The sequence below is a fragment of the Larimichthys crocea genome, chromosome I (genome assembly GCF_000972845.2).
Source record: "Larimichthys crocea isolate SSNF chromosome I, L_crocea_2.0, whole genome shotgun sequence".
Classification (NCBI taxonomy): Eukaryota; Metazoa; Chordata; class Actinopteri; family Sciaenidae; genus Larimichthys; species Larimichthys crocea.
Window position 1 is genome coordinate 15069320 of NC_040011.1, and position 139079 is coordinate 15208398.

Sequence of the window (139079 nt, forward strand, 5' to 3'; positions counted from 1 at the left end):
ACACATACCCTACCAGCTGTATCCAGAGGCTACTTTGAGCAATTTTAATTAAGCAAAAGTACCTGTAAAACTGAGTAAGGATATTGTTAGAATAGTGTATTTAAAGCAGCTATAACCAATATTTCATAATAACAATGGATGAAGTTTCAGCAGTACTGTGTGTGTAATGGAGAAGGGTGGCACATAATGATGAGCCCCCAACTCTGCAGTTCCCTGCAGCTCTGCAGAAATTCATACTACATTTGAACTCATTGTCTTGGTTTTCTGGACGACAACTCTGCTGTCTCTGGATGAATGGCAGACAAGACTCAAACACAATTAATGTAATGTAATAAGTTCAGCTTTACTCAGTAAACTGTCAAAACCGGAAGATCAAACAACGGGGGCAGACAGGGAAAGTCCAGGGGTCCTTTTCATTATGCCACCATGGCACCTCGCTTGCTACACTTGCTTCCTTTCCTCACGTCTTAGCTCTTCCAAGTGAGGATGTGAGGGAGAGATGTTAGGACGGAGGAGCCAAAACTACCACATGAGAGACCCTGAGCTCCATAACGTGGGTCATATGTCATATGCAGTCTGTAAAAGTGGATGGTTATTCCAAACATGTTATTCGCAATTAGCACCTTATTGTTGTAGCAGTCCACATTTACATGCACTGGCAGTGTGCTTGCTGTTGTCCGACTGTAATACAGAGACTGTGTGAACATAGCTAACATAGCTAACTGACTGACAAGACTGCAGCTCACCCAACAGTGTTATCTTCAACCTGGCTAAAACGTATTTCTGTTATTAAATCAGAAAACAACAAAAAAGTTCTTACATGTCTTATAGAGCCACATTTCTGGGGTACTTCAGGCACAACTGACCCCAGCTGTGCATAGGTGAAAATAAAGCTAAAGGTTTTGTGTAAGTTTCTTTCCTGATGCATATATTTTACTTTTATTTTTTTTTTACATAATAATTACTTATGATGCAGCATAAATTATTTTACATGTATTCAAATGCATTGCACTTCACTTAGCATGCATAATTATAGAGTCACTTCACTTAGCACATGCCAGTAACTTCTGTGAATTAAGTGAGTTCAATCAATCAATCAATCAAACTTTACTTGTATAGCACTTTTCATGCAACACATGTAACACAAAGCACTTTACATATTAAAACTGGTTTAATTCACTTGTTTTTTGAAGTGCAGAGTGGACAGAGGTCTTTAATTAATTAACACTTGGATCCCTCACATGCAGATAAAATCAATAACACATTCCTCCATTTATAATTCAGAGACAAAAGTGGGAGAAAATGTTGCTTGTCTATTCAGACAAGACACAGTGTCCTTGACTGCAGCACGGGGCTGACAAGTGAGATTATTGGATATTAGTCATATTACGAACCAGTGTACATGTGGTTAATTAAGGTTAGACAGATCTGCATGGAAACTTATTGTATGACCCTATTTATATCTGTAATAAAATGATATCTCTATATCTCTATTATGATATCTCAAATGTTTTGAGAAATGTGTTTCACTTTAGAATTTTTTTATATATTTACTCATGGAGTTTGTTCCCTTACACAGAGTCCACCATTTTGCGACGCCATGTTTGCACAGAACAGACTACAGACTGCATTTGGCCACTGTGTTGCTGACATAGCAGAAAAGGTGATAGAAGCCAGGGAGCATTTTCTATAACATCTGTAGTGTGTTATGGGGGCATCCATTGTTCATAAACACACATAATGCTTTCTGAAAGTCAAGAAACATTATAGATGTGACATGTATTATTCATAATGAGATCCTGTGTTGCACAGCTGTATCACCTGTCAAACTGACTGGTACGAATGTCCACAGACCCACTTATAAAGAACAATTACATGCAAATTGTTAACCATAGGAGATTATTATTTACTAGTATTATTACTTACTATTGGTATTATTCATTTTAAATCTTCTAATTTACATAGCCTACAGATCAGTGTTATTCGTTATGATTACTTGTGCTATTTATGCACTTGCATTATTGTTATCTGCACAATAATTCACCACATAGGTGTGTAAGAATGTGTGTATGTCACTTGTATTGTAAAATAAATAAATTCATGCCTTTAATATCATTTGAACAGGTGAGTTGTATATAAATTCACCCTCAGTACAGTTGTCATAAATAGGTAAATTAGCTATAGAGACCAAAACTGTTTTTTGTACCAGGCTGTAAACATGTTTATTTCTGTTGTGAAGTTGGACATTTTAACCTGGGGACATATGGAGACTGACTCATCCTGTAGCCAGCCTCAAGTGGACGTTTGTGGAAATTTCATTTTCGGAGGTTGCTGCTTGGTACATTCATGAGGTGGACACAAAATGACTCCATTAAATGCAAATGTTGCTACATAGGCAACAGTTTGTGAACAACTTTGCAATTTCAGCTTAAAAGGTGTTCACGACTCTTTACTTTGGAACCCTCTTTCTTTGGACTTTTAATCTGTAGACTCTCTGGACTCCTTTAAAAGCTGCTCCAGACCCACCTGTATACACTTCTGTTTGCTTACATTTTATGCATTGTTTATTCTTGTGTTGTGTTGTGTATGTAACTTTTTTAGTTATTTTTGTGAAGTACTTTTTGACATTATGCTCTAAATAAATGAAGTTATCAATGTATTTAATTCATAGCTGGTTGAGGGGCAGGTGTGGTGTGTGTTTGCCCCCACTCTGCAGTCTACTTATGCCACATGCAAGAAACACTGCTGGTTCTCGTTGTTTTGTGTTTCATGTGCATGCATGCTATTCATGTAAGATCCAAGTGAATATCTGAATATTGACAGGATCCCATTCTTTTGTGTTCCTCTGTGTGCAGGCCAGAATCAGTTCCAGGCGCTGTGGTCCTAAGGCAGAGTTGGGCTTCCTGAAGGCTGAAGCAGTTGCCAGACTTGTTCATGGTGATAGCTCAGAGAGAACTGTCATCAAGTGGCATTAAGAAGACTATTGTGACTGTCCCCCCTCCTTTCTTGATGAGGTATTATCACACGTATCATCACAAGTCCAGATGTCTTCCCTTTGACCTTCTATTTGTATCAAATAATAAATTAAGCTTTTGAACTAAACTGAGAAAATATAGTGTTAATCTTGTAGTGATTTGGTTTGGGAACCGGTGGATTGCCCCTTCAAGTCCAGCAATAAGGACCAGTTGTTAGAGAATGTGGACTGACGTTTGGAAAGGTGCCAGTTTACCTTAGCGAAGCACCAAACCTATTTATCTACTAAATGCATAATGTTCACCAGCTAGTCTATAACTGTTTGCTGTTTGGTGCTGAGCAGGTAGTGCACTGTGGATTTTGAGAGCTTTTTCTCAGAATACAGCTGTCTGCTGGCTCTGAAAACAGCACAGCGAGAGCAGCGAGAGAGGCAGACAGCCAAACAATGAGACAATACTCATTATAAAGCTCTGCAAAGCTGAGGGGAGCTGCAAATTTTCTGTAGGTTCACCATGAGCACCTTTTACATTGTCATTTTCATACATTCATTCATCACATACTGTAACGTGAGTACATATTTTATATAAATATATGTGCTTCTCACTTTTGAAGATATCCCATGCAATCCATTCCACTGGTTACATTTTGACATACTGTACTGTACTATTTTTAACATAACTTTATTCAGGGTATTTTGAGCACAGGTGGTACTACCATGCACCATCTGCACCGTCACCTCGCAGGAAGAAGGTTCCTTGTTCAAACCCCCTTCAGATGAGGCCTTTCTGTGTGGGCTTTGCATCTTATCCACAATTCTACATGGGTTCTATCCTGGTACTCTGGATTTCTCCAACGGTCCAAAGATTCTAAATTGCTCGTTGATATGAATGGTTGTTTAGTTCATGTGTTAGCCCTGTGATGAACTGGCAGTGTACCCTGCCCAATGTCAGCTGGAATAAGCTCCGTCCCACCCATGACCCTGATAAGGATAAGTGTACATGGAAAATGGATTTTGAGCTCATTTATGATCAGCAAAAACATATCCCAACTTCTGAGCTCTATCACATCCGTTTAAATAAGCCATTACCAAGAGGCTGAATCCTATCCAATAAACCTAAACCAGCCTAATGGCTTCACACATGCACCCTGCTGCCACTGATTAACTGCCACGATAATGTGATTACTGGAGAAAATTGGGCCCTCTATCACATCATCTGTTTCCTATAAGATAAAGGATGCAGGAGATAAAGGAGTGAAAAGAAAATTCCATCAAAGTAACTAAACAGGCACAATAGCTGAGAACTTCCATTACCAAGAGTGACAAATACAGATGAGCCAAATATGTGCTCTCTTGCTTCCCATTGTGTTCCAGTGTTATCGTCCTGTACACCCCTAAGCACAAATTAGTGACACGGATGTCCAGAAAGATCTGCTTATCATTCATTTAGCTATGAACTGAAGAGATACAATGCGAGACTCAAGGAATAGGACTCACACAAAGCCTGCCATAATTGAGCTCTGCCTTCAGCTGCTTGTACCAGACTATTGTCCCACTGGAGGCTATTCTCTGTGACTCATTCCTATATTGATGGCCAAACAAAGCCTCTCCTAGCTGTTTAAGTTAGCAAAAAACTGGTGAGATGGTGAATTGCTAAATGTTTAACACAAGGGATATTTGTTTTCAGCATGATTATACTTTGGTATAGCTGCTACCAGCTTAGTTTCTTAAGAGAAATAAGGAAGCAGAGATTTCATGAGAGGAATATTGACAGCATTTTGAAGAAGGCATTGTAGCAGATTGTATGTGCCGTTTGAACCGAAGGGCATAACAATTGAAGGCCTAACTGCTAATGAAAAGAATATGTTTTAGCATGTGTGGGGAGGTTGAACTTTCCTTGACCCTGGACATGGAGGTAAACACTGGCAGTAAGAGATGGGGATCAATTGGACATTTACATTTTTCATGTTTTATGTAAGAAGTCAGCACTATGTGGACTTCTTTTGAGGTGTTTTTACAGAGCACTTGAATGATAGGTTGTCTATCACTGATAACCTGAGCTAAATAATGATATTAAGCAAGATCCCTCATTTTACCGTGCTGCCTCCAGGATAAGTCAACCAAATGAGATGAAAAGACGAGCATGCCTTAAAGTCGTGGAGGTCCAAGTATTGTTGATATCAGAACTCTCTAAACGTCCTCTGCTTTGGGCAAGGTATCATTAATTCAATATGTTGTGAAGGCTGTGATGTATTATGCGAAAACTTTTCTAAATATTTATTTGCTCAGGGAAGATTTCCTGTAGATGTTTTTTCGGCATTCCCTCGTGTTCCACTCCTTCGGCCTTCACATACGTATATACAGGAACTGCTCAGAGCAGCCTTGGATTATCCATTGAGCTCCTGAAAGGCTACTTATTCCAACACAGGACAAAGACATATGTTAATACTTAACCAGCAAGAAATTCACCTTTGACCATAGTTCAGTGCAGTCAATTCCACTTTGTTAGCTTCACCTTGGTTGTACTAGAAGATGCTTTTGTCTTAACAAGAGCATGAATTATTTAAAACATGGATTAAGGATGGTGCTAGAAACCTACCACAGAAATTTTCAGCCCATTCAAACGTGAGGGTCGAGATCCAAGGACAATGAGTTCTTGTATCTGTGTAGACGTACAAATCAAACCTCAACCCTTTTCCATATTCATTGAGGTAATTTCTTCTTTGAAGGACAGCTGTAATGTATTTTTGAATATTACATGAAGCCATGAATGATGAGGACAAGATTCTAATCGTAATCACATTCAATAAATGTTTTAGGCAATGAATTATTCAAATACGCAAGTTCACTAAACCTCATGTGGACTTTGTCATGCTTTGCTTTTCTACATTTCTGTAGACGTAATATTTGGGGTGGTGACTAGACATCAGTTTCATCTTTTTTATATCTTCTTGTAGTAGAAACCATTTTTAGATATCACAGCTTGGTTTGGAACTCTAGTCTACATAAAATCCAGACTTGGGTTCAGACAGCTTGGCAGGTTGTGTGAGTCAGGCTGTACCCACCATCATGTCATTTCTGAGAACTTGTTGATCGGCTGGCTCAGAAAAATCACCTTAAAGGCCTATGTGTAAGATTTAGCAGGTTTTATTTACAGAAGATGGAAGAAAGTGAATATATATGTTTTCATTAGTGTATAATCGCCTGAAAATATAAATCATGTTACCTTAGAATTAGCCTTTTATATCTACATACTACTACTACTACTACTTTCATAAAGTATACAGTGCCCAGAAGAGACAAATTAAATACTGGCTGTAGACATGGTTTTTCACGTTTTTCACAGATTTCATGGCCGCCATAGTTCCTCCTTTATGCCATACAGCAGAGAGCAAGGCGACTGGGTTGCAATCAGCATCTAGATGACACTAAAAGGTGTGCAGGAAAGATTGTGAATGACCCTTGCCAACCCCAGACACAAACCTTTAAGAGAACTGTCACCACTTCAGCCCCTTGTTTTGTGGGTCCAAGGGGGGAGGTTATCGTAAGTCCCCTGAGGGGAATTGTGATTTGTAATTTTGAGCTATATAAATTAAATTTGACTTGAGTTTCATTTTAAATTATTGTTTCTCTCTCTGGCAAGTACAATGTTGCCATACTGCTTTGCATGATGTACACACTATATGAGTAAAAGGAATTATTTTCCATTGTTGGTGCCACTAAAATGGTCAAAGTCATCTAGCCAGTATGCATTTGTCAGTCTGTATTCCAGGAGGATCCCTGGACACTTAAACACACAGTTCACACTTCAGTGATTTAATACACTCTGCACCCTAGCACAGAGGTGTGAATGGACCTGAAGGACTCTCTTCTTTGCCTTTTTGTTTACAATTTACTACTATCTAGGGACAACTGAGAAGCCTGCCAGAACTTGATAAAGATTAATGGGGGCAGGAAATCATTAATTCCCTGCTCCATTTTCGATCAGGACATGGCTGTAAGTCCCACACAAAGTGCCCAACGGGTGAGAAGGAGGGAGCAATTTAATCTTGTTTTAATTATTTTTGATTTGTATTGAAAAAAAAGAAGAGATGAGTTGAAAACTGCTGAAGGAGCTTGGCACATATTTCCCAAAGTATGATGAACACTTGTAAAATAAATTGATAACCACAAGGACAAGCTGATTTTATGTTACAGTGTACTGAATTTGCTGTTGTTTACATTTTACAATGCCACTTTTTGGCAGAGGTGGACAAAGTTTGTTTGGAATTCTTTGGCGGTAAACAAGGCCATTCACACTTTTCACACTAGTTTCTCCCTTCACCTTCTTTACATCTATGAAAAGTCCCTCCAGATAAAAAAAACAACAAAAAAACAACATCAGCAGCATGCCTTGACCTCATACTCTACCTCCTGGGTAAAATAAGTCAGGCATGATGCTGTAAAATCAATAGCTTTTAACATCACTATATTTCAAGCTTAGGTACTGGACCAATACCAGCTTGACAGAGCGCATCTCCTTTCTGCTGTCAACATAGGCTGGGGAGAAAAAAAGTTTGATTTTTTCTTCTCTCTGTAAAAAAAGAAAAGAGGTGTAAAATATTAATGACTTGTATTACAGATGCAGGCCAGAACTCTCAAGGGAGTGAATTTTTTTTCTCCCAATACAGAACTGACACTGGCCAAGCAACAGTTTGCATTTGTTTCATCTGCTGCAGCTTCCAGGGCTCCATTCAGCAGAGCTGGACATGACTGCTCAGAGGCCCAGGCTGCCGATGGACGGCTCATATCTACACTGTCAGGTTATATGCAACATAACTCACAGAAGTCACCTGCACAGTGCTGTTAATGCACAGATTCATAATAAACAGGTCAACATAGGGGCAGCATTTAGCTCAGTTGGTAGAGTAGCCGCCCCATGTGCAGAGGCTCAGTCCTTGCCGTGGAAGCCCAGGGTTTGAATCCGACCTGTGGCTCTACTCGCATGTCATTCCCTGTCTCTCTCTCCCCGCATTCCTGTCACTCCTCAGCTGTCTCTATCAAATAAAGGTCAAGAGGGTTCAAGTACAGACGAAAGAGAGTAAGGTGTCACTTATGACTTCCGGTCAGGATTTACATGCAAATCACGAGTTCTCTTAACCACTTCTGTCTTTCCAAACCATGTCTTAAAGGTAGAGCTATTTTAAAAGGGGGTTTTGTGGTGAGCATTTTTCAAATAGCCACTACATTTCATATGGTTTTCCACAGGGTTACTCACTTGCCAATACAATGTATTCACAGCTACGCAGATAACACTCAACTGTACATATAGGTAGCTCCTGATGAACTCGCAGTTTAAATTGTTCAACAGACTGCCTTAAAAAGTTTGTATTGTTTGTGCAACAACTATGGCAAAACTGAAAGTATTGTGAAAGAAGTTCAAAGTTCTAAGAAAACAAAACCAGAGGCAAAACCTTTGGTGTCATCAAAATTATTTAAACCCATATCGACCGCCATGTTAGAGCTGAACTATTCCCTCTGCTTTAGGTCAACAAACACCACAGCATCAAATGAACCACCAGATAAGAAAACTTTTCATTTGTTTTTTCACATAATTGGATATGAAACTTGCATTGTACTGAAAGGTGCTAAAAACGAAGTGGCAATGATAACAGGAAAAATGCAAGAATTAAATGTAAAAATTGTTCTCTAATTCAAAGTGCTGCAGGGGCAGAGAACAGCCGTGTCCACATACTAAGACATGCATTCTCCTTATCCTCATTCAGTGTCATTTATGGTGGGTAGTGTGCAGGAAATATTCTCTGCACTCAGTGAGAAATAAATTGAAATATAGCAATGAGTGCTCAGAGCAGGGAGAGCTGGATGCAAAAATATTTTCCTCTTCATGTCTGCTTCTAACAGCCACTACAAAAACATTAAGGTCCAACGACTATGCAGTTTAATAATGTTGACTGATTTCTCTGCTGCTCTCATAAATTCAATTATTGGCCATGGTTGTTTGGGGCTGAAAATGCAAGGTTGCAAAATCAAACGTTTTCAGTTCGGTTTTCTACTATGTTTACCAACCAGTATATAGGATCTTCAACTGAAATATTATTCAGTATCCTAAAATAGCTTTATCTCATCAACTTAGATGTAATCTTAGTGGCACTTTTCTGCAGAGGCTGATGGGTTCAGGATTGTTAAAGATAAAAAATGAGTGACAGCGATACTAGCAGAAAATAAGCCTATTTAAATGCAAATGTGTCCATAAGACTTGTATTTCTTGTCATTTTAATTGTTTCCCGCTGCACTGTTTAACATATGATAAGAGTCTTTCGTCACTGGTTCCACAGGGTTTTTTTTCACAAGATTTCTTTTATACTAGACCCTACTGGAACAGAATCCAAGAGCTCACAGCTCCAGCACTTATTTGTGAGGGTCTGCCATCATCACATAGCAACGGAAATAATTAGCCTACTGCTTACAGAAAGTTTTGTTCAGTTGGCCAATCTCACAGATTGCTTTCCCTCTCTCCAAACTTGACACAGCACTCAAGCACTGGTTATTCATGTTCCCTGTGATGAGGCTGCCATATAACGCCTATACAGACATAAGTCACACACACTCTCTGCATCGTGATCAACTAGCACCAATGTCTTTGGTCTGAAGTTCTAATAAACGATAACAACAGAAGAATGGAAGGGTAAATGAATGTTTGAGATACACATTAAAAGGCGACAATATGGGACCTGATTCTAAGGAGGAAAGCTACAAAGCTTGAGATGGTCACACAGCTGACAGCAGCACTCTTCACAGGTTCTGCACTTTTTATAGCCCGTATAATACAACAGGGAACAAGAGACACAGAGAGAAAAGGAGAGAGAGAGAAGGGGGGGGGGGGGGGGGGGGGGTCATGTCTGTCTTGAATCTTCTCTACTGTGGATCCTGTGGGCTTCACAACGTAAGCTGGGTTCACTCTCTCTGTCTATATCAAAGGCCCCACCACGCAGGGATTGACTTTTGTTCTTGGCAGCATGAAAAAAGAGAAAACTTTATGATGTTTATTTCCCTCTGGTTTTATTTGACTCTTGTTCTGTTGTGAGGGAAGTGTGCTCATTCTGTGTGACGTCTGTTTACAGCATGGGGATTTGCTACCGTATGTTGGTGAGATGTTTGTTTGCTTTCTTTGAGAGATTGACAGATTGTGTTAGGTGTTTCTTTGACTCGTTTAATTGTAAATGCAGTAATTTGCTTCTGCCAAATGTCTGAAGGCAGTACAAATGAAAGGGTATGAAAAGAGGAAGACTTGCCTGCTTGGTTGCTTGTGCTTGTTCTGGTGTGCTTTTAATCCTTTGTGGTATCTTGAGGGCTTATTGGTCAGTTTTGGTCAGAGATAGGGGAAAGGACCTGGGTCATTGATGTTGCTATGCTACTGCAAAAATGATGCACATGAAAGAAATGCTGCATCGATGTTGCTGGGAACAGCTTCAGGAGCAGCTCAGTGGCAATGAAGAGAATTTCTAACAGAAGGCTGACCTCTAGTGGAGAACTGCAGCAAAAGACTGACTTTGGTTACTTTACATAGCAGCTATATAGGAACATATATGGTTATAAATCAACATTTTCATATTTACTTGAAGTCAACAGCATGAGAACAAATCTATAAACAAATAAATATTTTAATTTATTACACTATCTCAAAGACATTGTGTCAGAAATACAAGCAACAGAGTGACCTCAGATTGCTTTAAGAACATTGTGCCTTACAGAAGTATGATCCAAAATACACACAACAATCACTACACTGCAAAAGAATTAAAAAGCAAATGTGGGAATGTCATACCTAAACGTATTTACACACACTGACTCTGCTGCTGTAACAATACACTGTAGGTAGTAAAAGAAGGCTAATAGCTCTGTCTTTTGTGACTCCTTTCCTCAGTAGCCAACACTACACATGGAAGAACAGACTTTGTTTTTAGTTTTTAGAATGTGTGTTTTTTTTTACAGATATGTGAAAAAGATATCTGAGAAAAGATATAGTGTGGGAACAGTCTAGTAATGAGTAAGATTCGGTTAGCTATTTAGCCCTAGCCTATATTGCACAATAGTTTAGTGTTTGAAACCCCTTTCTTAGCCAAGAAGTAAAATTCTAATTCATCATAACATCTATTTAGAACAAAACTTGAAATATAGAAACTTTTGTTTCGCTAGCTAACTATAAAACAAATAAGATGAAATGAAAAGTGACACCGAAACTAAATGTCTATTCAGTAATTAAAATAACCAAGTTTCCAAGTTCACACTATTTTATTGTTGCAAAAAGGATGGACTTTAAATATGGCTGCCCAACGGTGTGCTATATCAGCTGATAGCATCTTACTACCACATTCATTGTGCACAAAGTGTATGCAATGTTTCAGATGCTTTGTGGTGACCTGGCCACGGGTTCTTTAGTGCTGTTCTCACTGTTAGCACCGATACAAGTTGAAAAAGTTGAGGGAGTAAGAAGAGTGGATCAGGACGAAGAGACTGAGTCTGAGTCTTCAACATCTGTCGAGTCATATTCATCAGCAGACTCCGTGAGGGCCGGGTAGGGCCGCGGCTGGTCCAGGTTGACGTAGGTGACATTCAGACTGATGTAGTGTTCTCCCTCCAGGCTGGAGAGGATGGTGGAGACAGCCAATACCAATGTAGCAAAGCTGGGCCTCAACTCTGGATCAGGGTCCCAACACTGAAGCATAATGCTATACCTGGATAAAAAACATGGACAGTCTGTTTTCTTTCAGCATAGATGCCAAGAGTATACAGAGTTAATCCATCTTAAGGCTACTGGACCTTAAATACCCTAAACACCCACAGCCCACCCACACAAGTGTTTTTACTTATTGTGCCTGATTCAAGCTCGTCTGAAGACTGTGTGGGCATGTGCAGACTGTGCTTGACTGACATCTGTCTGCACTAAAATGGGTAAAAACAACAGTAACAAACAAAGAACAACAGATCTGTTTATTGACTGGAGTGTGATCTGCCAGAATGAAGTCGTCATCATCCAGTTACAGGAATAGTTTGACGATCTGGGAAATGAGCTTATTTGCTTTCTTGCTGAGAGTTAGATGATTACATTTCACTTTTGTCAAGACAGCAAAGAGGTATTTCACTTTAATGTCCAATTCTGGTGGTCTACATGGGTCTTTCTGTGTCATTTTTCCATGAGCTCTTAACCCACAGGGGATCTATGACAAGGCCTCAGTTGACAGGGGATGTGAATGGTTGATTTATTCTCCATCAATCTGTAAGTTGGTGGGAAAAAGCTTACAGTCCAAAGGATTTATCATTAAAACAGCAATAACATGTTGGCTTATTTCTTGTAAAGTCCAGTGTGTGTGTGTGTGTGTGTGTGTGTGTGTGTGTGTGTGTTTGTAAGAAGCTGTGTTCTTCAAGGTGTTGACATACACATTAACTTCCAAACTGCATTGCTTAACCTTGTTGAAATACCAAGTAGTGGACAATTTACGGGTTTAACACTACTGAGTGACCATTCAAACATCTTGTTATTATTACTTGGACTTTGTCTCAGGACCTTTCCTCTTAAGCCTTAGCTGTAAATACGTGTTAATATTTTTTTATTTAGCATTCACGCAAAAGCAGCTCTTACTTCTGTGAAGTTCTACAATAGAAGTATGAAACAAACTGAACATGCTCTATTCCAACTACTTACAAAGGATCCGGACAGTACTGAGGCTGGGGGAGCCTCCTGCCCTTCAGTAAGTAATGTGTTATGTCATAAGGGTCCACCTCTGGGTAGGGGCTTGCTCCTCTGGTCAGCATCTCCCACATCAGCACACCAAACGACCACTGCATCAGGAGAGGCAAATGTCACAACCACAAGTACCACTACACTGAACCTGAACTCCCAAACAGTATTGTGCTTTGCACATATGTTAAGAACTTAACTTAACTTATTATCACTCTAGTAGCAATCCAGAAGTGTTCATTCTAGCCAAGTGGCAATCAATGTATAAAAAAGCATATATTTTTTTTAATAGGGGATGCAAGGTACACAATTTGAGGGGGTCACTCACTAAGGACGATGATGATTTAGTGACTACTGCCATATATGGTAAGAATTTGCATTAAAAGGCAGCATGCACTGAAACAACTCAAACAATGTTCAGTGCATGTCAAAACATACATTATGCATTAAACATTGATTTCCGACCTTCCAACATTGACAAGTATCCCTCAGTACCAAAACAACTGCTGCAGAGACCTTGATGATAAAAGTAGATCGTTGTTTGCTCACCACATCTGACTTTGACGTGAATTTCTGTGTCTGCAGACTCTCGATGGCCATCCACTTGACAGGCAGCTTAGCCTTCCTGTGATCCTGGACACTGTAATACTCTTTATCAAAAACATCTCTGGCCATGCCAAAGTCTGCCACCTTGACTGTGTATGACTCGTCCAGCCTGAAAACAGACACCAGAAAGAGTAGTAACATAAAGTACCCCCTAAATCAAAAAGAAATTCAGGCTTAATGGCAGTGAATAAATTGCAGATTTCTCTGCACGTTGTTGACTCACATGCAGTTGCGTGCAGCAAGATCTCTGTGCACAAACTTCTTCTGGGCCAAATACTCCATCCCCTTGGCAACCTGCAGCCCGAAGCCAATCAAATCCTTCACTGTGGGGTTCTAAACAAATGACACATGACAGAAACACAGACTCACACACATTGGAATCGTTACATAGTTTGCTGGGTAGCAAACAGATGGTTGCACATAAATCAGATGGTTCATTTCCACTGTTTTAATTTAGATGTCACACCCTCTTCTCGCAGCGTATGAAGTGCCGCAGGTCCCCATGTTTCATGTACGGTAACACCACTAGAGGGAGCCCTTCCTGCGGCAGGAGGATACCCAGCAGGGACAGCACATTGCAGTGGTGGAAACCTTTCATTATTATGCCCTCCTTCAGAAACTGTTCCACCTCCTCAACGTCTGTTATTCCTGTTGACACACACATGTACATAAATGTTATGAACTTTGGGAGAAAGGCGCTGAAATCACATTTTTAAATGGTAGACTTTCTGGTGTATATCAGCAGAGAAACAGATATCACTCACTATTCAAAGACTTGACAGCACAGTGGATTTCTCTTTTGTTGTGGTCTGTGAAGTAGCCATGATAGACAGTGCCAAAATGACCTGCAGGAAAAACAAAAAGACTGACTGATGACTACTGCTGTTCCTTCAAATAGAATTCCTGATAGTTATCTGTTTCAGATAGTTGCAGCAGGGTTGCTTACCCTTTCCTATGATGCGGTGGTGCTGCACAAGAAGCATCTCAGCAGGGATAAGAACATCCTTCACCTCCTCCAGCAGCTCTGGCCTAAAACTGGAGATGGAGATCTTCTCTGGAGGCATGAGGGGAGTGAGGGTAGGATCTATGCTGCATGCAGCAAAGGAGAGGTTGGGGAACACCACCGTCCCCACCAGTGGAGTGGGAGGATTCAGTGATACCACTGATAAAAGTCCAGAAAGGGGGTTTCAAAAATATGTATGTCAGAAGCTATGCAGTTTTACAGTGTAGTAATGATAAGTGCTTAGCTAGACAGTCACCTCTCCTGTAGTCTCCAGCAGGCGACAGCTCCACATTATTTGTACCAGAGCGATTAGCACTGTGGGCCAAACGGGTCTCTACCATAGAGGCTGAAAAACATTTCACAACACTTTTTAATCATCAACCCAAGGAGAGGAACACCGGTACATCCCACGCAACACTAGGGATGTTCTAGTTGAAAGATTGTTTTGTAATTCATGTCAAATTTGCACCCACAACCCGTAAAAGTTGTATAAACCGGTCTGACTAAAGTCCACGTAACATAGAGGAGCCCACCTTTTTTCTTCTTCCTTAAGTGTTTCATGACAACAAAGGCCAGCACCGCTCCTGCCACCAGTGCCGCCAGAATCCCCAGAACAATGCCCACCATGTAGTGATTGCTGACCCTCACCACCGTGCCAACATTGTGGACTTGCCCGTTGATGGAGATCTGAAGAATCACCAAAGAGTCCATCACACACAGTGATTGCCAGGAGTACATTATTATCTATTTTTTTCTTGCACCAATGGGAAAACATACATTTCACAAGTGTCAGTCTTTTTAAACTAAGACGGATGTGTGTTCTGTCAGCCAACTACAGAAAAAAGTTCAAATATACCTCTGCATTGACTCAACTGTTCTGTTCAAATTTGGGGAGTAGATTATTCAAACATTCTTCAAACACGTAGCACACATCAAATAACCACCAAGGTGAAAGATTTTTATAGCTGCCTTCCAGACATGGTTGTTTTTCTCACTCCAGCATGGTCCAGCTAGTTAACTGAATTGAGTATTTAAAGAAATTGTTGTTGATACATGTCTATTTGCTTTTTCCCCCCCCAAGAGTTAAATGAGAAAGTCAAATCCACTCTAAGCTGATCTACATTCCAATCCTCACCTGTGGTCATAAGCTTTAAATAGTGAGCAAAAGAATTAGATTGCTAATTCAAGCAGCCGAAATTCTTCTAATGGGTGGCTGGACTTACCCTTAAGAATACAGTAAGAAGCTCAGACATCCAGAGGGACCTGGATGAGCTGCTGCTCATTTGTGTCAAAAGGTCAGGTGAGTTGGTTTAGGCATGTGATCAGAATGCTTCCTGGTTTTTGACATCTCCAACTAGTAGGATACACTGTGGTAGTCTGTTAAATATGAAGTTAAATGGAGCACCTTGGTAGTCGATTCGATTCCAAGTTCTGGTTGGTTGTGTTACCTTTCCCCCAGTTTCCAGTTTTTGCATTAAACTAAGCTAACTGGCTTCTGGCAATAGTCTCTAAATTATCATACAGACATGAGCTCAGTATCAACCTTATCAAGCTCTCTGCAGGGAAGTGAAGCATCAGAGGGGGTCGGGGGAGTGTATTATCTCATCCCATTTCATGGCTGCATCACAGTGCACTTGCACAATGCACAAGAATGGGCACTTGTGTGACCTCACTAACCTTCACTGGCAGTCCCTCACTGGGGATGGTCATGTTTTTGGGGATTCTGCAGGTGATCTCATTATCCAGGACTTTAGCATCACAGTTAACACCTGCCACCGTCATAATGATGGTCATACAGGAGCTCACCAGATTCAGCTTTTGATGCTGTGTGCAGAGAGGTCAAATCGAAATATGAGACAAAATTAGTCCATAATAAAATTTACCAAAAAAAAACAAAAAACTAATTTGTTTGCTCATTAATCCAAAAGCAAATATCCTATCTCTTACATGTAATGACACTTCGTCAAACCCAGGGTACAAACTCAGCACGTGTTCCTCTGTTTCAAAAGGTATGGGCTCGCCGTAGGGGTGGTACGAGAACTCTTTGTCCCAAAGTCCCAACGCTCCGTCCATGTCAAAGGAAAGCTCTCCTTCCTCGGTCTCATCCCTAGGGAACACAGGAGACATACACTCCATCCTTGTGGGTAAGGATTTGCCTATGCATTCCTGAAAACAAAACAGTGCAATCATATTTTTATGATAAGCCATAGTAACATGCAGAGACATGTAAGTATATGATCTTAGAAAAAAAGCAAGTCCTTTTAAAACTGAATACTGATAAAAAGAATAGTTCTTTTGAATGTGTCTTCTCTATAATATGATGATGTACCCTTGTCACAGGTTTCAAGTGGCTCTCATTGGGTTTAAAGCGGATGATGGTGCGGTAAACAGAATCCAGGTTCTCTCCCTCAATCACAATCTTTGACCCCCTGCAATTGAGACATATGAAAGATTTTCTTGTCGGGGAAAATAATAAACCCATTTCCTGTGGAAATGTATTGTAATTCCAACATTTTCTACTTGTGTTCCCTGATTTCCAGATCCAAATACATCATGTAGAGCAGTTGTTTGTGCTGGAGGTCTCACCAGCTTACCTGTCAAAGCTACAGCCTGGCAGAACAGCTGTAATCTTTGGGTTTTCTTTGTAGTAAAACACCTTTGTGGTGAGCACAGGAGACTTGTCGATGAAAACACTCAGAGGGACGTCCCTCACCTCTGAGATGCGCTGAGACAGACAGATGATGGAGGATACATTGCCTTTAGGCTTTGTGACTCTGTAGAGACACAGAGGTATGTGATTTAGATGCCATAAGAGATAAATTGTAGTAAATCAAAAGGCTACATGCTGTATCATGCATATTCAATGAGATAACATATCCAGTAGAAATAGTACTGGTCTGAGTCAGACCTTTCTAGAAGTGAGCTTGATGTTTCCAAAACCGTTATTGTTGAAGCATGTTTGTTGAATACGTCATCGCAATAAAAATGCGAGCAACCCTCTTAACCTCTAGAAAGCATGGCAACTACACAAAGCTTTGAGGTTTATTATCAACAGTTTATTTTCAAAAATGAGGTAAGAGACAGATAATGGGTAATGTTTTTCCAGACCTTTTTATAGGACAGGGCACGTCATTGAGAGTGACTTTCCTGGTCTTCCCAGCATCCAAATGAGGTCCAGTCACTGTGATGAGTGTGCCCCCAACACGAGGCCCATAGTTGGGCTGTATTTCTGTGATGTTTGGAATCTGGAGGGACAGTTTATTATATAACGTTGGACAGGTATTTTCCATAGCTTATCAAAATATTAATGGTTTGTACATTGGAATTAGTATATTAGCAAAAATTACCACAAATGTGAATCCTGGCATTTCTGCCTTCCCATCAATAGAGTAGCGTCCTTCCACTTTGCCCTCATGCACCTCCACTGTAATGTTGACTGGTTTGGACAGCTCTGTAGCCCCAGAGCGAATCTTACACACCAGGCTTAAGAGCAGCACAACAAACTTTAAATACAGTTACTGCAACACATCTGTGACAATTGAATCTCAAGGTGAATTAAAACTGTTGGACTCAGTTTTAGGAGATTTTAAAAATTTAAGATTGTCTTCATAGAATTAGTTTGTTGTAGTTGTAGTTTGTTGCAATGTACAAGTGTAAGTTGTGCATGTTTTTTATTTGTATTTGGGCACTCAAATGCTGGCGCTAATGCTCTGTCTGGTTGCAGTTCGGTGAAGAAGAAAAAGACGTAAAATGTTGTGATTGGCATTTCACGTAAGTGCGCAGAGGGTGTATGAGAATTGAGACAACATTACTCAGCCGAAATTAGCACACTCTGCCGGGAAGTGTTAAGGTATCTGAACTAATACTAAGCATTCTTGTTTACCTGCACATATAGGCTCTGTAGCCTGTAGTTTGTCACACTTATCATCAGTAACCAAAGCACACATGTTAAGTTTTGGCATTAGTCTATTAAGTCTATTAGTCTATTAGTTTATTAAGTTCCACTTTGGGTTTTCTTTGAAATAAAAAACAAAATAACCGTAGTATGAACCTATTGTACTTGGAATGAGATCTGCACGGTCACTCACTGTGTGTTGTTGCTTTTGGCCGGAAGCACAGTGCAGGCAGTCTGTCCCAGTCGGACCTGATGAGTTCTGGAAGTGATGGCAGGTCTTACAGGGGACTGGAACTCCCATCCACACACCGTTAGCTCTGTTTGACCATCAGGTGGGGCAGTCCGTGGAAAGAACTGTGTCAATAAAGCAGAATATATAGTACCAAATGTAATTAAATACCTTTTTGTTAATTACACACAGATATGTTACAGCTCACAGACCAAACCTCACCCCAGTGATTCCTGGTGGGCATGACTCGTTCCTCCAGCGACTGTGACACTCACTCTCCCAGGAGCACACTCCGGAGCACCAGCCACAGCCCATGAACTTAGGTGCTGTTAGACACATGGCACAGGTCAGAAAGTGTTGACAGCCCGGCCCTCTCTGTGGAACCTGGATCATCTGAAATAGAGAGATTTTTAAGGTCACATATTCAATCTTAGGACAAAGATGTCTAGCGCTATTTCATTTTTAATGTGGCTCTCAACACATTCACTGAATGAAATGACCTTAACATACTCTTTAATAATGTATTCCTTCCATGCAAAGACAGACATGTAAACTGATCCTGGGCTTCATTCAGCACTATGCTGTTTAACAGGTCGCATGCACAGCTACTGGTGTTGAACTAAAGTCTAATAAATTTATCAGAGTAATAACAGATTCATTTCAAATGGTTTCATTTTAATGGCACCAGGTCGTATCTCTTTAATTCACACTCCACAGTGAGGCATCTTACAACCTTGGTTTTCAAGAAAAGATTTGTCATTTTCTTAGAGGTCACATTTTAACCAGCGACCTGAAAAGGTGATACATTTTTAGAGGGGCTTCGATTTTAGGCCATGTCAGCACAAGGTAATAGTCCTAACATCTTACGCACCACAAGACCAATGTGATTACTGATCCAGGTTCAGCCTCTAATATACACTCTCAAGTTTATTGATTTTCTTTAGCAACTTATTCATTTTATAGGTCACAGGGATCACACCATTATCCCGGCATGCACCGGGCAGGAAAACACTCCAGGCAGGTCTCCAGAGCATCATAGGGTCATGGACAGACAATCAGTCACACTCCCAACTCATTTACAATTCTAATGTAATCTGACCTGCATGCCTTTGAACTGTGGGAAAGAAGCAACCGCAAGAGCCTCTTGACATCAGATGGTTTTACTTTAATTTAAAGACACGGAACTGTTACTGTACCTTGTCTCCAACCACAAAGAGAAGATACTCTGATGAATAAACAGCAGCAATGGATGACACCCTCTGATTCTCTACCAAAGAGTAATTGGCAAAGATAATAGGGCTGGACCTTGTCAGCACAAGCTGCCAACACAGACACAACAAAATAGATTATTAGCAATGGAACACATGCAACAGTCAAACAAAGACAAATAGTAAAAATGACTGATAAAACAATCTGAAATTTTTATAAATCATGCTGTGTACCTGCAGCAGGCGTCCAGTAGAAGTGCCAATATGGGCTACAGTCTTGTTCTCTATGGTTGTGACCAGCAAAGATGTGAGGAGGACATTAGTCATCTGCCTGTTGAAGAGGTCCACTCTGTAGTAGGGTTTTGACACCATGGTAGGGTGGTCTCTGCATGTGGCATTGTTTTCCATGCTCTAGTACCAAGGCCAAAGCAGCAGACGGTATGAAAATGAGACATTGAGGAAGAAAGTGAGGCAATAAACACACTTCACATCTGTGAACTAGGTTGACTGTAGGGTCTTAACACAGATACATTACCACATATGCTTTAAAACAAAGAGGTCATTTATATTGTGTGTATGTGCTTGGAACAGTTATACTCTGTTCAGAAAAAAAAAAATTGGTTAATGGTCAAAGTGCCCGGCACACCAGAAGCACACATTGAATCTGTCGCAATAATATAATAATTTCATAATTGATAAACGATTATGTGTTGCAATACTGACAGGAGGACTGCCTTGTAGCTGTAGACATGGAGCAGGGATCCCTGTTTGATTAAAGGGAGTCGTCATGTAAACACTGACTGATATCTGAGGCCAAGATATAAAAGCAAAGAAATCATACTTTCCAATTGTTTTCTTGGCATATTAAAGTAATAACAGGAAACTGGGAATCAAATCAAGTAGATGCAAAAAAAATATTGGAAGACATGCATCCTCCACCGCCCCTGTGTCATGTGTGAGTGCAGAGCTTGAGGAATATACAGCATCATTATTGACTGAAGCCATTCACCACCAATCTCTAGACAAGCATAAAACCTTGGTTATAATTCAGTTTCTAGACATCACTTCATTAATTGAGCCAAAGAAATTAACATAGGTTAAAAGGACCAGTACCAACTATGAAAGGTTGATTCTATCCTATCCTAACAGAATCAACAGAATTGCATCATATTAGAAAAAGATGACTCTACTTTATTTAATTAGATGATCCTCAAATGTCTCAATAATTCTGTGATGTACTGAAAAGCAGAAAAGCATAATATTTATGAGGTGCAGATGACTTTTCTGGCAAAAAAATGTGTTTTGATCTTCTGAGAGGTGGAAGAGTCAGGTTTTCAGTTTATTGGACTGCTGGCCAGTTACTTAGCATTCACACAAGCAGCCAAAAGCAACAAAACAGAAGGAGCCTGAGGAAAAAGGTTCACTAGTCCAAGTATAAAGTGTTCCTCTGAAGACAAATACAACAACAAAAAAACATCCTAAGGAGAACATTCAAATTACATAACAACTGTTCAACCCCTTTCATATTTTCATCAGCTGTGAATTCTTTTAGTTCATTTTTCAGCTTTTCTCACCCATGAACGACTGTCATCACCTCAACCACTTTGTTTATGAGTCACAACATCTGTTTTGTTACCACAAGTCCAGAGACTCAACAAGCTATGAAAATCATAGCTGCAAATGCAATAATAGCAACTCAGTTCTGGGAATTGTACTTAATTCTCAAACTGGCTGGAATTTATTGTTACTCAACAGGGGATAGCAAGGTCTTACCACAGCCGCATACACCTCAGAAGCCAACACTGAACTTGATTTAACATAAGAAAATATATTATGGGAAATATGCATGGGACCTGGAAATAAATAGCAGTTTCCCAAAGAGAGATAAGAAACCAATGCTATCATAATCTAAGCGGTTTAAATATATATCAAAATGCATACAATGCCTTTAAAGGGATACTATAAACACACACAATGCCAAAGATGCAGAGATGCAGGGTCTGATATAACAGGAAGGAAATGGACAAACTATTTTTGACTGATATGGGATACATTTTTCTTCCTGTCTGACCTGAAATTCACTCAGCTGTTGCAGAAAACAAGTCGTATAGCCAACTACCCAAACGTCCAACTGGGACCCATCTAAAAGTCAGCCAGCTCTGATGCAAATTACCTTAATGGGACTTCACTGAAATCCCCAAAAGTTTCCTTTCATGGGCATGTCATCTAGAAAATCTAATATGATGAAGAGGATGTCCTTAAAAAATTATCCTTTCAGGGCAAAAAGGGAATAAAAAATGATCAATATGGATAGACTAACATAGCACTTAATTTGAATGGCTGTATGTTTCATTACAGCTCTGTCTGTCACTACGCTCCATTGCACAAATAAAAGAAAACGTAAATAATAAAGTAATAATTTGACTTTTGGGCAATACACTTATTTGCTTTCTTGCCAAAAGACAGAAAAGAGGAGTCTTCGCTCTCATGTCTGCATAGAGTCAACAGACAGCAGGCTTAGCTTAGTATAGACAATGTAAGTAAGGGTTTGGCTCTAGCCTGGCTCTGACCAAAGGTAAAAAAAAAAAAAAAATCAAGACATATCAGCACCATTAAGGTTCAATTATTAACATGCTGTAGTGGGATTTTTTTAATCTGTCTCCGCAGGCTGTGTTGAAACCCTGGAAAAGATTCTTATCCTTTCTCAGCAAAACAAACATATTCCCCAAAGGTCAAACTGTTCCTTTTAGAGGAATCATTCAGGAAGTGCACAGTTGTAAGTATGAATAATGAATGAATACACTCTCAAGGGTGAGTGTAATTCACATTTCTGCTTTCACTTTCACATTTAATCTTCCTTAAAAATTAGGCAGACAAATTAATTCTGGAAAACAGTGAGTTGCTCAATAACCACATGTAGCCAGAGTACTAGAATAACAGCTCACAGTTCATGAAATGAAAGACAGACACATAATTTCATCATTAGTCATCTTTGGCTCTGTCTACGTCTGCGTAGTAATGCGGCTGCTGCCAGCACTGTGAGTAAAATATTGCTCTATTTAAGAGTTCACATGATTGCATAAACTGATAAATCTCCAAAATAATCATAGGAAAACCCTTGACTAAGGTATAGTATTTGACATTAGCACTTATTTATTTTAGTTTGGATATTACCGTCCCCTGTTCATGAACAAACAAGTAAAATATGTTTTCAAATGATTTCATTGTTCTTCACCGGTCTGCCTTTTTCAGTGTCAGTATCTTGAAGAAAATCAAACAGGGACTCTTCCCGGTAACAAAAGAGATCATACTATTCACCTGCAATTGGTGTGTGTGTGTTAGTGGACTTATGGGCTCACCTCATGTGGACAGCTCTCACAGGGCTGGAAATGGCAGAGCCCTCTGGAGAGCTGCTCTGGTCCAGACTCGCAGCAGTCATCCACCCCATCTACGATTGCTTTGTTCACGTTGTCCATGGGGAAGGCGCACAGAGCCGAGTCGTGCTCTGTGACCCCATTGTCATCAGTGACTGCAAAAACCCCATAGAGAATGTCATCCTCCTCCTCCGCCCCTAACTCCTCTGCCAGCTCCCTTCCAGCTTTTCCAAAATGGGCTGCCTGGACCACATTGTACACCACATCCTTATAGGGTTCACTGGCTACGTTCCTCCTCCGGCGTTTTGGTTCAAACCGACACTCCAAGATCACCTCACGGTACCTTTTCATCTCCCATTCATTCCGCGGGAGACGGCCCAAGCGAGTCTGAAACGGAGATGAGTCCTGATCGGGGCTCTCTCTCTGAACTGAGAGGAAGTAGACAAACTCCTGACTGAAAAAGCTGTACACATATTCAATATGGTATGTCCTCCGCAAGCCCGGTAGGACAGTCAGGCCACGTACATCATTATAGAAACCATCTTCTGTGGCGAGTGGTCGACGCACTGATATAGACTTCCTCCCATAACGCTGGGTCACACTGTCATTGACAGTGGTGGCAACAAAGAAGTAGACTGTCTGACCCTCTTCAACCATGGTGACCTTGGTCCCAAGAGGGCTAGCCACACAGTCAGGACAGTAGGCAGCAGAGTTTGAATCCTTTCTGAACAAACACTTAGAAAGAGAAGGCGGCTCTCCATTTGAGTTGAGTTGGTGAAAATAGCATACACCATACTGAGAACTTCCACAAGAGTATAAATACATAAAGAGAGTATCCAGCAGCAAGATCTGATTGTTTGTGTCCTCCAAGAAGTTGGGATCCTTGTCAACCTTGCACAAATCACATATCTCACACTCTGGGCTTCCTACGGGCCCGGTGCGGAGCTCCCACACCTTCTCCAAGCTTCTGTTGACAGCTTCGATCACATTCTGAGAGGCAACATACACCTCCTGGTAAAGCGAGTTGTTGACTATGTTCTGGATGGGGCCTTGGGCCTGGAAGAAGGGCATGGTGTAAACCACAGAGAAGTTGACAGGGCTTGGGGTAAGTGAGGAGCAGTTGGCCAAGGCAAAGGCCAGCAGAGTCTGGAACCAGACACATGTCCCCAACTGTGTGGTCCAGTGGACCATCTCCACTCCTGGGTGCACACGGGGAAACTGCACAGACAACGTGGGGTTACCTCCAGGTCCGTTGTGGGGATAAAAGCATCTTTAAAACCAGCCACTGATACCTGAATGAAGATAAATGACAGAATATGACACAAGAGTTAGATGAAAGGATTGATACCACTTTCCTATCTGTCCATTCATCATGTACATATAGCTGGGTTAGCTTAGCATAGCTTAGCTTAAATACTGGAAACAGGAAGCAGCTCTGAAGCTATTAAAAGCAGACTTTCTTAAGTTGGTTGACAGTGGAGACTCTTGAAAGTCAGTGCTCCCAACAAAAAAAAAGTGCAGTTAATAAAACAACAAAGAGATATAACATTGGTAATTACTACATTAATGTATTATAGATTCTATATTAGTTGATTTGTGAGCTTTAGATGTGCTGGTAAGCAGATTTTATTATGGTTATATAGAGCCAGGCTAAATGTTTCCAGTCTAAATGCTAAGATAGCATCTCCTGGTTTCGGCTTCATATTGAACAGACAAGTATTAATCTTCTCTGCAAGAAAGCAAATAAGCATATTTCCTCCATTCGTTTCCTTTAACCACTTGTCCTTATCAGGGTCGTGGGGGCTGGAGTGGGGTATGCCCTGTACAAGTTGCTAGTTTATCACAGGCTTGTCACCCAAAGATTTTTTAAAGAGATTTTGGCAAATCACTGAAAACTTAATTCATAATTGATCTACTATATCTGTTTTATTCATTAACACTGAACACACACACACGATAGAAAAAGTATTGTTTTATGGGTATGGTGCTACCTGGGAGTGTGTATTATTGTTCTTCTTCTTCTAAATCCTAATAGATCTGAGGTGACAAATATCATTATTTTGTTGAGGTTGACCCAGATGATGATAAAAGTACATTGTGGTTATAAAGATAAAAGCTTCCTCTGACTCACCACAAACACTGAGATGAAATGTTGACATAATCCAACAGAGCTGAGAGCTGTGCTGGTGCTGCTCATAGTAGATTGCAGATAAAACTATTTTTATTGTGACTTCCTGCACAAATCATTCTTATCTGCCTGGTCTTGTTGACCCTGGCTAATAAGACATCCAATTTTTTTTTTACTCCTGTTATGAGTCGTGGTTCTTTAAGCAAGATCGGTGGTAGTAAGGCCTCAGTTTGACTTTAAAGCACCAAATGTATCAAATAAAAACTGAGCATTTGCCTATGGCTCATCCTCATCATTCTCTTAAAAACAAACCAACCAAATGGAACCATTTTTTAAAAGAGCCTTGTCCTCATCCTGAACAGACATTGTTGGGTGGATCATTAACTAGACACATCACAGTAAGGCTGTACTCAAGAACCCTGGCCTCTCTACTTTACATTCCTGTCACAACCACTACGTGCCTTTCAGGGGGAAAGATGTGCACGGACTGATGGTCAGAAGACGACATGTGCCTTTTTAAGTCCCAGGTGAAGAAGAAAAGGCTTGTCCGCTCGTGCCAAAGAATTTCATCAACTCTGATTATTTTAATTAGCAGCGGAGAAACTTCACTATGATCCAAATGATTTCATGAAAACAGCATTTATTCTCGATATAAGCAGTCATATGGGAAAGTTTGAAGTCAAGACTGGTGTCTTTGCATTAATAATTCATAGAACCCAACTAACGTCACGTTACATTTTAACATTTGTAGCTCCCTGTGAAACTGAGGTTAAGGTTAGAGGACATGGGTATACATAGTAATGGCACTGATTGACTTTCTTCATGTTCATGGTTAATAAAGCAAACGGTTGAAATTGAGTTTCCATTCATTGGACTATAGTGCTATTTACAGGTGGGTCATCGTGTAGGTTTTTGCTGAAGGCAGGCATCAGTGTATTCCCCCACAGGTGAATTAAAGCCACAGTCATACTAGTAAGAACACAAGGTTCTGTTATAACATCATATACAGTAATAAACCAGATTTGGATATAGTCTGTTAAATTTTAATTTGAGCTAAATGTCTCATTACATACAGTGAAAATGTTCTTTACTATCATTTACTGACAACAATAAATGAAAACCCACAATGAGAGGAAGGCAAAGGCTGCAGCAGCTTTACTGGATCAGTGCCTTGCACAAAGGCACTTTGGTGGTAGGTAATTAGAGGAGAGACCACCTCTCTTTCATTAATGACTGCACAGATATCCATGGGGACTTGAAGAAGCAATCTTCTGTGCGAAACAATCAATGTTTAAAACATATTGTACCCTAAGGACGCTGCATGTATTGACTCACCAGTGTGGAGAGACAACAGCATTTACTTCATTTATTTTACAAAGGATTTGAGTTTATTCATCAATAATCAGCAATCAATTATAAAACTGTGCAGAGCAGCAGAATTGTTTCTGTTTTTGTCCAATCAGTTTGTCTGTAACTCTTGGCAGTGAGTTCTGGCTCCAGTTCACATGTTTACATAGACCAGGTAACACCTTCAACACTTTGCTCTGGGAGCTGGAATGGTTAGTCTGTGGATAGATCCTCAGTGCAGGATGTGTCTCTCTAATATTATTATGATTATTCAGCACACCTTTTCCACTGATCATCACAGACACAACATGCCACACATAAAGTCTCAACACCGACAACTGAAACTCTCATTGAACATTGAGATTGCTAAATGATAATTCAGTTTTGTCATCACTGTATGATGTGTTCCTGGGGGATAGTTGCATGCCATGTTTGCCAAGATATCTGAACGAGCGACAAGTGAAAGACACCGCAGTCTTCAGCACACGCTGCTGTAAAATATGATGGTGATCTTACCTGTAACAGGTTAGTTAACGTCCTCTTCAGGTAAACAGCCACTGCCAGGTTTGGTCCTTGTCTGACCTGAGATGACTATCTGTCCTCAGATTAACAAACGATTAGATTCATTCAAGTTAAAGCCCGTGCGTCCCCACGAAGAGCTGGAAACATGTAAACTGTGTTGGTTTCGGATTTAACCTCTACTCCTGGTGTGGAGCGTTCTCCTTTGGCTCAGTAGCGCTCCAGCTTGCTCCTCCCCTCTCGGCTCCACACTGACAGATCACACACACACACGCACGCACACAAATACACACCGGACGTTTCACGACGCACACATGATGCCATAAATTGATGCAGGCTGAATGTTCTTGTTATTATTATGTTTTTTTCTTTCTTTCTGGTAACTAATTCTATTAGACCTGATGTGTGTGCCCCCTCTTGTTCCACTCCATCCCTCACTCAAACACAGTACCTGTACTTTAACTGCTTTAATCTCGCTCCAAGTGTTCATCACTGTTGTTTGGGCAACAGAACAGCATGTCTATCTTGTGTTTGTACCCTGAAACATGATGGTAGAAAAAAAGATTCCTAGAATAGATTTTACAATATATATGAGCATACAGTAAATGAACAACAGTAAACACTGGATAATAATTAATTATTATTATTATTAAGAATTAGGGATGTTAAAAGTACTACTATTATGCTGATGAATAAAAGTAAGCAAACACCACAGTCAATCGAGACACACAATCTGATCAGGAGTCTGTTGTCTTTCTAGTCATTGATTTATTTTTTTCTAGAACAATAGTGAAATTGGCAGCGGCCATAAATCGGCACTGTTGCAACCTTACATTGGCTTTGCACATAATGACTGTTAGTTGAGGCATGATTAGCGGCGGAGGCAAATGTGGCAACTTTGGATTCCTTAAGCAAAGCAAAGGATCCCCTGAAGTGCAGTTATCGTGATTAGACACAAGCAGATAAAATGTCACACAGTGCTTTTCTTAATTAATATGAGCATTATGAGGAATGCAAACACAAATGTCATCATGTAAGAGGGAAATTCTTGTGGACCCTGGAAGATGTACACACGTTAACACAATCAAATGACAGCAGCAACAACAACTCTCTTGGAGTGCCTTTTGCTTAAAGAAAGTGCATAGAGGTCAAATGATGATGGTTCTTACAGTTCGTCGTGTAAATAGAAAACACAATAGGAATGTGGTTAAGCTCATGTTTTAACAGTGTGTCTTGTAACAAGTGAACACATTCTGCTGCAGGTCTTCAGAAGATTCCTTTTTTTTTATTCTAACTGAGCTGATAGCACTTAAAAAAACAAAAAAACAAAGACAGCATTTATCAGACACTGAGAGGCAAAATAGGTCTGTTACAGTAAAACACTTTATGGAACAACTTCAACAGCATACAAACACTTATGTTACTGTGTCACAGATGATGCTGATGCTGCCTCAGTCTGTTTATCCAAATTTAAAGTTATAAAAGTCTTGCCAGATAAAATACAGCTTTAAATTACCCTCATTGTGCAACTTTCATCATCACAAACCTGTTTATTAGATCAGAGGAATGCCAGAGGCAAAAAACAAACAAAACATTGCTTTGGGGATCATTCAACACTGAACTGACTGCTGCATCATCCACCGCTGCTGTTAGCACAAGGCCGTCTGCGTTCAGGGTGATGCCTTTTTGTTTCAGGAGGTCAGCCGGCAGCGACGAGGGGCTCAGTATGTGAGAGGACTCAGGATGAAGAGGCGGTCCTCCTCCTTCCTGATCCACTTCAGCAGTTTGTTGACAGCAGAGACGGCCAAGGCTTTGGTCCCTAGCGGACTGAAGCAGAGGTAGAGCTCGAAGCCGCTTGTCACCTGCAGGACAGGAGGTAAAACAACACAGAGTGGGACAAGGTTGTTTAAATTAGCACAGCAGTGTTTTACGGCCGCTTTGATTTGTGCAACTTTTCATGCAAAGAGCCAAAAAAGTTTTCACTATTTGATAATATTTAGTGCCTAATGTATTTCATGATTTCATGTCATGTGAAACTGACACTCTGTGGTGAAAACTGAGTCGCAGCACTTTTGAAACACTGTAAAAGACTGATGTGACTGTCAGACTCACCCATGCCAACAGGTTTTCAGTTTCACTGCAGCGGTAAAAGGAACGGAGAGGTCTGGTTGGATGATGCAAGTGGCTGTGGAGGTCCTGGTACAATCCCATCAGCCTTTCCTGCTCTTCATCAGACTGGTACACTGCAGGAAACTCTGGACTAAAAGAGAGAAATGAAACCTGATGGTAAGTAACAGTAAAGAACATGATGTGTGAAGCTTCTGGCATGTCTCTTTTCTTTCTTTCTGCCTACCTGGTATACAGCCCTGAGCTTTTTGATTTGTACAGGAAGTGCCTGAGCTCCGGGATGCAAACCTGCTCTACAGAATAGCTGGGACATTTAACTGCCTCCTTCAGGGCCTGGTAGGCACTGCGCTTGTTCAGCCTCTCCAGGAACCGTTGCTTGCAGTCGGACATGTTAAAAAAGTCCTCTCGGTCAGTGGAGACCAGGATGAGGCAGAGCTTGGATGCGGGCTCCAGGTAAGAAATGTGAGCGTGGAAAAATCCTGCAGTGTTGAACTTTGGCAGGCAGATTGGCGTCCAGCCTTCACCCTCTCGAAATGATGAGGAGGAGCCGACAAGGTTGAAGACCAGGTGCAAGTCTATGTGGTGCAGGAACTGGTCCTTTTTCCGCACCAGAGTAACCAGGCAGTCGCCCGCCAGCAAGATGGAGAACACCAGGTTTTTGGATTTGGCGGTCTGCAGGCTCGATGACACCACGTCCCTGGAGGAACTGGCCAGAGGCAGGCAGGTGACGGCGCTGAGAAGAAGGCCGGGGTCTCGGTCCAAACGATGTAGCAGGTTGTCGGTGAGATACTCGGAGCCGGCCAGCAGGCGCCGCAGGTCGTAGTTCTGCTTGTGCTTGAAGATGTGGTTGAGCTGGGTGAGGGTAAGCAGGCTGACGATCTGGTAGTAGATATACTGCAGCTCCCGCAGCAGCTCCTTGTCTGACTGGCAAGTTCGATATACGCCCACTAGGACCAGAGGGCTCTTGGCGAGAAACACCACTTTACAGCCATCTGACACAGAAAATGTTTAGAGTTGACATGGAACCAACATATTTCATAGAGAGCACTGTTGACCCACTTATTTTTAATCATGAACCACATCTTAAAGTATATTCTGACCTGCATGGATGGAGCGGATGATGTTCTTCTCGGCCTCAACAAAGGACACAAGTGCCATCATCACTCCCATGGTGCTGGACAGAGCCTCCTCTGTGCCGTAGCGGCTGTAGATGGGCTTTCCGGCCTCGCTCAGCACAAACACGTGTTTCCTGTGGCTCCTCCATGCCTCACTGGACACATCTTCCTCCTTAGGCCGACTCTCCGATGCAATGTCACTGTTGTGCTGCTCCTCTATGGTTTGCTCTCCCACCAGCACCTTGAGATCTTCTCCACACTCTCCAGGTTGGTCCAGTTCAGCCTCCCTCCCGACCTCTTGCTCAGCCTCAGCAGTCAGATCCTCGAAAGACTGAGCATGGATGAACATAGCGCTCTTCTGACCGGCACCTGAAATGAATGATAGGGATAAATGTTTGTCAGTGTAATGTGAAGGTGTGTCAGCAATAAATAAGTAAGCCTATAAAAACTATAACGCCCTGCTTGGGGATGTTTTTTTGTTATGCATCTGATGGCTTAACCCCTGTTCGTGACTTTCTCATCCACTGGGTGGGAGTCAGCAATTGTTCCCATAGAGAAGCAGCTGTGTACTGCTCTTTCATGGAGGTTAGGCCAGTTAACCAGATATACACTTTTCAAGCCAACCAATTAGTCATCATCCTGAAAGTATTTTTGTCTGGTAAAATTAAAAAGAAAACTTTGAAAACACTTCCAGGAAGGCAGGAATCTCATCATTTTGTGTGGCTTGTCCAAGTGTGTTTCATTGTTCAAGTATGTGTCATTGTTAAAAAACAAACTTTATGCTTTATGAAGAGAGTTTTCAAACAATATATTTTTTTGGTTTTAAAAGATAAAAGACTTCAACAAAGTCTAACTGGTTGGTTTAGCCACTGTACCATACGTCAGGGTAACTTCCCCACCTCTGCAGAGCAGCACACAGCCACATCCCTGAGCTTTTCTGTGGGAACCGTCCAGTACTGCCTTGTGGAATGGGCCTGATGTTGGCAAAAAAAAACTGTGACTGTCTGGCCAGAATAAGCCACAGTGAGATATGAACTCTCTGACCACTGCCTTATTTAGTTTAGAGAAAGTATGAGAATAATAGAAGTCTGATAACAAGTCAGCTGGACAACGCAAAACAAAAATGTTGTGTTTGTCTTGAGACTTAGTCGAGCAAATCCAGGAAAAGTTCAATCATTTCTCATGTCAGAGTTGGATTAGTTCAAGCTGGACATGACAAAGCTGTACTGCTGCTGACACACTTCCACCAAGACAAAAATCATACAATTTCAGTCAGGAGACGTCTCTATTATTACAACCCCAATTATTATGTTTTTGGTATGAAAAGGTCAGAGAGCTTACTATTACTACTGTTCTCTGTTCTCACAGAGCCACCGACTGATGATGCATTCAGGCGCTCCTTGTCATCAGTTACATCAGTTTATCATCAAAACATTCCCCTCAAACAGGCAACAAAGTGACATGCAGATTACAAAAGTCACATTATTGTAAACATAGGTTTAACTTTTCTTTGCACAGACAGGATGTGCACACTCATGTCTCACACACACACACACACACACACACACACACACACACACACTTCTCCTTCTATTGCATAGTTAAAACGACATGAAATAGAAAACTGCCTAACTTGAAAACGGTTTATTGACAAGATCCAAACAAGTCAGTCTGGTTTTTGTGTTGCCCTAGCAACAGCTTTTTCGCTAGGAGGTCTTCTCTCAAGTCTCAAGTCACTTTTCACGCACGAGGAAAGTTACAGACCAGTATTATCCTCGTTCAGGGGACAGAGCATGTAGGGTAATGGTACAATTATGTGCCACTAAAAATCAACATAATCACAGGTTTAGCTTACTGTACTAACCAAATTAAGCGTTGATTATAGAACCTCATTTTTGACTGGATGCTAAAAGAGGAAATAACAAAAGGCTGAATTATGCTTCAGAGTTGTTATTTAGGATCCAGGACAGTTGATCTCTATATATCCCTGGACTGAAGCACGACCAGCCCAACTGGAAGCAGTTTCTTTGGGACACCAGTGTACTGTAAACATACCCGTGTACTGTAAACGTGTTTTTGTAATATAATTCCCATAGGGGATGGGCCTTGAGAGGACATTACATTTAAATAAAGTTATATTTACTCATTCATCCATGCATCCAGGCCTGAAGATGTCCAGACAGACCTACAACCTGGTGGAATGGCGCTAAAAAGAATCCACTGATAGTGTGGTTATTACTGTGATTTACTCACAAAGGTTCAGAGTGTAAGATGAGATGGCTCAGATGATCGAGATCTATATGAACGTAAACCAGCCTCACCTGGTTCAGTTCCCTCCACTAGACCTGGCGTGGGGCTGTCCGCCCTCTCGGTGCGAAGGCGGTCCACAGGAGCCAGAGTACCATTCTCCCATGATGCAGCCCCCCTTTGAGCTACTCCATCCATCACTGCTACTTATGGCGGGGACACACACCTGGCAGGACAGACACACACACACACACACATGAAGGGAGGGAGGGGGGGGGAGAGAGAGAGAGAGAGAGAGAGAGAGCAAAGGTCAACAGCTTGGCTCAGACTATGACTGAAGTACAAGCCGGATATGATGCACTTTTATTGTAACATGGACAGCAGTGTGTGAGTCATTAAATGTTATGGCCCTGACCTTTTTATCTTCTGAGAAACTTCAGTCTCACTCTTGTTGCTAGAAGCAACGGCTGGTGTCATACTGAAGGGGAAATAATAATAATAATAATAATAATAATAATAATAATAATAATAATAAAAATAACATGTATCCTCTGTGTTTACATCTTATTCCTTGCAGAAGTCGTGTCTCTTCTCTCAGACGTCTGATAAGCTGTTGGAGAACTTCAAAGGCTACTTCGGTGGCTAACTTTAGCACATAATCAGCACCTAGCTGGCTCTGCCTTTATTTTGACAAAGTCTCGTGACATTTTTTTAATTAATTACAGATAATTACCTTTCATTTCCGGTGCTGTCTACATTCGATCCGCTGTGCTCCACAACTCGTTTGTCACATTTATTGCAAGAAGATACTGAAAGTGAAGTACTTCTGCTTGCTAGTCGTCAACATGCCCTGCTAGATTGCGGAAGTAGGAATTGTGGGATTTGAAGTTCTCTTCCACGGGACGTCTCTGGAGAAGTAGTAAACAGGCTGATTTTGAATTGAATGAAATTAAAATAAATAAAAGGTAATAAAGAGTTGATTTTGAAATATTTACGAATCACTCTTTTGCTCCGTGTTGCAAAATGAATTATGTAATTATCGTCATTTATCTCAGTTCATTATTTGATCTTAACGGTGCATCCACTGTACTCCGGACATCACACAACTATACTCGGTAATTAACATACTGGAATAAAGAATACGTTTGTTTTCAGTCACACGACTGTTTGTCTAAAAAAAAGAGCACAACAAGAACACATTGTGTTTTGCATAAGTTTACAACGCTGTGAAAGATGAGTGGAGTAGTTTGAGAATAGTATAGTAGTAACTGATTGTATATAATCAGGATAAATGTGTTAACACACGCACCTTAGCTTCTCTCATAAAGATATGAAAAGTTTTATATAAAAGCTCTCACGTCTACGAGCAGCGCCTGAACGCAACGTAAGGGGCGGGACTTGCGTTTGAACGTACAGCGGGGAAACAGCCGCTATGGGGCAGCCATTGTGTGTCTGTTAATGACGGCTTCAGTCTGGTGCAGTTTGACTCGCTGGTCAAAATGTCAACATATTCTACACGAGATTAGTAATGTGTCACTTCTTCACGGCGGACTGCGCGGTAACTTCGTTTTTGCTTCGTAAGTACGCGACTGTTGTTGAGGTTAACCAAAGCTGACTAGTGTTAGCGTAGCCACATGCTAGCGTTACGAGAGCAGGGCTATGGCAAGTGTTTGCAGCTCACACATACGAACACGGCCATCAGGGAGAGAAGTCCACTGTGTACGTCAACTAACACGGCTGCTGCTATTCACAACAGGGCGACCCTTCTGACAGCAAGATGCCTATCCGAGCATACTGCACGATTTGCTCCGATTTCTTCGATCACTCCAGAGATGTTTCTGCCATCCACTGCGGACACACTTTCCACTATGAATGGTAACCTGACGCAAGAAGGCCAAATCTTCAACAACAACGCACATTGCTGATGTTTTAAGCTGCTGATCGTTCCCTGTCTTCTTCTCTCCTCCAGTCTCCTCAAGTGGTTTCAGACAGCCCCGACAAAAACCTGCCCACAGTGTAGGAAACAGGTACAGTGACACTTCCAAGCTGCTACCAGACTAAAACTAACGTGCCAAAAACCAAAGAAGAAAGAAAACATCCACTGAATATTGCTGTGCTCTCTGTGTAGGTCAGCACCAGACACATTATCAACAAGCTGTTCTTTGACATCGGTGGAGAGGAGGAGGCAACAGCGGACCCAGAAAGCTTGCAGGTACCAAACTTTGAGCATCTAAACAATACAAGTGTTGGTTTTTAACAGAGAAATTGTTTGTGTAACTCATACAGATCTGTGTCATTACGCCATCTGGGTTTGATTAAGAGCGTCATGCTGTGTGTTTCTCCCTTCTTTTAGAATGAGCTCGATCGAATGAAGGTGCTTTTAAGCTCCAAAGGTAAGAACGATGTCCCGATGCAGTGATGTTTGATTGTTAAAAGTGGGCAGCGCTAGTTCATCACGTGTCTGATCAACTTATAGAGCGAGACTGGCGGGACAAACAGAAGGCAACGGACAACTTGAAGGAGATCGTGGAAAAGCAGAGGAGAGACCTGGACAGTGTGCGGAAAGAGATTATGGAAAAGGAGATGCTGTGTTCTGCCCTCAGAGTAAGCTGTCTCTTCTCTATTGTTTAGAATGTGTTATTGTTTCTATACTGAATCACATTTTTTTCTTTATCTTCTCACAGAAACAGATGACATACCTGGAGACGCAACACAATGAAGTTCAGGCTGCCAAGGACGAGGCCTGGAGACTGAGGACCAAAATGAAAACGTTTGAAAGGTATCTGCAGTTGTACAAGTGTTACAATATTGCATAAGACTGTGTGTCTTCTTTCATTGTAAAAAAAAAAAAAAAAAAAAAAAAAGTCATACTCCGTCTGTGCACTAATACTGCTGGTTTGGTCCCAGCCTGGACGTGTTGTTGCAGGGCCAGAGAGCAGAGGTGGAGTCCATGATCACAGATATGGGTGTCAGCCAATCAGCAGTGGAGCAGCTATCCATCTACTGCATCTCGCTCAAAAAGTAAGGAGCCCTTAGAGGGAGAGGTGTTATTCACTCAGTAACAGATTGTTTTCACACCACATCCCTTAGAGCTATGTGGACATTTATCTCCTCCTTTTCTATTTTAGAGAGTATGATAATCTAAAAGGAAGTCTGAAGTCTTCAAATGACATGTGTGAGAAGCTGAAGAGAGAAGTGCTCGCCTCAAACAACAAGGTAACTGTGTGTTACTACACCCAGAGGAATTTACTTCTTGAAAGTGTGATTTCTAAATAAATCTTGTTTTGTCTCTTTTCAGTCACACAAAGCCTCACTGGAGGTGACTAAGACTAAAGAGGACATGAAGTCTCTGCAGAAAGATCTGGCCAATGCTGATAAAGAGATCTCTGTAAGACAGATCTGCTAAATGTGCTTTTACTTTCAATGTCAGAGAAATGCACGGCTGTGATTCCTGCATGTGTCCGTCTACAGAGTCTGAAGAAGAAAGTGGAGTTTCTCCAGAGGAGTCTGAGCACCCCGACACGGACAAATGAAGCCCTCAGTCGGCTCGTCTTTGAAAGGTGTGTCTCCCAGCTACTGAAACATACACCTGCTTTGACTTAACTGTGTGCGATACACTCATAATGTTTTTTCATTCAGTCCGGCTCCGATGGACTTGAAGCAGCCTTGCTTTCGCCAGCCTGCAGGTACCGAAGACATTGACCTCAACATGACTTATGACATCACTACACCAGATGATGTGGCCAAGAGGCCGTCAAAGGTCCCATCCAAGAAGATACGACTCGACCCTCCGGCGTAAGTTTAATGTGTCTCACTGTGGGAATGTTTGTGTTTTTATCTCTAGATTCTTTTTAAATTGTGTTACACTAAAGAAAATGTTTCATATTTCAGGTCATCTTTGTCCAAACACAGTGAGAAAAGTTCATGTCCAAGCAAGGTAAGTTTGTAAACGTCACTCAGCGAAGTCCATTTTCAAATGAGGTGTCTGCCTCCCTCAAGACTTTGTCTCACCTCAGGCTCATGATGAGGATGGATCCATGGATCCTTTTTTGAGGAACTCCCTCCTCTTCAGAAAGAAGACCTTCGGTAGCATGTTGGACCCTCAGAGGAAGCCTGGAGTCGTATGTACAACCCAATAACCTCCTGCTCTTCAGCTCTGATGTTTTAATGTCATTTAATGCCCTGATGATGACACAAAATGTTGCTGTTTTGCAGCTGAGAACTGGTTACGATGGTTTAGGAGGACGCACTAAATTCATCCAACCTGTATCCTTTTTTTTTTCTTTCTACGTGGAGTGTGTCAAATGGGTGTTTCTTCATTTGAATTACTTAAATATTAATGTGATTATTGATGGTAGGCTGTCATCTGGTCTGACTTATCATATTTATGGTGCTGTATTCATCATAAAGTATCATAAACGTCTCTGCTGGGATGTTTGCCATAACAAATTTATGCTGTGATAATGTTGATAATGTGATATAACCGGCAAAACATACGTTTGCAGCTTTAAGTATAAGCATTTTGATAATATTAGTCCAGGATATTTTTAGATGCATTGCTCCTTAACTGTGCCCTCCACTCCAGTCTCCTCTATCAGAGATTCGCCCGCTGATGAAAGCTAAAAGGAAGAAGGTGACCAGGCCTCCACCCAAGATTGCGACTTGCCTGACACTGGACAGCTTCCTCGAGTAAACGCTGACCTCTACTGCCTCAGATGTAGTAGTCAAAGGTCAGGATGCTGTGTGTGTGTGTGTGTGAAGCGTAAAGCATGTTTTGCGCTGCTCTGGCGTAGAGAACCGGCCCGGTAGCTGTTCTGCCACTCGACACCAAACAGGACTTTGTGATGGAACTTTAATTTAAAAGCGGTAACTGACCTCACTCTTGACAAGAGATGTTGAACTTTTGGTGACATCAGCAGATTTTCTGTATATATTTTTTTCTTTTTTGATGGCTTGACTCGGTCTGTGGAGACATTTCTGTTGTTGTGTGTCTGTATGTGTGTGTGAGACCATTTGAATGTCACTGCTGTGCATTATGTCACTGATACTCTCTATAATTCTCTAATTATTTTTCCCCAAACTGTCTCCTTCATCACCTACACATGAATATACAGTATGTTTTTTTAGCTTTAGATGTAAACCAATTCAAATAAACAGTATTTTTTTTATTAAGGTTCGTGTGGGGTCTACAAACAATTCCCTCTTGACTGTTTTTATTCACAAACATTTCACTGAGGCATGCTCTCCTGCAGGGGGCAGTATAAACTGTTTTCTCACAGGAGGATGTGAATCTCACAGCTCTCCTCAACCGTGAGGAAAAATGCACTGCACGTGGTGACTGCTGAATCCATTTGTATTAAAAAAAGGCCGTGCCAGTACAGAAGGACATCCTCAAAAAAAAAAAACAGCTTCAGTAAAACCTGAGTCGTACATCGTAATCAAGTAACAAAAATCACACTGCAAATCATATACTGGCAAATAAGGGAGCATTGTTTTAGGAGTTACCTCATGAGAAACTTCTAATGTTTGCAGAAATGTCAACTTGTGACAGAGGACCTTATTATGGTGTAAAATCTACCAAATACAACTGATGACATGAAGCTGTCTGACAAAGGTTCCCATGCATGCACGTAACAGCAGCTTGTCCATGATTGTAGCATGTTGCTTTACAGGCTGGGCTTTTTTGACAAACAGTATGGGGAAATGCCAAACATTGTTTTCCACTGTGGAGTAAAAGTACCAGGTAGAACATAAATATCCTGTTCACAATCACTCGTATCCTGTTTGCACTCACCAATTTACAGATTCCGACATAAAAGCCAGCTTGTACCATAGTAACTGCATACATGACACCAATTTCAACAAAATGCTTTGTTGCATTAGTGATTGGGTTACGATTCTGCTGTGAGTGATTATAATGAAATGATTAATTATATCTGCCCGGGGAGATTTTTTTTAGAAATAGTAACAGGACGTGGTGTTGCATTTTTTTTAAAACTAGTTCCTTCCAGTGCAATCAGAAGAAGTCACGACACCCCATAAAAACAATTTCAAAACATTCATGTACACATAAAACAGACAGGATCCATGCAGTGTTTCGGAGCGAGTAAACAACGCTTCATTGACCCCATGGGATTTCACATACATGTACATTTTCCTGTAGGGCAAAGGTCGCCATTTAATCTTTTTTTTTTTTTTTTAACCTACACAGCATTTCAAAACTAACAATACCTCCTTATCATGTTGAGGTGTTTGTGTGTAAGTTGTTACCAAAAAAAGAAGAAAAAACCTTGAAAGTTGCAGTTTATTCAGGATGGTTCAACAGCCTTTCAGTTCTCAGCTGACCATTTTGAGATCAATCATTTCTTTTTGTGCTTCATTCAAGGGTTAGTAGATCGGAGTTATCTGAATAAATGTGAAGAGAAATAACATCCAGGAACGTCTTTGCTGGTCTTTCAGTCCAGAGTTAAAGGGGAGGAAAGAAATCCAGCCAATGATTTTTCACTCATCGTCAGCCATCTTAGCGTGGGCTTGTGGCGGGTAGATGTTAGGAACATGGCACCACTTTTACTGCGATCTGTCCGGCTCGATTTTGGACTCTCCGTTCTGTTTGTCGTTGGATTTCTGGGACAGGGTTCTGGACACGGTTGCCGCCTGCACCACGGCTTTGAAGCTACGCTTCCTCTTCTGGACGTTCTGCTCCGGGTGAAAGATGATGACGTAGACTTTGGGGATGTAGAGCATTCCCAGGGACACGGTGGCGCTCAGGCTCATGGACACCGTCAGAGTGGTGGTCTGGATGAACATCTGCAACACACAAGGCTGGTCAGAAAGATCCCACACACACACAGCCTATGTCATCTCATAGATTGTCACAATTCGGTCTTTACAATTTTCATCTCAAAGCACAGTAGGCAGTGTTCCTCCCCTGATGAATCATTGATGACTTGGTATATGTAGTCAAGAAAGAAGGCTCTATACATGGGCTTTGACCACCTCCATCCTCTGTTCTTCCTTTTATTCCAGATCCAACTGTAATAATAAGAAGTGACTTCCCCTGAGATCTTGCCTCCAATAAATTATGAACTCATTATTCAAGCAAACTGTACAGGTCCATAAATAAATAAAGCTATATGTGCCATAAATAAGACATTTGCGGCATAAATAAGTCATAAATTGTACACTATCCTCAGCAGAAGCACATCCTGCCACCTCACAGGCTGATGTCCATACAGTATCCTTTCTTTTATCATCTCTGTCATGCTTTATATCAGTTCCTCTTAGTGACCCCTCCATTTCTAAAAGGAGCTGTGGTGATTTATGAGCACAAAGTGGATTGTATTCATTCGCTTGTTTGGCCCGAGGCGAACAGAAAGACTGGCTCAGGATCAGTTGCACAGTTCATATGTAAATACAGACATTAAACAGGTAAATCTCCTCCTCCTACACATGGCCTTACACATGATGGGAGGATAACAGCCGCTATTTCCACAAGCTAGACAAAAGTTGGTGTCTATATTACGCTCTTTTTCTAAGTGATGTTTAATTGAATGGGATGGCTGAATTGGTCTACGAGGGGTCTCTACCGTCCCTCAGCTCATCTGACCTCTTTTCGTTCCTCCCTTTTCTTAATTCATTTCATTTCCATTCGGGGGAGGTGAAAAGACTTTGAAAGCACCTCAGGCTTTAATCGTTTCAGCCTGACTGATTCATAATACAGCTCTCTATTAGTCAAAGCCTATCTCTGTTTTTCAAATATTCCCCCAACAGTCTTGTACTTTGTGACGGCAGAAATAGCCCACAAGCTAAATTAAATCCTCAGTACAGTGGAGGCAGGATGTCCTGTGAGTACAGCAGGAAGCAAATATGAGATGACAAGCAACAAACTCAGATTTCACTGTGAACAGCTGAGAGGTTCGTTTTCATCTCGTACTAGTGTGTATTACTGTGTTATGTAAATTCACTACAACTGCAGCGAAATGAATGAATTGATTTGACATTAAATTTCACAACAGAAATAAACACTGACAGTATTTCTCTCTCAGATTAATTTCTGTTGCTTAGGCACACACATCATAACATTCTTATATGATAGGTCAAAAAACAATTTGTGAATCAAAGTATTTGCTGCAGAATATCTTTGCATTTTTGAACTGCTGGTCAGATAAAACAAAGACTTGTATAAATAATCTGCTAATTAATTTAATCTATTTTTATGTAAGAGTAGCAAAATCACACAGAAAAAGACTCAATTTTAAGTAAAGGTCCTTCTAGTGAACTATACGTGTAAATGTTCAAAAGTGTTATTACTTAAAAGTAGGCACCTGTAAGAGTGTTATATTATTGTATAATTATTTCTGATACGCTAATGTGCAGCATTTTAATGGTTTAGCTGGGTAAGGTGGAGCTAATTTGAATATAGTTGTTATAAAAATTAGGATTTATACTAGAGTTCAGATGTTTTGATCATATACGTGTGTTTCCTGTGCACTTCCCTTATTTTGACTGTGTTTTGCTGAGAATGGCAGGGAGAGATATCAGTAGTTCAATGACAGGAGAGGCAAGTACGTGAGAAACAGGGTCATTTTGATACATATGTTCATTGTAGAGCAGACTCATCAGTGAGTGAGATGCCCATTTTAAAAAATGTATAAGAGCCAAATGTTAGAGCTCCTCAGGGAGCCTTTTCTCTGTAACCTCTCTTGTGTGTTGCACTGTTAAATGCTCCTTCTTGTACAAGAATAACAAATTCAACTTAAACTTTTATACTTTGGATCCAGTCCTCCTTATTCAAGGGTTCTTCCTTAAAAATTCTCGTAACAATAGTAGTTAAATATTTTAGAATATATATGCATTTGTTTTGCATGCAAAACTTGCAACTCAAAATAACCAGTAAATTCCTCAAAAATTAAGAAGTAGAAGTATAGAAGAAGGAGAAGTATAAATCAGCATCAAATGAAAGTGCTCAAGAAAAACTACAAGTGCCAGAAATATAAAAAATTTCTTACCTTCTCCGTAGACTGTGCTGTGCCAAAAAAGATGGGTACAAAGGCCAGCCAGATGATACAGGTGGTGTACATGGTGAAACCAATGGGTTTGGCCTCGTTGAAGGTCTCAGGAACTCCTCTGCTCTTGATGGCGTACACGGTGCAGGTGATCATCAGTACGATACTGTAGCTCAGACACAGGATGAGGGACAGGTCGGACATATCACACTTGAGGACGCCCCGTGCAAATTCCGGGTTTGGGGGCTTCTGCTCCTCGTAGTCGATGATAGTGTGGGGTGGCATCACACCGAACCAGATGAACACCCCGAGTAACTGCAGAGAAAGGAGCATTTGTTTAAGTGCTGTGGAGGATCTAGGTTAATGTGTGTGAAAGATGCCTCTACGTGCATACCTGTACTGAGATGAGTATAAAGGTGATAATCAGCTGAGAGGTTGGACTGATGAATTTCGGGGGTGTGACTGACTTCTTTCCCTGTTCGAAGATGCGGTAGATCCGGTTGGTCTTGGTGAGCATGGCAGAGTAGCTGATGCACATGCCGAGCCCTAGCAGCAGCCTGCGGAAGGCACACACAGCCACACTGGGCTCTGCTATCATGAGGAAGGTGATGAAGTAGATGAGGAAGATACCTGTCAGCAACACGTAGCTGAGCTCTCTTCCCGAAGCCCGAACGATTGGCGTGTCATTAAAGCGTATGAAGGTGGCGATGACTCCAGTGGTGGCCAGAATGCCCAGGATGGCCAGAAAGACGGGGATGATGGCCCAGGGAGAGCTCCACTCCAGCTTGATGATAGGTGTTGGCCTACACCCTGTGCGGTTCTTTAAGGGTCTCATATCAAAGGGGCACATGTCGCAGGAGAACTCATCCAGCAGGTACTGGTAGCCATCACAGAGCTCACAGTGCCAGCAGCATGGAACTCCCTTCACCATCTTTTTCCTCTCTCCGGACTCACAGGGGAAACTGCACACCGACTCAGGGATCTTGCGGTCACCACCTGACCACTGCATCTCTTCCGACTAGGATGGATGTACAAACACACAAACATTGTCATCCCATTCTTGACATATAGCACTGGCAAAGACATTGTTAAGGGCTAAAAGCTGTTGCCATTACGGCAGGCAGACACTGTTCTGAAGCCAGATTTTTGCCACAAATGAGTTGCCCCTAATTAATTAGAATCCATACAAATTTCTACCAGATCAGTTGTTTTAAGATGAAGCATCAATCTGGTTTTTGGACAATTAGTTGGATTTCTAGCAAGTCAGAAATTTTGGGTGACAGTCTGACCAGTTTAATGGTCCGAATTTTTGGCTGCTTTTAAAAGATCAGTTATAAACTATAGAGAGCTTATTTTAATGTTATTGGAGAAGTATTTTACATGTTGTGGCTAAATCTGTGGCATTGGACAAATTCAACAGGAGGCTCCATGTGTGAGAACCTTGTCATGGCTGGTCAATTGATTTCAATGGTACCAGCATAAAAATAGCAGGGTTAGCTGCACATAAAAAGGCCTTTAAAACATGAAACAATCTAACATGCACAACATAAAAAATGAATAACCGAACAGGGTCTGCCCACCGTCTAAGAGAAGATTGAACCAGACACTCATGAATTCATTGGAAATATTTGCTTACTTTTTTGCCAAGACTGGACTAAAACGATCACTGTAATGTCTGATGGCTGTCTTACAGACATTAAACTGGTGTAAATCTCCTCAAAATGTCCCACTATTCATAAAAGTTCAAGTAAGTATTTACATTGAGTCGCAGGTGGTTTGTCCACTGGCCGATAACCTTGTAACCAGGGTTGCTGACATTAGACAGTTGGTACTGGAAGATGTCATAACGACCAGGAGCGTCTCCATTTTCATTGAACATCACCCCGGTTCCTGCACTGCCTGTTTGATGGAGACAGAGTTTCGGTGACCTGTGCACTTTCAAAACGGCAAAAGAAGTCAGAGAGGATATGAACTCAAGCTTTCTAAGGTGGATACATGCACCCTCATCTTTAGTGGTGAAGAAAACACCCACATGTCCTTGAATACAGCTTGTGTTTGCTTTCTTCAGTATTGTGCAATCATGTGAAAGCTGAGTGCAGGAGGCTCTTTAGTGAAGGCTCTCCTGTACAGTCTTTCAGTGCACTCTGCTCTGTTGCCCTAACGTGATTGAATGTTCCTCGCGGGTCCCTGCAGGCGTTCAGTCAGAGAATCTTCTCCATAAAGCCAAGGTCATCCAGCAAGAGGAGAGCAGTAAATAGGATGCTTTCATGGAACACTTTTTTTTTTTCAAAACTGTTTTTTTATGAAAGATGATGATGAAAAGCAGGAACATTGTGCATAGGGAAGAGCGAGGAGGCAGCCCTAGGGAGGGGACGTGCTTTGAAGAAATGTGCCCTGTGCTGCAGCTAGGTACATTAGCAGAAACATCTCAAGGCTTCCGACTTCAAGCTGACCTCCCTTCTACTGTTTTCTTTTTTAAATTAGCTTCTTTCAAATCTTCTGCAGCAATGGTGAGCAACAGAGGGAAAGCAACAGTTTTACCTCCTATCACTTAGTTTTTCATGTCCAACTTTTTCTATCTGAATCCTCACACATTGAGGGAAAAAAAACACAGATTGAAAGTCAAAAGCTCACCGTTGAAGTTGACAGAGCGAATGTATTGGAGGAGCATCCGTCCTTCCACAGGGTCCATCTTGTCGCAGACACCCATGGAGCCAGGACACAGGTCGAGGTGCATGCTGTGTAAAGCGTGGGCCATGGCGTATACAGCATCAATCACAAACTGAACCTTGCCCTCCTGTTCATACTGAGAGTCTCGACTGATTCTTTCTTCGCCTGACGGATGACAAAAGTGTCAAAACTGGAAAAGACAAACCTGCGCACAAACATTTTCAAGAACATCCATGTATATGAAACTGTACTTACCCGTACATTTCCTTCTACCAAGTTCATACTTGATGCCAGGACGGGTTAGTTTGCACTTGAAGTCGTCCTCCCAGAATTCGGCAAACCAGATGTTTCTTCTGTTGTTTTCCAGAGATCTGGTCTGGAAGTACTGGTCGAACCCTCAAATCGTTTCACAAAGCAGACTTTACTGAATGGTTCATGAAAATGCCATGCATGTTTCCTCAGAGCTCAGATTGCTATCAGCGCATCAATAATCAGACCGTGTTAAAATCAGCACAAATCTCATTTTTGCACAATGAAATGGCAATGACTCAATTGACAGGGCGCTGGCAGACTTATCAAACATCATTCATTTCCTCCATACATTGCATTGATATTAGACTCATCTATCAACGTCATGCTATTGTAGATATTCCATATATATTGCATCCAGATGGTTAGAGTTAGATGTGATATTTTGATGAAATTATTTTTCTACCATCAATAGACGCTCTTTTGGGCAGGATGGTGACAGCGCCCTCGGCCACATCCTCCTGGTCTTGAATGGGTGAGTTTTTGGCCCCCCAGCTGTCAGAGCCAACAAACAGGAAATGGCCCGTCAGGTTGGCCTTTTTGGCCGTCTGCAAAACCCGTCTGAAAGAGGACAGATTTTATATTTCATTACACGCTTTCTACTATACTCCTCTGCTAGTGCGGGAGTGTGTTTCATACAGGAGACTTGAGACTAAAACATTATTTCCATGCACAACATATCATCTAGCTGATTTCCCCTTCTTTTTTTATGATGTGCAGCCAAGCTTCACTTACCTGATGTCATCCTCGTTGGCAAAGATGATGACCCCGCGAGCATTAGAGGTCTCCATCAGTCTCTTGATGATCTTCTCAAACTCCCCTGGCCTGGGTTCTCTTGGAATCTTTATAGACTGTGCAATACACAGCCCCCCTGTGTCGGCGACAGAGATATTTTGGAATTGCTGTGCATCAATGTTTTTCCCTCACTGCACAGTAAAATAAATGTATAATAATGAATGATATCACAACTGGAATCTTTGAAAACATATAGTGATATTATATAGATACTTAGATATAGATGATCCTAAATTTTCATCTGGCAACACCACGAGGTCAAAATTGCAATTTAGTGTTACAATACCATGAACATCCTTCAAAACTAAGGACATCCTGATCAGCAGTAGTTAGCAAACCAAGGTGGTTACCATGGTAACCATTATACCTGCTTTATTCTCAGCATCAACATTGTGATCCTAGCCCACAGAAGTTAGCATTTAGCCCGTAGCATTTTTCCTCTGCTGTACAGAATCTCTGAACTGTTAGCACAACTGATGCTATCGTTCTAGATCAAGAGCATCCGACATCAGCAACAGCATCATTACTTTGAGTAATAACGTTTTATAATACAATATTACTAGGCCTACAGTTTAGCATGTTAGCATGCAGCTGGAGCTGGTGAGAATGTCAGTTTTGCAGAAATTTGCTCATAAACCAAAATATTGGATGAAATGAAATTTTATGGCAATAAACATTATAGTGACACTGGGACATGTGTTATGTGAACACCGTTTCATTGAGATTTGAGATATTTCAGTCTGAACTAAAGTGATGGACTGACTGTGCTGCAGGCATGGCTAAAAGCAATACGCTGGTACCCTGTCCAGCAATGTCAATTATTGATGTGCAGTGTGCATGTGTGTCTGTGGGATTTTTGATATTATGAAATCTGAACTCCAGTAACATCATTTGAGCTTTTAAACCCTCATGAAGTGGTGACTTGTTTGCCCTGTTACTTTTTGTGTATTAAAAGATTTTTGTTTCCTATTTTAGTCTTTTAATGAGTGAATACACCAGCTTGATGGGAAAGTAATCCCCTTTTTGTCACAGCAGTGAACAGCCAGACACACAACCTGCTTCTCTGGATATCTGGAGGAAGGCGTCGACACCGCTTTCTCCATAGTTCCCCTCAGAGGCTAGCGTGGAGACGTAGTTCCAGCCCATGGCTTTGACGATGTCCACCATGGCCTGGGCCTGGTAAGAGTCTGGAGGAACCACACGGGAGAAGAACTCGTAGCGGCTGTTGTCGCTTAGCTCCGGGGCAGTGGAGGCATAACTGATCTGTGGAATCTGAGACAAAAGGGTCAGTGGTGATGAAAGGGTTGAGTCAAGTGGAAAACATGAACAGCCCCTGATTATTAGTCCAATATGTGATAGCAAAGGTAAAAAGAAAGACTCAGTGAACCACATGAGAGGATAATGCACCACTTATGAACAGACAAAACCTTCTAAAAGGAGGCCTTCCACATTAAAACCGACCTGATGTGGTGCATTAAAATCCCCAAACTGGACTATGATAGACTAGAACAGCCTCTGTTTTCAGTAATTCTCTAAATTGAGACAACTTCACAGCACGATCTGCCCTGAGCTCGTCTTTGCTGAGAACATAACGTCACAGTAAAATACAGATGGTAGGAGCCACAGCTGTAAAAGCATTTGTTTGGGGAAAAAATGGATGAGAAGATTAATTTACTGCTGTGCTACTTCTTTAATGACACAGTTTATGTCGACAGTTTCAACCCTGACCCTGCTAATGCCGGTCCCCTTATCGTGGCTTACGGGACGAGGAGAGAAAGGTAGACACAAGGGTAGTGAAGGGAGAAGGAGAGAGGAGCGAGAGAACCATTTCACAGATTATCTGGAAGGATTATAGGGGTTTTAGTCAAATTACGTTAAGCACAGAGGGAGAGACAGAGATCAAGAGAGTAGAAAAAGGCATTTCTCAGCTGTAAGCCATACAATATATTTAATTCTGATGGCCACATGCAGCTTCAGTTTCAGCCGCTGTGTGTCCACCCCGCCAAGCTCGAATTTACTGGCCAGCCTCCACGTTACAGACCACGTCCTCAACAGGACAAAGTTCTCTGAACAAAAGTTCTTCACTGTTTTTGACAAGTCTGATGACGTCAGTGTCCACGCAAGTGTCAGCGAGGTGATTCAATCATTTGCATGCAAATAATCCCGTAGAAGCATCTGCACCCTTTCACTTTGTAAAATCAATGAGCCATATCAGTAACCAGTAAGTATCCATCCACTTAAGTATCCACAAGTATCCACTTACAGTCCAGCACAGCTGAAATCTTCTCACAATCACTCAATAATGTCAAGGAAATATGATTGTGGTTTAGTCCTAATTTAATGGTGTGTTCATATATATATATACTCTATATATATATATTATATATATATATATATATATATATATAGATAGATAGTAGATAGATAGTGATAGATAGATAGATAGATAGATGAGATAGATAGATAGATAGATAGATAGATAGTATTTCTGATTAATTGTAAAGCTATTTAATTGCATGCTAAAATAATGATCGTTTATAACCTCTTGATCGACTACCTGATTGATCAACTAATCATTCAGCCGTCGTTCAGAGTATTTTTTTCTTGGAGAATTTGTGTAAATCTGATGTTATTTAACAAGCTGAACTGTTAGGTAAAAAACATAACCACATTTCATAAAATGCATTATAGATAGAGTGCTAATTATATAACATGACCACCTACAGAATATATACAACATGACACAGCGCGTGTGGTAGATGCTGAAACATCTCCAGCTGAGAGCAGATGTTCACTGTATAGTGAGCATCGTTCTAGAAGCATCCACAGTCCGGAGGGCAGCAATATGGACAGTGGAAGGAAAATGCACCATTTAGCTAAATCTACTCCGCACTGTCCGGCTTACAAGTTGCGTTATCCTAGAACCTGTCATCCGTTGCCCTGATGCTCTATTTTCAGCCCAGGGTCCTGAGCTGCTGAGAGGGGCTTAGTGGAGGTTTGGATCTTAACTCTGTAGTTAACATCTGCCCTGTATGCAGCTGCCCCTCCTTGGCTCTCAACTCAATATCCTCACTATAAAAAATGTTGTATCCAGAGAAGAAGATCTTCTTTTATGTATATATTATATATATATATATATATATATATATTTATATATATATATCTATATATATATAATATATATATATATATATATATATATTATATATATATAAAACATATTTTTTTCCAATTTGAGTTTATTTTTAGACATTTCTAGATTTCTGGCAGACTGTCAGTAAGTCAGTGGGAACATGGCATAATGTGGGATTTAAAGGACTCAGTGTCCCATCATCGCTATAAGCCGTGTAATCAATTATCAAAGGTCAATCGTCTGTTAAAATAACAAATCTGTACGGTGAACACATATAGCGGATTAGCCTGCAGAGGCTATGCATTCAAAATCCTGTGAAGTGTACCTCCCATCCGTACAGAAACTCATTCATATAATTCGTTGCTTTAAATATCAGGTTAACTCTTTGGTAAATGTGTCTGTACAGCAGCAATGAGATGATATTGACAATATTATTATCAAGCATCTTAATTAATATGAAGGATGCTCCTAAAAGCAACAAACCATGAAACTACGTTCAAGCTGATGATGGCACCATTCATCATCTGCAAGTGGACTTCAAATCATTCAGACCTTTGTGTGGACCAGTGCGTCCTAACTACATCAGCAGTGAGATCATGTATACAGTACAAACATGAACGAGTATATTCTGTGTAATAGAAGATGAAAGTTCAGCCAGTTCAAACTCTAAGTTAACCTCTTTGTGCGTGTTCTTCCTGCGAACAGAACATACTAAAAATCTAAAATATGAAGGAGTTGTTCCTGGTAGTTGCACACTTTTTGACACAGTCACAGCTGACCCTTGTTTGAAAGTCGCTGACTAACTCTAAATACATATTGGATTTATAACCTTTCTGCTGTTATTCGGACAGCATGACAGACCAGAGAAGAAGAAACACCGGGAGAGAGAGGTGGTGATCAAATCAAACTTGTAATGTTGTCATTATTGTACATGTCTTAGTAATTCAAAGAACAAAACTAAACTAAAACAAAGATTTTTGGTAACTTTTTGCATATTTACTTCTACATCTCACATTAATCTTGGAGCCAATACCAAGGATGGAAACCCCTGCTTTAAACTCATGCACCTCTACTTCCTCTTTTGTCTAATAAGAAGTAATGGCTTTCAGCTCAAATCAACAAGAACTGTCCCACAATTTTGTCAAGTGTTTAATGATGAAAGTGAAAATTAAACTCACCGCAAACAGTCTGAGCACATTAGCCACCATGATGGACACCGAGCTGCCAGATGCCCCAATCACCCCGACCACCCTCTCTGGTTTGGGGATGATGGGAGGCTCTCCATTTGAGCAGCGCACATCTGAGTTGTCCTTCTGGATGAGGGCCTGGACAAAGGTGAGCGACTGCTCCAGAGCATAGGTGTCTCTGGAGCAGGTGTCCAGGATCCGGGCCCCCAGAGTGATGTTAGGCAGCAGGTCCGGGTCGCTATTGATCTGGTCCAAGGCGTACAGCATGGCCTCCAATCGATGGATCCCCTTCTCTCTCTTGACCTCCCCACAGGGCACCCCTGCAGGTCCCCGGGAGTGCACAGGAAACAGCCCCCCTAAAGTGATGTCGCCCTCGATTTTGATGGATTGGGGCTGGGTGCCCTGCTGGGCCCATGAGCCCGGGCTGATACCCACCAGCAGTGCCCACATCAACTGGAGCCATGCTTGGGATCTTGTACTGAGCCAGCAGCACTGATGGGATGAGCGGGCATCTGATGTCATGATGATGACCAGCAGAGGTACTGACAGCACCAGGCCACTCCCTCTACCTTTGACACCTGAGGGCAATCAGAGAGCGCTTTCAGGTCTGATCATCATCAGACAGGATACATCATTTCAATAATAAAAGGAAGGCTAAAAAAAAAGGTTACCCTTCAGTTTTAAAGCTGGATGAATGAGTTATTTTTTGTTCTCTGCTGTGTCTGTCACATCAGTGAAACCATCACTAAAATATTTAAACACAACATGCAGTTTTAAATATAAAGTGAAACATTCTGGATGAGTTTTGGATAGTTTTGCTTCATGTAATTCTGCATGACTGCATGACAGCTTGGAGACTTGGAGATTTGTGATCACAGATGAATTTTTTGGAAAGTTTTGGTAGTCATTTCTTCTTCATTCAATTTATTTATTTATTTTATTTTTTTAAGAGCATGTATGCACAAGCATACAATAGGTGTGTGTTGTTGAAGGTAAATGCTAAAATGATACTAAGCTTATCAGGTCAAGGTTACATGCACCCAAAAGATTTGTAAACATTTCTGACACTAGAGAAAGTATTAAAAAATATAAGCTTTATATATATGTGCATCATGAAGAGCTGTATCTAGGCAGATTTTGGTCAGCGTGCAGGATGACACACAGTGAATATTGGAAGCTTTTATCACAGAGACCTGAGAGCAGATGATGGAAAACATTATAAATTTTGCAAAACAGAAAACATCAAGTGAAGCTTCATAGCATTTCATGCTCCAGCAGATGGAGCAGCTTCATTTTATCTGCATGAGAATCTTTGACAAAAACCAGTCAACAAAAGACAGAGATTATAAATGTATGAAATGTTTCCAGGCAGAATCTGGAAATATAGAAATATAGAAAACATTATTTATTATGCAGTATTATTAAATCTAAATATCTAATATGTATTAATGATAACAGTTTGCATGCGTACAGATTTACTTTGTTTAAAATTGCTATACGTACTTAACATACATACATTCTTAACCCATATTTATGATACAAAATCTTTTTATTTTTCTGTATAGCCCTTGTGAAGTCTGATTTTATGGGAACTAGTTGAAAAATACTCTCATGATCAATAAAGAACATTATGCGAATCTGCAGTCTATGCAGACAATTTCCCCCCCTTTTAAAAATACTGTTACAGGCAGTCTTCAAAGTAGAGGAATTTATTCATGTGAAGACACTTCTTACCTTCCCATTCTTCATTGACCAGTCTTGATTTTATCCATCACATGAGCGCTTCCAAACAGGCCTCCATCCATGGTCCAAAATGTGATTATATATCTAGAGGTAAGGCTCTCCTCTCCTCACCAAAAAGTAAATCCTCTATCATCTCAGACAGCCGCCTGTGCACTCTCAAAAATCACCAGAACACACTGAAAACAGCGGGCTAAAAAAGAAGTAGTTGTGATTTATCAAGACAAAACGCAAACACTGACTTTTGAGGCTTCAGGGTGAAGTATCATGGCAGAATCAGGGAAAAGTGGAGGAAAAGCGCAACATCACAGCAGTGAGATTCTACAAATCACTGCCAAATCCCTTAAAAGCTCTCCCTCTCTCTCTCTCTCTCTCCCTCTCTCTCTCTTTCCTCTGCATGCATCTCTATTCAGGCACTCCCCCCCTTCACTCCCTCCCTCTCTCCCTGTTCAACCCCCTCCTCGCTCGTTCCCTCAGTGCACTAATGGCCACAGATTGGGATTATCATGCAGGCGTCTGTGAAGAAAGCACTAGGTGGACTAGCTCATTTCTTTTTTTTTCTTTTTTTTTATCCTATTGAGCTGGACTAAATGTCAAACCCTCCCCCTCCTCAGTATGATGGAACTCTGTCACTTTCAGAGATTAAATGAGCAGCAATTTGATTCATACTCTCTCTCACACACACACACACACTTGCTCTCTTCATACACCTGTCAACGCTGGCACAATGGAGGGGAATATCAGAGCACAAAATAGGTTTCTGCACCACAGAATGCAGCTGGATTAGATTTATTATTGATTTGAGTCGATGCTCTGGGAAAAAGCAGCCCCCGGATCAGTTTGCAGCTCTTCATCTGTCAATTGGATGCCTGAAAACAGTATCACTACTGCCGCCTACTGTACCAATATAGAGACTGCAACAAGCATTGAGACTTCCATCATAAATGCAACACAAATGATTTGTGATTCCTTCACATAACACGTTTAATTTCAAGTTAACACACTCTACGATGTATTAGAAAAACACATTTTAAGTCTGCTCAGTGAACCCAAGACAACAGAGGTCTGAGGTTTATTAGTACCTATGTAAAACATGACACTTTATGTTAGAAACTACCCTAAGAAGACAGATTTCTCCAAGCCATCCTCCACTTTGGTGTACTCCAGGTGAGATTTGAAGTACTGGCTTTCGTATCGAGGGCTGCTGCGCACATATTCCAAGTAATCAGGAGTTCCGGGGCAGATGACGTTGTCTGCCAGGAGGATGCTGCCTTTCCTGAGGAGGCCACACGCCTGAAGACAAAGTAAAGAGGGTGTCATTGCAGAAAGGTCAAGAGTTTGATCAGTTTAAAATCCATATGAGAGACTTGCCTCCATTAATTTTGTGTCAGGAAGGTACCGATCCTTCCAGTGATCCAGGAAAACCAAATCAAATGTTTTCACCCCAAAGTCCTCCTTCATTTTGGGGATCAAGTCACCAGATGCTCCTTCAACTAACTGGACCTAGAAAGAAGAAACACACTGTACTCTGACCTTTACGCACACATTGTTGTTGTTCAGTTTGTGAGGAGACTTTACCTTTTCCTCTAATCCTGACCAAGCAATGACCTGACGAGCAATGGCAGCAAAGTCTGGGTTAAATTCGAGAGTGATGAGCTTGGCGTGAGGGGGGAGCAGGTTGGCAATCCGCACTGTAGAGTAGCCACAGTAGGTTCCCAGTTCCAACACGGTGGTTGGGTTTACCTCAGATACCACTGAGTCAAGAATGCAGCCTTGAGGCAAAACAAGCAGATGGGTCAAGTAAGGAAATGATTTTACACATGAAAGCACACAGCCATATAATGAGAATTCAGTACCTTTCTCATCCCCAACATTCATGGCCCACTCTTTGGATCTGCAGAACTGATCAATGGCTTTGACCACGCTACAAGGGTCTCCTCTAGTGGCGTTCTTCTGCACTGCACTCAGGAGCCGCTAGAGGGGATAAAAACAAGATAAAAGTACAGTACCACTTTACAATAGAGCAAACCATCATTAATTATTCATTCTTTACTGCTTTTATACATCATTAATAAGCATACATAAAAGAACTCCACATTTAAGTGTCAGATCCCTTTTGTTTGCATCTATCTGTGTTCTTTAAATTCTTTAAATTGGGATTCAACAGAATAGAACAATTAAGGAGCAATAACACTTTATGCTGTACGTGCCTTAACTGTCAGCTCAGACCGTGCCGGACAAATGATCCAACGTCAGTCTTCCTCAGGCAAAAAACAAGAGCGCAAGCAAAACAGACAGATGCTCTGTCTGTCTTGCTTTGTGTGTGTTTTTGCCTAAAGAAGTCCATGTCAAAATGTCATAAGTTATGATTCTAGTTCGTTTCTGTACTTATGTTTGTATCCAGCACCTGTTCAGCTGTGTGTGAGGATTTGAACGCAACTACTTTCAATACAAATGTAATCCTAAATCTCACATGTATTAGTTCTAAATATAGTTCCAGTATGATGCTATACTGTTAGTATGACATTAGCTCTAAACTTCTGGATGATACAATGATATAAGATGGATAACTTTGCTCATTTGTTCAACTTTAGTCATTTGCTCTGAACTATAGTAGCAGTTAGTTAATGTTAGCTCAGTTCATTAGCTGGGCTGCTTGGACTGTGAGCTCAGTTCAGTTTGAGGTTTTTAGGCTGGGAGCACAAGGGAATGCTGACGGGAAGCAGAGCCGGTATCGTGCCAGAACCAGAGCTGGACCAAAGCATGTGGTGTAACTGGGCTCACTGGCCTCTATGGATATGGAATTTGCCAGACAAGAGTATATCTGGAACTGACTTTTAGTCGTTGGCGAAAGCTTTGTGAAATAAAAGACAGATGCCAAGCTGGGCTGGGCTGAACTGTTGGACTAGTAAGTAATATTAGCTGGCTGCTATATCTGCTGTTGTTGCTGTTAGCAAAGTTGATCATAAGTAATATAATCATCACAAATACATGTGTACAGGTGTATCTAATAAGTGTCCCAGTGAACCAGCATGCACAATAATAGGGCAATGGGGCAGTTCCTAAATAGAATGCAAATATATATCACACCTGTGAATGGTCTATTGTTTCATGCCACAGTTATTCCTGACCTGGACCTGGCTTTTTTTCTTAAAGGCTTAGTGAACCTGGATGAAAACAAAGACCTTATTAGATTTTTTTTTTTTTTTACTTTGCTGTATGAAAATGGAATCATTTTCACTCTCATGCAGGCCAAAACACTGATTTGTCATTTTTCTTATTTTCGATCAAATACCTACAACCTCATTTTCAAAACATAGAAACAACATATCTAATTCACAATAATAATAATAATAAAAACAGCTTATCAGAAGTTGAAACTGAGAAATGTTATTGTTCTTGGAAAATGATATGCCTAATTTGAATTTGATGCTCGGAGACCCTGTGTTTGGACATAGAGCGGACGTTTTGCTGACCAGGTCAAATTGATGGTTTACAGCTACAGGAAGTGACCTGAGCAGTGTGTTAATTCACACAATCAATGAAATGAATATGCAGAGTGCCCGTGGTCCCAACAGTGATAATTAGCAAATGTTGCAGCATGCTGACAGGAGGTGTATATGATAAACATAGCTGATAAACATCAGCTCAGCACTGTCAGGCTGAAGATGTAGGCATGCTGAGATTAGCATTCAGCTCAAAGCACAGTTTACATGCTAGCATAGCTGCAATTGTTCCAACCAAGCAATCCGATCTGTGCTATGAATACATTTAGATTCTTCGATTTATCTAAGTTAGTAATTGTATAATGGCAATTGAAGGTGAACTTTACCTTAATATTGTGAAATGTTACATGAGGAGGTGTGCTTTACTGTTATTATTGGCACGACAATGATGCAGTCAGTGCCAATAATGACAGTAAGGCACACCTCATGTAACATTCCTTAAATTATTAAAGGTTGATTAAATTTGTGTTAGAGCATTTATAAATATGCTTAGTTTATTTGAACTACTTTTAATTTACCTTTAATTTACAACATATATGTGCAAATACACATACAGTACAAGTACACTTACATTTGACCCACAGTGTGTTGTTATGCTTGTTTTATTTACAGTCTTCTCTACTTGCAGACCCCATTAAGTCATTTGTGAGTCAAGGCTGCTCGTATGAGAGGTGAATACTGTATGTTGAAGGCACACCTGAGGACGTGTGGACTGGGTCAGCGTGTCCAGCATGGGCTCCACGATGACCTCATGCCAAATAAGTGCCAAACCTCCATGATACTGCACAGCAGCAGGGATCAGCCATCTGTAGAGAACATACAGAAGAGCTGCTCCGCCGGTGCAACTGTAAAGAAAGGTCAGCAACATCCTGCAACCAAGACAGAGAGTGTAAAAAATATTCATTGCGGTTATATGCTACTGCGTTATGGGAAGAGGCTTTGATAAAGGAAGCGCAGACACACAGTGCAACAACACATCTGCATGAGATAAATGAAAGCTCTTACTTCTCTCCTCGCTCTACCTCTCCCTTTGTGTGGAGCTAATGAGATGGGTGTTTACTATTCAGTGTACAATACTCTTACTGCTACTGTTTTCATTATCAGCTGCTGCCAGGTCCAAGCTGTCCACCCACCCACACACACACACACACCTCAATATGATGATATCACTCTTGGATATCATTTAATATCAACTGCAATAAGCACTAGTAAACACACAACACAGTGCTTTGTGTGCAGCTTTCCCACTCTCAGAAAAGATACCTTGAGCACAGATGAATTGGGCAGAAAGGAAGAGAAAGGCACAGCCAGAATCCTAAACAAGGGCTCCTTCTGTGGGAAACATTGGAGGGCATTGCTGGAAGGAGCATTACCTTGCACTCCTAATGCAACTGTGAAAGACCAGCGGTGGTTGAGGTAATTCCTTTTGATTTGGAATTTGAGTTGCATGGCAACTGGCCGAGGGTTAAGAGCTGTGTCACAAAAGGCAGAGCGCTAGGACTTCGACCTTTACTATGGATGGCTTCACCCTAGTGTACACACAACCAAGAGATTCAAAAGCAGAGTAGTGGTAGTACGTCTAGATAAACAGGTTTATCTAAGTGTAGATAGAGACAATTGCACAAGTTGCATGCTGTGCATACTATCTGACCGTCTTCACACCATGAAAAGTTTTCAAACAGGGAGAAAGCTATTCATGAAACTATCAAACGCTTGCTCATTATGAAAATATAATACATTTGACTGGACTGATGAGCATCATCACACTCTTCCACATTCATCAAAAACAACTAGACTGAGCTATGGTCTCCCATGAGCGACACAGGATCAAACCCTTATTATTGTGTTAAAACCTAAAAGAAAACAGAAGACTTACGTGTGTTTGCAGGCAGCGTTCTCTGTCGTCCTCACCTCTCGCTGCTTTTTTATGACTGCCTGGCATACGCTTTTGTTTATAGAGACTAACTCCTCCCTCCTCTTCCTTTCAATCCCCATGGATGTATTAAGACCATCCCCCCTCTTGGAGCTCTGCTGAATGGGAGCATGTATGGAATGCACAGACCAAATCTCTACAGTCACACACACACACGCAGGGACTGAAAAAGTCATTCCTGTTTGGCATTTAATGATTTCTTTGGGTTAACTGTGAGTCCACCTGCAAACACTAGTAGTAGTATCATTTTTATTGTGATTACATTTTCAGCTTAGTTTCCACAAACACCTAAAGTGAGGTTATTAAAGTTTACCTTTTTTTAATAATGCAGTGTATAAACATCCGTTTTCTTTCTGAGTCATCAAGGTAATCCTTCAAAATGACATTTTTTGCGATTGAGTTATGTGAATAAATCCATCACATACTTCAGACACCACCGTTTAAGTAAAAACAAGCATTTCTTCATGGGGAGGTCTTGATTTGCTTTTCTTAGAAACAAAAATAAAGCAATCGGATGTCAGTTTATTGAAATGTAACAACTTCTTGATCATGTCACGAGGCAGTTTTCCAGACAGAGGAACTCAACTGTGAAAAGGCTCTCACTCAGGCTAATAAATATGAAAACTGTCCCCATGATGCCAGCACCAGACAACCACTGTATATTCCACATCTGTCCGAGTCCAACGTCACTTGCGATGTGTCCGAGCCTGCTAGTCCACTGGGCTCTGAACAAGACAGAATCTGGTATATCTAGGAGGAGATCCAGGGGTGTTTCAGACACTGGGCAGCTGTGGCTCTTTCCTCTGGCAGCAGTTCCAGCATGGTGAGGAGGAACGAGCTGAACTGAGCGGCTTCCTCCCGCGACCACTCGTATTTATCCAGCAGGATCTCAAACAAGCTCCATGGCTTCAGCTTGGATATGTGTCGCAGTTGTCCTGTACAGGGTAAGAAGTAGACTGATTAACTACAGTGATTGCAAATAAAATGTTAACCTGAAGTTTTTAATCAATCTTTGTGATCATTCTGTACATTTTACCTTTACGGTTGAAGTATCGTTTGGAATTTCTCCCTGAGAGGGCAAACTGGGATGGAAGGGGTCCCAGCAGCTCGATGATGTGGGCAATGTGATCTGAGAGAACACGAGCAGAGATGCCACGTTATAAGCACATTTAGATTCATCAAGGACAGAAGGGAAGTAGTGAACGACACAGACCTTCCTCGCGGGAGAACGTGGCTCCTGATTGGGGGTCGAACAGATAATCCCCGGTGGCCAGCTCAAAAGCCTGTGGTACACATAAAAGTTGAAAAGTTGTACTTGTGACGCAGCTAGAAATCGAACCCCACTCTCACTGCTCGAAAATTGGAAAGGTGAACTGACACCCCACCAGCTGTCAGTTAACCTTTCCAATCTTTGAGCAGCATTCACACCATGGCCGAGGCAAGGCACCGTACCCCCCAACATCTGCTCCTTGGGCGCTGCGAATCGCTGCCCACCGCTCCAGTCTGTGTGTATTAGGCATCTGCCACTATGTGTGTGATTCTGTGCATGTGCATGTGTGTTCCAACAGGTGCCAACTGGATGGATCAAATGTGGAAGAATAATTTCACATGTACAATGTGATTAATAAAGTTTCTAAAATTAAAAAAAATAATGAATAAATAAAAAACAGCAACACTCAAATGTGACATTTTCACAAAGGAGAGATGAAGAACTTCAAAAATACACATCTGTGAAGGCGGCTGGCTCACCATGCAGGCGGTGCTCCAGATATCGGCCGGTGTGTCATAGTCAGCACCGATCAGAACCTCCACAGAGCGGTACTGACACGTCTGGATGTCCTCAGTGAAGTGTTTGTGCTGACGACAAGAGAGGTGAGACTTTAATGTGCCAGTATTAAATGACTTGCGTCTATAACTATTAACAAAGGTCCACTAAAAGTGTCCTTATGCTTATTCAGCTCAGTGCAAAGTAACTTCAGCTTTCTACTGAAATGACAGACTTTTTACACCTAATTATGTGCATGTAATTGCGTAAGCCAAAGTTATGTTAGCATATGATATATTCTCAATATATGCTAGATCCTCTCTGACTATGACAGCTATGTTAAATGTTACCATTGGTATGCTAACATTCTTACTGCTAATATATAATATGCTGTAATATTAGTAGGTGTAATGTTAACCATGCTTAGTTTAGCATGTGAGCATAATAATATATATGATTGACCTGATGATGGGACTAGATGTAAAGTTATCATCGCTTTTTAAAATTCATCCTGAGCAGTGAAATGAATGTTTGTACCAGATTTCAGAGTGATCCATCTAATAGTTTTATAATAGAAATTTCAATACTAAAGGAAAGTTATTAGGATTCATCCTCTGTGGACCATGAATATTGTACCACATTTCATGGCAATCCATCCAAAGGTTGTCATGACATTTCCCTCTAAACCAAAGTAGTACACATAGCCATTGCTTAGAGGCATGCTCCAAGCATGTGAAGCAAAATACTGTAAGCAGCAAATGGCATCTTTCTCTGACTCCGCCAGATGAAATGAGAAGCACCACCACTGGGCAACACTAAAATGTTTTATGTCTCTCTCCGGTTACATTTCTAATCAGCCCACACAGTCTTGTCTCACTGGAAACATATGGCAGCTGTGTTTCTTTTTCACTGGAGGGCATGGCAAATATGGATTTCATTCTTGTGCCCTACACAAAGCACCTGTTGTGTCCAATCCTTCAAAAATGATGTGTTGAAGGACTTTTATAAACACCTTACAATCTGCTTCATGGCTCTGATGAGTCCTATCCTGGACTCCTCAGTTTAGGACTAATCTTTCAGGATAAACTCAATCCCTCTATTTAGATTTTTTCACCCAGTCTTCGAGTCTTAACTTAGTTTGGTAGATAAAATATTTCGATAGACCTGCAAATAACTACAGTTATCAAGTGGTCACACTTTCTTTATCAAGCAGTTTGGTTGAGGTGTGGTCTTTTTTTGACGTAACTCATGAAGACACTGGGATGTTGCAGCTACATTTAGATGACATACGCACATATCAACTCCCAGCAATCATCCAAAATGTGATAGCATGATAAATATAAACAGATATAACTCACTAATCTGAATTAGTATTTAGATATTCCCCCGAAATGATTCACTCACTATCTGTGTTTTGCCGCATAAATACTCTTAACTCTTAATCTTTTATTGCCAGAATAAATTATGGACACCATGGAGGAGGTATCTGCCTTCTCTCAGCTTTCTACTTATATAATTGTTATTTTTTAGATTTTTGGGTTTAGTTTACTAAATAATCACTCACCACCCAGCAGGCATTTCCCAGGTCAGCTATCTTGATGAGGACTTTATCAGCATTCTGGGGCTTTAGGAGGTCAAGAAGTTCGTCTGAGTCACTGATACCTAAAATACATAAAAGAATGTGACAGCTAAACTTTAGTTTGAGTAAACGTAAATATTTCAAAGTTTATGTAAACACACTAACAAAGGTACACATTTTTGCCAAACTGTAAACATTCATTTTCCTCAGGAAGAGGGACAATCTGCTGACATCACAGTTTAGACAAAACCACAAATGTCATGAGACTGACCACGGGGAGAGGATGGTGAAGGAGGAGGAGGTTCTTTGTCCGCAGTCTGATGAAATAACACTGATCTAGAACCAGAGACAGGAGCATCTGTGTTGAGGTCCGGCCACGAGCAGAAGGAGTCTTTGTTGCTGCGTGTAGCTGAGTCCAGTCCATCTTCAAATAGCATTGTGTGCCTCCTGAACTTGAGGGTAGCACCTGTGAGTTTAGAGAGACAGGTGGAGCTACGGGTGCTGAAGGGAGCAGGGGCATCGGAGAAGGACACGTGAAGTTTCTCTTTTGGAGCGTGGGCAGTTGCACTCTCCTGTCCCCGACGACTCCTGTCTTTCCTCGTCAGTCGTTTCATGGGGCTCTTGGAGACCTTGCTGGACTGCAGGGGTGCAATCAAACAATCGGGTGAGCACTGAGTAAAACTGAAATCTGAAAAGTGCTCAGTGAAAGTCAAGCAAATCGTTCAAATTAAAGCCACTATGTTTTGGAAATTGAAATTGACTTTGGCACCCCCAAATGGTAGCATCAGAAAACATTCACACTGACACAGCATACCTAATGCAGTACAACATCAAATGCAAATCTAATCTTGTAGGGTTTTTTTTAAACGCACATCATCTGCAGTTCCCAGAATTCATGTTAAATACATATATTAATATTTCAATAATAGAATTGTGAAGCTGTTAATCTACATGCTGTATAGTAAGTTTCTAACAAGTTATATTCAATCCACAGCAGTAGGGGTTGAAAGACATCAAAAACTGAAGCTGTTCCCTTACAGATGAACCAACGAGCACTTTCAGTCCAAACTTGTCTCATGCCTTTGAGCTACGGGAGCCTGTTAGTGACACAACAATGCCACAACTAGAGCAAGCTAGCAAATTTGAGCAGAAAATATTTGTTTATTACGAGACAGAAGAGCTGTCCAGTACAAACATAATATACAGTCAGTAGGTTATTCTCGGTAGAAGCCATGGTAATTCATTTTTTCACTACACATCATGACTCTAATGCAGGGTTAGGAGCCAGAGAAGTGCTTCTTGTGAAAATATGAAGTTAGATTGTAAAGTGTATAATATTGTTAAGGAGTTTTCACTGTGTCTTTAGAGTTTGTGACACTTCCCTGTGCCACTTTACTCTCCCGATCCCCCAAATAATGCGACTTTTCTGATCAGACAACAAGAATATTTTGCTCATACGTCTTCTTAAAATGAGTTGTCTGTAGTGGCTTACTTGCCGTAATATTAATCTGATAAATAAATAAGTGTGTAGGTTAAGGATTTAAATCTCCATCCAAATCCATCTTGAGCATCACCGTCATGATTAGACAAGACCCAACAGAATTCTCGTCACAGCGTGCTCATCTGGGACTGACAACGCTGGTTGGTACATATCTGTCTTCAATGATTTCACTTGTCCTATACTGAGTTCCAGGTGTTAGCTGTAGATGTTATTGAGATGTATTTAAGAGGCTCCAGTGCAAAAGTTAAACACTTACCCACTCCCCAAGAGTGTGGAAAACCCCGGTTAGCTTCCCCAACAATCTGGATAAATTCTTAGGTGAATAGAACAAACGCACAAGTCACAATGCAATTATGGCAAAATATAAATGTCCAAATAAACTAGTGAAATAATAATGAGCAGTAAAATACATTTCAGGTGCACACCTGTTTTTCTCCGGAGTTTCTGTTCACTGGCAGGAAGTGAAAATATCAGCAGGAGACAAGAGACAGAATGTCAAAATAAGGGAAAAAAGCAACATTTTTCATTTCATTCAATCAAGAACACCTTCATCAGCATGACATTCACAGATTCCTTCAAAGAAACGAAACACATGTGAGAAAGCAGACAGTGCATCACTAACCTGAGGAGCTGGTGAAAGCAGGAGACACTGGCAGCTGCCACAGCTTGGTGTTGGCCGCCAGTTTCTGTATGTAATCCTCGTCCACTCTCAGGAGGATGTTTTCTGGCTTTATGTCTGTGTGGATAATCTTGCATTTAGTGTGCAAGTAATCTAAACCCTGCAGAACCTGCGATAAGGAATACAAATACCGTCACTGTCACTGTACTCAACGACGAAGAGCTCAGTTACTCTCTAAGACAGAGAGGGTAATTTATGATGGAATAAAGGATGGCACAGCACCTGCCTGAGGATGCTCTTAACACAAGGCAGGGGGAGGCCGGTGTAGTTGGACTTAACGATCCACCTCAGCAGCTGGTGGCCCAGCACTTCCAGAACCATGCATACGTCTGGTGAGCAATTAAGGACCTTGTTTCATGTGGTATACCTTTGGGTATTTGGAGAACAGTTTGCTGATCATTCTGACTTTTATTCCACTAAAATTCAACTTTTTGATTAGATGCTTCTGCTCTCATCATGTTGTAGTACTCAAGATATGTCGTGATCACACTTTTTAAAGGCCTTGGTCTCTTCTCGGAATCGACTGCATTTTTACTCATTCAGTCACAGATTTTAGTTCAAGACCAGTCAAGAACACAACTTTGTGTATGTCACCTAATTGCCTGTGCATTATCTGATTTATTTTTGAACCGTCTGGGAAGACACATCAGCCAAATCTTCAGGAAAAAATATGGTTTCCTAAATCACATCTGCATTCAAAACAGCATCCGAAAGAGCACAGTTTGTGAATACTACACAGCAACGCTTAATGAGGTGACTGAATGTAACAGCTATGCAGGTTTTTGTGAATACTAGCTACCCAAGTAGGATATATACTGTCTGGTCCTGAGTCAGTCTCGCAATACCTCGGTCTTGGTCATGACTTGGTCTCGGTTTAGTTGGTGTTGACTACAACACTGTTAAAATTGTGGTGTGGAGGACATGAACTTATTTCAGCTTCTGAAGGGCATCATGCCAGAAAAAGTTTAAAAACTACTGTTGTAGGCACACTTGGAAACAGTAGAATTAAATACTTGAAGCTATACCTGTTCTTCAAACTACAGAGTAGCTGATCATATTATGCTGTATGTGAAGGATACGCTCTCCATTTGCTCCAGTGATCCTGAAGTCATCGATGAGGTGCACGATTCGCTCACGTTTTGGATCTTTGGGGTCACTGTCCCTTACCTGATGGTCATATATTAAACATATTATAATATCTGCAAAAATGTATACACGTAGTAATAATAAAACAACCACACCGTGATCAAACGACTTCCTTACATCTATAAAATGCAATAACATTTAATGAATGAATGAATGAAGTCACAGTGAGAGATGATGGTGCTGTTGTATTCATATTAAAGCTATAAACACAATATTATCACAGTACTTGCACATTATGTCCCACCTCACCCACCCCATCTCTAACACAACTACCAAGGCTCATGATCAAAAAGATGTTCCCATGATAAACTGTACATTGAGATACAACCCCAAATCTGTCTCTTATTAGAAATTTTGAAATGACATAAGAAATTGTATTTCATGTCACCATTATCAGTCTCGCTTGTTAGTGAATCTTGCTGCTCCACAGCTGAAGCAGCAGTTTCTTTGTGTTGACCAGACACTTACTGTGCATTTTTAAAGTGCTCTTACAATACACACATGCTAAACTTATGTATTGTAAGAGCACTCTGCAAATGACCGCTACTACCTACTGAGCATACGTCTTTAAAAAAAGTGATGTGGTCACACTGACACATTTCAGAAGTTTGATCTCATCCAGTGCCGTCTCTGTGAATGTTTGAGCACTCTTCACCACCTTCAGAGCCACAAAACGCCTCTTCCTGCATGCAAACAATTATGGCAGTTAGCTACTGTTATGTTTATATCATATTATATGATCACTATATGATGTTATTATGTTAAATATGGAATGTCAAAAGGTCAAACCTGTACTTACACCATATCCCAGCAGAGCCACACAGTAGAGAAGTGACCCCATCCCAACTTTTTAACCACTTGGTAACGGTCGACAAAGATCTCTCCTTTCTCTACATGGTAGTAACCACCTGCAACACAGTGTACTGCTGCATCAAAGAGGAGCTCTCAACCAGTGTGATGGAGTTTGGTGTTGGGGTGCTGCCTACCAATGTCGTAGTCTGCAGGGTTCTCCTGTTGCTCTTCATAAGATCCCAGAGGTTCAGTGGAATGGGGATGTATTTGTGCAGCTGGGGTGCTGTGGACAGCTTTGCTGGGCACGGGGGAAGGTCTAGGACTCCCTGCTGTGTCTGGGAAGGGTTCAGGGCTGGTTTTGACAGGTGGATTCGGAGAGCTGGCTGAAAGGAGGGCTGATATGGCAGCAGCGTATGAAGATGACATGTTTAACCCGAGACTGAGGAGTCAGGCCCGGGTGACAGCAGCAGCTCTGGGAGAAAGCTTCAAGAGAAAAGTATGTGCATACTTTCAAAAATGAGTGCTTCAATCATGCTCACATCTCTGAAACAAGAGTTCACTCACTGTTTGTCTGGCAGCTTGTTGTGCTTTTAGTCACTGATTACAGGAGGCTGTTTGTGATGACATTTAAAATGGGCCAGTGAATGTTTATTTTTAGCTGGACGAATGGCATGTCAACGTAAATAGCTCCTGACACTGGGCCTAGCTGCAACTGAACTCTTCCTGATTTTGCAATGGACGACTCCAGCACAGCTGTAAACATGAACGAGTGGCAACTCAGATTTATTCATGATCTTTTGAGGGATGTCTGGATAGAGCAATTATTTTGTTAAGACAGTAAAGTGATTAGAAAATGACAGTCCTTCAGACAGCTCTCACTGCGCTCAATAAGAGGTGGAAGTGGATTTATGCTTGTGTGGTCGTACACTTTGTGTCATTCTGTCGAAAGGTACTAACGTTTAAGAGATCAAGTCATCGGATATTAAATACAAGAGAGGAAAAATGATCATTATTGCTGGTAAAACAAAATAAATAAATAAAACGATATAAAAGTATAAAATTTGTGCCAGCAGTACATTAATCTTAGTTTGCCCGATAACATCTAAAGCTTTCATGTCACATGTTAATATAGTGTATAAATATATGCGCTATAAGCAGTTAGCATTGTTTGAAGCTTGAAGTCATTTTTTCATGCTGTTGGATATTTAATATCAGGTTAGTGAAACATTTCAGACTAACATTTTGTGCAGAAAACTATTGGCTTTCAACTGGAAAAAGTACAGAGGAAATTCAGCAGTGAGCGAGCTTGTAGCACCCTTTTAATATTTCAATCTCAGTTAAATTTAAAATGAAGTAGGTTTGTTTTGTTAATATATGTCAAGTTTTTAATTAATTTATTATGTAAACCATATATACTTGTCATTTATTCAATGATCTCTGTTGCTTTCAGACTAAGTCAAGCATAGTTTTATTTTGAAGGCCTGTGTAGGAAGTGCTGCTTGTTGCTCTCGCGCTGGACTAAAGTGCAGTTTAACGATGAGACTTTGAAGCACTAAAACTCAGATCCTTATTACTTATACCCAAGAACATCAGAGGAGGAGCTTACTTACCCCTGTGTGTAATATGTCCACCTTTAATATTTGTAACAAAATAAAACGAGCCTGGCACGAGGACACCAGAGTCCCTCTCAGCCCGCGTGCACCGTTCCACTCTGATCTGCGTGACTGAAAAACACTCGGTCAGGTCCAGGAATAGCAAACTGCTGCTGCTGGACTGTGTTTCTCACATTTATCACTATGCAGATACTAGTGCTATTTCCAGAGGTGGAGAAGGTCATTTTCTTATGTATTAATTCATTTATCTGTGATTTTCCCATAACACAGTTACAGGTTTATTGCCAAGTAAGTTTGCACTTACAAGAAATTTGACTTAGTTGGTGCAGAATAAACATTTAAGTAAAAAAAAAAAAAAAAATATATATATATATATTTATATATATATATAGGTAGATTAAAAAAAAAGCATTAAAAAAAATAAGCAATATAAATATATATACAGTATCTTCTAAAACAAAAGAGCTGTAGTGCAGAAATGTGCAAGTATATGACCGGCAATAAGAGTGAGTTCACAGTATATTCACAGGATATTATAAATGTGCATATATACAACAGGATGAAGTGGTCCCAAATAAATAAAGCATGTAGGTCTGGATGGGGAGAGGGAGAGAGTCAGTGAGAGGGCCCCGGGCCTTGTTGATAAGGCGAGCAGCGGATGGGAAGAAACTGTTCTTGTGGCGTGAGGTTCTGGTCCTGATGGAGCGCAGACTCCTGCCAGAGGGGAGTGTCACAAAGAGTTAGTTCACTACAGCTCACCAAGAGTAATGATAATGCTACAGGAGATTTAAAAAACATAACACAGAAGGTCAGTATCATCTTACACTTTAAAATATAATTATTGGATAGAAAATTCATTTATAAACACTTTTGCCTTTCAGATAAGATTATGTTGCACCTCACACCTTTTGTATTTTAAGTAACAAGTCAAAGTGTGGTGACATTAGTATTTCTATGCATTTATTACCTAAATTCATTCTCTTTTGGAGTAAGTTAATTTTTTTTTACTCTTTTATGATTATATATACATTCACAGATCAGCATTATGGCCACCTGTCTAATGTTGTGTAGGTCCCCATTCACAGCCACATACACAAAAAACTGTGATACACTGTGTGTCCTGGCACCTTTGTATGAGAACCAACATTCACCTTTTCATTATATTGTGTTCTGGTGGATCGGACCACACATGCCAGCCTTCGCTCCCCACATGTAGCACAGTGCTTTAGCTGCCCATGACCCTGTCACCGGTTCACCGCATTTCCTTCCTTTGACCACTTTAAATAGGTACTGACCACAGCAGGCAGGGAACAATGTGACCCGGTCACCACTCTATCACAATTTAGCCCTTGTCAAAGTCACTCAAATCCTTATCTTGCCCACTGCCCTGCTTCTAACGCGTCAGCTTTGAGGACAAAATGTTAAACTTTTAGCTTCCTAATATATCCCACCCACTGATGCCATGATAATGAAATGAAATACATACAAGGACTCCAGGGACATTGCAAATATTTTGACTGATCATACCAGGAAAACACATGTGATTAATAAAGTGCTAAGCTCTATTTTATTGTACTAGTCTCAGAAGTCAGGGCCCTGCTACTACTGACTATGACACTTAACTTACACCTGTGCTTTCAAATATATAAAATGTCAATAACACAATGTCAAAAATATAAACAGGTTAATAATAAGGATAATTCTTGCTGAGTTATCATTATTTAAATGTAGTAAAGTAGTCACCAGAGTAATCTGTATGTGTGCGTGGTTCACCATTTTTCATGCTTGTCTTAAAGCAAAAGGCGAGCGGGAGAACAGGACGGTGGATTTTATCTTTCATCTATTACATTGGAAGCACATTAGGAAGGAAAGTCCAGTATAAACAAGCAGCAACTGCTGCGGCTCAAAGTGAAGCCAAAAACTGCAATTTCACCGTTCATGACAACTGTACTGAGGGTGAATTTTTATAGAACTCACCTGTTGAAATGATATTAAGGCTTAAAGTTATGCAGAATCACCTGTTGAAATGATATTAAGGCTTAAAGTTATGCAGAATTAACAGCATGGTCACTTTGACTGACAGGTGGGTGCTTCACCGACGATCCACATCTTTGCTCATTTTTCAATTAGCTGGGAGGCGGCAGAGGCAGAGCAAGAAACCTGAGGGTGATGTAACCGATACAACATCCATGCTTTATACTGTCGATGAATATAAACAGGAAGAATGATTACAGTGAGCAAAACCCTCAGCGTAATGTAATAGTAAATTGAATTTCTTTGTTTCAACCACTAGAGACACACAACCTCCCCCCTTCTTAACATAAGATACCAGCTCCTTTTGTCTTTGTAAATTGTGATGCCTAGACTCAACTTTGCACCTAAATACAAGATCGTGCAGGATACCTCAGGTGTAAAACACACCAACAGGGGGTCGACGCCAATACCTGCAACAGACAAAAGGGTGTGGAAACACTTCCTGTAGGGGCCGACTCCTGCAGCAAAGGGTGTGAAAGGGGTGTCCCTCAGGTATAAATGTTTAGGTGTCTCTTCAGGTGTTTCTTCATCTTTGACTGCTCGCGTGTTGATTGACCTTTTCTTTGCAAAGAAAATAAACCTTGTCGGCCGGCAGAAGTCTCTATTTCATTCTTCAGAAATTTCTACAACAGTAGATATAAGCGTTGGAACATCTATTTTGCAGTTGGTAAAGTTGCACTTCAGACTAGAGTAATAAGAACAGAAATGGAAAACTAACATGTCACACATTCTGTGTTGATTTCAACATGACACTTTATTTATTAGAATGAATGCACAATCTCATACATACAGTATAGGACGAGCCTATAAGTTTTCATAGGCCTGGTTATAAAGAGAGGAATAGAGAAAACAGCTGCACTTAAATATCTAAAAAAAGAAAAAAGAAAAAAAAGAAGAATCAAATATTAACACATCACACTGCTGAATGAAATGGTTTTAACACACATTACCAATTCCCGCACTGATGAGAAAGAGCTACAGTAGATAGCTACAAAATGTTATAGGTTCATAAATATAATATAGTTTGAATAAATTTGCTTCAGAGCTAAATTTATATCATTTACTTTCGACTTACAGAGTACATTATATGAAAAATACATTTACGACCCCCAGTGCACAGCAGTTTGGTCTTTGATTTCAGGTTTTAACCAGCTGGAAGAAGCTGCATGAAGCTGGATACTGAGAGGATGTGAACACGCCAGACAGCAGAAGAACCCAGGTAACATTTGCTACAGTTTGTAACAAAGTAGAAAACAACATCACTTGTGAAAGACATAAAGAATTACATTCAAATGACTCCCAAAATGGCCAACATGAAATGGAACAAAAAAATGCTTAGAAAAGATGTAAACTGATGTTTACACTAAGACAAACACTTCCTTGAGGATTTCTTTTATTATTATGATTTTTCTGAACTACACATTGCAGCTATTAAGACACTGATTACAAATATATTATGACACATAACTCTGCTGATTTAAAAAAAAAAAAAAGAAGTAAATTAAAAGCACATGAAATGAGTTGAAATCAAATACAAAAATCAGCCAGCATGAATTCTCATTAACAAATTCACTGGTATGAGACCTGCTCACACCATCATTCAAAACTGCAGCAGCCCTATTCTGTTCACACCGCCAACTTCACTTTTCACAGCCAACTAAATAGTGCTCACTTGGGGGTGGAATGAGTTGGGGGAGGTTAATTAATCTGATTAAATACGTCTGTGGTTAGTTTAAAAATTACATTGTTAGTACGGGAATAAAATATCAGCTTGAAAATCATCAGTACAATCCACGCTATATACAGACTAACACTCAGATAGACCTTCAGTAGATGTTAACAAAACTCACTTTCCTTAACATTTCCTAATTATAAACCCTGCTGAAACCTTCCTACTGCTCCACATCTCTCTTGGAGACAACTTCACAGGGAATTAAGGCTTAAGATGTTCATAAAGTGCTCCATATGACACTCAAATCCTCCATAACTAGCTGCAGAAAAATCTGATTCGATATGAGTACATTATTGTCATACAGTCATGTGCTACTGCCATACAGTAGGTCTCACAACAGCCCTCAGGTTTTTTTTCTTTCTAAAACTGGTCTAATTATTCTGTCAAGGTCAGCGCTGAGAAAGCTACATTTATCGGCCAGCACCGAGCTCAATCTAGAAAACAACCTGAAAAATCACTATATATATATATATATGACATCATTCCGAATACCCAAATTTAGTGACATCGTGAACCGCTTTCAGTTTTTGATTACACTAAGCTCACAGAGGCTTAATGCGAACATTTCAGATTATTAGAAAGCATGTTAAAGTTTTCTAACCAAGCTTTAGTTTCCATATTAAAACTTTTAGGCACTCCCGTCCGCTACACCAGTACGCTACAGTTCATGGCCCGTTTCATTGGTCAAACATGAAAAATACAAATGACGTGTGAAATTAACAGCAGATGGAGACCGAAGCATGTTTTTTGCGTTTTATATAGTTTACAAACACACATTCACCGGCATGTATTAATACTTTTTCAAATGATATGAGCTCATATAACATCTTTGTATATCACACGATTAATGAGCAATAAATTACCTCTTTAATATAACTGTTCTTTATATCTCAGAAGATACAAAATAGTGATTTAGAGCTGTATATATTCTGTAAAAAAGTATATCTCAGGAGTTTTCAGGGTTTTTAGGAAGGATTTTACTGCTCGTGTTGGACGAGAAATATCAATATATGAAGTACAGCATGACCATATTCTTATTAGCTAAGTCAAGTCCAGTGCACGTCCACATGGGTCTGAAGTTCATATACTGGTGGGATCGATCAGTTAGAACACGGGGAACTTGCCAAGGCTTTTTTACACTGTACAGTTACAGTTTTGTCACTTATTCAGTCTCTTTCTGCTGAGGTTGCCGTGTTTTGCTTTGCTGTTGAGGTCACATTGTGTCAACTTGTCTGTGAACGTGTGTGTGTGAGGCTACAGTGTTTTTGTTCATATAATGTAGAGTGTATGTGTGTGTGTGTGTGTGTGTGTGTGCGTGTGTTCTGCTTCTTCAGACTAGGGTGCCTGGGTCTGCACTTGGTTCCTTTGGGGTCACTTCTTGCATCGGTGGAGTCTCCTGATAGAGAGAGAACTCCATCGACCTATCGGGGAGGAAAGACAAATCAATACGGCGCTTCACAAACAAAAAGCAGGACGTGGAGGGTGAAACCGCAGTGAGAACACATCATCATAAAATAAGTGTCACAGTGACAAGCCACTTTAGGCAATTCAAGGAAGACTATAAGTGAGAAAACTAGACTTTTTTTGATCAGGAGACATGCGAGGGCCTGAGGCGGGTGTTGGCATGAGGCAAACGGCAGTAGATAATGCTGACCTCACTGAATACAAACAAAAATAAAACAGCCGCGACTGTAAAAGTCACAGGATGATAGATGGATTGGTTGGAAATGGAGCGAGAGTGAAAGCACCATTGTCTGCTGCCAGTAAAAAAGATATTTAAACCAATCACAGTGGTAAATACTGGGTGAGAAATCGTATCTGGAAACATGCATGATGGTATTAGTAGTTCAATAAATGGATCCTAAAATAGCCCCTAAAACAAACAAAATGCCCCTTGAAATGAAAGGTGTTAAAGACAAAGCAATACGATAAAAACATACTGACCTTCCATGCAGCGGGTGACCGTGGAAGCTGGCTGACTGGGGTATTTGAGGCCTGTGGGGGTTGGCTGGTTCACCTTGAACAGACTGGGCCTGGTGCACCAGCGGATGGGGGTGTGAGAGGCGAGAGATTCCCGCCTCATGACCCTTTGGGGCAGCAGGAGGATAACCGAGGGCGTTCCTCAAGTACCAGTCCCTCAGTCCTTCCAGAGCCAGGGCTTTATGCAAGCTTCTTGTTGAGTCTTCTGGGGTCGGGAGAGAAAACTGTGGGGCTCTGCGGCTGAAGGAGGGGCCAGAGAGCTCAGTCTGGTAGGGGTGCAGGTTTGGGATGGAGGATGTGGTGGTGCCAGAGGCAGGAAGGGGAGATTCATATGCTGACAGTAGGATGGCATCCTGGGTGTGTTGCTGCAAAGGAATAAAGGGTCCACAAGATTTGGTTCTGGTGACTTTGACCCTGCGCAGCTCAGCTTGGGAGCCTCGGAGGACCATGGGGCTGTAAGGAGGTGCAGCGCTGGGGAGGTGCACCTGGGAATGGGAAAAGCCATTAGCATGGGGAGGCACTGCTGCAGTGGACGACCGAGGAGAGGGCAGGTCCTGCCAGATCCTGCCTGTGGACTGGTACAGGTGGTGCTGCACTTGCATCCTCTGCTGTTTCCCCCAGATATAGTCCATCAATAGCTCATTGTAGCCACCACCAGCCGCTCTGCCACCCATGGACAGCCGCATTTTGGCCTGGTCCACAGAACCATCGGCACACCTCTCAGGACTGTCCAGGTGAATGTGTCGCAGCTTGCCATCAGTCAGTGTCTCTGAGCTCTTGTAGGGCCCTCCTCTGGGGGGCATCCCATTTCTGGGAGCAGGATCGTCAGGGAGGCTCGATCTATCCAGCAGGGCCTCGGAGCTGTTACTACGCCTGGCCCGGGAGCTGTAAGGGCAGCTTCGCCGGTCAGAAGATGAGCCCTCCTGTGCCAGCGGAATCATATAGGGCACATCCAGGCTGCCAGACCACTGCTTCATCCCGTTACCACCTGACGCATCCGACCTGAGGCAGAGATAAGCACAACAGATTACATTAGCAGAGGACTCAGAGCGAGTGTGTACAAAGAAAAGCAAAGAGTGAAAGCAATTTTAATCAAAACCGTGTAAGTGCATTTCACAGAAAATCACTTAAGACGGAACACAGTTTTCATGCTTCAAGACCAAACACTGAACTCAAGCCCTTGCTGGTAGCTAAATATGACACTAATCGTTGACTCTGTCTGCATTGAACGCAGTCGTTAAGCCCTTTTTAAACACGCACTTATCACAGTGGGAGGGAGCTGTGGCTTTGCTGCATCAGACAGAAGCAGTGCTGTATCACAGATTACCTGACGTGAACGCTGATTGGAGCAGTTCGGGCCAAAAGAGGAGTAGCTGGAACGCTTCTACCTTCAACGTTGGACGCGCTTCTCGGTAAAGAGTGAGTTGGGCTGTGAGAAGCGACACAGAAAGATATTTTGTGAGAAGTTAGGAGACGTTTTAGACACTTAATGCAACACTGTATCTGACAAACTGCTTCTTCGCCTCCCGGTTAATATAAATATCAGCAAAGACGTGGATCATTGGCAGACCTGAGCTCAAATAAGCCATCTGTAACAGCACCTACTTGTCAATCTAAGCTGCCACACTGTTAATTATGCGTAACTTTAAGCCTTAATATAATTTCAACGGTCAGAGCAAAACAGTTTTTTGTACCAGACTATAAACATGTTTATTTCTGCTGTGGAGTTGGGCATTTTAACATTGGGACTTATGGAGGTTGACTCACTTCTGCAGCCTGTCTCAAGTGGCCGCTTGAGGAATTACAGTTTTTAGCACTTCTGCATTGGCTTCATTTCCTAGCCATGGAAGTTGCCACTTGCCATCGTCCCAGTGCGTTGGCTACTGAGCTGTGGCAACAACGCATTTGGTCTTTGCGAACAGGAATGATGTACGTGTTTACTTGCATGTAAAGCGGGGATGTAAGATCAAATCACAAGTAGTCACTTGAGACACATTTTGATGCCTGGTGTGAACTGATGTAGTTAGATCGGATCATTCAAGACGCATGTTAATATCAGCTATAAACAGGTCCTCGGACACATCGAGCAGCCTGCACAGCTTGCAGTACAGAGTCACTTTAAGAGATTTACCTAACAGAACTTGTGACAGAGTTGCGGCGTGTCCTCATCTCGTAGTAAATCTCGACTGGAGACAGCTTCCTGCTGATCCTGTGGTCGGGGCTGCCAACAGTGAGCCGGGGCTGAGACAGAGAGCGCTGGTCAGCAGCCACACTGGGAGAAGACTCTTTAGGGAGAAAAAAAAAGCAAAGAAATGATCTTTTAAATCAAGCTCGCTCACAGATGACAAAAAAAACAAAAACAATCACCTTCATTAAAAGCACAACACGTTTGTGTGTGTGTGTGCTATTTCGGGTTTTACAAATCACATGTGAATGCATATTCTTGCTTGGTGTCATAACACCAGAAGTGCAAATGAGGTTTCCCACCCACAAGTGTGAGTGATGTATTTGAATGTGATGCAAAGAGTGAGATAATTCTGCTGCCTGCCAGGCGTCCGTTAGGCTCATTATGAATATGAATACGCAGTATATCTGTAGTTTGGATTTGGTTGACTCACCGTTGTCATGGGATGTTGAATCTGACATGGAGCTTGTACTCTCTGACATGACGGTGTCCTCTGAAAAACATCAAACCAGTCACAGATGATGGAATTTGATGTATTTGCTGAACACAAGTACAAAGCTACGAGCATATAATGTTAAAAACAATGTAGCCTTTGTTTTTATTCACTTTTTTTTTTTATACCTGTGTGGCACCCACGATGAACTGTCCTCTTGCTATTTGGGACATTTCGATCTGATTCCGAATGTCTGTACAGTGCACCGGTGAAGATGGCTTTCATCTGTTTTCTTTGGGCAGCCTCATCCTGCAAGAGCCAGCCAGCAGTGTTAGACCACAAGTACACATCGAGGTACAGCTGCTGCGTAAACACAATTGATATTCAAGGTGTTGACTTACCTCTGCCTTGGTGTTTGGCGCCAGGCCAGCTCTGCGTTGCACCAGTGGGGGTTTCTCTCCTGTCTCCAGGGGGAAAACACGTGGCAACTTCCCAGTCAGCTCCTGCAAAGACATTCATTAGCCCCCAGTAACTAAACTCCATCTCGCCGCTGGCCTGTGAGCTCCAAAGTGTTACATAAAATTATCCCACTTAAGAGATTGCTTTAAGTCTCAATAAAACCACACTTTAAATAGACGACTGCAGTCAAATAGATATGCCAGAAAAGATGGTTCTATCATCATTTATTTTTAAAGCAGAATCAGAGTTACTGTACAGATGAGCAGTGCTTCAAACAGTGACTCACTATACATCGAGCTGAAAACATGTTTCACAGCTGTTAATCAGAAGGTGTGGAACCAGCGGCTTCATTAAAATGTGCAAAGATTCATATGCAGGCCATTTACTATCACTATTATTATAACCGATTCTTAACAAGTTGTATCTAAGCTCCGAGATTCAAATTTACAGAACAGTAAGCTATAGTTTGTAATATACAGCAGTATCTTTCAATAAACTGCAGCGGCCATCTAAACACTTGAGGTGAGTATGGAGTGAGAATGTTGGGCTCCGTTTTGAAAGGGAATTGAGAGCCACTCACTGCTTCCTGCAAACAGACTTGTTTGAGCTCTCCCACTCTGGTGTTGAGGAGAGCCTCCAGGGCCTGCTTCCGCTCCTGCAGAGCTGCAATCCTCTCAGCCTGCAGCTTGCTGTCCTGGCAGCCTTGAACATCTACAAAGGGAGAGCACAGCACATGTAACGCATTCTAAGACTGAATTATAATTTCAAATTGGCATTAATCTGTGTTTTCGGTGTCGTTAACACATACCACAAAAAGACTCGAACCAACAATGAATTCATCCTACTGACGAGTATTGTCTGTGTAGCTAAAGCGTGATATATGTTATTCCTCTGTGCCATAGAGCTCCTTATGCTGTCCAAAAACATCCGGACCAAGTGTCCGGTTTCTTCATGACCTTTTACGTAAAAACTACAGTTCACGTCATAGTCAACTTAAAAACTCAAAATGTGTATTCATCCACAGCTAAAAGTAGTCCCTAACAAATGCACAACTTATTTTTATTTGAGTAAACTTCACTAAAAAACTGCAATGCCCAACTTTTTCACAAATTTCAAATTTTCTAATTGTGAACTGTTTTCATCAGTTAGCTTTGGGCTGAGAGCCACAGACAGTATATGGAAGTCACAGAGTTTGGTCTTATGGGATTTGTTGACCATAGAAAAAATCTAGAAAAATTCTCTTTTAACAACAGGAACACAAAATATTAAAATGCAGATGTGTCGTATTCAAACTAGCTAATCTAAACTCTGAAAATATTATCTTATTAACAGATGCAGTTCTGATTGGCGCTTTTTCACAATGGTTACCTTTTAAAGTGTCTGTTTCCAACATTATGACGTGTGCTCACAGTTACTCAGTGCTCTGATAAGATTATGTGACAGCTGTGGCAGCACTTGAACAAAAGGCCTTCACACAAACAGCTGTTTTTTCAGCTGGCTCTTCCCTTGGGAAAAACACTTTTGTTTTCCTCCTGTTGAACTGTTAGAAAAAACACGAGCTGATAGATTTGCCAGACCATTTCAGGCTTGCCCAGACACGACAGGTCCCGCCTTTGCAACGTGAGAAGTCATTGTTACTCACCAGGAGCCCCCAAACCCATGGATGTGATCAGATGTCCTTTGACCTCCATGTGATGTAATTCTGGGGACTTTACAACTCACGCTCCCAGCCACGCCCTCACCTGACAAACAAGAAACCCAGAGTTATTCTGCTGATATGTAGCAACAAGATATATTCAGGTTGAGATGTTTTCCTCTCTCTCTAACCTTGCAGTATCAGCCATGTGCTTTCTTGAGGTGCAGAGTCAATGGTTGCATTTCTGGCAAGTCAGCAGTAGATCAGCATTGGGGTCTCCTAGATCAGATTACAGCAGGTACCATCAGGGGGAGCCACTGCACCTCTGTTCAGGTGTCTAAAGATGAATCCTTGAAAAGATTACAAAGGAAATAATGGTGAAACAATATTCTTATTTTTCTGTGACTTGTATGCATGAATCACCAGAGACAGAGGTCAATCTGTCATGTCGTAGTTGTGTCTGTCTCTATAGCTACATAGAAACAAAACAGTTTCACAAAAATCACTGAAACCCAGAGAGAACAATATGAAAATTTCAATGGCAAAAAATCTGATCATAACTTAATCTGTGCCGTAAGCCATTCTGAAAGTGCGTAACACTCTAAAATTAGCTCTAAGATACAATTAGCAACCAATTAATTTGGAAAGAGAAGGAGGAGTGTGACAGGAAAAGTAACATTAATAATGTATGGGCAGAAACACAGAGGGAGAAAGCTAATCCCTGTGTGTTTTATGTCCCAATAGCTCGATAGATACCGGTACAAAGAGAGAGAGAGAGGGAGCCAAAAGGACAGTGCCAGGAACAAAGTGATGGAATAAATAACACAGAGAGAAATAAAAGCAATGTTTAGTGGAGTTTCCTCTTCACCGCAGTCATTAATGAGAAGGTATACATCAAACTCGCTTTGCATGGAATTACGTTTACTATGTTTTATGGCTGCTATATATCAGATCTTCTGGAATAGTTCTATTAAGAAATAAAAAATCAAACTGTTGCCTCGAATTGAAAAGACGTTTTAGAGAAGAAAACCCTAAGACGTGAAACGCGGCCTTCACTCTTCTGTAGCAAGTGAGCGACATCTCATGTGCGCCATGTCTCCTCACGTAATGGTGGTTCATTACAAACAAAGCCTCTTCCCTAATACCCAATAGAGACTTGACATCTAAAAATAGCGAGAGCGTTTTCTGCCAAAAAGCCTCTCATTCAACGCTGCTCGAAAAATCGCTGCCATAAACAAGCATCTTGCCAGTTGAGTAAATCATAAAACGACTCCATTCATCCCACAAATCTAGATGGAAGGCCTCGAGGGCTGAATCAGAATTACCCGTCCAAAGGCTGCTTCTGCCAGCATCGCATCTTTCAAAAGGGAAACATTTATCTATCAGCTACTGAGCAGCTGCCTCAAAGCTCGGCACACAAACGACCAGCTTTTTGCTTGTTAGGGTCAGTAAGACATAGGGTTCTGTTTTCCTCACTCAAATAACATAAAGAATGAGGCTCGCTTCGTGTGTGGACATACTTGAAATACTTGTACCGAGTTTGCTCCTGTGCTGGATCTGAACCAGCGACTGCTGTTTGCTCCTGTATGTGTGAAAACCTTCAGAATGCTTGACCTCCCGTTGACAGACGAGCAGGAGCCTTTCACACAAACAAGTGGCAGAGTTACGAGCGGCGCTCGGACAAAAGCTCGTCACATGAACCTCGTTACACAAAACGGAGTCTGTGAAAATCTGATTTTAAGTTAATCTAATACACTGCGAAGGACTTTCACCTGGGAATGTTCGAGTCAGTGTCATGTCTGTTCTCTGCGAAACAACAAGTCTGAGCATTAAACCCGCTGAGAGAAGCAGTCAGGAGACAGACAGAGACATTTGGTATTCAACTGGATGGTCGCCGGGCAGCTGAACGCAGGAGCCAAAAGGCTGCCATGCCTCTGAAGAATGGCTTTGTCCAGCAATGAAAACATTTGCTCGGATACTTGGTGCAATCCTTTTCACCCACTAAAACATGTCCTTCACCTCTTTATAAAACTAACAATCCTTTGACTTCAGCACTCTGAGTTAACCGATGTTTCATTTATGCTACTATAACTGATATAATACAGCTGTTTAAAGTGTTACAATTTAAAGAACACATCCTCCTCTTTAAAATAAAAACTTCTCTTTATCTGCTGCTAGAGGTTTCCTTGGTCTAGTACTACCAGTAGCTACAGTGACTAATGTTAGGAAACTTTTGCAAGTAAATATTGCAGTGTTAATGACATTACTAACTCAGTTTTCGGACTCAGTGACTCTCCCCTACGTGCTTCTGTACAGGGCAGCACACACTTGTGGTGTCTGAACACGTCGGATACACCACTGCCCTGTTATCCAGCTTCAATGCAACTCAACTCTCCATAAAAACAGCAATTTTATCCCATCCAACACACCCTGACTACTGTACTTTCTGTCTGTATGTGTCCAGGGAGTGCTACTGGCATCAGTTGACGTATGCGAAATAACATGACACTGCACAAAACAGCCAGCACGTGAGGGGCCTCACACTATGTTTTAGTGTTTATCGTTATCCCGTAATTGCTTGTTGTTCAGCAAAGGAAGGCACGCCAGGTTATCCTTGAGTCTTACTTTAGTGTAACCTCCAGTGTTTTTTAGTTCATGACAGCTTTCACGTTTGCTTCTTGAGACCGGCAGGTCTTCTTGTGGACGGATCTCCAACAAGAGCTGTGTGCTTTGTTTGAAATAAACAGAAGCTGAAATTAAGGGGCAAGCTGAAAGCAATAGCTATCGCTAAGTAAATGAAGTAAACTGAGATGGAAAATGTGCCACAACAGAAAGAGAACTGATGTAAAGTAAATCTATATCGAAAAGGTAAAAGACATAAGATAAGGGAAATGCCAAAAAAATATATCACAATACGAGCTACAATTTCTGAAATAAGATCACTGCAGCACAGCGCAAAGCAAAAACACCATAGTAGTGAGTACTTAGCACTAAATACACCCCCCTCAGAAAAACGTGTCAAGGCCCCTGAGGGCTACCTCAAGCTTTTAGACAAGGGCCAAATCAATCAATCAACAGGTCATCCTCTAACCACTACTGAGTCTAACAAATAGCACACCTGAGAGGATCCGTAGTTTCACTGGTTCAGGTCGAGTGCTAACTGCTTAAACATCTGGCGTGCAGCTGTGTGCAGAGGTGCAGGTACAACAACACAGAGAGACTGCATCACATTCCAAGCCTGAGGGAGAGATGGCAGGACAATGAAGAATCAGATATACACGGAGTCACAGGCAGCAGCATCAAAAGGAGGGATCAGAGGAGAGATATGAATGCAACGGGATCGTCAAACACATGTTTGACGTCGCATGTGTAAAGGAATTGGGTCTGGATGGTGGTGTAGATAACGCTGTTGGATGGTGGTATAGATAGCGCCGTCGGAGCCATGTTGATTAAAACATGAGCTGTGTGCGATGAGAGTGAGCCGGCCCTGTGCAGCGTGCATCACACGAATGCAAATCAGCGAGGAGTTTAATATTCAAATCCGACGGGCTAAACACTGAAGCCTGTAAGGTAGGTCCAATCCTACCGTTATCTACACAAGGAACTGCACCGCTCTCTCTCTCAGGCTTACAAGTCATACATATTAGATCGCAACATTCATAGCAAAGCTGAATTACTACAGGCAACAGTTTTATATCCAGTTTTCTCCTCCCTTGATAAAAACAATGCCTCCAAGCTCTTAAAGAGATTCACTCTCTCTGCTGTCAGCTTTGATCTGGCCCGAGAGTCCCAGGAACAGGCTACTGTTGTCAACAGCATTTATGTAACAGAAATATTCATGACTTACAGTACAGCACGCATTATGAACTGTAGATTCGTCTGCAGCAACCTTGCATCTGTTGCAGTTGGTGCACAAGATGTTTGTTGGCCTCTTTCAAACAGGCAATGTAGAGCAGCTGAGGAGCAAGAGAGCAGCTGAAATATCACCTCCAGCTCTCTGCAGACAGGTGAGGCTGCTGTAGCCCGCATGTTGACTGTTGGTGTTGACACAGCTGCTGGCGTTGTGAACTTACACATGGTAACCAGAGCAGGGTCACCACTATGAAGCTCCTGCCAGAGACATGTAAAGGAGACGCAGAGGTTTTTTTTTTTAAATATCCACATGAAATGTTGCAAGGCCGCCTCTCGTGGTGCCTTCAATGGCCTGCCATGACAACGCTTCCGGTGTTTCTTTTCTTGACTCATCCGACCTCTGAACCTTGCTTTGTCCATTTGTAAGAGAATAGTGATGTGACCTTTACGTGCATGCTCTCCCTGCCATTAAGCATCAGACTCCCAAGGACGTCGCACGCCCATCGGTGAGTTGTAATGATGAGGATGGAGAATAGAAACATCCGTTCCAGAGTCATCCAGTGCAGACGATTTACTGAACAAACCTCCACCTGACCAACCCTGACCAATGAACTGTGGAGGGCTTATGGAAGGTCAGGTGACCCCACTCCCCTCCCCCAACACTAATATGATCTCTTCTTCTGCTCTCTATATCCATGAAATACTGATTTATAACACGCTTATCGTCACACAGCAGGGCAGCTTAGCTCGGACTGACCAATCACGTGGCTCAACATTTCTCCTCCCCTGGCCTTGACGCTCACCTTTGCACGTTTTAACACAACTCCTGCGGGTGAAACAAAGCAATCTTGGTGATTACTATCCACCTGGATTCTGCTAAGCTGAGGCGGGGGGAGTAATAAAGAAAGGAATGTGGCTCTAGCGTCCGAGGGGATTATTCCTATGCATTTTCCCTTTGCTCTGTAACACCTGGAGGGATTTCTGTACAGTACCCCAAAGTCGCTTTTATGTTCCTCTGTGATCTGCCCTGTTTGGTTTTACGGAGGGAGTTTAGGTCTGCTTATGATGTTCAGCCACAGCCATACACTCATATGCACTACTACACATGCAGCCCGATCTTGTTCTTTGGTGCTTTTGTGTTAATGACTACAGAAATGTGGGTGAATTCCCTATCTTATCTGTGGCACTACTGCTCTGGCATATTTTCAACACTTGATAAGATCTGGGATTTGATTCCCTGAGCTCACACACACTGCACACCAAAGACACTTTGGACCAAGCCAAAAGCACATTTTCATTTCAAATCCGTCGCTGCTGCTGAAAGGTCCTGGATTGAGATCGGGGGGATTTTCACACCCCCCCCCACTAAAAAAATGTTTGTCAGTTAATTACTACTGAAGCAGATGCTAAAATCATGTCAGTCTACGTCTTGAGGGCATCATAAAAGGAGCAGTGTCACCTTGATGTAACAACAAAAGGCAAAAGAATAGGATTTTGTTTGCACCAATCTGGGTCAAGGTCCAATGCCATGGTGTTTGATTGCATTGTAACACTCAGTAGCATGAAAAACCAGCACAAAGTAGAGAGCCATGCTACCAATTTGACAAAAGCAAACAGAGAGGAGAGGAAACAAACACCAACATGTGTCAGAATCCCCCTGAATAAGATGAAACAGAGCACGAATGGCCTCCTATCTCCACCCCCCGCCCTGCAATAAAACAGCTTAGCCAAACCTCTTCAAAGACACCCCCATAACAGGAAGATCAGCACTTTGGGAAAAAAAAGAAGCTTGGCAGCAACGTGGAAAATCTTGTGAAAACAGAGAGATGTTTCCCAGATGGAGCCAAAAGGTGGACCAGGCAGTGAATCACCCTGAAGGCACTGACTGACCCACGCAGCACATTTGGATTGGGAGTTTTTTCAGATCCAGACAGACATCCCTGCTCAGGAATCTGTTAATAATAGGGCTTAACACTGGTGCATGAGAACAAGCAGTATTGAATCAATAGAGCCCAGCAGACAGCACTAACATAACAATGCGGGTTTAAGTAAGCGAAAGTTGCGTATTCCCAAGAAGCATGACACACATTTATAGTCGTTTGGATCCGTGACACTGTTGCAAATCCTGAAATCCTGCGCTGGCATTCTCACAAACAATACGCCGTGTTCATGGGACGCAGCCACACAGCGCAGATGAAGAGAGACATTGCATTTCATTCCCCCCCTCCCTTCTTTTGCGGTCCTCGCGTTTCATTTCCAGGCGTGTTATTTAGCTGAGCGTGGAGAATATAAAGCATGTGTCCCCACATTAAGCCCGGCTTCTGAGGCTGCAACAACAGCCAGCCCCGCATCTGCATCGTCGCTGCAGACGGACGGCAGCACCGGCTTCACACCGTGAAAACACACCGAGCTGATTAATGCAAGCAATAACACATCGCAGGTGTGTCACACCGACGGACACCATGGCAAAACCCGCTTTCTGCGTAAAGGTAAACGCACGTCCAGATTGATAAATAAATATATAAATAAATACAATAGCAAATAACGTCTCCAATGTAGGCCAAGCTATTTTTTTTTACAGTGAATACAGTTTGTGCTATTCATTAATACGCCCAGTCAGGATGAGAAGGACATCTTGGAGCTCTTACCAGAGAGCATGACCGATGCCTTCGGAGGTCTCCACGGTCCTCTGTAGCAAAACCAAGCCGAGAAAAAGCATTCCTGCCCCGCGACCACAGGACAAATTCCTCCCCCAGCAGACAGCTTTAATGAACTAATGTAATTCGTACGGAGCGCAGAAAAATGTGGCGTTCATGGTGCCTTTCGTATCCCAAATGTAATTCACCAGCAGCCTCGCGACCTCCGCCGTGTCTGCGCCCTGCGCATCTTCCTCAGCAGACCTGCTCCGAGAGAGAAGAAAGCGTCCCCTTCTGCGCCGGATGAAACCCTCTAGATCCAGCACGGCACAGCCACGGCCAACCGACTCAACGCTGTCACAGCAACGACCGCCCCTCCCAGATGTTCCAGCCCCTCAATGTGCGTCTGTTAATCCCGCCACACTACAATCCAGTTGTTGCATTGGCACGCGCACAATGACGCCGAGCAGCAGAAAACAAACAAACACGTTAAAGCTCGTGCGTGGTACGTTCACGGCCTCATCTTCGGTGTATTCAATTAGGCTATGACATATGAAGATAATAGATCATGAACATCTTTAATTAGCCAACTGGTTGATGAAGTGCTGTCCATATAAAGTAAGAAAATGCAATAAAGTATATTTATTAAAATAAATGAGTATTAAAGAAATCTTTAAAAAAAAAAAAAGTAAAATCTATTTGAAAATGAAAAAGGCAGTGACTGCAGGCCAAGTTAAAATACATAAACAATTCAAAGGTCCAGTGTGTAAGATTTAGGGGACACTTACAGAATATGACAAATAGGCAATATAATATGGATAAATGTGTTTTCATTATTTTAGAATGACTAAAGGCTTTATCAAAACATCAGTAGATAACACTAAATCCTATACACTGCTGCTTTTAAGAAAACATGACAACTTTAGGTTCTTAGTTCTATAACAAAATGAAAAAAGTCTGTCTTTTTGTTTAGAGGAGCATCAGTGTTTATGGCTGCATAACAAGTGACTGTAAATCAACTAAACTAGCCTCTGAGGGCGTCAGAGATGCTCCACTTCAAACACACAGGCCACAGATCGAAGTCTCTTAGGCAACATAAAATGTAGAGTAGGGTTGGTTCAATGTAAAAGCATTAGCTGTGGTTCCCACTGAAGCAATGCTTAATAACAGAACCAACAATACAGTCAACAATAAAGCACTCACTGAAACAGTATGTGGCTCAGTTTACTGTAGTCCCATCACATCACACACCCCCAACAAACAGGGATTAAATGGACATACACATGAAGTAGAAGATAATATGGAGGGCTATCAACTCAATATAAAATCTCAGGCTTTCACTGTTTGGAAATGTTTCATGTTTATAAAATGAAAGTGAACAAGAAAAGTTGGTCAGGAAATATCGACAGTCAGGAAATATGGAAAACGTCTGTTTCAGTTCTTTAAATATGTTTTAATTCAAAGGCTAGAGAACAATATTTTTAAACTAAAAACATTTCATTACTTCATGGAACCAAGATAACAAAATAAATCTGATATATGTGTAAACTTTCACATTGTTAAAGTCAGTGATTTACTCCATAAATATCCCGATAGAGAGGGGGGACAGGGGAAAAACTGCATTACTGTAAAAACTTAAATGAAAATCAAATGGTTTAAAGTACAATATTAAACGTCAGTCATCACGTTAGCCAAGAACAGAAATGAAAGGGCAGGCTTTAAAGAAAATACTTCTATAAGCACACATTGAGAAAGTGTGGAGCTGTTATATTAGTATAACGTGTTCCCTCTTTCCAAAAATGATGACGACTGTGGAAAAGACTCACATCTTCTTTGGGTTTGTGCTAAGAACATTATTGTCTGGAGGGGTGCAGCTTAAGGGTAAAGATAAATGTCATGATTTGTTTTAGATGTTTGTTAATTAAACACTGGTCAAAGTGGATGTAATTAAGCTTAATAACCTGAAAAAATTTTTTTTATCTAAATGATCACAAATATGTAACACAAACTAAATGATTGCTTAAGCGTAAACTCCTGTTGAGTCAGTGTCATATAGAGGTGCTTCTTTGTTTTTTAGAGGTACTTGTTCTTGCTATAAATGTCAGAAATATCTTATGTCTGATGATGTCTAGACTCCAGGACAATACAGTTGTTGTTCTTATGCCTATCTGACCACAGGCCCATCATTAGTTTCAGTCTCCCACATGTCTTCTGACCTCAGAAGTCTTGTTTTTTTTAAAAGTGGCTTTCTCTTGACCTCTCACATAAAGCTGCAACTGTTAAAGCAACAGTTGTTGTCTCAACACTATCTCCCAACTCTGGCATGGAGCCATGTGGATCACTGTGACTGCACTCTAGGCTCGATGGGATATTCAGTGCCCTTAACATGTTCTAGTACCCTTCTCAGTTGATGCTTTTCGGTAACACGGGTGACTCTAAAAACAAATTGTGTTCTCGTCTAATGATTTAGGTGTGTCGTGGTAAGCGGGGTAATACTAATAATAGAAGTGGGTAAATAAATCTGGAGTGAGTAGCTGTTTTTCACAACTTGTTTTACAGCAAAGGTCCTCAGGAGGAGGAGGAGGCATTTTTAGAAACACTAATCTATCTATTGAAATCAGAATCTCTTTTTTCAGTTCCTTTAACTACACACACTGGTAGTCAATACTTATGTTAGTGTCAGCATTCTACAGAAAAATATCCCAACCTTTGATGACGCAGTTGTTGCTAAATAAATTGGTTGAATAATTTGTTTTTATTTTGTTCAAAAAAGATTCAATCTGCTGGTTGACGCCATTCAACATTGTACAGATTACATGGGTAGCATAAAAACATGATTGACATGGTGTCCAATATTGCTGGTTAAAAGATAAGAAACCTAATACTCAATTTCAATTTCATTTTTTGGGCGGTAAGACAAAATTTAGGATTAAACAATCAATCAAAAGTGCAGTAAGGGTGAACTTACAAACAGCACAGAGACCACACAAGTGAGATGATGGACTTCAGCTCTTTCTATCATACTGCCCCAAAATTTGATATTTCATAATAGTCACGTAGAAAAGCCCTAACACAACATAATAGAAGACATGTGAGAAGAAACACGCGTGGGTTAAAATGTCACAGCTCCCGGAATGCCTTTGGTGGTTCTTCAAATCTTTTACAATCCAGAGGTAAATCTGTAAAATGTCATATGGACTATCACCAAATATAAAAACAGAAACAAAAAGAAGAAACTAACACAAAGTTGCACCAGAGAACGGTGGTTCTCCACTGTGGTCACGGAGCATCTTGTGTCGCTGCTGACGTTAAAGTCCTTGCAGTGCTCTGCAGTTAGTACAGATGCTCACTTTCCTTTTAACCAAGAAATCACATGTTGATGCCCGCTCCACTATGAGTGGGTCTTTACTAGATAACGGCTCTCTGGGGTGGAGTCCTTGACACACGACATATTTCTCCAGACCCAAAAGAAGATTAACTACTTCAGTCACTGAGGATAAGCGTCCTGGGTACTTGTCGTACAGCGGGTGGGTGGGGAGCAGCGGCTGCTTTTGGACGGTGACCTGGTAGCAGAAGCCCGGATCTATCAGCACCATGGTGTCGGTCATGTTGGACTGTTTAGAACACTGGATGAGCTGCAGCTGCGGGCCCTCCACTATTATGGCATACCATAGGATTGGCAGTACAGACGAGCGCAAAGACTGTAGCAGCTTCATTAGCTGGTTTTCTATGTCCACACCACTCGCAGCTGGGTTATCAGCCAAACTGAAGATCTGCGTGATCTGCAGACAGCAAAGGAATGACAATAAATACGGGAATACAATACATCTGTGAATATGAAAAGTCTCAGCAGGACACGTACCATGGGTAACTCCTCTTCCTCTTCTTCATCTTGTTCATCTTCTTCGTCAAGATGCATTTGGTCATCTCGGCCTGTGTGTGATTTCTCTGCATCCCATCCGCTTAGGTGACCCTGGATGGATACGATGGAACTCATGAGCTCAACTATGAACTACAACTAAGCACTCAACCTGTAACCCAAGTACAATTACAACCATCAAATCATATCAATCCAATGTCAAACTGAAAATATTGAAGACATCTTTCAGTATCAATGTGCCATCAATTGCAGGGCTGTTGCGTTAAGACTGCTTTAGCTTTGATTGGATGACAAATTGTTAAATCTGTGACGAGCTGATGTTTGGCATTTGTATGGATAATGTTAGCTGCGTCATACAGTACGTTTTGCACCAATATGTTTCAACCTATAAAACTACAACTCTGACTATACTAAGAGTCTTTATATATCTGCCTCATTAGCATTCAAGTCATCGGACTGTTAAAATGGTCATTTGTGCAGCATCAGTATTTGCAATAGAACCAGCAGGCTTAATCACAGCCTTTGCCTGCGCACTATACTAAACATTATTAATAGTTTTATATTTTCAAGAAGCAGTGCGGCATGTGCCAAGCAGCACTTAACCTCTTGAACCCCACTGACACACCGGTGCATCAGATATTACAAATTCAAGCTGTATAAGCAAACACTGTTCAACCCTGCAGAACTGTATTAGTTTCTAAACATACCCAAACTGTCTGGGATCATTTTGGGGAAATGTGTATAAAGTTCTGCATATTTCTTCCTCCTAGTTTCCATAAGCAAGGCTCAGAAAACTGAAAATTGAGTGACTGAAAGCTGCAGCACTGATGATTGGACCGAGATATTTTCGTCTAATCAAGTGACTGGAAAATCAAGTGACCACAACAGCAAAATGAAGGACAGCCAAGAAGAGAGGAGCGACGAGGAGAAAGAGCAAACAGCTTGGCAGTGATATGCATCATTTATAAGGAGATATAGGGAGATCGCATTAACTTTTACAGGTGGTCTGGTGCCAAGTGGCTAAGATGCGTGGCATATGCAGTGCCCTTCTCATTCAACGGGTTTTTCATTTTTTTTACTTTCTACATTGAAGACATCAAAACTATGAAGGAACACAAAAGGAACTATGTGGTCAACAAAAAAGTGTTAAAGCAAAATGCATTTTACATTTAGGTTCTTCAAAGTAGCCGCCTTTTGCTTTGATGACAGCTTTGCACACTTCTCTCAATTGACTTCATGAGGTAGTCACATGAAATGGATTACAATTAACACATGCCTTTTTAAAAGTTAATTAGTGGAGTTTCGTGCTGTTGTTTGAGAGCATCAGTTGTGCTGTTGAGTGTTCAGTGTTAGAATACAGTAAATATCCCTATTTGTAGTAATCCATATGATGGCAAGGACCTCTGAGCTGAGTCAAGAGAAACGACAGTCAGTCAATCCAATTTTAAGGTGATATGAATTGGATCTATATGTGTTATTTCACAGTTTAGATGTTTTCAGTGTGAATCTACAATGTGGAAAGTTGTTAAAAAATAAACAAAAATGTTAAATACAATTTAAGACTATTTTAAATGTCTTAACCTTTGCCTTACTCCCCTGTTTGCTATATGCCAAAATAAAAATTCACTATGAACACTGGCTGCCTTATTTATGTCTGTATGTTCAAGGGATAAAAGGGAATTATCACAGGGTGTAGATAGGACGATATCAATACATGTGCCGATATTCTTTATATATTACACTGGGGAACACAATTTTTGTCGAGTTAGGACTGACAGCCGTTTTTAACAAATTTTTGGGTGCGGAATCCAAAACTGATCTCAGTTTTTCCTCTATCAGTTTATAGTCTATAGGATCCCCGTTTTCTTAAAAAATATGAAAAATACTGTACAGATATGTGCTTGTTTTCACTAAACAAAAGTAACAGTCTGTGCAATGATCTTTTTGCTCTCGTCAAATCATGGGGATACCAAATGCCAACTTTTCACGTGTTCCTTTGGTCCACGTCCGTAAACTCTCGACACACTGCTTGCACAATTTGTGAGGGGCCCAAAAACAGCATCATACCAAATAGAACTTACAACGGTATGCCCATGGTTACAAGGTTAAAAGAAAAGCCAGCACAAATCCTCTTCATTTTACTATGCCAGTTTTCTGTTTGCAGATATTGATAGTAGTGACCTATTGGGAGCTGCACACACCTCTCACTGCACTGTCTCAATTGTGACTGCACAAACAAGTTGCCACGTGGCTGTAGATGAGTCCAATCGTAATCAGCTGGCAAGTCTTACTACAGCTAATCAGTGGAATTTTGCTTATCTGGAGTGTAAGCTGTGGAGAAAAAACTTGACGTGCTAGAAAAAAAAATGACTTCAGTTTTGGAATCAGCATGGCAATTTTTGTTTTAATCAGCATAAAAATCTAACTCAACAATTTTTTTTGTAAAATTGTTCCTCAGTGTAATGTAGGTATGTATCATCACAATGATCCCTCAAACGTGTGACACAGATATGTACTGGAGGCAGGATATTTTACAGCTTAACAATGAACTTTATTGTCCAGAATGACATCAGTGCACTGAAACGGTAAACTACACTGCAAATTTAATACAACCCCATTTCCAAAAAAAGTTGGCATGCTGTATAGAAACAAAATGTGATGATGTGAAGCCCCATATTTATTTTATAAAAATAGCACAAAGGCAACTTATCAAATATTGAAACAGGGAACAAAGGACTGGAAAAGTTGAGAAATGCTCAACGAAAACACCTGGTGGAACAATTCAGTTATTTAAGGTTACCTGGCAACAGGTAAGTAACATGATTGGGCATAAAAGGGCATCCCAGAGAGGCTTAAAGATGGGAGGGATTCACCACAGAGGGGATGTAACAAGTATTTTGAAACATCAAATTCAGAATGGGCATATAATTCCCCAAAAACAAACATTTCTCCTTTTCAACATTTAATAATTTGTCTATGCGCTATTTTCAATTAAATATGAGGTTTATCTGTTTTGTACATCATACATACTCTGCATGCTGACTTTTTTGGAAACAGGGTTGTAATTATAAAAAAACACACACAAAAAAAAACACTGTTACCGATATATCTGTGATAGGTCAACATTTGCAGAGATATCAGTCAGGCTTTACTACTAACCATCTGAAGCAGATGGTGTGACAAGATAAACCCAATCTGTAGTTCTTGCTTCTGCTTGCAGGGTATTAAGAAGTCTTATGTTTGAAAGCATGGTTACAGCAGAGAGCTCATGCCTCTCTGAAAGCTCATTTGCAAATGGCAAATGAACTCACAAAGACAGTTTCTGTATTTGTTCCCCTTTAACACACCATCAGCCAGGAAAGTGTAACTATGATCCTAAATCACAGACACACTCCTACAAACTACATAACTCAACACACATTTACCTGATGGAGAAACAAGATGGGCAAAGAAAGGAAGAATGTAAACTTACTAGTTCAGAGTTGTGGTTGCTGAGGTTAGGGACTCTGTCAGTCAGCCCATTCTGCTGTCCGTAATCCAAATGATTCAACTGCTGGAAGACAAAATTAAGTTGACACTGTTTGGTAAAAGAAGTGTTATCTGACAGAAATATGTAGACAACTCTGTTTTCTAACCTGCATAGATGATTGGTGGTTTCTCACATTTAGTTCGTAGGAATGTTTGCTACCAGCGGCAGGCTCAGAGCTCCAATTCATCTAAACAGTAAAACGTAAGCAGAGCAAGATGAAACCACTCCTAATGCACTGAGTTTTTATCTGCAGGAGAATGCAACTATCTCTGGGAACAACCACTACAAGCAAAAAGAAACAAAAGGAAAGCTTTGGGAACTCACTGCTTGGAAATTACTGTCATCGTCTTCATTGTCAGTTAAGTCCAAGGCAGATTGTGGTCCTTTGTTTTTCTTGAAATTTGACTTTCGACTGTATGTGTAGTGAGGTCTAGGTCTGCCCGGCAAGACTTGGCCATCTGGCCCATAGTCACCTTGTCCCATCTGGAAAGGCAGCAAGTGTCTCTACCAAATGTAAGCAGAGACGTGCAGTATTTAGAGCTAACCCTATTACATCATTACTGCATGAAACAACAAAGTAATACAAAGAATCTGTAGGGTCTAACCATCGCCTGTCGCTGACACTGCCGTAGTCGACACTTTTGCCTTTTCTTGTTGCTGCCTCCAAACTTGGGCTTGTCTATACAGAAATCACACGTGCCACAGTCTTTCCTGCACAGGCAGGCTTTACATTCTCCACACGACCGTCGTTTCCGCTTCTTATGCCACTGAAAGAAGAAGAACACGAGAACTCAGAATAAAATCAGAATGTAACAAGTCGACAAGTGACAGACAGACGTAATTACATAAAAACCTTTGAAAATAAATCTTTGAAATTAAGTCAAGTATGAAAAAAGAGACATTTAGTATTTATGCTAAACACACACAAAACCATGGGTAAAGTGCAACTTTTTGTTCTATGACAGGAAGTATTAGTCCAAATATTTGAGAGGGAAAAAGTCTAGTCTGATATTACAAAAGGTTTCTATGGTTGGCTAAAACAAAACTGGACAAAGTGCAATGGAAACAGACTTAGCAAAATAAATAAATAAACATGATGTGGATCAGACTGAATATAAGTGAAACAAACACCATATTGAGACTGGGGTTGTTATTAATCACATGCACTATTTTTAAATGTACTCTTAGTACTCCTTCCTAAAACTTGTTCATCTTTTCTCAAAAAACACAGACCTCACCTTTTTCCTTTCTCTCTGCTGTGAATGGACTTCAAATCACAATCCAACAATCTGACAAAATTATGTGACCACACTGGAGTAACTGATAAAAATTCAACCACTGACTACATTGTTCTTTATAAAGGCTAACAACTTCCAGTGCTCGTCCCTTAAATGACTGAGTCACTCTTCCAAAATAGATTTTGGTTGATTCTGTATCACTTCAGGCGATCACGTGTTCCTGTTTGAAGGACAGTAGTACTCACGTCATCGTCGTCGTCGGTTGACATCTCATCCTCGTCATCAACGTCCACGTTTACCGAGAAGTTCTCTGTGTCGCTGCTTTTGAGACTCGGGTGCTGTGTGAATAAAACATCAGCAGCATCAGAGAGTGGAGAAAACGGTTGCAGCAATAATACTGAGTATTCTACAACTCTGATTCCAAAAAAGTTGAGACGCTAGTTTCTCCTTCCGCTTTGAAGGTAAATTTCATACCTGCAACTTGTTTCAAAAAGATGGGACAGCGGCATGTTTACCACTGTGTCGTATCACATCACCTTTTCTTTTAACAACACAGGTAGCGTTTGGGTACTCAGGACACTAGTCTCCACATTTTCTGCTTCATAACGCTCCACACATTTTCAATGGGAGACAGATCAGTCTGGTACTATGCTGTGCACTAAGACCAAAATCTTATATCCTGATATAGATTGTTTTATATCCAGATAATGATAAAAGAAATGATACAGCACAATTTATGTAGATATAATAAACAAATGTTTATTGGTTTTCATGATTTAATAAGTCATTTTTTTCACATGATATGCATATTTATATTTCATGATAATTGTGCACATTTTTTCATTATTTTTTGTTGTCTGTAATATATTATTTTGTGTTTGGTTTATCACTATTATTTTGTCAGCTATGTATTATATTTAAATACAACGCAGCTTTTGCCCAAATTTCCCCTCTGAGACAATAAACTTTATCTTATCATAAATAGTTTATATAAAATGAAAGGTTTATTTCTTATGACATTTACAACAACAGCTGTTATCTCTTCCATCGTTGTGATCATTTGCCAAAAATGAAAGCCTGTGTACTTTTTGACAATGACCTTGCGTCTGTGGTGAAAGAGGTTAGTGTTTGAGTCGGTTGTGGGGACTGGGTGTGCGGCATGGGTAACACCAGGGTTTTCTGATCTATGACGGTCTTTTTATACCCAAACCACGACTTCTGTCTAAGTGACAGAAGTAGCCTGGCCTTAAGGTAAGAGCTGCTTGTCATGTTCGGAATTACCCTGTTCTGCTTGATGTTTACATGTATGCAAAGGTCCTGCCTGCAGCCTGTATCCAAGACGTGATGCAAAGCCAAACATTGTTCTTAAACTGTTGGACTACTTGCCCACAAGTTTTTCACAAAGTGGTGAATCTTGCCACATCCTTGCTTGTGAACAGCTTCAGTCTTTCATTGATGTCTCTTTATTAATCCTAACTTTTTGAAACATGTTGCAGGAATAAATACTGAAAGACTGTATATTGGCAAAGTTTAAAAAAAGTTAAATTAGTTTGAGTGTTAAATATCTCGTCTTTGTACTGCGTTCAAATGAATACTGGTCAAAAATGATTTGCATGTTTCTTTTCATACACTGATAGACTTTTCTTTGGAATTGGGGTTGACAGAAGAAGTGTCCTGTCTCACTTCTTCCTTTTTTATCCAAAACTATTGAATGGGAGGTTGCTAAGCAGCCCTCAGAATTCCTCCTACAGAACAATCTTCTTGATCCAAATCAATCTGGTTTCAAGAGCAGTCACTCGACTGAACCTGCTCGGTTGTCTGTGACAGAAGCCTTAAAAGAAGCAAGAGCAGCAGTCCTCTGTCCTGATTCTACTTGACTTATCAGCTGCCTTTGACACAGTTAGCCATCTCATCCTCCCTTCTATTCTCTCAAACATGGGCATCTCTGGCTTAGCTCTTTCCTGGTTTGAATCTTACCTGACAGGGCACTCATTCAGCGTACCCTGGCTTGGACAGTTGTCCACTTCGCATCACCTCACCACAGGGGTACCCCAGGACTACACCACCTCCTTGGGTCCAATTATCCGCTCACATGGCTATTCCTATCACTGCTATCACATAATCATCATCGTCATCATCATCATAATCACCACAGCTGTGCTCCTCCTATGAGCAACGCCGGGCTCTGTCACCTGTTCCCTCAAGGCAATCCAAACCTTTTTCGTTTGTTGTTCCCCGTTGGTGGAACGTACTACCAGTTCCTACCAGAGCAGGGGCGTTCCTCTCTACCTTTATAAATCTCCTGAAGATTCTCTTCAGAGATTACTTTCTCTCCTAGCACCACCTACAACTGGACACGAGAAAGCTACCCCTTTAAGAATTGTTAGAGCACTTATTGTTGCACTAACGCTTTCTTACCTGTACCTTGATTGTTCCCTTCTCTGTAAGTCGCTTGGATAAAAGTGTCTGCTAAATGACTAAATGTAAATACACATAATTTGTCTTGTATTACCTGTGAGTCTGTCACTTCACTCTGAAAAATAAAACAGTTGTTGTCAGACCTTACATGAAATCAATGGATAATTGAATAATTTATGACATAACAGTCAATTTACATGTTCAAGTCTACAGACAGCACATCTTTCACCCTGCAGGCTCTTTTTACCTGGAAGCTCATGCTATCATCAAATGTTTCTGGAATGTCATTATAAGGTCTCTGCTGCATTAAGCCTCCACCTCCAGGGCCCTGATTGAACATACAGAAGAAAAATAATTAATGATTAATTAACAATAAGTATATATAAAAACAATAATTGTTTTCTACTTGTCAGCTTACCTTCCGTATAGGACATATACATTTACGTTTCCGGCATATGCGTTTCCGTGACTCTGGGCTCTGCAGTCCATGCTTGCAGTTGGCACACTGTCCACAATTCACTGTGTTGTGGCATCCCACGCACTGTCCACAGGGAATCCACTACAGTTGACGACAACAAGAAAAGAAAGGCAGATTTGGTTATTCATTAAGATGAATACTTTCAACAGTATCTTCATTCAGGAAAAACATACAGCAAGTGTTGAAAAATTTGTATTTTCACCTTTTTTTTTAACGCCAGATGAAAAAACTTTCAGTGATTAAAAGTCAACAACATAACTTCCTCATATAAACGAAAGATTCACACTAAGTAGGAATTCTGAATGTGTGGTTTAAACATTGTGCTGGACCATATGATAAACATTAGGCTAGTTAAAATAGCTGTTCATTCAGACAGTGCTTTACCTTTCGGAAACGAATCATCGGATGCTCTTTTGTCTTTGAAGCTGCTGTGATAAAAAGACATGAACATTGTAGGATGAGTAAAACTGTATGGTCATCGTTATTTTTCTGCCATATCACTGCGTTTGTTTCAAGTTTGTGACTCGTAAACTGACATACCCCAACAGGAGGGACAGCAGGGCCTCTTCCTTTGTTTGTCATACCATGTGCCTGTGAAGGAAATGCCACATTTGGCACAGACCCTGCAGAGAAACATGATTATGCTCAGTCCATGTGTCTTGTTAATTACACCTGCAGATTAAGAGGGTTAATTATTCCAAATGTGAATTGAAGTGAAAGATGGACTCACAGAGTGCTGTCCTCTGATCCAATTTCTCCATTTATGGAGGGGAGCGGGAGCGGTTTGGATGACGATGACGGAAGAGGAAGTCTTATTTTATCTTCGTCCCCTGGATCCTCACTGCGAGAGCCGTGGTTTGCAGTCATCATTGCATTATGTGAGGAGTAACCTGTCTGGTTGAAGTGGGGGTTTTTGGGTGTCAGATTGGGGGTGGACCTGTGGTAAGAGTCCGGAGTGTCGGCCCCCTCTCCTCTCTCCATCCAGCTGGACTCTGAGGAAGAACGCTCCCGGACTTTTCTCTAATGGATTACAAAGTGATATGTGAGACATACACATCTCACATGTTTGAAGTTTTGAGTGCTGAATAAGGCTGATACCTTTGTTCTGTTTCGGACTCTTATGGGTTGTGCTTCGCCATCGTAGAACTTTCCAGTCTTGTATTCAAAGTGTGACAGGTCAAGGATTCCCTCCAACACTGAAATTAATTCTACTCGGCTTCTCACTCTATCACCCCGTGGACTATGAAGTAAAAAAGACAAAAACAGTTACAACTACAAAAAGCTTGAGGACAACCTACAACATTCTGAGTAAAAAGAAGGAGGAGAGAGGAGAGAGCAGAGGAGAGAGAGAGAGTACGTGACGAGCGATATCGAGAGCAGAGCCGAGAGCGTAGAGACAGGATGATATCATATATATATCTATTATATCTCCTATCGATCTATAGATCCTCGCTCTTCTCTCTATCTCTCTCGCATCTATATCCTTATCTTCTCTCTCTCTCTCTCTCTCTCTCTCTCTCTCTCTCTCTCTCTCTCTACCACACATCCATAAAGTATATTTATTTTATTGATTTAATGCTTTATACATTGCAAAACAGCTGTAAAGTAGATATTTGTAGCCAAAATTTATTATCAATTTGAATATTTTAAGTGTTTTTTGAGAGATAGAGAAATGCTGAATAAATGCATTGTGAAACTCAAAATTAATCGTTTGAATAATCGTGATTTCAATATTGACTAAAATAATCGTGTTATTGATTTTTTCCATAATCGAGCAGCCCTACTTTGAGTTTTAATACGACGCGATGTTTGAAACAAGCGGTATTAAAAGAATATGAAGCAGCCGCGGTAGCAGCTAGCGGTGCTGCTAAGGATAAAACAACACAGAGTGTGGATGATTGACACCTATCGACCAGTCAGTCAGGAGAATTGATTAGTACCACCCACATTCACCTTTGACCCACAAATGACGATCCAGAATGAAGTATACCAAAAGGTAGTATATGGCACCAAGAGGTCACACTTCACTTTCAAAGCCCCTTTGTCTTCATGTAAACAACCAGGACCTTCGTGATTGAGTCAAACTAAAACAGAGACATAGGAGTAGACTTTTGTTACATGCCCATATAATTTCTTAGGGATTGAACTGTGTTTCGTTTGGGTAGCAATGCTTGGTAGAGCTTTTAGCTGAGTTTCTCCCTGTCATTTCGGTATGCTACATGTCAGGATTGGTGCTTCCTGGCAGATGCTGATCGCTTGTATTGTGCACGCATCTCACGCTGTCCCCTGTACAGGGGACTTTCGGGTTGAAATATGAAGTTATCGGTATCTGCCATGAGAAGCAGGAAATGATTGGTTATCGGTATCAGCTGAATCGTACATCACTAGTAATAGTTATTATTATATATTTTTTTTTGTCATAGTGCCCAGCCCTAACACACAACAGGTTGTGTGGCCACTAGAAACTTCTCACTAAGGTTGCATTCAAACACAATTCGACGTTGCTGTGAAAACTTTTCCATTCATTAGAGTGGGGGTAGTGCGTTGTGGCTGTGGAGGTGTGGACCGCAACGCTGCGTCGGAGAAGTTAAGCCGGAGCCAACTATTGGAAGAAAGCAGCCCGATGTCACGCTGCCGCTGTTAATAATACGAGAAGCCCAGTTAAACCTCCACACTCACTGAACCTGTTGTGTTCTGGCTTTGCTTATTTCGTGCACCAGCTCCTGTCTGTCTCACAATTTACGCTGCAAAAAGTTTAATTTGGTTTGTGTCTGATGGTTTGAGAGACAGCGAGAGCAATGGTCAAGAGACATAGAGAGTCAATGAGAGTGAGGCAGCGCCGGCATCGAGACAGCCATTAAAGTATTTCCTGATAGTTTCACAGTGGTTACGTTCACCACAAATAGACACACATCCAGCAACACCCCCAACTTCACACACCGTCGGACAATTAGACAATTCTGCAATTCGCCCCAGCGCCCAATTGTCTGAATGCAGCCTAGGATGGAAAAGAAGCAGTGAAGGGAGGAGTGACAGGAACAAGTCAAAAGACTCTCTTTTCTGTTGACAGTATCTACCTTAAATAATACACATCCTTCTGTCCAATGCTGGAACCTGAACGGCGAACGACTTCTTTGCGTTTCCAACCCTCTCCAAGCATTGGCCATTCAATCCATCCTTCATCAGGATGCGACCGCTTACGGCGGGGAACTTGAAGCCTGAATTTGAAAGAGGAGACGGATGTTGTGTAGGTTAGAAACACGAATACCACACACATGGAAAGTCTAGCATCTATGCACATATGAATCACCACTGCCAGTTCCACAATGATAAATATCATGATGCTGCTCTTGTGCTTGCACAAACAAAGATAATGCTGCATCATATGCAACATATACAGGCTCTGTAGACAACAAACACTGCAGTATTATCACAGACTGGGGTACAACACAACATAATTCATCCTACTGATAGATCTTTCTGAAGGCCTTCTCGCTGCCCGCCATGCTCTCACTCCTCTCACTTTCTCCTGCCAGGCTTTCTTCCTCCGGATCATTTTTACCAACACTGTTGGCATCATCGTCGTCCTCGAGCGGCTCAAACCAGTCAATGGGAGGCTCACCACTGTTGGCCTTAGAGTCCTCATTGTCCTCCTCAAGGTTTTCTTGCATTGGATCCGGGCTGAGGTTTTCGTTTGTATCAAATCTGTCCAAGAGTGCCAAGGGCTCCTGAGCCGGTGCTGCCTCGGGGGTGTTTTCTGCTCCACTGCTCTTCGTCTCCGCGCTTTGTTCCAAATCATTTTCATCTTCTTCTTCTTCTTCCTCCACCGGTTCTGTGCCAGGGACTGGGCTCTCGGGGGGTTCTTCTTCGTTCATTGATTCACCAGGTCAAGCCACAAAAGCCTGTAGATAACTAAGATATCTGCTACGGTTGATCTTGCATCCCATTTAAAGTGGTGTGTGTTTTTTCACACTGTCCCTGTACGAAGCCTGTCTGACCTAGGGCTTGAGAAAGCAGGTGACCATCAGGATGATTGACAGCTGCTCAGTCTTTCATGACATAACCTGGAAAGAGAGGATTAGGGTTAGAAACCGAAGCAAATAACAACAATAAGAGCTTAAAAACAACGAGCTTAAAGAGCAGACATTAGTCAGCACAGCGTTTCAGTGTATTTACAACACAGTGTCACTAAGAGAGGGTACACACGTCCTAATATGGTCAACGCTAGCTGGCTAGATGCCATAGGGACACAGCTAACTTACTGCTAGCACTGAGATGTAGCCACAATGTTTCGCAGTCAACAAACAGTTAGCGACCCTGACGTTAGCTGTCCTCCACTGCTGTTACTGCTCAGTGTGCTTAATCTCCCATGTCGCTGCACATTTTCTCTGAACGCCACTAAAACCAGCAGTGCGTTGTCAGTCCCACCTACATGTTAGCTAGTATAAACACAGCGGCGGTAACCACCGTTAACCGTAGCATCCCTCCTTCATGTGCTAACATGCTGCTTAGCCTCCGCTCCCTGAGAGTTGTGTATCAGCCACCAGCCTGGGAAGAGAAGGGCCTAAAACACGCACACACACACCTTTAGGGTAATATCATCCAATTGCGTGGCAATACAACACACACAACAGGCAACTACTTCAGGTTGCGCGGTTAGAGCTAACGTGGCTAACGTTAGCCACCAATACACTAAACGCAAGCGGCGGTAGGACACAAAGGAAGACGACGCAACAAAGATGGAAATCGGTCGAGTCCATTCCTGATCCATCCGTGTCGGCTCTGACACCCCGCCGGCATCACACAGCCGCTCGGTGCTGAACTGGATTCATTGTTGGGTCAGTTTTATAAACAGGAATTCACATATTACACATTTCGTGGACATATTTTTCCAGGAGAGAAAATTAAATTGAGAAAAAAGCGGACTGCGCAGAAAAGTAAGACTTGTTGTGGGAGAGTATGGAAGTGGAGACGGAAGGGAGTGATTTCTCTCATCCCGCCTTCATCCTCTTTGATGAACCGCTTCATCTTTGTCATTTAGCCGTGCTGCCTTCACGGGCTATTAGAAACAAATGTCGGCGTACTAAACCAGCGACATAATCCTCGTTTGCCGTTCATTCCTGACTTTACAGGACGCACAGAAATAATAAACTATTATCATTATTACTTATTCTGTTATGAGCTTGTTTGGTCTTCCTGACAGATGCTGATCGCTTGTATTGTGCACGCATCTCACGCTGTCCCCTGTACAGGGGACTTTCGGGTTGAAATATGAAGTTATCGGTATCTGCCATGAGAAGCAGGAAATGATTGGTTATCGGTATCAGCTGAATCGTACATCACTAGTAATAGTTATTATTATTATTTTTTTTTTGTCATAGTGCCCAGCCCTAACACACAACAGGTTGTGTGGCCACTAGAAACTTCTCACTAAGGTTGCATTCACACACAATTCGACGTTGCTGTGAAAACTTTTCCATTCATTAGAGTGGGGGTAGTGCGTTGTGGCTGTGGAGGTGTGGACCGCAACGCTGCGTCGGAGAAGTTAAGCCGGAGCCAACTATTGGAAGAAAGCACCCCAAGGTCACGCTGCCGCTGTTAATAATACGAGAAGCCCAGTTAAACCTCCACACTCACTGAACCTGTTGTGTTCTGGCTTTGCTTATTTCGTGCACCAGCTCCTGTCTGTCTCACAATTTACGCTGCAAAAAGTTTAATTTGGTTTGTGTCTGATGGTTTGAGAGACAGCGACATAATCCTCGTTTGCCGTTCATTCCTGACTTTACAGGACGCACAGAAATAATAAACTATTATCATTATTACTTATTCTGTTATGAGCTTGTTTGGTCATTTATGTGAATAATTTAATATCCTTCAGCGTCCAGGCCAAATCATACGTACTCCCACACAAACACAGGCTGGCTGGCTGGCTAGCTATACATTGATTTGATTTTACATGACCGCCTTCATCTGCATCTGTGCGTGCACATACAGTATGTGTACTGTATATACACATGATATATATAAAACAACCAACACTTTATAACCATGCATAATCCATGGGAAATGATGAAAGTGGAGTTAATTATTTTACTTTTATCAATCAATGAAATAATTTATATTGTTTCATTTGTATTATTATTAAAACTATAATTTATTTTATTTTACCAAATGTCAAAAGCAACCACATATGACATGAGATGTCATGTTTTATTAATGTGGTCTAAGAAATGTCACAGTCAGAATTTTGAAATACTCCTTTATGGCATGGTGTCATGTCAACAATTCTATACTTTACTATGAACATCCAGTTTCAGATACATCAGTGTATCATTAACTAAACTACTCAGCATAGGCAGTGTTGAAGTAGTCGAGGGAGACACTTTTACTTCATGACCGGATAAAACTACAACTACTGGCCACAGTCCAAATTGTAGGGTAGGTCAAATTGCCTGAGAAACTGACAAAAAGTTGTTATACGTTTGTCTGTAGTTACTGTTCAGCTCAATCTTTAACTACAAGCTTATTTTGGGAACTGTGAACTTGAGTCATTGCGCAGGAAACACCACAATGACACAAAGCACAAAGATAACTTGTGTAATGTTGAAACTGAGAAATTTGATTGTTTTTGGAAAATGATATGCCGATTTTGAATATCAGTAACATGTTTAAAACAAAGTTAGGACAGTGGCAACAAAAGACTGGAAAAGCCAAAAATGCTGAAATGCTAAAAGAAAACCCCTGGTAGAATATCTATCACAATGAATCAGGTAACTGGCAACAGGTTAGTAACATGACTGGGTCTAAAACGAGCATTTCAGAGAGAGTCTGAGCTTCAACATTTGATAAGTTGCCTTTTAGCTATTTTTAACTAAATATTGGGTTTCAGTGTTTATGCACGTCATCATATTTTGTTTCTGTTTACATGTCACACAGCATTGCAACTGGGTTGTAGTATGAACCATTTGACAACCCTTCCACCTGGTATCCCCAGACCTCCCTGCTGCTCTCTTCTGGTTCTGTTTTGTAGGTACTGAACGGAGGGTCATGAGCTCTATGAGCTGCACCTGGGATCAGTGTACTGTCTTATAAGTTCCTCCCTCATTCTGCAGTCTGACTCTGAGCAGACAGTAAAGGAAACAGACTCCCACGTCTGTTTCCGTAACTTAAATTGAATGTTTTAGGGTTTTATTTGATTTGTCCTGAGGGTGTGTGTTTGTGTCACTCAGCGATACTTTTTTAACAGAGTTCAGGTGGTTTAGTTAGTTCATTGCTGTTGTTCTGTCTCTTATTAGCGTGGATAACCTTTGGAGTTTGTTGTGGGGTTTTGAAACAGTTCTGAGTTTGTTCTGTGTTTCCTGTTTCATTTTGTAGTTCTACCCTGCTTGTGTCTTGTCTACTTCTACTTCCTTTTCCCACCTGTTTTTGATTCTGTACCTGTCCCTGAATAGTTTCACCTGGTCTACATTCCTGTATTTCCTTTGTTTTCTGGTCTGTCCCTTAGACATCCATTCTGTCCTTTCTGTCCTTTCTGTTGTGTCTGCCTCTGCCACTCCTACCTCCAGGGGTTAATTGTCCTGTCCTCAGTCTTTGTGTGTGTGTGTGTGTGTGTGTGTGTGTGTGTGTGTGTGTGTGTGTGTGTGTGTGTGTGTGTGTGTGTGTGTGTGTGTGTGTGTGTGTTTCAGAGCAGAGCAGGAACCACCAGCTGCACCCAACCCTGCAATCATCCTGCAACCTACTTATACTCAGCCCTGCCAGATCGTAGCCACTGTCTATTAGTACTGTGCATCAAGCCCTTAGATATTGTTCAGATGTTTTTTTCCTGTGCTGACTTTTTGTGATCTCCCCTGTAGATTGTAGCCTGCTCTGCTCAGCTCTCCGGCCCTTGACTTCCTGACCTTCTGCCCTCACCTGCTCCACCAAGACCTGCTTTGGATCCAGCCTCCTGGGGAGACTCTGCCTGTGTCATCCCTGTCTGGCCCCAGACCAAAACCTGCCTTTAAAAACAATAAACTGGTTTAGCTTCGTCCATCTGCTTCCCTTGTGTGTCCGCATCTGGGTTCATAGTCCACCTAGCCCCGAATCACTTTCTGTCCTTACTGTTGTGTCTGCACACTCCTGTTTGTTTCTGAAGCTTGCCTCTGTTCCCAGTTTGGTTCTTAATTTTGTTTATTACATTGCAGTTTATGTTTTTCTGCCTGAACCACTAGCCGCTTCTTAGTTTGTTTCTCTACCCTGCTTGTGTGCCGTTTTGTCTTTGACCCTACCAGTAAGTTGTTAAAGTTTCTGTCTATACTCATCTGCTCTCCGTTCCTGTGTCTGCATTTGGGTCCATCCACTCCTGAACCCCTCTCTCTGTGACAATGAATGAAATGAGCTGAGAAATGCAGATTGTGACAGTTTTATTATTTGTGTTTATGAATGTGGTTGGAGCAGTTGTCTCGGGGGTATGTCAGAGGCTGTACGTGGGGTCAGCAATTGTTGGTTGCTTTATCTGGCTATGCAGATGCATAGGGCTCCACAGCCACCAGGGAGCCCCCAAGCTGCAAGCTCAGCCTCAATTTATTTTGGGAGAAATAAAAATGCCTGTCTTTAACACAAACACCCTAATTTGCTGTGTGAAGCACTTATATGCTTATAGTCAAGTCAAAGTCATCTTTGGACTGGGCTGTCATGCAGTGAGTGACGTCTGCCGACAGGTATGTCAGGATGAATGACAGCCGCCTGCCATTTACTGAAATGAGGAGAATAACGGTAGGCGCCAGTAATAATTGCATCATGGCATCAAAATAATAATGGATAGTAGCTTTTGCTGATTTCTGGTGATCTTGTGCAGTGGCCTAAAATGTCAGACTTGCGGTTATACATGCTCCAATCACAGAAACAGATCCAAAATGGTGCTGAAGGGTTTGCAGTGTAACATATAAATATTTCTTACCACTTGAAACATCAGTATTTCAAACTTTACCATGAACAGACTGTTGCATCGCCACAGATCATCTCAAAGGGTTAGGAATTTCTGCCTCAGAGTTTGACAAAATAGGGGCCCCCAGATAGCAACTTTAATAGGGGCCCTGGGCTTGCAAGTTACAGTGCATAAGTAAACACAAGGTTAATTGGGGAATTCTTTTGCGGAGGACAGAGTGGATCAACAGGAAGCTGGTTGGTGGCTGGGTCGTGACTGACATACAGCAACAATGCAGATTGTGTCACTTGCCTTGACACAAGAGGAAGAAGCTGAAGAAGAAGTTCTTTAGTTCTTTTCTTATATTTGTTTGTAACATTATACATGCAGTCATTGAATAGGAATAAGGAAAATAGTGTAGTTGGTTCCTACCTTTTCAGACTGGTGAAAATGTGTTTACATATGTTGATTATATATATGTTGATATGATTGTGAATAGTCAGTGGACCTCTTGCTCTGTCATATAGCATTTTTTCTAGCTGCAGTAAATGTAATTCCACATTTGTTTGATGCTCACTTTTGTTTGCATATGCAGTCATACATGGAAGAAATCTAAACACTCCCTGGCCCTATACCTGACTCTCTTTGTTGACCACTTGGGGGCAGTGGAAACAAGCTGTGAACACTGTTGGCAAACAGTTTCCACATCCCCACAGACACAGAGCAACATTATCATTCATCTAAGGTCTTTCCTAAGGTCACCTGGTAAATGTAAGTCAGTTCACTCTCATTTTAATTCTGTTTTGCGGTCTACCATCTCCTCTGAGAAAAAATTCTGGCTCTCTGGCTTTAGCTGCTCAATGCACCACTATGTTACCTTGCTTGTCTTAAAGTTATGTAATTTATTACCTGGCATGTAATGACTTCATTATCGTTAGAAAAAATATTGTTTACCTGTCACTAGAAGTCTACATCCAAGCAGTTTCTTAAAAATGGTGAATTATAATCAGATACTGTACATTACTGAGAGACATGTTGGTGCTCTAGTTAATGCAGTTTGAAATAACCTCTGCAGTGTGTCAGATCATCTCTCTCTGGTTGTGAAAAATGAGGCAGATGTGACATCTTTCACATAATTACACACACTTGGTTCACATGTATTTGTATTTGCTATTAAGATCAAATGGTGAAATTAGAAGTGAATAGACTGATGAGGCTGAGGAGATTAAGTTCAAACTTTTCAGATTAATTACATCTTTACACTCCACACATTAAGTGCAGTCACAAACGTTTTAGTGTTAATGTATTTTACAAAAAGTACAAGTATAATCAAAACCATTTGTATTGAGTCTAAAATGGTTCACTGGATATCGTAAATGAATGCAGCACTAAAACCCACAGTTCATGGTCACGTGTCATTGTTCTCTTAATGGATTTGAGATGTGACGATACAATGTTGGTGCTCCTTCCAAAATTCAAGATGCATCCAAGGGGAAACTTCTGTGACAGTAAAATGAGGCAAATATGGTCATATCAAAAAATGCAGTTTTGGTCTTTGTAGCTAATTTCCCTGTAAATGACAACTGTACTGATGGTGAATTTTTATATAACTCGCCTGATTAAATTATATTAAAGAATAAAGGTTGGTGTCCTTGCTTATGTTTTGTTTGAGTACCCAGGTGTTATTTAGCCACCGATCATGTACGGCTCATTTTTAGGTTAGTCTGGAGGCAACAGAGTCGGGACTGCCAAGATGCTGGCAACTAGCACTGGCACACTTTGAGCTTCACAGCAGCTCTTCAGAAACCTCATTTGATTACAGATATAAGGTTACAAAGAGAGAAGAAGACAAGAAGGCGCCAATTTTTGCTATTCAAATACACTGCACTTAGCTGGTTTTTATTCCTACCTTTTAAAGAACTTCTGTGTGTATAGGTAGCCACACTTTCCCTAAAGTCACAATATACTTTTCCACTGCTATACAGATATACCTATTTATAAATGTCAGTCCTCACAACCATAAACATTTAGGAACACTGTTTCTGTTGCAGAATAGTCAAAGGCTTACAGCCCCTAGTATTCCCAGGTGGTCTCCAATCCAAGTACTAACTGGCCCTGATTTTGCTTAGCTTCCGAGCTTAGAGTTGTATGATTATATGCCACAAGAAATGTCATAAGTGCAGTGATTATAAATGTCACTCATTACCACCATGAACATTTCTGAATGCAGTATTTGGGCTGTGACATGCAGATTGTATGATTCCTTATTGACTACAGTGTAGTTACACATGATATTTCCTTTGGGTCCATTTCACCTGTATAACAATGGGCAATTGACCAGCTATGCCTGTGTGACGAAGCAGACGGGTCAGGCCAGATCTACAGCTGCTTGGCCAACATCAGCAATGTGCATGGACATGTCATCATGTCAATGGTTGCAGCAAGTGTGAGATGCTACAAGGATGCCAACATGCCAACCGCTGCTTCATGGCCCAGCTCACCCAACTGCATCTTTGTGTGGGATGTGGGTAACCTACGGTGACTCAGGGCAGCCAAGCAGCAGCTGGAAGCGAATCATATGCATCCCACACAAGCAGATATGACATGCCATATCACCAAGGCAGAGATGATGCTGAACTGCAGGAGGACCATCTGGGAAAGCACGAAGATCAGTCAAGGAGTTGAACAAGGCATATGATGGAGAGAGCTACAACACTGCCCCTGTCAGGATGGGTCCAGAAATTCCCCAACTTTCTTCAGACACTGAAGTCATAGTCATGCGCTTCCAACATACCTTGAAGAATTCTCAGTCATACATGAACAGATTCATCTCAGGTAAACTGTGCATACTGTTAGGTGTAATAGAACAAGATAAGAAAAGGGTTCAGGAGGGATTATAGATGATGAATACCAAAAAAAAGGCTGATATGGAGGATTACAAATTGGCCCTCACAACACTCAAAACAGAGGACATCGCTGTTGTAGAGGAAGAGTCTCGTTTAGAGGTATTTGACATGGACGATCCAACTGTTCCCACCCTGAGCACAATATGGCCCTCACAACAGTGCACTCCATCGGCCCAGCCTCTATCAATTAGACTTCAAGCTGCTCTAACGGATGCTCGTAACAGCACCACTCCATCCTCCATCTGCAACCACAGCACCACCAAAAAAACCCTCTGCATGTTTTACTGTTGCCACTTGCCAGTGCTAAGTTTTTATTAAACAGTTAAAATGTGCCAATAATTGTGATTTAGATTTACATGTTACATCATCATGTTGCATGTTCATTACATTACACATTACATGCATATATACATGTTCATACATGGTGGTTGGCTCACTAAAGAGGCAACAGTATTCATTTTCATTTGATGACAATCTGTTTATCTTGTGTTCCACAGCCGCTGTCAGAGTTTCCAATTCCATTGTTGCAGTTACCAGTCCATCATACAGTGCTGAACCTGCAGGATCTCTATCTTTGGTTTAATTTGTTCAAATATAGCTTCCCAGCAAGATACATCCAGCTCAGCAGATGAACAGCTTTCAACATCATGAGGTTCCACCAGTCATGTATGTTTATATTTTGATTATGTTCTTTTAAGTTACATCTGCAATAACTTCAAATGGGCATATTATTGAAACATTTCAAATATATCTTTTGATTTTCATCATTCTTTTTTAAAGTAGTACTCACTTGGCTCCAACAATATTAAGGACTCTCAGGCATCCAGGACTTGACAGACTTATTCATATTAAAAGTCCATAGGGTTGCAGAGGAGGCTGCCAAAATCACTGCCCTGTGGAAGTGTTTGTCCAAATATGACATATACCTTACACACTACCAGGACATAATCCCTGAAAACAAAAACAGTGCCTGGTGTGGAGAGTACAGTGGACCCAGGCTCCTAATTGGAGTCAGGTACAAGGAGCCTTGTCACAAAAGCATCAGAAAAGTCATTTTAAGCAATTGTAATGAAGAAGACACTACCCAACTTTCAGTGATGAATAATGCAACCATTGTTAGTTGGTGAGTTAATAAGGACTTAATCTAGTGATGTTACAACCTAGAATCTCTTCTATTTCCTGTGTAGATATATATGACTTGTATTACACTGTCATATACACAATTAATTGGAATATTTTGATGGCACTACAAACGTGAAAGCAGACAGAAGACTGTACTGAATTTCAACTTTAACAGCCACCTTTGTGAGTGTAGAGAGCCTCCCTTTATTTAGAGGAAAGGCAGACCCTGCATGCCTAACAGCAGAGTGGCAAATTCCCATGAGTTTGTTCTGCCCCCTATCTAACTCTGCAGAGTTGGCCCAGCTAAAACAGAGACTAAACATGCCAGTGGCTCCATCTGCTGGTCATAGCATGCCATTCACATCTCAAGGAAAACAGTGCCCCAACCTCTACTGCTTGTCTCCCAATCTCATGTTCCTATGGTTCTTCCCAAACTTGTAGTAGTTTTCTGAACAGATGTGCCTTCTACCACCCAGCACTATCACAAGAGGAGAAGACAGAACGAGGAGCAAATAGGCAAGAGAAAGTGGAGAGTAATAATATATAATATCCTAGTAATAATAAGTTATTCCCTCCTGTTACACTACTGTTGACTCATTCTTTACATGTATGTATTTATTTAAATAGAATGAATAGCATAGACTGCTTTTTAAACTTGAGATAAGATATCATTACTTTACACATTACACTCAATTTATAGACTTTATTATTTAATTGCTAAATGATAAGCTATTGCACACAGTGAGTATAGCTTGCAACTACTATATTACTGGTAATCTGTAGTATAACAATACAGACTAAAAACGATCATTATCATTGATTAGCTTTATTAATACTGTTTCTAGCTGTTAATATTAATGATGCTAATTAATTGATTTGCTGTATTTATTAGATCCATATGGCGAATGATAATGTTTAATGAGAGCATTTGAAAGTAATGCATTTCTTAGAGAATTTTAATGTCTTATCTGAATTACATTCATTTGCATAATGGCCCTATACAGAAATGTATTGGTGGAGAGAGAAAAAAAAGGGACCAAGTATAGAACCTTGGGTGACTCCACAGCAGACTAGTGCTGAGAATGACAGAGAATGCTCTGTTGGATAAAGATGGAGCAAGCATTCTACACGGTTGCCCATAAAGTTTGAATAATTTGTTTTCAGGCAAATTCCTCTTTTTACCCCTATTTATACACATCAAATTAATTGTGGTTTCATTTTCACTATGATATGTTTGATAGAGATTGAACAATGAAGTTTTGAGAAGATATACATCTATCAAGAATAAATCACACTGTCACAATCATTTCATCGGAAGGGGTAAAAATATTTGATTCCAACTTTATGGGCAACAGCAGGTTTTTTTCTTTTTTTTTAACTTGAAAATTTCTGGTGATTTTGACAAAAAGCCAAGCTAAGTTACTAAATACATGTTGCAAAAACTATATATTTTTAGGGCAGAGCTGGTGGTTTTGTGCATCTCTAGACCACACATTGATGGGCTGGATAATTAAGAAAAGGAAGTATTATTTATACTATTCTGCATTTGATCCTGTGAATAACTGATTATCCCTGGAAGAGAACGCACGTTGTTGCTTTGAATTGTCCTTTTGTGTGCAGACAACTAGCCTTGTAATGAGGCACATCCTCACACATCAACCAGCAAAATTAATTTTTATGCTCCACCCAGTTATGGCGCATTGAAGCACAGGGGATACACTCTCTTCTAGCAAGTCCTGTATGAAGCAAAACACATCTGATGAGCTATATTTTTACTGTTATTTGATGTGCTAAATGTTAAGTTTTATTGGTGATTAGAAATAAGTAAGGGTATATCCCAAAACATACTTGATTATTGAAAAAAGGTCACTGAAACGAGATTATTCTAAACCCATACTGGAGATTTATGTTGCTCATGTTAATAATCAGCCAAAATGCATTTTTGGAATTTCACTGTGTTGTGAAATCCGTTGTGAAGGTATTCAGTCTCACAACTCACGCAATTAGAGGAAGGTGATGAAACAGTCTGGAAAAGAAAGCACCAATCAGCATGGAAAGAGTTGAATCACAACCCATGCTTCCTGTTTTCAGTGGCTGCAATAGCTGTGCTACATTTTCGATGCTGGAAAAAAAAATGCTTCTTAAGGGAAAAACTGAAGTCTAATATGTTCCACATGCATTTGTCCACCTGTTTACTTGCAGTGTCTCTAACATAAAAAAAGATATCACATTGCTTCACACAGAGCAGAGTCTGGGCTCTTTGCTTTGCTGTGTACATGCACATGGAGGCCCTTTTATTAGAGGAGGTCACTAAGATAACGATAATGAAACTTTTCATTATAGCAGTATAGCACAATAAAATCAAATCATAATTCCTGTATGACATTCAGAATAAGATCAAACTTGGAAACAAGTCTGCACTCTTTAGATGAATGAGGAAACAGACCATTTGGAATAAATATCAGGGGTTGTTTTGTGGTTCAGAGCTGTAGTCACCATCGTGAAACAATCCTGTGTGTAAAAGCTCAGCAGACACAATTGATTATGGTTACTGTGGCTAATATTTATGGTGCAGTTACTCCGGAAAGAGTGACCTCTTTCCTCAGACTGATGTTATTTGATTATTATAAAATTCAGAGCTGATAAAACAATTTTATGTGTAGAATATAGGCTATAAAACATTATGCTAAAATTGAGATTTGGCTCTTTTTTGTTTTTGTTTTTCAACCGATTTAAAACAATAATTCAAAAGGGGCATCATGGGAGGCTCTATGTGCCAGAAAATGAGTTGGATATTAGTTACATATAAAGCCTCAGCTGAGAGATAGTTAGCTTATTAGCACAGAAGATGGAAGAGAAGCCCTTTTACCTTCTTTATAAGAATTTCAAGTCTCATATCTCACAGCCAGCAGGCACTTAGCTTAAAATAAAAGTAAAAACAGCTACCTTGGCTCTGTCCAAAAGATAAAATCCACCTACCGGCACCTCTAAATCTGTTAATTAGTAAATGTTACATCTTGTCACAAAACACAGACACACAGAATGACAAGTCACAAGATATGTTTTTTCAGACAATAGTAAGCTGACTTTGTTATCTTAACACATAGTCAGGCCTTCTGAAAGGCCTAAAGGAAAATGGTCAAACTGCAAGAATGAATTTACTTGGCAACATTTCGTAACTCTGACTTAGTTTGCACAGTTTTGTTTTTGTTTTCAGTCTTCTCTACTCTCCTTCTTTCTCAGGACTGTTTCCTCTTTCCTCAAAACAGCCAGTGGATCCCGATCCTGCAGACATTTAGATATTGCTCAGACCTTATACCCTCTTAACTAAAATATTTTATAATCCACTGCTCACTTAGCTTCATTCACCAGCAGCAGTGAATGGAGATAGTGCGCCCTGATATCCGCTGCTGTTGCAAAACTACACAACTGCTCATCCTCCTTCCCTAAACCAAATTAACCACAAGTCAAGACATTTAGGACTCATCACTGTGCCAACTCACAAGTGAGACATTATTGTGTGTGTCACACCAGGAAGTCCTGTCATCTTAAAATGTGTTAAAAAAGGACCCAATTCCTTGAACTGCAGCAGTAGTGAAGTGGGGAGCATTGATTCGCTGACTAACATGAAAATCAAAAGGTAAGAAACCTCCTTTTATCCTCTGAAAATTCATTTCCACGTGTGGATTCATGCATCTCACTTCAATGTAAAGGTCAAACATGCTCTCTGCGTCTTCATACTAACGCTGATAATATTTATGAGTGACTGATTAGTGTGTTATGCTTGAGCATGTCACATTTCCACATCCTAACAATTGGCAATTGAGCTACACATGCGTGCTAATCACTTCAGTGGTTAAATGCTGGCTGTAGAGAATTGACTTTCTCAACAGATTTTGCTGGAGTCACATTTATTTACTCATTAGAGCTGTGTTTGAACACGGATATGGCATGATTGACATTTTCAGTGCACCAAGTTGTTTGGTCAGCAAAAGGTCAATAGATGTAACAAATCCGTGTTTTGCCTGTTCAGCGATTTTGCGTGAACAGTAAACAGCCAACAGTATTCTGCTGAATCATGTGTAAGTGTAGCCATTAGTTATCCCCTAAATATTTGTTGGGCTGAATTTGATATTTTAGTTTTGAGAGTGACTAACACAGTGTTTCCTAATACAGGGAGAAACAAGTTATGCATATGCATGGAAGTCATCGTGCTATTCATTGTTACTCATCGTTTCTTCCTTTATTTTTTGCACTGAGACAAGAGTGTGTTTGCTTTCTATGAATATTACGAATGAAAATTATAATAATTATAATAATTACACTGGCTCTAGATGGGCTGTTTCATGTTTTTTTGTACAGTATGTTTGAGGGGGGGGGGTCATGCATCTCAAATTTAAAGTTTAAAATTGGTCGTGGCCGTGTCACAGATCATGAGTGTGACCAGTGCCGGGATGTCAGCTGGACATACTTGATGAAGTGTGACACTTGATGCAGAGACCCAATGGCCCAACAAACTCTTGCAGCATATTTTATTTTGTGCCAAAATATATTTTCTCTGGGGCGGTGTTTAGCTCAGTTGGTAGAGCAGCCACCCCATGTGCAAAGGCTCAGTCCTTGCTGTGGAAGCCCAGGGTTCAAATTCGACCTGTGGCTCTTTCTTGCATGTCATTCCCTGTCTCTCTCTCCCCACACTCTTCAGCTGTCTCTGTCAAAATAAAGCTTGAAAAGGACAAAAAACTAATCTTTAAAAAAATATATATAAATATATTTTCTCTTAAATGTTAGCCTTGTCTCTAATGTTGTATTAGTGCATGATAAGTTTGTACACACAATGCAATAGCACACTGTTTTTATGCAATGCAAATTGTAAAAACAAAACCGAATGATCAGCAGCATAAATGAACCCTACAATATCGACAACAGACACAGAGGAGGAATGAGGCACTATTCATCCTATTAAGTCACTGTAGCCTAGAGACTTCAAGCCCCACAAGCTTAGATTTGGATAGACTGATCACCTTGGTGAGTCATGACTGACCGTAGTTTCATGAGAATTGCGCATGAACCTGATTTTTAATTATAATTTAATTTAAAAAGATGACATGCTTCAGAAGTCCACTTCATAAAATGAGGCATTTGGGGTCTCAACTGTAAAACATGGTTCAATACTAACAGGAAGTTCTCTGAGGTTTAAATAAATGTAAAAAATGTATAATGTATTGCATCACTGTAACTGTATGTAAATGCCTTTTTGCAACAAATTGTATATGTATGTGTATAACAGTGTACTTATACTGTACTTCCTTCTAACAGTTGGTTGTATGGTTATTTCTGTATTTTGTTACCTTCATCAGAGTGCAAGCTTAGTTTGTCACCACTTCATTGTTTTTCTGCATACTGCGCTTAAAGTATTTGTGACATTTACAACCTTAAACATTGAGGAAGCAAAGCCCCAATCATTGAAACACAAGGCTTACACTACACTGTACACTTTTCCTGTACACAAATATGAGTCAGTCAATAGTGAATTCATCAGTATTTTTTTTTTTTTTTTTGAGGAAAAGGAATCTCCTGGCACAAATTAAAGAATAAATATGCATGAACAGTCAGGGTCAATAGTTAGAGCTCCGGGACAAACAATGAATATTACAGAACTACTCAGATCACTCTGATGCAATAAATCACACGTTTGGCTCAGGGTCTTGCATTGCGTAGGACTGACGTAGGTTAAGACACTAGTCATGAACAAAGGCGAAAGAACCTTCGCCATATTTCTGTGGATAGTTTCTAGATTCTTGGGTAATAAAAACAAACAAAAAAACCCATTGACTTCCTGCACTAGTCCTGAAGCGTTGCCATTGGTGATGTTAAAGCGATAGCTGCAGACTAGGGATAGATTTGACATGCCAGTCTAATTAGTGCGATTACCACACAGCTGCACAGGCTGAGAGGATTTGAAGTGGTTTTATCAAAAGGATCATTTTCCCAGGGAATGCCTCATCCTGACAGCGTGTGCACTGCCAGATCCATTTCAGTTTGGGATGTGCGAGCGCTGTCTGCTCAAATGTGCTGCACACTTGAAAGGATGAACTCAAAGAGTGGACAGGGGGAGAGCAGTGGAAGCACAGCACTGTGTTCTTGCTCACTGTATTATTGCACATGAGTAAAGCTGTGAGGTAATTAGACCGCGTACAGGTACTGCCTCAAAGCTCACAACAAACCAGTTTTTGGAAGGCTGTTGGCACAGAATCACACCCGCCCCCAAACTCTCAGCTGGCATGAATATGGAAGCTAAATCAAATTTAGTCCCAATAATCTTACCAAACAAAGAGATTTGGTCATTTTGGGGCTAATTAACAGAATTGGTGATGTAATGCATCAGTACAGCTAGGAATTTGCAATCATAGGTGACTTCTTAGACCCCAGAGAGTTGCATGGACATGACAAACACATTTTTGTGGCTGCTGATGTGGTCCTGCATGATGTCCACTACGTATATTATCATTGTCATTATTGCTACCATATATCTATTAAAGTTTATAGTTAGTTTATGATTTGCTGCTGCTGTGCATCTGTGTCTCTCTATCTCTATCACAGGTTCCACTGCTACATTTTATCATTCATTGTGATTCATTGTCATTTTGTCACTGTAATTGTACAATATGTTTGTGTTGATTTGTTCTGTACACGTGACATCTATTGCACGTCTGTCCATCCTGGGAGAGGGATCCCTCCTCTGTGGCTCCTGAGGTTTCTTCCACCTTTTTTCCCTGTTAAAGGTTTTTTGTGTCAGTCGAACCGAGGGTCTAAGAACAGAGGGTGTCACTACCTGTACAGATTGTAAAGCCCCCATGTGTTTTGTGAATTTGGGCTATACAAATAAAATTTGATTTGAATTTTGTACGGCAATACTTAAAAAAATCTTTACATATTCAATCAGGTCACTTCAAATTGCTAAAATATATTCTGGCTCAGGATGGCTCAGAAAAATGCCACTCACTGCACATATACATACACCAGCATGTTATTCTGCCTGGTTTGTTTAACTACTCCCTCCTCTCTTTGCCCTTGGGTGGGCTGGGGTCTGCAGTGCTCCCCCGGACCCGGCCGGCCTCTCCAAGCGCCTCCGGAGTTCCCACCCTCTGCCCGTCGTGATGTCACAGGTCCAACTCAGAAAGCAGCCGGTGTTCGCCCATCACCAGGGCCAAGACAGCAGGGAGGACCAAGAGAGGAAGACCAAGAACCTTCTGCAGCACACCTCCACCCTTCATGTTCCGCCTCTCCGCAGTCGACCTGCTGTGAGCCAGCTGCCCATGGAAGTCCTCAAGGTAAGCCCACCAACACACTGACAAAGTTTTGCAGGGGAAGCGATGTTGGATTCTCATCGATTCCACGTATTCCAAACTGGTTTCCATTCCATTTCTTTAAATGACAAATTGAACACTTCCATGGACTTTGGCTTCAGAACATTCTTGCGTCTGTGTCAGCTCCTGAGACACTGTGTTAAGTCCATAGGGGGGATTAAGTCTTGACAGAATTCCTGTTTCCAGACATTTGGCATTCAACACATTTAATCCTATTTGCTCCACTACACTGACATATTTTCATTCATTTCATTCCTGGTATGACCAAATGGACCCTAAGAAATGTGAGAATATAAAAATTAGAGAGAAAGAACCCTGCACCCTGGGTCTAAAAACTTTTACATAAAATAATTGCAGTTCAAGGTTGCTTAAGATCAGGATCAGTTTTCACTCCCTCAGTAATTCTATGGTATGTACCAGATAAAATATCAAACTGTCAGACACTTGATACTGAGTTGTATGCATTGAGTTTTATTGATTATCTGTGCATTTGATATCATTAAGTCCAATATGTTCTGCTAGATAAGTGTGGCATTATTGTCATTGGGTGATCTACGATGGAGATATTCCCTTAAGATCATGAATGACATCAGTTCTCGACTTGTGACGTATCAGTGTGTTTATTGAAAGCAGAGCAACATAATCCTTTAGCACTGTACCATCAAATTAACTCGACATGGAAATCAAATCGGGCTACAGTGTTACTTAGCACGTGTCACTATTTTCACGTGGCTTTGTGTCAATGTGCAAACCAGAAAATATTCTTGATAGTTGTGTTTCTTTTTTCTAATTACATTTCAATCGTGTGTGAACGATTTTGATGGAAATATAATTGTTGTTTTCTCTTCTATCTGGGGAAGCTTTTTCTTCATACTGTAACATTTTCAGAGTCAAGAATCCAGACAACAATCCCAGTTTCCAAACGCTCTGACAGTTTGAACCTAACCTGTCTGTGGATTATCAAAGACCCCCCAAAAACCACGCAGGCGAGTCAAAATTAACTTAGAAGTACAAGGCAGGACTACTGGAGCATGAAGTGAAAACATAAAGCTCAGAGGAGGTTGTTCAAAAGAGACCCTTAATTAGCCAGGTTGCCTCTGACCCCTGTGAGAATGAAGTGAAAAACTGCTTCAGGGATCAAGACAAAGAGTTTTTATCACACACTGAACACGTAAGTCAGCAACAAATGCTCAGAATTAAGTTGGATCTCGAGCTCATTTAAGAAAAACATGAATAAACACGCATACTGTAAGATAATATTAATGAATCAAACATTAAACTCAGCAGCAAAAGTATGCCATACTACATGCATCTTGTGCCTATCAAAACAAAACGGTCATCTCTATTTCAAAGCAGTTTCTATCGATATTTGACAAAATGACAACATGCTCTCAAAGCACCATTTTCAGCTTTTTTCAGTGAGAAAGGACTTAAAGCTACCTGCTCAGCACCAAAGAATAGTCAGTTAACAATAGCTGCTGAACATAATGAATAAAGAGCCAGATTTTTCTCTCAAGGGACTAAAAACAGAGCAAAAAGCGAGAGTATTTGATTTAGTAATCTGCAAAGGTCTTGCAGATCAGCAATCGTGAATTATAACATCTGACCAAGATGCTGTCACTCTCCTGCTTCATTTTGTAAAGCTACAAAGATCCTTTTGACACATTTAGAAAAAACATGGAAATACAATGAACAATATTCTATCCACCCAAAGTGTGTGCGGAATTTACACTTTTGACCAGGTGAAATTCAAATGAGTTAAATAGAGAAACAAGGACTTGTTAAATTCTCTCAAAGAGGCAGTATGATTGAGAAATGTAACTAAAACAACATACAGTACTGAATGAAGATCTGTCACCATGGGGAGATCTTATTTATTGGTTTAGGTTAAGTTCTTACTTCATACAATGGGGCCTTATTTCTGCTTCCAGGAAAGTTTATTGTGTCTTTGGTTTATGTGTGCTGCATGTGTTCTTCTTGTACATACATCTGTGCTGTCTTTGATTTTATCGTACTGTTGCAGAACAATGACTGTAACAGAGCTTCACAAGTGGTAATGACGACTTTGATGACGATGGAGGGGGGGGGGGGGGGGGGGGGGGGGGGATCCACTCCTAAAGAGGCAAAAGCTGTGTCAGAAACATACTGGTTTAACACTGTTAATAAACAATGTTGTTTGAATTTCTTCATTTGAACAGGGACAATGTATAAAATACATTAACATTAAATTAAACAAGGAAAGATATTTTTAAAAATATACCATATCTTATCTATTTAAAGTAAGATATAGGAGCCTCTATTTACAGATTATGGCAGAAATGGAATATAATATTCATAACTATGTTTTCATTAGTGTATAATAACCTGAAAATAAGAATCATTATTAATCATTATTATATTTACAGCAGCCCAGAACAGACACACTAAAGGCTGGCTCTACAAAGAGCCTTTCACATGTTTCAGAAATTTTACAGCCACCACAGTTTCTTCTTCATTCAACTAAGGGGAGGGTGAGGCGATAGGGTTGCAATCAACAGCTCTGCCGCCGCTAAATCCTATGCACTGCTCCTTTAATTTCGCACTTCTGTATTTAGTACATGTAAGTAAGTACACACATGTATTAAAAGTGTTGTGAGCGGCATAGTGGTTAGCACTGTTGCTTCTTCTGTTTGGATGTTCTCCTCATGTTGTCGTGGGGAGACATGCAGTCAAGATTGGTAGGAAGGAGTGAGTGTGACTGGTTGTTGTTGTCAGCCCTGTGATGAACTGTCCAGGGTGCCTCTCACCCAATATCATCTGGGATTGGCCTATAAAACTGTTTTACTTGTTGTCATTTCCTTAAAAACAGATGTAAGAAACAGTAGTCTCCGACTATTAAAACTGGTATCAAAGACAGTTGTATATTATTTGATGGCCTAAAAGACATCCTGACTTTTAAAAATCATCAGATTTAACTCCACGTGCAGACCTCCATGGTTTACACTGACCTTTTCCTCAAACTCCAGGCAAATTGAGCTGAATAATGCTACATCTTTGTCCTGATTCTGAGGTCTCAAACTTACCCAAACCCAAGCTAAGAGAGCCTTTTGTTTATTAAAATCAGAGTATACCTAGAGCCCTGTTCTCAGTTTCAAGTAGCCAGTGGATTCGTCGAGATATGGTTTTGAAAAAGTAGGACATGTCTGCACAAGTCCACAATTTGTTTTCTTTGTGTAAAATGTGTTCCTTTCATTTTCTGTTGCTGCATTTCATCTGTGAAACATGGTTGCACAGGACTGTGTGACCTTTAACGTTGCTGCTCGTTGGGAACACAGTATTTGATTTAAACCTTTTAACTGTTTCACTCTGTTATGGCTTTAGCTTAGCTGATTGCATGTCCCCTCACCGAGCATGATAACGAGGCTCTGTGTGTTTAAATGAAGCTCCATTGTTGGTCACTTAAGCAAGTGCATGTCCCTAATCCCACAACACTTACACACACACACACATATACTGGACAATGTGTCTCATTCTTGGAAGAGGATGTTACGTTCTTGCTAATGTTACCATGTAGCCACAGGGTAAGGAGCAGAGAAGACCACTCTTTGTCCCAAGCTCCTCCTCTTGATGAAGTGGTCTGTCTCTGCTGTTGTTACTAAGGGCATTAAGCAAGAAGAGCAGAATATACTTCCTCGAGGCAATGTCGGAACTCAAAGTCCCTGTTATTATCACAGCCTCAGTGTCACGTGTTGTCAACCAGCTCATGGATCAGTATCTTAATTCCTCCTCACTTCACTATCGTCTCCCCTGCCTCACCCATTTTTTTAGGATTCACTGATAAAATGGAAGCAGTGGTTAAAGCTTGAATTGAATTCACCCCCGGGTCACTGCTACATCATCTGCCTCCACCCCAAATAAGCACATTCTGTAACACCAACCTTGCTGATAATGAAGAAGACAAAATGAGAGAACAGCTGGTGGTCACAGGACTGTCTTATCAGTCTCCCTTCACCTCCCGTAAGAATATCTGAATATTGACAACGACTGATTTGAAAAAGAACAAAACAAAGTTGAGTGCTGTCTGCGCATCAACCTTGAGTGAGAGTGCACAGTCATGGACTCGAGAGCAGGGTTAGATTTTAGGGGGGTGGGGGACAGAATTTTGAGCGTAACAGATGAGTTGAGCATGCAAGAGGAATTGTGCAACTACTTGAGCCAGCAATATGGATTCTCTGTAATAATCAAAGCTGCTCATGCTCACTTTTGACAGTATGAATTCCTTCAGTGCAAACTCAAACTGAGAGCAAACAGAGGTCTTCTGGATTTATTTATTTTTATATGTTGCTCTTCAGCTAAATTCCTCATGTTGAGCTGCATCTACAGACCACCTAAATAGAGTGCAAATAGGACTTTCTTTCTGATGTTATGGTGACTGACGTTCTGATAATCACCTCAGTGTTCAATCAAAGTGACTCACAAGAATGGTATATAAAAAGTGCATTTTTCATTAAGACAATGATAGTTCTAAATTACAAATGTGATTGGTGCCTTGCAGGTAAAGGTATCTGGTAAAAAAGAGAAGTTTAGAACTATGGCAGTCCTTCGTCTAACAATATTATTTTTTACTCCTGTGTTAGTAGCTCCTTAACTTTTATCCACTAAATCATGCAGTGTATTTGCCTAATTCTTGACTGAGAAAAGTCAAAAATAGACAGTTAGTTTCCTGCTGCCTTGATATTCTCCCTACAGGCTTTTTTTCAAGGCATCAGTTCTTCTGCAAATAGTCAACACTCCTATTCTCAGGCTTTTCCCCACAGGCTATTAAAACAGCATTCATCAAGTCACTCTTAAAAATTAATCTTGTAGACAACTCAACAATCAACATTTGCAGGCTCTTAATTATACTTCCCATTCTAACATGAATTATTTCAAAAGGATGACCCTCTTTGCCCTACACAATTGTTTTGATGTTTTCTATCAAGATTTTGACCACACCACAGCACTGAGACAGCACTTGTTAAGATCCTGAATGACATCCACTTAAAGACAGACAGTGGAAATGTTTCAGTCTTGGTATTATTAGATCTCAGAGCTGCATTTGACACAGTCGACCACAACATATTACTAGACAGACAGACTGGAAAATTGGGTGGAACTTTCTTGCACAGTACTAAACTGGTCTGAGTCCTATTTGAAGGACAGGGACTACTTTGTGTTGATTAGTGATTACATATTTGGGCTTTTAAAAGTGACGTGGAGTCCCCCAAAGCTCCATCATTGTGCCCTGTTTGTTCAAAATTGGTATGTTTCTACTAGCAAAGATTATGGAAAATAACAAAATATCTCACCATGATTATGGAGACAACACACAGATTAATATTACACTACATCGGATAACTATGGTCCCATACAAGCACTGGGTAAGAAGTGTGTATGTGAATATTTCCTTCAGATACACAAAGTCTTTGGACCCAAAGAAGAAAAGTAAAAGTTAGCGCTTACCTCTTCTCATGAACATTAAAGACCACAAACCAGGACAGAAATCATAGTCATGGACAATATATCCAGAATTAAAGGACTGTAGAATTTCTGTAGAATTTCGAAAATCATGCTATTGATAAGGTGCGACATGGAGGACATAATCCCCCAGAAAGAATGCCAAGCTTTGAAGCCAATTTAACATAGTAGCTAAACCATGTAAAGACAAACAATGGTGTCCATCACATGATGCACAGTGGCCCCAAGATACCTTTTGCCTTGGGCCTATCCTGTGAATTCAGAATCATAATTTGGTCCATTTAGTCAGTTGTCATGTTTCTCAGACATGGAGGTTGCTACTTGCCTCACACACAGATGTTATGACGTTGCTCATTTAGCTAGGCCCACAAGCTAACATGCAAGATTTAGATGATGGGTTCGCTAGTCATGTAAATTTCATTGGATACATTTATGTAGGCCAATACACCCCAGAGATGAAGCTGAGTGATCACAAATATTTTATACACAAAGAGAAAAAATAATTTCATTGTAAAAATACTTATAATTCTTGATATTTGTCATAAACTCTCACAAGAGACAACTCAACACAACATCACAAGAATACAACTAATAAACTGTATTTTTATTAGTTAGCACAGTATTCTTAAAATGCACATAACCATTAGAAGTTTCTAAGTAAGTTTCAGTTCATTTTTTTTTAAAGGTTTTCCATGAATGTCTGAAAATGAGGCAAAGCTGGCACAAATAAAACAGTAAAAAAAGCGGCTTAGCCCATCATTTGATTAAATGAAGCAAAAATAATATTTTGACAGCACGCCTTAATTATACAATAAAATTACTTAATAATCTAGTAATCAGTTGTAAATCTGGAGTAATTAATGCCACATAAATTGGATCCAAGATTGTGATGAAAAGTTTTGCTTTAATCTGTACACATACCAGGCCCCTGTGACCTCCAATCAACACTGAAACCCCATATTATTGAAAATAGCAAAACAAACGATCAAATGTTAAACAGAAATTTGATTGTTTTTTAAAAATGATATACCCATTTTGAATTTAATTTGAGCAGCTAAAAACAAGCAAGCAAGGAAAACATTTCCATTTCAAGATTAAGGCAAAGACTCTTATGTTCCCAGATGCTTACAGGGTTGTTAAAAGCCGAATGATAAACATTAACCTATCCCAACTTTTTTCAAATATGTTGCTGGCATCAAATTCAAAATGGGTACGTCATTTTCCAAAAAGCATCAAATTTCTCAGTTTTAACATTTCATAGGTTGTTTTGTGCTAATTTTAATTAAAGACGGGGTTTCAGTGTTTTATTTGTTTCATTTTATTTTATTTACATTTTACGCAGCTTTCTAACTTTTTTAGAAACAGGGTTGTAGTCAGTTTTCCTAAACTAATAGCTTCAATTAGTCACATGTTATGATGCTAATATCCTCAGTGACCCCCTGAAGACACCAAAAGGCTGGATGATTTGCAGAAAAATTATTTACAGTAGCTTTTGACAGGGGAAGTCCAGCTTCCAACAGCTACAATATGCTCTATCAAAGATGTGTCCTGTGTTTTTATGTGATGTGTGGTCTGTAGTGGAGTATCAGAAATGAGAGTTTATAGCATTTTTGTAGGGACAGGATATCATACTCTTGCTCTGTGGTGTAAAACACACACTGTGTTTGCTCTCCACAGATAAAAAATAATAATAATGGAAAAAGATGATCTGATCTCTGAACTCTTTACTGTGCCAGAGAGCATTTGTAATTGCTCTTAAAACAGATTTGCTTTGCTGCTAATGTAATAAAGCCGTAGCTTGCATAATTCATTGGCATGAAGTCTACATGAGCACATACGCTAAGCAAACCGTTTACATTGGACTATTTGCACCTACAGATTCTGATGAAAGCATAACTGATTATGTAATCACCAAACATACAGGTCTTACATGTAAGACAGTTGGTGAAGGGATGCTGGAGTTTGAAACAAATATGCATTGCCTGTATTTACCAGTTAATTATTTTATAGATAAATGGCAACCAGTCATATGATCATCCAGATCAGAACCAGAACCCTTGTATTGTCTGCCCTGTGAATCGTTGTCTGTATTTTTGCTATGAAAACTTTTCTATGAAAACTGGGAGGTCTATCATTGAGTCTATACAATTCATTCTGTGCTTGCAAAATAGTACTACTAACAGTAATTATCATTTAATATGTAAGTAATATATCATTCAGGGTAGTGATTCAGAACCAGGGGATACTGCCAAAATCACTGGATTGGTTACCTGGAATGGTTTTCCAACAACAATTGTACTGGATTGTGCTTTTCCTTTGCTCTGCTGTCCAGCTCATCCCAAACCTTCTCAGCTGGGTTTGGGTCAGTGGATTGCACAGGCCAGGACATCTGATGCTGTACTCCTTTACTCTACAATAGCCCTTACAGAGCCTGGCGATGTGTTTTGGGTCATGGTCATGTTGAAAAACAAGTCATAGTCCCACTAAGCTCGAACCACACGGGATGGCAACTCGTTGCAAGTACGCTTAAGTTTTGGTTGTCATCCGGGGATTAGATGTATCTGCTACTTGAACTCTGTGAAGGATTTATGTGGTCTCTAATCTGAGGTGCCGTTGATTTTTGATTTCTGAGACTGGTAAGTGTAATGAACTTCTCTTCTGCAGCAGGTCTTCTTTCCTGCGGCAGTGTATGATGTTTTTTGCAACTGCACTTGAAGACATTTTCTAAATTCTTAATATTTTCCAGACTGACTGACCTTCACATCTTCAAGTAATGATGGACTGTTGTTTCTCTTTGTTTAGTCGAGTGGTTCTTGCCATAATATGGATTACTACAGTAGTCAGATAGGGCTATTTACGGATGCCAACACAACCTCTGAAAAACACAACTGATAGTCTCAATTTCTTCTTAGTTTTGTTGTGTTCAGTTTTTATCTACTAGTAGAAAGTAATAAAAATAAAGAAAACTGGTACTGTACTGCACATGTATATCAACCACAGGGTTTTAGATGTGTAGTTCAAATCCCAAAGTCATGAATAACCATGAATGCACTATAAGATGCAGCACCATAAAATCAACGGCAATGACATCACTGGATGTAAGGATTTCATCATTGTCAAGATTAAGAGCACATGGCTTAGTCATTATAGGATAATATTTTGCCTCAAAATGAATCTCTCATTACTAGAAGTCTGATTTATTATTGGATAGATTATTTATTTAACATTCATTATCTATACATCCACTGTGTACTTGTACCTGCTTCTTACCCTTGTTGCTTTTGATGTGAGCTGAAAGCTTCTGGTAGTCAGTAGCTCTACTGTAACCATCTTAAAATTTAGCACACAGTAAATGTTTAGCATCCTCCTTTGACAAAATGCCCCCAAGTGTGGCTGGTTGCCAAGGAAGTAAGAAACCGAGTGGAACTGGTTGCAACATATGAATGGATCTGTTTCTTTTCAGAGGTCAAGGAGTGATGACTTTTTCTTGAAATGTTACTGCTCCTCAAGGCATAAAAGTCTAAAACATGGACCCATGTGCTCTCCTTGAGAAGGTAATAAACCCCTGTCTCACACAGACTATAAATAAAGTGAGAGCTTGGCTTGTTGTAGGGATAAATGAAATACATCCCTTGTTAATAGTTCTCTACCCAAAGGTTTGGCTGAAGGAAAAGGCCATGCTGTGGAGGGAAGACAAAGAAATGCTCTACTATGAGTTTACAAAGAATGCTTTCTCTGTTTTATCGTATAAGGCTCTGTCCAGCCAGCAGGCACATCCCCTGTGTTTGTGTTCACCTCTCCAGCTCCTAGTGAGTTTCCAATAATCCAGACAAAGATGTGATGTTCTGTGATCCAGCAGCATTACACGAGATGCGGCAGCAGACCTTTGAATTCATTATCTGCATGTCTGATAGTGCTCCTTCACACGTGAGGACCCTGAGAAGCTAAATTCGCTGATCTTCAATTCTGGAATTTTTTGGTTTACTCAACAGCAAGAATAAAAATTAAAATTAAAAAAATAAACTTTCAATGCAGTGCATTGACTTACTTTTGTGTGCTCTGCCTCATCATCAAAAGTGACATAAGGTTGAAATCATGTAAATAATGAATGGCTCAGTTTTTCTTTGAGCTAAACATTTATGTACCTTCAGTTAATTGCATTGGTAATTAACAGCATGGGGAAATTGTTAAAATAGAGCCCAAATTGAAAAAGAATGGTGTGACATTAATTTTTACGAGTATTAATTGTGGCCTAAAAAATGAAAAGCACAAAAGCATACTTAACCAATGTTGCTGTGAGACTCGCAACAAATAATTATAAACAAAATAAAGACTGAACACAAATGATAGGTGGTGATTTTAAATTGACAGTCAAAACAAATATACTGTGTATATTAACTGTATGGAGGTAGCATTTACTGTACGGACAATGTGTCTTTGGACAGAAGGTCTTTTGAGACACAATTCTTCCAATTGCAGATTGCCAACAGCGTGCCTTTGACCAAGACATTGAACCATGGTGTATGATGACTCATTTCACTGACATTTAGAATTTCTCAAGGATCTGTACTAACCAGAGTTGGATTTTAGATGAACTTAAAACATGTGGTGATTAGTCTCTTTGTCAGCATTGATGTTGATTGTGCTCATGTCTTTATACATGATTTATCATCGTTTCTGCATGTTAGGGACTAGAAGGTGCTGTTCCACACAGTTCTCTCATGTTCTGCTATCTTTGCAGAATGCCATTGAACTCCTCTTTACATTTTACCATTCAACTTCAGTGATTACTTACACACTTATAATTAAAGTATCGCACTGTAGTAAAGTTATGCTCTCTTTTTGGATAAAGTTTACTTTTTTTATGATTGACTACAGGCTTTTTTTTTATTAATTGTGCATCTTACAGTGTTTTGAAGGGAACTGAATATTTTCTTATTTTTATTTATTTATTTATTTTTTAAAGATATTTCTTTGGCCTTTTTAAAGCTTTATTTGACAGAGACAGCTGAAGAATGACAGGAATGTGGGGAGAGAGAGATGGGGAATGACATGCAGTAAAGGGCCACAGGTTGTATTTGAAACCTGGGCAAGTACTGAGCCTTTGTACTGTACATGGGCCGGATGCTCTACCAACTGACCTAACCAACACCGGAACCGAATAATCTGACATAATCTAACCCTGTTTCCAACAGTGCAACAGTTCCACTATGCACCTCAGCCCACAAAAATGTTTTAAAAGTTAATCACCACACCCTCTGGGCCCCTTGCAGTGCAAAATTGACTATGCTTGGCGCCATGATCAACTGATTAACAAAAATAAATCCCATAAAAAGCCAATAAAAAAACACACACACACTTCCTTTCTAGTCCTCTCTTTTAATATTTTTTATCGACACAGGCTCGAGAAGAGAATATCTGGATTTTAAAAATCATTATGTTTTATCGACTCCTTAAGGCCGAAGAAATCTTTACAAAATCAACCCTAAATCAACCTGCTGGCCTTCTTTACCCTGCAAATGTGACTGCATAATAACTGACAGTTAAATCAAATTAACCTCTGAAAATCCCAAAAATGGGTCGGACTGATAAACACACCATACATTTGGGTTTTCATATGGCTAGTTTGTAGAGAAACAGTGGTGTCAATTGTGTTCTTGGTGCTCAGAACAAATAATGTTTTATACTAGATGAGCAGAACTAAAGATTAAACGTTAGTTGGCCTTAAGCAAGCTACAGTTCGCAGACTACTGGCCAGCCAGCAAAATGACTCCTTTGTTAACTAGAGGCTGTGACGTCAAATGAGCTCTATAAAGACATAAATTCATAGTTAAGCTGGAACAACACAGCAGAAGGAGGATGTGTCTCAGTGTCCTCCTCTGTTTCTTAACTTGCACGACTCATAAGCTTTAAGTCCTGGACAAATTAAGAAGGCCTAGTGACTGCTCGAAGATTTGGACATGCTAGCTTGCTGTCCACAGTGTAGACTAACAAGATAAAGGGATTATATACTGTACGTAGATCAATCAATCAATTTCTACTCAATTAACATGTTGGAGATGCTTGAATACAGCCACTATCAGGTGAGATAATTTTTTTGTCTTTAATATTATCCCAAAAAAGGGGGCCGAAATAGTTTGAAGATGGGGCAAATGTTTAATTTCTTTCTTGTGGTTGAAAAAGTTTTTAGTTTGACGAGATGTATTGTTAAAGACCGTGTCATTATCCCTCCTAGACTGTGATCTATGCTTGCAAAACACAGGTCAGAACTGTTGATGCTATGGGAACTAAGCACTAATGGAGAAAATGTAATGGATGCAAAATTGTTTTTATATTGCTGCATGGGTTGTTAAGGTGCTGCATCAATTTAAACTTATCATAGTTTACACATAGTGACACAATGGCACTGCTTTGTTTTATGTGGACAGATTTTGTCTTGGGTAAATAAAATGTGCCACCAGCGTGCATGAAGCTGTCAAAATCATCTGCACTGCATGTTTGAGATCAGTGCTTCATCTCTAAAGTCATTTCAGTACTTGAATTGTAATGTAAGAGCGCATTTCTTCAGCTGAACATATATAAATGTTTCAAAGCAGGTTTAGAAAATGTCCATTCATCGACATTATACAATAAATATTAGGAATTTCCCTGTGACACAGCTATACAACTTGTTTCCTTTTAGTTACCTTGTGAATATGCCTCACAATTTGGATTTAAAATAGAAGCCTGAAACCTGAAACTCCATGTCACCAGAGTTATAGGTCATTTTAATAAAAGCAATATTTAAAATGTGTTTAAAACCATAACCCATTTCTAAAAATGGTTAGCCCTCCTGATGATTTTTATTTGTCATGAATTTTCATTGTTCTCGAACACCAATCCTTCTAATCAACAAGAGAAACAATGTAGGCTAAACTTGGTAAAAGGTTGCTCCAAAATTCCAGGTTGTAATGTTTCCGTCTTGCTCATATAGGTGCAGTCCCACCTGGAGAATCCCACCAAGTACCACATCCAGCAGGCCCAGAGGCAGCAGGTGAGGCAGTATCTCTCCACCACCCTGGGTGGTAAAAGCGGCAGCCAGTGCTCCAGTCAGCCCCCCGAGCACGGCATGCCGCCTGGGCCTGGCAGCAGCGCCCCCAACAGTCCCATGGCCCTACTCACCCTCAGTTCCAACTGTGAGAAAGAGGTACACCTGCTTGTTACTAAACAGTTTTAACTTCTTTACGTTAAGATAGAGTGATAAACCGTGATTATTGAATCAAATATTGTTTTGTGCTATGCAGATGGATGATGTCATTGATGACATTATAAGTTTGGAGTCAAGTTACAATGACGATGTTCTTGGACTTATGGACCCTGGACTCCAAATGAACAACCCGGTAACTTTTCAAGATGTCCACTCCTTTAAATAAAACTATTTAATGTAACTGTAAAGAGATGCATTTGCAGTTTATAGAGATTTATTACTATTGATACATGTGTCTTTGAATTGTTTCCAGGCTTACATTGTAATGACATTTCCTTAATACTGTGTAGCTCCCTGTGTCTGGCAACCTTCTCGATGTGTACGGCAACCAAGGACTTCCACTCCCCGGCCTCGGTATCAGCAGCTCCTGTCCACCAAACATTAAGAGAGAATACACAGGTAAAACACACAAAGAAACTTCATTCACAAATTATTATTACTGTGTTTTTACTGTTTATTTACTGAATGGGTTTAGTTTAATGAGGACTGGACAATGTGATTGACGTAACTTCAAACTGTCAAATTATTTAAATGTCAATTTAGTACACTCTTCTCTTAGCCTGTGTGCAAGTATACTGTAAATAAAATTGTTTATGACTAGATCAAGGAGAAAATTCACTCCATTTGAATGTAGGAGGAGAGAGCATGACCATAGGCCACTGTCAATATTGTGTGCAATTTGGAAATGCACAAGATACTATTAAGTCAATCATTTGCCAAATAATTACTCCAGCTCCTGGCATGAAGCAAGTACTGGACAAGCCTGGATCCTGTGGCCAGTATGAAAGCTATCAAAGGCCAGAGGGCTTTCCAGTAGGTAAGCAAAGCGAAATGAAGAAAGTGTTTTGTGTAGTGTAAAAACTGTTTTCAATCTGATTTCCAGAAGCTGTTTATAAAGTATTTTGTGTCTGACTAAATCGCACACAATATAAACAGTAATCATAGAAATTGAGATGCTAGTTGACATCATTTTTTGCTTTATTTCCTGTGAATGATTTCTGATTGGCTGTGATTATCCAGCATAACACGGTAAATTAGCAGATTTCAAATTTGCCAGTGCACTGATATGCTGTACAGCATGTGAAATACTAGCGTGTGGCACAATTTATTTTATCGACATAGTACCTGATTAGCCATTTAATTCGATTATGATGCTTCCTCAAAGTACTGACATTCACATTTCTGTTTGCTTCACAGAGGCTGAAGTCCGTGCTCTCGCTAAAGAGAGACAGAAGAAAGACAACCACAACTTAAGTGAGTCAGTCAAAATAGGCTTTTAGTTTCCAATGTAGTTCAACAAATGTCAGCTTACAGTCTGAGAGAGACCAGATAACAGCCTCGAATTACTGAGGTAACCATGAAAATATAGATGTTATTTGTCACTGTATGAAATGCATTTATTTGTTAATTTCACACTTTTTTACTTTTTACATGTTTAAAACATGCATTTTATCTCCTGCATTTAAACCTGCAAAGTAATTTAGCAGGCTCATGTTCTTACTGTATATTCTATTTGATTCATTTTTAGTTGAACGAAGACGGAGATTCAACATCAACGATCGCATCAAGGAGCTGGGAACTTTAATACCCAAGTCAAATGATCCGTAAGTGTTTTTTTGTTTTGGTTCTCATTGTCTTCTCTTCACACGCCCATGTTTCCTTAAAGTTTGATGGCCTAATTTGCTCAATGGTTGCCGTGAGGAATGTTATGCTGTTCTGGTCAGCTGGTCAGCTGACACTGACTGTAGACCTTTGTCTCCTGTATACCCCAGAGACATGCGCTGGAATAAGGGAACCATTCTGAAAGCCTCGGTGGACTACATCAGGAGGCTACAGCGGGAGCAGCAGAGAGCCAAGGAGCTTGAGTGCAGACAAAGAAAGCTAGAGCACGCAAACCGCCATCTGATGCTTCGTATACAGGTAGGTCATTCGACTTTGGTGGAACACATTCCCCAACAGGACACAGTTATTTACTGATACAGTGAATTAATTATTCCTCTGTTCATCTACCAGAGGCTAAAGTTAGCAGTTACAGTGACAGTTGTATGGGCTATCATAAGTACAGATGTGTGTTACTTGAAATACCTCAACATTAATGGATGGATTGCTATTAAATTCTCTGATTCGTGTACCCCAGAAGATGAATTCTAATAACTTTGCTGACCCTCGGATTTATCCCAAAGCGTTCTCATTCCAGGCCTTCAAATACACTTTGTCACGCCCCATTTGACATTTCATGCAGACGCGCACAGCGCCTCTTAGCATCTGTTTCAGACGTACTGGCCTGACCAAAGCCTTTCTAACATGTGGTTAATATTCTGAACAGGTCAGTTGCGTTACGTAAATCATGTGATGCATAAGACTCAATGATTTTGGTTTCATATAGGACACAAACCCTAGTCTGCTGTGGTCTGTGTTTGTTTGAGCCATCCATCGTCTCTACATCCAAATGTGGACTTTCTCAAGCTTTACACATGATGTAGACCAGGCTTACACGGAAACCTGGTGCGTCCATTGTAATCTCTATAAACAGATATCTGTACGAATGCAGGATCTGTAGCCAAGAGACCAACATTTCAGCACCAGTCACTAGTCACGTATGAGTGGGCTTTAGTTGCAACAGTCTGTATGGAAAGCAAAAGATCATCCTCATGTATCAAGTTGCTAATTGGACTGCAGAGGAAGTCTTGGCCTGGATATCCATTAACAGTTTTCCAGATATCCGCTGCCTTCACCCGAGAAACCAAGAAACATTGTCGGTTGCCTCCAGAGGCTTAATTTTCAGCAAATGATAGCTGATGGGAGACTGCGTCTAGGTGTGTCTGTATGAGACACCAGGGTGAATGACACTTATCCTGTCGGGTGACCTCCAGACCTCTCAAATGAGCCATCAGTCTCAGCTTAGCATTGTGTTAAGTGCTAATTAGCAAATCTTAGCATGCTTAACTGTTAAACTAAGATGGTAAACATCAACATGTTAGCATTGTCACAGGGACACACACTAGCATGGCTGATAATCTTTCACAGAGCATTAATAACATTAAATCACAAATTTGTTGTCTACATGATGCCACTTTTTATTATTTATCATCTGTAGGAGTTGGAGATCCAGGCCCGTGCTCATGGTCTGACAGTGGTGTCCTCTCCATCTGTCTGCACATCGGATTTGATGGGCCGAAACATTAAACAGGAGCCCATCCTTGGCGACTGCACCTCAGATCTCTACCAGCATAACTCGACTCCTGACATGTCCCCTCCGACCACATTGGACCTCAACAATGGCACCATCACCTTTGACCAGATTCCTGCAGATTCTGGGGACCATGGCCCCTATGGAAACTCCAGGACCTGTAAAATGAAGGAATTGGTAAGAGATAACATCCTTTCACCAATTTCCCCAAGTGATCCCCTGCTGTCCTCGATGTCCCCAGAAGGCGCCAACAATGTCAGGAGCCTCCACAGTTCCTGCTCTAGTATGGAGGAGAAGGAGCAAGGCTGTTAGCATTGTCCAGTGCCATGAGCCATACTGACACTTTCAATCTGTAGCATCACAGTGAGGCACCTCACCTCAAAGTGACTCTATATTTTTGTTGTATTTTTGGTTCATTTAGCACTGAACTCGAGTGTTCATATGCTGTATGTTAATTTTGCTGAGACATTTCAGTTCTTGTTTGTACACAGTATTTTCATATTCTTCTCATGAACCACCAGACGTGTGTATACCAGGTAACTGAAAAATATGACTACAATCTGATGTCATTACAGAATGGTCAACCTAATGACGTTACAAGTTTTAGACTGTTTATTTTTGTAGCTAACATTTTTCATATTTGTCCCAGATGTACTCTGTGTTGAACTGTACTGCGATAACATGCAGTTGTAAAACTGTATTGGTAGGAAAGATTGGATTACTGAGTCATTCCAACTCCTGATGGTTCCATTATTCCAGGAAAATGCACAAAATATAAATTGGTATTTAAAAATTGAAGAATGAAGTGTTTCATATTATATTATTGCATATCAGTTCTCTTAATGTATTCTGAAGCAATAACAAATTAAACATGAACCAAACAAGAAATATTAGTATATTAAGTATGGTTATTTATATCATTTATCTATTTAGTTTAGTTTTACTTTTATCCACTGAGAGCTCATTTTGTTTGAGTATATGGAAATAATTCCGATGTTGTGAGGAACCTTTTCATGTATAACAGCCCCCAAACAGACATGACTACTATAATAATACTAATGTGTACTTCATCTACAAAGTAAGACACATAGAACGAAAATATTTCACAATACTAGGTGAAATTATCTTATATTCATAATGTACTGCAGTATTTTTTAAATTGTGGGGTAGGTTACAAAATGAAGAACAAAAAACAGAAGGAATGAAAAAAAAAGAAAAGAAAAAGAAAAAAAATTATCGACAGATGACAAAAGCACTAAAAACATAAAGCCTAGTCCACTGACCAAAAATAATTTTATTAGTCTTGACACAATAAATTATAATACTTTGTTTAAAATAAATGTTAATTAAAATGAATAAATAGTATGAAATAGGCTCACAGCAGTCTTTGCCTGAAATTTCTCTGTTGGCACTGATCAAATGATTCTTTCTCTTGCACTCAGAGCTGAGTAGACGTGTACTACAGGTTTTTTTTTTTTTTTTAATGTCTGTACAGAACTGGTTGTAACCAACCATGATATTTTTGTTCAGGTTTGTGGACTCATTGTAAAAATAAATAAATAACACTGATATATTGTATTGAGTGACTTTTGTTCCAAAAGAAAAAAGAAAAAAAAAGATTCAAATTTTTGTTTTGGGGTTATTTTGGTGAAAACTATGGTAGATCCATTTAGTCACACTTCACAAACACCACTTTTAAATACTGTAATATATATATATATATATATATATATATATACACATCCACATTTATTCAAGACAAAACATATCATGAAATTCAAATTTTCATAATCTCAAAAGACTCAGAATAAAACAAAACAAATGTGTTGTCTTTGTTTAAGCTTTATCCAACTTAGAATGTAACACAGACTTTAGTAATATGATCTAACCGTACAAACATAGTTAACATACAAGGGGAAAAAAAGCATTGTAGCAAAATGTTAACATATTTTTACTCAAAACATTATTAGTTATTTCATCAATATCAGGAATACAGTTTAAAAACTAAAATGTAAGGAGTTACCTGTAGTAAGTGTGGCAGGAGGTTTTACTTGTCACAGACAGAGTGCTGAACATAACCGCTATGAAACAATCCAGAAATAATTATTATCAGTAACTGACTTGTTACAATATTTGCTTGCACAATAATCAAAAACACAAAGGTGTTAAACTGTTTAAAAAATATAACTTTTCTTATTTTATCAGTCTTACAGCACTTTGAAATTCCTCTACCTGGAACTATCTGGAATTGTCACTATTTCAGGAGAACACTATAGCAGTGCTAACACAATTAGCCCACAGCTGTCAAATTCTTTAAACTAAAATTTCCCCCCAATAATATGAACAATGAAAAGCTGGAGTGCACTTCTCCACAAAATATAATCATCTTATCTTAAAAACAGGCGGAAGAGATGCAGCTGTCATATGGGCAGGTTAAGGGTCACAGTGGCCGTCAGTGGAGATGCTCAGCTCATTGCACCATTGTTCGTAAGCTCGATGCAGAATCTCACAGGACGTGTTATTAAAAATGTCTGCAATGAAAGATGAAAGAACAAAGAGAGTATGATTACACACAACTACACTGCACATGAATTATATAGCTCATACAACAAGAACAACAAAATAATTTGCTTGTCGTTGCAAAGCAGCAGTATTTTTTTTTTCATGTTTATAGAACTAAATGTATTCACAAAGTGAAGGATTACCATCATAGTTAAAGACAGGACGGGACCAAGTCTCCTGTTGTGGAAATCTTTGTACAACCTAGCCAAAGGACTGCCTGATCAGACCAGCATTTACACATTTATTTCAGTTTAGTTTCAGTTAGCTTCCACAGTGAATTTGCTCGTTTCAGTTTTAGTTTTTAGTTTAAGAGTTATCTTCACCTTTATTTTTATTTGAACATTTATCAGGGACATCATTTAAGTAGTTTAGAATATGTACAATACAAACCCAACACTTTGGGTTAACAGTCATGTCAGTCTCGACACACATATACAACACTGCCTATTCATGTTTGTGTGTTGACAAATTTGAACAAACTTATAGACTAAAGCTAAAGCCATTTAATGCCTATTTTTATTTTATTTTCAATAAATTTGTAAGTACACAATATCTTTTGTTAGTTTTTGTATTTTTCTTCAGTATAGTTTTTATTTTTGTTTCCATCCATCCATCCATCCATTTTTATAGCTGCCTATTCTTATCAGTGTCACAGCAGGCTGTAGCCAGTCCCAGCCAGCATTGAGCATGAGGCTGTGTACACCCTGGACAAGTCCAGTTCAGTTCAGCCAGTTCATGACAGGGCTGACACACAGAGACAAACAACCGTTCACACTCAGCCCTGCAGGCAATTTACAGTCGCCAGGTAACCTGCATGTCTTTGAACTGTTGGAAGAACATGCAAACTGCTCACAGAAAGGTAGCCAGGAATCCCAGCCAGGAATCAAACCAGGAACCCACTTGCTGTGAGGAGACCGTGTATTTTTGTTTCAGTTACCTAAAATATTTTTTCACACCTAGTTTGAGTCTTTAATTTACTCTATTTAGTTATCTATAATAAACATGCTGCTTGCTACTGAGCATATTTAAGCAGAACAGTACAGGTTGGTCTCATTCTAGTGATTCTTACCGGCTTGCCCGAGACCAACAGGCAGAGGCATTCTGACCAGGCCCCCAGAATGCTTCAGTCTGTCCTGCAGAGACCTCTGTATGAGCTCCATGGTACACTCCTCATGCCAGACAGGCAGCTCCAGGCCCACCATGCAGCTGATGATCCTTTGCTTTTCTTCTTCTGTCAACAGACCGCTCTCTTTGGACACGTAAACCATGTAAACCATATCAATGTTTACCGCCTCGCCATGCAGCAGAGATGGTAGAACTTTCTGAATGAAAAAGAGGAAAGTGAGATAATGTGAGGACGTCGCTATGGCTTATATACCCCATGGAAACTTGCATAGAGTCAAATGTATGTTACAATGTAATGTATATCAACAAAGCATTTGTATTATGTTTGGCTATATAAGCCATGATAGATCAGTTACCATCTCTAATGCTGGGCTGATGAGGTGGCCAAAGTCCACAAGTCTATTTAAATCATCCTCCCAAAGGTTTGGGGCAAGCTCCTCCAGCATGGTCGTGATGGCTATACGAGTTGTTTGTGATGCAGCCTGTAAGCGGTTGCACCCGTACACACTGTTGTCAGCCTGGAATTTAGTGTCCAACAGCATGCGGCCATGTTTCTCTAGAAGCTCAAAGAGGCCTCTGTGTTTCATTAAGGCCATCTGCAAAGAAAAAGAACTTGTTTTTTACAGTTCAAAACTACAAAAAGAAAAACATCCATAAAAATACATCACCTCTCAGAGTCCATATGCATAAGATGTTGCCACTTCTGTTACTATCAATGGAATCTGAAACTTCCCTTTGGTGACTATCTGGATTAGTTGCTGTAAATGGCATGTGTGAAACTACAGTGACTGACCCATGACTCATTTCAAGAATAGCTTGCCTTGTACTGTATACAAGGTTCACATTTATTGTGGTATAAGGTGTCATAAGCTGGTGATCATACTGGAAATCATTCTCCATATTCTACATCCAGGGATTTCAAGTACCTTTAACATCTCTGCCAGCCCGTTGGAGATGTGTCGTCGAGGAAGGGTTTGTATAAAGGACAGGTCGAGGAAGGCAGCGGTAGGTGGAATGTAGGCACCCAGCTTGTTCTTGCAGTTTGCAAAGTTAACCCCCGTCTTTGCGCCCACGCTGGCATCGACATAGGAGAGCAGTGTGGTCGGGACCCTGATGTAAGGGGTGCATCTTCTGTAGAGTGAGGCAGCCAGGCCCACTATGTCCAGGCACACCCCTCCACCAATGGCAATGATGGGCTCTGTACGGCGGTCGAGGCAGAAGTTGTTGACCTCTTCGAGGATCTTCAAGACCATTTCCATGGATTTGTTCTCCTCAGTTGTGGGTAGAGCCAAGAGCTTGTACAGGATATTGTTGGCCTCCAGATATTCAGTTATCTTGGGACCATAGATTTTGTATACCTCTTGGTCGACGACCACAAAGCGTTTGATTGGTTTGTTTGATTTTTTAAAATCCTCCAGCTGCTGCTGGTCTGTGATGTGGCCCAGTAGGAGTGTGTCGTTGACTGGGTCCAGCAAGTCCTGAGTCTCAGTTACCTTGTAAGTAAAGACGACGGGGCTGACCACTGTCCACGTGATGCCCTTTTCTGTGATGCTGTCATAGCTGCCACATAAAACACATGGAGAAACATTTATTAGAATGTTAAGTGAGTACAATGATTGCTGATGTTATTTTAAAGTGTTTTTTGGTGTGTTTTCTACTTCTGAATGCATTCTAATACAACAGCACTCAACATGCTAACTAACTATATCTGTGAAAAAAGTACATTTGGCATTAAACAACAGGACACAGGCACTAATCAAAACTCAAACCAATATATGTGGAGACAAATACTAGTATTGCATAAAAAATAAAGAATGCATTTCATAAACCTTGATGGCAAACTGCAGCCGAATCAAAATGTCCATTAGTATCACTGACCTAATCTCAAACTTGGCCAGACCTCATCAAGCTGTAAAGCTAAAAAAACAACAGCTGATATCAACGGGGCCCTTGTTTCTTCAGCATCCGTTTCTCAAATAGTCTCTCTGTTAGACAGAGGCATCTTCAGAGACTTAAGCAGCACACTTAGCTAGAACATCATGAATCTTTCAACCACCACCACCGCTACAAGATTAAATGTCAGTGCCTACGAAACTTATCCCTGTTTTGACTACAAGCAGAATAAACAAGTTATTATCAGTCCACTCTCTCTCTAAGAGAATAAACATGGAAAAACACCAAAAAAGTCCTCTCTAAATCTCACAAAATAAGCAGATTAACAATGATCAATGGTATTTCCAAACATTAAGGTCTGTATCATATAAATGAATCTGTGCTGTGGACCTAAACCATCTGGAAACAGTATCATCTAACCTAATCCATACACTATTTTTAACATAAATCTAGGCCATTTGTAGATCTTGATCTTCTTCTGCAGGTTTTCCAGAGACAAAATTTTTTTAATATTGGGTCTGATTCACAACAATACACACATGGTCATGTCAAAGTCCAAACTATTTCTCTCCCAGCTCCAATCTGTTTTACTGCAGTTAATGCTGCTCTTAAAGACTGTTGGCTTTGTCTACTACATTGGTACTACTTAATAGCCTTCTAAACAGTGAGAATCATAGTTAAAATATAAAAATATAATAATAATAATATAATATAATAATATCAACTATGCTACTAACCAGGTTAATTCCAACATGCCTCAGAAAAAAAAGCCGTACTTTTTTTTTTTTCTGAAGCCCTTTTTAAGGTTTATTCACTTTATTTAAAGGTCTGCCAATCAGGGGACAGAGATTGATGAAAATATCAGACTTAACAGAATTAGCTCTCAGTAATCATTACATCTTCTCTAGCTTTTCCAGGTAAAAGAAAAATACATTAAAGAAGTAATATAATAATAATAATAAACACATGACTATGCCTCTATGCCTCTATCTTATGCTAAATTTAAATCAGAATAGACCTCTATTCCAGAGAAACAACTATTCCTACACTCTTGTTTGATTAAGGTGTTATGGAAATATAACTATTTAGCTCAAATACTGTAAGCAAATGTTTAAAATGACCGACTGCACGTTCACCTCTTGCACTTCTGCAAACTATGTTGAGTGCCTCCTTAAGTTTGAGGACACGGTGGACCGTTAGGATGACACAGCATGTGACATTGACATTGGAGACCGCTGTTCTAATCTTATCTTCCACCAGCAGTCTACCTCAGTTTCCTTTCACCAGGAAAGAAACATTCTCTCACTCCAACCACAGTTTTGCCCCGTTTTTAACCAAAGCTGAACCCTAGTCTGACTGCTTCTTTGCCCTTTAGCTCACTCTGCAACATTTAAAGACTGAGATAGGACTGTAACTAAAAAAAAGAAAAGAAATGTCACTAGGAAAATTAATACTCACCGACAAATCATTAAGAACAAAAATATTGTAAAAAGACGATGAAGAAATGATTTTTCAATAATGCAAAATTATAATACCATACACTAGCCCCTCTTTTGATTTTATATTTGACCAATTAATGGAATGCAGATCTTCTGCACTACTAAAGAAACACATTTTAACCTAAACATTTACCTCAGTACCTGTCTTTACTCTGAAACAGATTGGATTTAAAATGACATTTCTCTCTCTCTCTCTCCCTCTCTCTCTCTCTCTGCAGTCATCAATCCAATCCAATATCAATCCAAACGTCATGCAATCCTGCACACAGGAAATGCTGCTGGCTTATTTTTTAAAGTAAAGTAAAATAAATACTAACTAAGGCATAAATCATAAGTGCTTGATGTTAGAGAAACCTCGTTTTGTAAATATCAGACTATGTTACCATCACTAATATGCATCAGCAAATATTTCAAAACTTAACTGAGATATACTAATATCACACAGGACTTGTATGTTATATGTTGCCACTTGTATAATAATATTTTTCTTGAACTGATTGTGAGTAGTGTTGTTAAATGTTATACTTACATCTTTGCAGCAGGTACACAGTCACATGTGTCCTTTTTAACCTTCTTCAGTTGTCGCTTCCATGTACCTTTAACCCGCACTAAGCTATACTCAGTTTTCTTATCTTTGCTATCACTGTCCTCCTGATTAACCTTTCCCATTCTTGCGGTGGTGGCTGTGAGTTAGAGATGTGAACAGAGCTAGTTACAGTGTGAATAATGAGAAGCCCACACCAGGAGTCTATAAATACAGTATAGTATTTAGAGGATGAGGCAAGGGAGGAGCGTTTTCCTTTCAGTGTACTTCACATGTCATTACATGTGTTATACACTCACATCATTTTTATGTAATACCTGTTCTCCTGAGTGAAAAATGCCACAGCATGTTGGTCGTTAAACAAAGATAAATGTGGTTATGGTTAAGAGAATGACATCATATTTGTCTTTATTTTGCAAATTAGATGACAAAGTTTCTTGTTAACTAACCAGGTTTTATTTACAGCAAATTTACAGCAAAAAGTGGATCGTTGAGGCCTTACAGACTTGTTGAATGCATCTCCATCCTTATGAAACATTTAAATATAGAAAGTGCAATATACAAACCCGATTCCAAACACATGTTTAGCCCGGAGGACAAGACAGTAATGATTTCCAAAAAAACAATTCTAAATGTTGTCAGACCACCCAAGACAGTTTCCGTCAGTCTGTCACAAATGAATGTTGGTCCAGAGTTGATGGATGTTGTTCATTCATAGCTCCATCACATTGCATGGTAGACTGTTGACTTGCATTTTTTGATGCAGCGACAAACTGCGTTAACTGACAACAGTGTTCCCCAGCCCGTGTAGCAATATGCTTCATACAATCATATCAGTTTTTTACGCAGGCCTGCCCAATTGCTTGAAGGTCA

At 40.5% G+C, this 139079-nt stretch overlaps 10 protein-coding genes across 24 annotated transcripts; 2 read left to right on the forward strand and 8 right to left on the reverse strand.

The window, feature by feature from the left end:
• Positions 1–10612: 10612 nt before the first annotated feature.
• Positions 10613–27225, reverse strand: mst1rb (macrophage stimulating 1 receptor b). The gene is made up of 21 exons (XM_010734971.3): positions 27017–27225; positions 23011–24317; positions 19886–20062; positions 19640–19762; positions 18666–18836; positions 18408–18568; positions 17667–17802; positions 17428–17564; positions 16914–17093; positions 16649–16748; positions 16267–16485; positions 15997–16143; positions 14853–15006; positions 14576–14665; positions 14263–14478; positions 14081–14161; positions 13783–13964; positions 13540–13649; positions 13260–13425; positions 12675–12811; positions 10613–11706 (listed from the first exon to the last, which is right to left on the reverse strand). The coding sequence occupies exons 2-21, from the start codon at positions 24214–24216 to the stop codon at positions 11472–11474; spliced, it is 4128 nt and encodes a 1375-aa protein (XP_010733273.1). The 5' UTR covers positions 24217–24317; positions 27017–27225; the 3' UTR covers positions 10613–11471.
• A 542-nt stretch (positions 27226–27767) lies between these two features.
• On the reverse strand, positions 27768–33410 carry mon1a (MON1 secretory trafficking family member A). 2 transcript variants are annotated; one of them, XM_027280405.1, is made up of 7 exons: positions 33242–33410; positions 32924–32986; positions 32583–32734; positions 30247–30630; positions 29373–30138; positions 29132–29279; positions 27768–28881 (listed from the first exon to the last, which is right to left on the reverse strand). In XM_027280405.1, exons 3-7 carry the CDS (start codon positions 32704–32706, stop codon positions 28741–28743), a joined length of 1563 nt encoding a protein of 520 aa, XP_027136206.1. In that variant the 5' UTR covers positions 32707–32734; positions 32924–32986; positions 33242–33410; the 3' UTR covers positions 27768–28740. The 2 variants fall into 2 exon arrangements, with proteins under 2 accessions (XP_027136206.1, XP_010733272.1); XM_010734970.3 differs by lacking the exon at positions 32924–32986.
• A 469-nt stretch (positions 33411–33879) lies between these two features.
• traip (TRAF-interacting protein) lies at positions 33880–37681 on the forward strand. The gene is made up of 16 exons (XM_010734968.3): positions 33880–34085; positions 34265–34383; positions 34478–34535; positions 34637–34720; positions 34862–34901; positions 34985–35112; positions 35193–35287; positions 35416–35529; positions 35637–35724; positions 35807–35896; positions 35980–36068; positions 36148–36303; positions 36400–36445; positions 36525–36629; positions 36724–36774; positions 37094–37681. The coding sequence occupies exons 2-16, from the start codon at positions 34286–34288 to the stop codon at positions 37199–37201; spliced, it is 1350 nt and encodes a 449-aa protein (XP_010733270.1). The 5' UTR covers positions 33880–34085; positions 34265–34285; the 3' UTR covers positions 37202–37681.
• A 1294-nt stretch (positions 37682–38975) lies between these two features.
• grm6b (glutamate receptor, metabotropic 6b) lies at positions 38976–51774 on the reverse strand. The gene is made up of 11 exons (XM_010734967.3): positions 51342–51774; positions 49599–50185; positions 46343–46559; positions 45228–45363; positions 44899–45053; positions 44439–44579; positions 44148–44348; positions 43273–43412; positions 41908–42531; positions 41517–41828; positions 38976–39315 (listed from the first exon to the last, which is right to left on the reverse strand). Exons 2-11 carry the CDS (start codon positions 50127–50129, stop codon positions 39076–39078), a joined length of 2697 nt encoding a protein of 898 aa, XP_010733269.2. The 5' UTR covers positions 50130–50185; positions 51342–51774; the 3' UTR covers positions 38976–39075.
• A 62-nt stretch (positions 51775–51836) lies between these two features.
• On the reverse strand, positions 51837–56835 carry comtb (catechol-O-methyltransferase b). Of its 2 annotated transcripts, XM_010734965.3 has the most exons (7): positions 56730–56835; positions 56227–56382; positions 55551–55722; positions 53204–53321; positions 52926–53119; positions 52719–52850; positions 51837–52640 (listed from the first exon to the last, which is right to left on the reverse strand). In XM_010734965.3, the coding sequence occupies exons 3-7, from the start codon at positions 55719–55721 to the stop codon at positions 52461–52463; spliced, it is 795 nt and encodes a 264-aa protein (XP_010733267.1). In that variant the 5' UTR covers position 55722; positions 56227–56382; positions 56730–56835; the 3' UTR covers positions 51837–52460. The 2 variants fall into 2 exon arrangements, with proteins under 2 accessions (XP_010733267.1, XP_010733266.1); XM_010734964.3 differs by lacking the exon at positions 56227–56382 and having other exon boundaries at positions 56730–56818.
• A 133-nt stretch (positions 56836–56968) lies between these two features.
• On the reverse strand, positions 56969–66097 carry LOC104922201 (SRSF protein kinase 2). The gene is made up of 15 exons (XM_019267248.2): positions 65859–66097; positions 64443–64731; positions 64256–64364; positions 64052–64139; positions 63390–63477; positions 62533–62639; positions 62254–62419; positions 62057–62082; positions 61888–61944; positions 60402–60768; positions 60116–60213; positions 58536–58643; positions 58000–58069; positions 57823–57915; positions 56969–57721 (listed from the first exon to the last, which is right to left on the reverse strand). Exons 2-15 carry the CDS (start codon positions 64672–64674, stop codon positions 57537–57539), a joined length of 1794 nt encoding a protein of 597 aa, XP_019122793.1. The 5' UTR covers positions 64675–64731; positions 65859–66097; the 3' UTR covers positions 56969–57536.
• Positions 66098–68640: 2543 nt separating this feature from the next.
• On the reverse strand, positions 68641–83306 carry ccdc120b (coiled-coil domain containing 120b). Of its 3 annotated transcripts, none has more exons than XM_010734962.3 (11): positions 82821–83306; positions 76512–76670; positions 76327–76426; positions 75265–75395; positions 74627–74728; positions 74414–74534; positions 74226–74285; positions 73739–73892; positions 72935–73036; positions 71572–72609; positions 68641–71048 (listed from the first exon to the last, which is right to left on the reverse strand). In XM_010734962.3, the coding sequence occupies exons 3-11, from the start codon at positions 76373–76375 to the stop codon at positions 70958–70960; spliced, it is 1848 nt and encodes a 615-aa protein (XP_010733264.1). In that variant the 5' UTR covers positions 76376–76426; positions 76512–76670; positions 82821–83306; the 3' UTR covers positions 68641–70957. The 3 variants fall into 3 exon arrangements, with proteins under 3 accessions (XP_010733264.1, XP_019122834.1, XP_027137518.1); XM_019267289.2 differs by lacking the exon at positions 82821–83306 and adding an exon at positions 80168–80297; XM_027281717.1 differs by lacking the exon at positions 82821–83306 and adding an exon at positions 79439–79492.
• A 708-nt stretch (positions 83307–84014) lies between these two features.
• LOC104922198 (uncharacterized) lies at positions 84015–99076 on the reverse strand. Of its 7 annotated transcripts, none has more exons than XM_019267287.2 (17): positions 98937–99076; positions 97820–98415; positions 97429–97569; positions 95450–95591; positions 95082–95371; positions 94892–94974; positions 94736–94779; positions 94292–94432; positions 94121–94201; positions 93968–93988; positions 91701–91793; positions 90823–90984; positions 90542–90700; positions 90324–90404; positions 90161–90241; positions 86671–86781; positions 84015–86590 (listed from the first exon to the last, which is right to left on the reverse strand). In XM_019267287.2, exons 2-17 carry the CDS (start codon positions 98224–98226, stop codon positions 86117–86119), a joined length of 2511 nt encoding a protein of 836 aa, XP_019122832.1. In that variant the 5' UTR covers positions 98227–98415; positions 98937–99076; the 3' UTR covers positions 84015–86116. The 7 variants fall into 7 exon arrangements, with proteins under 7 accessions (XP_019122832.1, XP_019122831.1, XP_019122830.1 ...); XM_019267286.2 differs by having other exon boundaries at positions 90161–90238; positions 90542–90721; XM_019267285.2 differs by having other exon boundaries at positions 90542–90721; positions 94736–94776; positions 98937–99075.
• Positions 99077–110891: 11815 nt separating this feature from the next.
• On the forward strand, positions 110892–132174 carry mitfa (melanocyte inducing transcription factor a). Of its 3 annotated transcripts, XM_027283060.1 has the most exons (10): positions 110892–110924; positions 114378–114615; positions 127121–127333; positions 127431–127526; positions 127684–127792; positions 128127–128210; positions 128591–128647; positions 128922–128997; positions 129166–129313; positions 130491–132174. In XM_027283060.1, exons 1-10 carry the CDS (start codon positions 110911–110913, stop codon positions 130893–130895), a joined length of 1440 nt encoding a protein of 479 aa, XP_027138861.1. In that variant the 5' UTR covers positions 110892–110910; the 3' UTR covers positions 130896–132174. The 3 variants fall into 3 exon arrangements, with proteins under 3 accessions (XP_027138861.1, XP_019122794.1, XP_027138927.1); XM_019267249.2 differs by lacking the exons at positions 110892–110924; positions 114378–114615 and adding an exon at positions 126008–126230; XM_027283126.1 differs by lacking the exons at positions 110892–110924; positions 114378–114615; positions 128127–128210 and adding an exon at positions 126008–126230.
• Positions 127269–138373, reverse strand: eevs (2-epi-5-epi-valiolone synthase). Of its 3 annotated transcripts, XR_003463013.1 has the most exons (9): positions 138192–138373; positions 135197–135830; positions 134627–134866; positions 134215–134467; positions 132607–133114; positions 130685–130741; positions 128519–128611; positions 127653–127760; positions 127269–127320 (listed from the first exon to the last, which is right to left on the reverse strand). XR_003463013.1 is itself a non-coding variant. In XM_010734956.3 (5 exons), exons 1-5 carry the CDS (start codon positions 138329–138331, stop codon positions 133017–133019), a joined length of 1365 nt encoding a protein of 454 aa, XP_010733258.1. In that variant the 5' UTR covers positions 138332–138373; the 3' UTR covers positions 132421–133016. The 3 variants fall into 3 exon arrangements, 1 of the variants encoding a protein (XP_010733258.1); XR_002042471.2 differs by lacking the exons at positions 127269–127320; positions 127653–127760; positions 128519–128611 and having other exon boundaries at positions 130643–130741; XM_010734956.3 differs by lacking the exons at positions 127269–127320; positions 127653–127760; positions 128519–128611; positions 130685–130741 and having other exon boundaries at positions 132421–133114.
• Positions 138374–139079: the final 706 nt, after the last annotated feature.

Excerpts from the sequence above, each read along its gene's own strand:
- mst1rb (XM_010734971.3), bottom strand. The coding sequence starts at position 24,216 with ATGGTCCACTGGACCACACAGTTGGGGACATGTGTCTGGTTCCAGACT. Across the intron at positions 17,803-18,407 it reads GCCAAAAGCAACAACACACA|CCTGGTGTGTAAGATTCGCT; the intron begins GTGAGTGACCGT and ends GCTGCTCTTAAG. Across the intron at positions 16,144-16,266 it reads TTGACGAAGTGTCATTACAT|CATCAAAAGCTGAATCTGGT; the intron begins GTAAGAGATAGG and ends CTCTGCACACAG.
- mon1a (XM_010734970.3), bottom strand. The coding sequence starts at position 32,706 with ATGGATGGAGTAGCTCAAAGGGGGGCTGCATCATGGGAGAATGGTACT. Across the intron at positions 29,280-29,372 it reads AGCTCAGGGCTGTATACCAG|TCCAGAGTTTCCTGCAGTGT; the intron begins GTAGGCAGAAAG and ends TCTCTCTTTTAG. Across the intron at positions 28,882-29,131 it reads CTGAAAACCTGTTGGCATGG|GTGACAAGCGGCTTCGAGCT; the intron begins GTGAGTCTGACA and ends CCTGTCCTGCAG.
- traip (XM_010734968.3), top strand. The coding sequence starts at position 34,286 with ATGCCTATCCGAGCATACTGCACGATTTGCTCCGATTTCTTCGATCAC. Across the intron at positions 34,902-34,984 it reads GGTGCTTTTAAGCTCCAAAG|AGCGAGACTGGCGGGACAAA; the intron begins GTAAGAACGATG and ends ATCAACTTATAG. Across the intron at positions 36,446-36,524 it reads AAAGTTCATGTCCAAGCAAG|GCTCATGATGAGGATGGATC; the intron begins GTAAGTTTGTAA and ends GTCTCACCTCAG.
- grm6b (XM_010734967.3), bottom strand. The coding sequence starts at position 50,129 with ATGACATCAGATGCCCGCTCATCCCATCAGTGCTGCTGGCTCAGTACA. Across the intron at positions 44,349-44,438 it reads TGGTAGAAGGAAATGTACGG|GCGAAGAAAGAATCAGTCGA; the intron begins GTAAGTACAGTT and ends GTCATCCGTCAG. Across the intron at positions 41,829-41,907 it reads TTATACTCATCTCAGTACAG|TTACTCGGGGTGTTCATCTG; the intron begins GTATGCACGTAG and ends CTTTCTCTGCAG.
- comtb (XM_010734965.3), bottom strand. The coding sequence starts at position 55,721 with ATGTTGCTGACCTTTCTTTACAGTTGCACCGGCGGAGCAGCTCTTCTG. Across the intron at positions 53,120-53,203 it reads GAATGTTGGGGATGAGAAAG|GCTGCATTCTTGACTCAGTG; the intron begins GTACTGAATTCT and ends TTTTGCCTCAAG. Across the intron at positions 52,641-52,718 it reads CTGACACAAAATTAATGGAG|GCGTGTGGCCTCCTCAGGAA; the intron begins GCAAGTCTCTCA and ends CTTTGTCTTCAG.
- LOC104922201 (XM_019267248.2), bottom strand. The coding sequence starts at position 64,674 with ATGTCATCTTCATACGCTGCTGCCATATCAGCCCTCCTTTCAGCCAGC. Across the intron at positions 62,420-62,532 it reads TTAAGAGCATCCTCAGGCAG|GTTCTGCAGGGTTTAGATTA; the intron begins GTGCTGTGCCAT and ends TCCTTATCGCAG. Across the intron at positions 62,083-62,253 it reads TGCTTTCACCAGCTCCTCAG|TGAACAGAAACTCCGGAGAA; the intron begins GTTAGTGATGCA and ends ACTTCCTGCCAG.
- ccdc120b (XM_010734962.3), bottom strand. The coding sequence starts at position 76,375 with ATGGAGGTCAAAGGACATCTGATCACATCCATGGGTTTGGGGGCTCCT. Across the intron at positions 74,286-74,413 it reads TCATCGTGGGTGCCACACAG|AGGACACCGTCATGTCAGAG; the intron begins GTATAAAAAAAA and ends GATGTTTTTCAG. Across the intron at positions 72,610-72,934 it reads CCAATCAGCGTTCACGTCAG|GTCGGATGCGTCAGGTGGTA; the intron begins GTAATCTGTGAT and ends TCTCTGCCTCAG.
- LOC104922198 (XM_010734958.3), bottom strand. The coding sequence starts at position 98,226 with ATGAACGAAGAAGAACCCCCCGAGAGCCCAGTCCCTGGCACAGAACCG. Across the intron at positions 94,780-94,891 it reads CTGCTGTCCCTCCTGTTGGG|CAGCTTCAAAGACAAAAGAG; the intron begins GTATGTCAGTTT and ends TTTTTATCACAG. Across the intron at positions 90,722-90,822 it reads AGTGTCAGCGACAGGCGATG|AGACACTTGCTGCCTTTCCA; the intron begins GTTAGACCCTAC and ends TACATTTGGTAG.
- mitfa (XM_027283060.1), top strand. Across the intron at positions 127,527-127,683 it reads GACTCCAAATGAACAACCCG|CTCCCTGTGTCTGGCAACCT; the intron begins GTAACTTTTCAA and ends AATACTGTGTAG. Across the intron at positions 129,314-130,490 it reads ATCTGATGCTTCGTATACAG|GAGTTGGAGATCCAGGCCCG; the intron begins GTAGGTCATTCG and ends TATCATCTGTAG.
- eevs (XM_010734956.3), bottom strand. The coding sequence starts at position 138,331 with ATGGGAAAGGTTAATCAGGAGGACAGTGATAGCAAAGATAAGAAAACT. Across the intron at positions 134,468-134,626 it reads TCAGCCCAGCATTAGAGATG|AAAGTTCTACCATCTCTGCT; the intron begins GTAACTGATCTA and ends TTTTTCATTCAG. Across the intron at positions 133,115-134,214 it reads TGTTGGTCTCGGGCAAGCCG|ACATTTTTAATAACACGTCC; the intron begins GTAAGAATCACT and ends CTTTCATTGCAG.